This window comes from Jaculus jaculus, chromosome 21, assembly GCF_020740685.1.
Source record: "Jaculus jaculus isolate mJacJac1 chromosome 21, mJacJac1.mat.Y.cur, whole genome shotgun sequence".
NCBI classification, from domain to species: Eukaryota; Metazoa; Chordata; class Mammalia; order Rodentia; family Dipodidae; genus Jaculus; species Jaculus jaculus.
Window position 1 is genome coordinate 3,519,739 of NC_059122.1, and position 144,179 is coordinate 3,663,917.

General features: G+C 46.6%; 1 pseudogene; it reads left to right on the plus strand.

Annotated features, from left to right (window-relative positions):
- The first annotated feature begins 8,428 nt into the window (after window positions 1–8,428).
- On the plus strand, window positions 8,429–113,899 carry LOC123456381 (annotated as a pseudogene).
- The last annotated feature ends 30,280 nt before the right edge of the window (window positions 113,900–144,179 follow it).

Consider the following 144,179-nt stretch of genomic DNA (forward strand, 5'->3'; position numbering starts at 1 on the left):
TTTCACCAGCCCAAGATTTTTTTTTTTTTTTTCAATGTTCTAAACTTTGTTAACATGGGAGACTCAACAGGACGCAGAAAAGGGAAAGAAGTAACCACCCCTTCCTCTGGCGAAATGAAAGCCAGCCCCGGAAACTGAGAAGCTGAATCCAGCTTATTTTTCCACGTGGAGCTGAGGTGACAAGTCACAGGGAACAAAGCTGGGAAGACCAGTCAGTGAAGATGCAGGGGAAATGGGCCAAGGGCATGAGTTAACGCAAGCATATATGCCAGCCCGTTTTGTCCCATCTTCAAAGGCCATGTCACAACCCTCACGATAAATCCCATGCTCTCGGCAGTGAGGAGCTGGCTTTGCTGAGTCTTACAGAAAACGACCAGGCTGCTCCCGAGACAGAGATGTCACCAACCCCAGTCCAGAGCCCCGACCGCTCTGAGAAATCCACGCGTGCGCAAGATTAGGTTCAGGCTCACTCCTTAACTAGCTCTGGCTCACGTGACAAAAATATCATGGGCTGGAGAGATGGCTTAGCAGTTTAGGGGCTTGCCTGCAAAGCCTAAGGACCCAGGTTCGATTCTCCAGGGCCCACGTAAGCCGGATGCACAAGGTGGCACATGCGTCTGGAATTCGTTTGCAGTGGGTGGAGGCCCTGACCTGCCCATTCTCTCCCTTCTTCTCTCTCTCTCTCTCCCTGTCTCTTTCTCTCTCTTAAATAAATAAATAAGAATAAAAAAAACTTTAAAATTTAAAAATCAGGGGTATGAAAATGATATCTATTCTCTTTGAGTGAGATCTATTAGACCCCCTTTACAGAAATATTTTTTCTAGATATCCACATAGTTGAACATGTAAATTGTGATAGTTTGAACGGATGGTCCCCAGTATATTCAGGATTTTATTAAAGCTTGTAATTTAGATCGGCAGCCACCTGGCTGGAGGAGGTGTGCCTGGGTGGATCTTAGGATCCAGCCCAAAGGTGTGGGGGTGGATTTGGAATTCCAGTCTAAAGATATACAAGCTGCCTGATCTTTGGAGTTCTTGAAGCATGCTGTGTGGTGTGGCTTTGGGCTTTTGGTGGTGGCGTTTTTTCCCCCTCTCTCTGCTTGGACCTATGAAAGCGGACCAGCTTCTTCTGCCATTATGGAACTTCCCCTGGATCTGCAAGCTTCAATAAATATCCCTTCCTCCATCACTGGGCCTGCTTTGGAAGTTCAATCTCAGTGACCCGAGGCTATCTCCCACATAAAGACATAGTAAAAAGACAACCCAAGGCTCCAAGTAGACAATAAACTTAAAGACACAATTTCTTTGACTTTGTGGGTTTCAGGTTCCAAGAAGGGTCTGGAACTTAATGGGCCCCCATGTCTGTTGAGAGAGCGAACAAACGAGTGATGAATAATTTTTTTTCAATATGGAAAGGTTAATATTATGAACTGAAATCAAAGCGAGAAATGCCCATGAGGATTGCTGCTCGCTTCTGGCCGACGTGAACCTAAACTGATTTCTTTTTGAAAGCCGGAGCTTCAAAATACAAATCTATCGTGTTTCAAACACAGACAATTACATCTCTTATCAGAGGCCTGGGCTCCTGTTTAATAATTCAGTCTAATGCAGGTGGAATTTAATTAAAATTTAGAAGTGGTTGTGGACCAAACCAAGTGTATCTTAATTAAATCAGAACACGGCTCACAGATGTTAAGGCCGACCCCGATATTAATAAGAGAGATGCAAATAGAATCATTAGAGACTCAGCTGAGGACTTTTGGTTAGGGGGAAAAGAATGGGGGGCCAGGAAGATCGCTTCTTAGGGCTAGAAAGTAAAATGGCCCACAGAATAGGACTTATACCAAGGTAGGGTGACCTGCCCAGCAAGCAACTGGAATGGAACTAGGAACCTCATGTGTGAAGGTCCAAGTCACTCATCAAGTGGCAAACCTATGCCAGGACAGGAAGCCAGCTTTCATGTCTTGGGAGGTCTTGATGTGTTTGGGTAAGAGTCCTAGCAAATCTAGTGCTAAAGACTAGAGAGTCTTGACAAAAAAATAATAATAATAATAATAATGCGGGCTGGAGAGATGGCGTAGCGGTTAAGCGCTTGCCTGTGAAGCCTAAGGACCCCGGTTCGAGGCTCGGTTCCCCAGGTCCCACGTTAGCCAGATGCACAAGGGGGCGCACGCGTCTGGAGTTCGTTTGCAGAGGCTGGAAGCCCTGGCGCGCCCATTCTCTCTCTCTCCCTCTATCTGTCTTTCTCTCTGTGTCTGTCGCTCTCAAATAAATAAATAAAATTTAAAAAAAAATGCCAGATGAAACACAGGCTGCCTACTGAGATTAGGATTTGAGAAAAGCAAAGTAAAGGTTTGTTTCTGAGGCTGGAGAGATGGCTTAGCGGTGCAGGCACTCGCCTGTGAAGCCTTAGGACCCAGGTTCGATTCCTCAGAACGCACGTAAGCCAGATGCACAAGGTGGTGCACGTGTCTGGAGTTCATTTGCTGGTGCACCCATTCTCTCTCTGTCTATCTGCCTCTCTCTGCCTCAAATAAACAGATAAAAATAGAATATTTTAATAAAAAAATATCTGTGGGGCAACCCAAAAGGCAAGATAGTGCTGAGAAGAAGGGACGGAGGAGTGTCCAGCACTGAAACATCTCACACCCTCCAAGGCTCAGGGTCCATTGCGGAAGAGGCGGTGGAAAGAATGTAAGAGCCAAAGGAAGGGGACCACTCCTTACATACAAATGTCCAGACAGAAATTGGCCTCAATATCCAAGACTTCACAGTGCCTAGCAATACCCACACAAGACCCTCAAAATAGGAGAAAAAGATGATGACATCAAATTAAAAGAGAGACCAATGGAGAGAGGGGGAGGGGATATGACGGAGAGCGGAGTTATGAAGGGGCAAGTGGGGGAGGGAAATATCATGGTTTATTGTATGTAAGTATAGAAATTGTCAATGAAAGTGTATATATATCTTTAAAATATGTCTGTTTCTAAGTATATTCCATGCAATAGGCATCCTGTATATATTTTTTTTCTACGTCGGCACCTCTGCTTGAGTTCAAACACAGACTCACCCAGGAGCACCCTAAGGTTCTGGCATGAGCCTTGTGTGTTGCAGACTCATCATGGAGGGCTGGCAGAGATTACCCATGGTAAAGGCTCCCTTGAATGGCACTGCAGGCTGGTGGGCAGCCCTGGGGGTCAGGGGAAGCAGGCTGTGCCTCCGTCCCAACACATTGTTTCCCCCCCCCCCTACCGTGGCCGCTCTGTCAGCACTGAGCACTTCAAGGAATGTCATGTTAGTCAGAAAAATAAAATCATGAACCTTGCAGGAAAATGGGTGCACCCGGAATGAATCACATGTGAGTGAAGTGACTCAAAACTAGGAAAGACCCAAACCACATGTTCTCTCTGATACGCAGGTCTTAGCTTTACAATCTCTATAAGTAAAGTTGTTTTTTTTTTTTTTTTTTTTTGGTTTTTCGAGGTAGGGTCTCACTCTAGCCCAGGCTGACCTGAAATTCACTATGGAGTTTCAGGGTGGCCTTGAACTCACGGCGATCCTCCTACCTCTGCCTCCCGAGTGCTAGGATTAAAGGCATGCGCCACCACGCCCGGCTATAAGTAAAGTTTATACATAGAAGGAAAATGTGAACAAACCCTGTAACCAAAAGCTACCATAATGAATCAAAAGGGGTAAGATCCTGGGGATGTAGCTGGAAGAGGATTGGGGTGCAGAGAGAGGGGTGTTGGGGATAGAAGGGACAGTGGGAATCAACAGAAACAAATTGTATTTGAAAGTGTCAGAATGAATGACAGCTAAATCTTTGTAGGTCAATGAAAAAGATAAACAGGGCTGGAGAGACGGCTTAGCCGTTAAGGCGCTTGCCTGTGAAGCCTGAGGACCCATGTTCGACTCCCCAGATCCCACATAAGCCAGACGCACAAGGTGATGCATGTGCAAGGTGGCACAAGCATCTGGAGTTCGGTTACAGTGCCTGGAGGCCCTGGCACACCAATTCTCGCTCTGCCTCTCTCGTTAAATAAAAGGCCAGTCTATTGAACTTGCCTCAAAAAATAAAATAATAAACACAAAACTTAGCAGCTAGTACAGAGTTTTCATGCACTTTCCGTCACTGCCTCAGCCTCCCCAACTATTAACACTAAAAACATGGGGTGCTTTTGTTACAATCAGTCGACCAATACCCACACACTAATATTATACAAAGGTTACAGCTTACATAAAGGCTTTTTTTTTTTTTTTTTTTTTTTTTTTTGGTTTTTCGAGGTAGAGTCTCAATTTAGCTCAGACTGCCCTGGAATTCACTATGGAGTCTCAGGCTGGCCTCGAACTCACAGTGATCCTCCTACCTCTGCCTCCCCAGTGCTGGGATTAAAGGCGTGCGCCACCAAACCTGGCTAAGGCTCATTTTTTTATATTGTATAAGCTATGGATGCACATGAAGGCACAATATGGGTTAAGTTTTGTGGGCCTAAAAACCATCCATGATAGCCACTATATTTTTGTTTGTTTGTTTGTTTGTTTTGTTTTTCAAGGTAGAGTCTCACTCTGTCCCAGGCTGACCTGGAATTCACTATGTCGTCTCAGGGTGGCCTTGAACTCACGGCGATCCTCCTACCTCTGCCTCCCCAGTGCTGGGATTAAAGGCGTGCGCCACCACATTGGGCTCAAAAATACTTTTTTTAAAAAGAAAGCCCGGTTGGAAGATCCTGAGGGTAGAGATGTTCCCAGAGACTCCACAGGGGATGTTCAGACGCTGCCAAGTGCCCGGTGCTATTCAAATTACCTCTAACTTACCTCAAAGAAGGCTCGGCTAACCCTGAACCCCTTAACCTGGCAACAAGCATTGTTCACCAACCTGCCCGGGCAAGAACGCAGACGGGCTTGCTTGTCTGGTTCTGATTCGGTTTATGGTCTTGGCTCGCCAAGAGAATTAGTAAAGGGAGCTAAGAGCAAAGATTCTTGCAGTGACCGAGCAAAAATCTACAGAAAAAAAGAATGGGAAGAAGGTAAGATACATGTGGACAGAGAGATGCTATGCCAAGTAGAAATTGGTGAGTCGTGGGGTAACAGAGACAAGCGCAGAGCATCCACAAGCCCTGCGTCGCATTTCAACACCCCACAGGCCAGCCTCCCAATGCTGCAGCTCTGGACACCCGTCAGCCATCGGAGGGTCCAGCCAAGCGGGCTTCCTGTGCCCAGGGGAGGGACATCTCCAGCAGCGGCTGTAACTGTTTGGAAGGGTCCCATCACACACAGAGGTGGAGGGATGTCACAGAAGTGGCGTGAGGGTTGGCACCATGCATTGAGTGCCCTTCTGACAACAGAGGCAAGTGCCGTGTCTCTCTGGGATTCACCTTTTGTTTGGAGACTGGGAGAGGGTCTCAGAAAACATCCTAGATGATTTTTTTAAAATTTTTTGTTTTATGTTTATTTATTTATTTGAAAGTAACAGACAGAGAAAGAGGCAGAGAGAGAGAGTGAGAGAGAGAGAATGGGCACGCCGGGGCCTCCAGCCGCTGCAAACGAACCCCAGATGTGTGCGCCCCCTTGTGCATCTGGTTTACAGGGGTCCTGGGGAATCGAACCTGGGTCATTTGGCTTTGCAGGCAAGTGCCTTAACCACTAAGCCATCCCTCCAGCCCTAAAGTATTTGATTTTTATTTATTTATTTGACACAGAAAGAGAGAGAGAATGGGCACACCAGGGCCTCCAGCCACTGCAAACGAACTCCAGACGCGTGCGCCCCCTTGTGCATCTGGCTAACGTGGGTCCTGGGGAATCGAGTCTCGAACCGGGGTCCTTAGGCTTCACAGGCAAGCGCTTAACAGCTAAGCCATCTCTCCAGCCCATCCTAGATGATTTTAAGGAAAAAAAAGCAAGGCTGAGCACATTGTATGATTCAGACAGCAGGAGCGGACCCTGTGACACAATGGTGTGACCTCAAAGGATGCTCCCATATACAAGAAACACAGCTCTGGATGCTGCCCACAGTGAGGTCGGCAGGGGGACCTGCCTGAGCTGCCTTGCTCTGTGTGGCTGTCTCTCAGTACTCTTGAAAGACTTCAATAGGCCGGGCTGAGGCTCATCCTGTCCCCCAAGGAGCCTCCAAAAAGAATTGACACCTCAAGTTTAGCTTAGTGAGACGGTTTGGGTTTCTGTGATCCCCGGAGTAAATATGTTTTATTGGAAACCACTGTTTGGTAATTTACTGCAGCTGCCAGAGAGAGAGAGAGAGTCCTCCTTCTACGCCTCTCTTGAAATGCAATAATGGCTGAGTCTCCAAGTAAGCTCAGGCCAGTTACAGCCCAATGGCCACATTGACCCCTGGATAAGGTCCTGGTCATTGACGCCACACAGTCAGCACAGGTCTGAACAAAGACTACCAAGCCCCGTGTATCTTTGATGCCACTTGCTCCCGAGGTAGACATTTCAACGCTGAAAACCCTCGCCTCATTAGAAGGGAGTCCAGTGTGTTCTGCTGGCAAGACTTAGCAATCATTGCCTAGTACCCTCTTGGCCGGAAGCAGCGAGCCAAAACTCAAAGGCCAGCAGCTCAAAGAGTAGTTTTATGAGGTTGGGGACATCCGTCCTGACTGTCCTAATGACCCACTCTGTTCCGTGCAGGCGTCTTTAAGTGGTCTGCTCGTCTGGAAGAGCAGGATTCATTATGCTTCCTCTCCGGGGGTGCTGCAAAATGAGCAAAAGCAAGTCTGCCTTGACTTCCACAGTTTGTAACCAGCTGGTGGCTAGAAAGCACCGCTCCTTAGAAGGTTCAGACATCTTGGAGCCAGGTAAGAAAGCAAAAATATTTTATTTATTTGAAAGAGAGAGGTAGGATAGAGAGAGAGAGAGGTGGATAGAAAGAGAGAGAATGGGCGTGCCAGGGCCTCCAGCCTCTGAAAACAAACTCCAGATGCATGTGCCACCTTGTGCATCTGGCTCACGTGGGTCCTGGGGAATCGAACTGAGGTCCTTCGGCTTTGCAGGCAAAAGCCTTAGCTGCTAAGCTATCTCTCCAGCCCCATTTTACATTTATTTTTATTTTGAGAGAGAGAGAGAGAGAGAGCATGGGTGCACAAGGAACTTCAGCCTGCTGCAAACTGCCCCCAGGTGAGTGCGCCCCCTTGTGTGCACGTGCGGCATTGCACACTTGTGTCACCATGCATCCAGCCACCTGGGACCTAGAGATATGATCATGAGTTCTTAGGCTTTGCAGCCAAGCGGCCTAACCACTGAGCAATCCTCTCCAGCCCCTATTTTACATTTCTTGAAAAGTGCAGAAAAAGGGCTGGAGAGATGGCTTAGCGGTTAAACGCTTGCCTGTGAAGCCTGAGGACCCTGGTTCGAGGCTCAATCCTCCAGGACCCACGTTAGCCAGATGCACAAGGGGGCGCACACGTCTGGAGTTTGTTTGCAGTGGCTGGAGGCCCTGACGCGCCCATTCTCTCTCTCTATCAGCCTCTTTCTCTCTCTTTCTCTGTTGCTCTCAAATAAGTAAAAATAAACAAGAAAAAAAATTTTAAAAAAGGAAAGTGCAAAAAAAGCAACAAAGCTGAAAATACAAAAGTAAAACTGATAAGAAAGCAAAACTGTTCTAGAGAAGGAAGAACCTTAGCTAGGTTCGCCATGTAACGTGCCACCTCAGAACACGGTGCTTCAATGCTTCTAAAACTCAGCTCATGCCGGGCGTGGTGGCGCACGCCTTTAATCCCAGCACTTGGGAGGCAGAGGTAGGAGGATTGCCGTGAGTTCAAGGCCACCCTGAGACTCCATAGTGAATTCCAGGTCAGCCTGAGCTAGAGTGAGACCCTACCTTGGGGTAGGGCGGTGGGGGGGGGGACTCAGCTCAATGACATTTTCTTCAAAATGAAATATAAATGGATCCAAACTGAAACAGTAATAAAAATGACGTCATTCTTATCGACATGGAAAACAGATCTCAGCCCCCTGGTCAGGCTTCCTGCTGCTGTCCCAAGTGACCCTCGGGAAAGCCTACGTACAACCTTAGGGAGCCCCGATGGAAATTCAGGCCTCTATGCATCCTTGGAGCCATTAAGAGTCCACTGGTGCTTCGCTATAGAACAGTTTTTTTTTTAATTATTTATTTATTTATTTGAGAGTGACAGACACAGAGAGAAAGACAGATAGAGGGAGAGAGAGAGAGAATGGGCGCGCCAGGGCTTCCAGCCTCTGCAAACGAACTCCAGATGCGTGCGCCCCCTTGTGCATCTGGCTAACGTGGGACCTGGGGAACCGAGCCTCGAACTGGGGTTGCTAGGCTTCACAGGCAAGCGCTTAACCGCTAAGCCATCTCTCCAGCCCTATAGAACAGTTTTAATGAAAACTGGGACCTTTCATATAAAAAAAAAAAAAAACAAGGGCCCAAAATTATTGGCTCATTGGGCAAATGTCAGAGAAGTACCGAAGTGTGAGTTACGGAGCAGAAGGCAACGGTGAGGACCCTATAAATCGGCCCCCTCGGTTCGCATCACTAAACTCTAGATTCCCAGGCCTGTGGCATTTGTGCTAAATCACACAGCCTCTCGGCCTTCTCATACAGATTCACGCCTGCCTTTCTCGCACCCCTGATCTGACCCTTTAGAGCTCAGCTGCCCCCCCAACCCCGCCTCCTGCTGGATCTTCTTCTCTTCATACGGTTACATACAGTGAACTAACTCTGCTGTTCCTAGGGAAGCACCTGTCGGTAGTGCATAATTACAGGATAAATAGAAAATTAATGCTGGGGCCTGGAGACGTGGCTTAGTGGCTAAGGCGCTTGCCTGCAAAGCGGAAGGACCCAGGTTCAACTCCCCAGGACCCACGTGAGCCAGCTGCACAAGGGGGCGCGTGCGTCTGGAGTTCTTCTGCAGGAGTTCTTTTGGAGGCCCCCGGCATGCCCATTTTCTCCCTCTCTCTCCCTGCCTATTTCTGTATGTCTCGCTCTCTCGAGTAAATAAATTAAAACAAAATATTTTTATAAAAGAAAGAAAACTAATGCTGGTATTTCCAAAAAGAAATCCCTAACAAGGAGCTAGAAATGGGTTTAAAAAAAAAAAAAAAAAAAAAAGGAGTCCCCGGGTTGGAGAGGTGGCTTAGTGATCAAGGCGCTTGCCTGGGAAGCCTAAAGACCCGTGTTCAACTCTCCAAACCCCACGGTAAGCCAGACACGCAAGGGGACGCAAGCATCCAAGGTCATACATGCAAACTACAGCTCTAGAATTCCGCGCGTGGAGCTTGTTCACAGTGGCTGGAGGCCCTGATGTTCCAATTCACTTTCTCTATTGCTTTCTCTTGCTCTCTCTGATTTAAAAATATATATATATTTTAAGAGGCCTGGGGAAGATGGCTTAGTGGTTAAGGCATTTGCCTGCAAAGCCAAAGGACCCAGGTTCGGTTCCCCAGGACCCACGTCAGCCAGATGCACAAGGGGGCGCACGCGTCTGGAGTTCGTTTGCAGGGGCTGGAGGCCCTCATGTGCCCATTCTCTCTCTCTCTCTCTCTCTCTCCCTCTTTCTCTCAAATAAATAAATACATAAATTTTTTAAAGGAGCTGGGCGTGGGGGCACACGCCTTTTACCCCAGCACTCGGGAGGCAGAGGTGGGAGGATTGCTGTGAGTTTGAGGCCACCCTGAGACTCCATAGTTAATCCCAGGTCAGCCTGGACCAGAAAGAGACCCTACCTCGAAAGAGAGAGAGAGAGAGAGAGAGAGAGAGACTTATAGAATGTCACAACTTTATAGAACATCTGCATCGCACCATGAGCTTCCCCTGAAGTGCACATGTTTGGGAATGCGATCAGAATGTCTTTGGTGGTGTGTCATGACATCCAGCCACAAGTCTTGCCGCTGGCTACTGAGTCCCCCAACCTTATTCAGCACCACCGTTCAGTTTGGTCATATGATACAGCTCCTGCCTTGTGGGGACTCAGAAAGGGATATTGGAGGAGAACGCCCTCCAATGGACAATGTTTCCCAGATAAGATCAGAAGGCTGAAAAGGCATTCTGGAAATGGAGATGAGAATAAGTTAGCCTTCGTGTTTTGTTTAGTTTTTTAATTTTTTTTTTGGTTTATTTTTATTTATTTGAGAGCGACAGAGAAAGAGGCAGAGAGAGAGAGAATTTGCCAGGGCCTCCAGCCTCTGCAAACGAACTCCAGACGCGTGTGCCCCCTTGTGCATCTGGCTAACGTGGGACCTGGGGAACCGAGCCTCGAACCGGGGTCCTTAGGCTTCACAGGCAAGCGCTTAACCGCTAAGCCATCTCTCCAGCCCTTATCTCATTTTTTTTTAAATCTGTTTTACTTTTAATTCTCCTTCCAGCATTTATCTAATTTTGTTTATGAATTTTCCGCTTATCAGGAAATCTTTGAACTCTTTCTTTCTTCTTTAGTTTTCCTAACCTCTTCCTGGTTTTCCTCTCACCGATAACTTTCTCCCCCACTGCTTCTCTTCTCTTGCCCTTCATTTATTTAGCCTTTCTTCACGTCGATTTTTCTGCTCTCTGCTCCCTTCCTTTGCCTCGCACATTGACTATTTCCACTGTTACCCAGAATATTTGTCACCTCTACGTTTTGTGGTTTGGTGTTGCTGCACTTCTCTCTCAGGGGTGCTGGGGATTAAGCTCTCAAGAGGACACTGCCTCAGATGAAGCCAGAAAACAGGGCTGGAGGGATGGTTTAACAGTTAAGGCATTTGCCTGCAAAGCCAAAGGACCCACGTTCGATTCCTCAGAACCCATATTAGCCAGATGCACAAGGGGTGCATGCATCTGGAGTTTGTTTGCAGTGGCTGGAGGCCCTGGCGTGCTCATTCTCTCCCTGCCTCTTTCTCTCTCTCTGTCAAATAAATAAGTAAAAATAAAATTAAAAAAAAAAAAACAGTGGGGTGGGGAAATGGCTTAGCAGTTATGGCAATTGCCTGCGAAGCCTAAGGACCTGGTTTTGATTCCCCAGGACCCACGTTAGCCAGATGCACAATGGACACATGCATCTGGAGTTTGTTTGCAGTGACTGGAGGCCCTGACCTACCCATTCTCTCTCTGCCTCTTTCTCTGTGTGTGTGTCAAATAAATAAGTAAAAATAAGGATTTAAAAAAAAACCAGGGGGCTGGGAAAGTGGCTTAGGGGTTATGGCACTTGCTATGAAGCCTAAGGATCTAGATTCAAGTCCCTAGAACCCATGTTAGCCAGATGCACAAGGGGTGCATGCGTCTGGAGTTTGTTTGCAGTGGCTCTGGCATGCCCATTCCCTCTCTCTCTCTCTGTCTCTCTCCCTCTTTCTCTGTCAAATAAACAAATAAATAAAAATATTTATGGGGCTGGAGAAATTGCTTAGCACTTAAGATGCTTGCCTACAAAGCCAAAAGACCCAGGTTCGATTCCCGAGGACCCATGTAAGCCTGATGCACAAGGTGGCCCATGTATCATTTGCAGTGGCTGGAGGCCCTGGCATGCTCATTCTCTCCCTGCCTCTTTCTCTTTCTCTCCCTCTGTCAAATAAATAAGTAAAAATAAAGATTAAAAAAAAAAAAACCATGGGGCTGGGGAAATTGCTTAGTGGTTATGGCATTTGCCTGCAAAGCCTAAGGATCTGGGTTCGATCCCCCAGGACCCACGTCAGCCAGATGCACAAGAGGGAACATGTGTCTGGAGTTTGTATCCGGTGGCTAGAGGCCCTGGCCTGCCCATTCTCTCTTTCTCTCTATCTGTCTCTTTCCCTCACATAAATAAATAAATAAACTATTTTAAAAAATAGAAAACAGCAGGAGAGAGAACATGAAAAGCAAGGGAATGTGACAGCTGTTCAACTACTAAAACACAAAGACACAGCAGTCAGAAAAATGCTGGATGAATATAGCAAATGTTGCCAGTAAAAAGGATCCGCGAACCCAAAAAAGCAAATACACAAATGAAATAAATGAAGACATCAATCCAGGATCAAGAGAACCATCAAGATAGAAGAAAGTTTAAAAAAAAAAAGAGGGGGGTGAGAAAATCAGCAATACAGATGGAAAGAATCAACAAAACTGAAGAAGGAGCCGGGCGTGGTGGTGCACACCTTTAGTCCCGGGAAGCAGAGGTACGAGGATCACCATGAGTTCAAGGCCACCCTGAGACTCCAGAGTGAATTCCAGGTCAGCCTGGGCTCGAGCGAGAACCTACCTCAGGGGTTTAAAAAAAGATAAAGAAAATCAAAGAGAAGACATAGCAATTATAAATATACACACGCCAAATACTGGTGTTCCCGGTTCCATATCAAACACTGATGATCATAAAACATCAGATACACCCCGATACAAAGAATAGTGGGGGACTTCAATAGCTTGCTCTCATCTTTAACTAGGCCATCAGAAAATAGAAACGAACAAAGAAACTTCAGAGCTAAACTACGCTACAGAGCCAATGAACCTAACATATCTACAGATAATCCACCCAAAAAAGCTAACTACCAATTTTTCTCAACAGCCCATTGAATCTTCTCTAAAATAGGCCGTGTTCTAGGTTACAGAGAAAATTTTAGGGAATACAGAAAGAATTCAAATAATTCCTTGTATGTTTTCAGATCATAGTAAGAATAGAAGTAGAAAACGGCAGCAAGAGACACTACACTCTTTTTTAAAAAAATTTTTTTTTAATTTTATTTATTTATTTATTTGACAGAGAAAGAGGGAGAGAGAGAAAGAGAAAGAAAGAGAGAGATTGTGTGCGCCAGGGTCTCCAGCCACTGCAAATGAACTCCAGATGCGTGCGCCCCCTTGTACATCTGGCTAACGTGGGTCCTGGGGAATCGAACCTGGGTCCTTTGGCTTTGCAGGCAAACGCCTTAACGACTAAGCCATCCCTCCAGCCCTAAAAAAATTTTTATTAATCATGGACATACTTGGTATGGATATGTCACATGTTAGTACTATCATTTCCCTCATCTCTGCCCCTTTTCCAAAGGGGACCCTCCTCAGTGGGGTTGCAGGGATTCCCCATGGGGGTGTGGCTTATGCGTTATGGGAGCAGCAGTCAGTTATTTTTGGGGGGAAGGAATGCCCCTGGGCATGATGTCTCAACCTGTGGCTCTCAGAATCTTTCTGCCCCCTCTTCTGCAAAATTCCCTGAGCCGTGGGGGTGGGGAGGTGAGTTTTCAGTCTCCTTCAGTGATGGGCTCTTAGGAGCCTCTGGATCTCTGCTTTGGTGGGTGTTGAGTGTCCTCAGGGTCTGTCTCCTTCCCCCTGGCTTTGATTGTCAGGTTCACCATGGAAACAATCTCTTGCTCATCTCCCCGGTTCCTCTGTGGTTTCAGCTGTGGCTGGGCTGAAGTGAGAAGGGTAGTTTTATCTCCTCCAGGCTCGCTACCTTCTGAAAAAGAAAACCAGGTTATCCAATGGAGAGTGAAGTCAGCACAGGTTAAATGATATGTGCTATTAATTTAGAGAGAATTTGATGGATGTAGTCCCTCTTTTAAGCCAAGATTAGTGAGAGCTTGACACAGGAGAGCGGAATCTTTGTCTCCATAGGCTTCTGACCTGCATCCCGGTTCCAGATGAGGGATCCTTGACACGGAGCGGGTCTCTTAGCCGATCAGGAAGGTATTGGTTACCCGCCAAGGCTGGGTGCCACTTATTGCACTGGTGTGTCTGGTGTGGACCTCTTTTTGGGGTGTGGAGCTTAGACCACACTTTGCTCAGACAATTGCTGGCCACTTTTCCCCCAGTAGCTCATGTAGCGCTTTCCAGCACTAGACGGGCTGACTGTCTGGGGTCTGGCTCTGTTCCACAGTCGAGACACTACACTCTTGAATGCCCAGTGTATCGCTGGAAAAAATCCAGGGGGCTATGTTGAAACTCCTAGAAATAAATGAAAATTAGGACACAGCTTACCAAAACCTTCTGGGTACACCTAAGGTGGTTCTAAGAGGAATGTTTATAGAGGGATTTCAAATAAAGAGCCTAAAACTCAGAGATTTCAAATAAGCAACATAATGATGAAATCAGAGATCTCAGAAAACAACACCCCAAAATCAGCGGGCAGCAAAAATAATAAAATTCAAAGCAGAAATTAATAAAATGGAGGCTAAATATGTAGACTCTTAGAAAAGGGGCAAAGATGCAGGAAAGGATGGAACCAACATCTGCTGTTTACATACACAATGTACATAACCCATAAAGTTGTTTTTTTTTTTAATAGGGCTGGTAAAATGGCTTAGCAGTTAAGGTGTTTGCCTGTGAAGCCTAAGGACCCCGGTTCAATTCCCCAGGACCCATTAAGCCAGATGCACAAGGAGAGGCACACATCTGGAGTTCGTTTGCAGTGGCTGGAGGCCCTGGTGCACCCATTCTCTCTCTCTCTATCTGCCTCTTTCGCTCTCTCTCAAATAAACAAATAAATAAAATATTGCAAAAATATTTTTAAAAATTTGAAAATAATAAAAGGTTCTTTGAAAAGAACAAGGTTGGAAGACCGTAGTCAAACTAATCGAGAGAAAGACAACACAAATAATAGAATTAGAGATGAAAATGGGAGAGTACAATACATTCCAATGAAATTGCTAGTAGATAATTTGAAAATGTATGTCCTACAACACTGGAAAACCAGCCGGACGTGGTGGCGCACACCTTTAATCCCAGCACTCGGGAGGCAGAGGTAGGAGGATCGCCGTGAGTTCGAGGCCACCCTGAGACTCCATAGTGAATTTCAAGTCAGCCTGGGCTAGAGTGAGACCCTACCTCAAAACAAACAAACCAACAAAAAAGAAAAGACAAAATACCTAAGAATAAACTTAACCAAGGAGGTGAGAAAACGCTGTCGAAAGAAATTGGAAAGGACGGCAGAAGACAAGAAGACCCCCTACGCTTATGCATAATATTGTAGAAATGACTACGTTACTGAAAGCAATGCACAAATGCAATGTAACCACCACCGAAGTTTTGACATTCTTTACAGAACTGAAAAAAGAGTCCTAAAATATATATGAAAGCTCAAAGACAGCCAAGGCAATTCTGAGAGAAATGAATGGCAGAGACATCGCAAAATTTAATTTCAAATTACACTACAGTACAATAGCCACAAAATCAACACAGGAACAGACATGTAGACCAGAGGAAAAAACGACTCAGAATAAACCCATAAGCGCTAAAACCTCATAATCTTTGATAAAAATGTCAGAAACATTATACCTTCTTTTTTAAAAACTTATTTAGTTAGTTATGTAAGAGAGAGACAGAGAAAGAGGCATATAGAGAGAGAGAAAGAGAATGGGTGTGCCAGGGCCTCTGGCCACTACAAACGAATTCCAGATGCATGTGCCACCTCGTACATCTGGCTTACATGGGTCTCCAGGAATCGAACCTGGGTCCTTTGGCTTCGCAGGCAAGCGCCTTAATCTAAGCCATCTCTCCAGACCCCATTATAGCTTCTTAACAAACGGCTCCAGGTCAACCGCTGCATCCACCTGTAGAAGAGTGAAGCTAAGCCAAGTCTGGTGCTGCAGGCCTGCTTCCCCGGCTGCTCAGAGGGTGAGCACAAGTTCTAGATACGCCTAAGCTCCACAGTAACCCGGGGGCAGCCGGAGCAGCTAGTGAGACCCTGGGTCACACTAGCAAAAGTACGAAGGAGCCTGAGTGGGAAGTCAGTGGCGGAGCGCGTACCTGCCATGCGGAAGGCCTGGCTTCAATTGCCAGCAACACACACACTCACATGCACACTCACACACACATGCACAAACACACACACACACGCACAAGCACACACATGCACACTCACACACACACACTCTCACATGCACACACCCATACACACACATGCACGCACACATTCACACACACATACGCACACCCACATTCACACACGTACACATACACACATACACACACATGCACATACACACACTCATTTTCACAGATACACACACACATACATACACACACATTCACACACACATACACACACCCACATTCACACACATGCACATACACACACTCATTTTCACAGATACACACACATACATACACACACATTCACACGCACATACACACTCATTTTCACAGATACACACACATACATACACACACATTCACACACACATACACACACCCACATTCACACACATGCACATACACACACTCATTTTCACAGATACACAAAACATACATACACACACACATACATACACATACACACATACATACACACACATGCACAAACAAATATACACACACACCTACACACATACACACAATACACATACCCATTTTCACACACATACACACGCCCACATTCACACACATGCACATACACACACACATACACATACACACTCACGCAGAATGAAACTGGATCAACATTAATCACCATGCACTAAAATCAACTCAGAATGGAGCAAAGAATGTAATGTGAGACCCAAAAGTGCTAGAGGAAAAGAAGAAAAAAACAAAACACTTCAAGATACGGGCAGGACAGTTCTGAGAAGGTCTCAAATGAACAGGAAATCGTTGCCAGAATGGATGAGTGGGATCACATGAAATTAAAGAGCTTACACAGTAGAGTTAAGAGGTGGCCTACAAAATGGGAGAGGGGAAAATCTACAATCTGACAGGAAATACCTAGAATCTCCTAAAAATTTCACAAGTTGAATGCCAAAACAAAAATTCATCTAATCAATTAATGGATTAGTGAATTGAAAAGATAGTTCTCCAAGGAGGAGATACAAATAACCAACAATATCCAAAATGGTGTGGAACACCATTAACCACCTGGGAGATGCACAAGAAAGTGCCTGTAAGATGCCATCTAGGGCTGGAGAGATGGGTTAGCGGTTAAGCGCTTGCCTGTGAAGCCTAAGGACCCCGGTTCGAGGCTCGGTTCCCCAGGACCCACGTTAGCCAGATGCACAAGGGGACGCACGCGTCTGGAGTTCGTTTGCAGTGGCTGGAAGCTTTGGAGCGCCCATTCTGTCTCTCTCTCTCTCTCTTTCTCTCTTTTTCTCTCTCTATATATATCTTCCTCTCTCTCTCTCTGTCACTCTCAAATAAATAAATAAAAATGAACAAAAAATTTTTTAAAAAGATGCCATATAATCAAGAAAACCATGGACCACAAATCCTGGTAAGTACTTGGGGAAGGAGGAATTCTAACACACTTCTAGTGGGATGTGAACTGACGTAGCCACTATGGAAATCAGTACGAAAATCCTTTCCAGTGGTTTAAAAAAAATAAAAACTACCATATGATCCATCTGTACCTCTCCAAGCCAAACACCCAGAGGAATGAAATAAATACACCCCAGAGATTCTTGCACACCCTGCTTATTGCTGCACTGTTCACAATGGCTAAGTTGTGGAACTAAACTCGGTGCCCATCAGCAGATGAAGAGATGAACCACAGAAAATGTAGTACAGAGCTGGATAGGTGGCTTTGCGGTTAAGGTACTAGCCTGCAAAGCCAAAGGACCCATGTTCAAGTCACCAGATCCCACATCAGCCAGCCGCACAAAGGCAAGGAAAGTGCAAGGCTGCACATGCCCACTGGGGGGGAGGTGCAAACGTCTGGAGTTCGAGTTCAGCAGCCAAGGCCCTGACATGCCAATTCTCTCTGTCTCTCTCTCTCTCTCTCTCTGTCTCTCTCTAAAAAAATAAAATTAGGGAGCTGGAGAAATGGCTTAATGGTTAAGCACTTGCCTGTGAAGTCTAAGGACCCTGGTTCGAGGCTCGATTCCCCAGGACCCACGTTAGCCAGATGCACAAGGGGGTGCCCGTGTCTGGAGTTTGTTTTCAGTGGCTGGAGGCCCTGGCGCGCCCATTCTCTCTCTCTATCTGCCTCTTTCTCTCTCTGTCTGTCGGTCTCAAATAAATAAATAAAAATAACAAAAAAAATTAAAAACAAAAGTATATATGCTGTGGTGACAGAATAGTTGGAGCAAGTATTAACCAAACATGCTTCTTATCTCCCATTACCCTCTTGTGTTGATCACGAGAGCCCATAGAATCAACCTACATGCCCATAGAGAGATGAACGCATAAGAACAATGTGGTGCACATTCATAACTAAATGTCATATTCAGCCTAAAAGAGAATCAAATCCTAAGCCGGGCGTGGTGGCGCACGCCTTTAATCCCAGCACTCGGGAGGCAGAGGTAGGAGGATCTTGGTGAGTTCAAGACACCCTGAGACTACAAAGTGAATTCCAGGTCAGCCTGGGCCAGAGTGAGACCCTACCTCAAAAGAAAAGAGAGAGAGAGAGAGAGCATCAAATCCTGTTATTTGACGGAATATGGTGGCACTGAGGTTTATTATGTTATTGCCTTAAGTGAAATAAATCAGGTTCAGACATACAGGTACCACATGTTCCTTGCTCCTTGCTCCCGTGTAAAAGCCTGTTGATCTCAGAAGCAGAGAGCATGGCGTGGTACTTTGCAGAGGTTGGGAAGAAATGGGGAGGAGGATTGGTCGAGAAGTGTGAAAATACACTTAGATGAGAGGACTACATCCTAATGTTTTATGGCAAAATAATGTGGCATTAATTTTAAAATGTGTTATATTGAAAAGTCACCAGCGAGAGTAGTTTGGATCCTCCCAACGGAAACCATAAATGTTTGAGATGATTTACGCGTCACTGGTATAATCTTTAGACGATTCATTCATGCATTAGAATATGCTGTATTTCATGAATGCATGTACTTTTCAGATTTCATTTTTCAACATTTTATTTATTTATTTGAGAGAGAATGGACATGCCAGGGTCTCCGGCCACTGCAAAGGAATTCCAGACACATGGGCCACCTTGTGCGTCTGGCTTATGCTGGTCCTGGGGAATCGAACCGAGTTCCTTTGGCTTTGCAGGCAAATGCCTTAATCACTAAGCCATCTCTCCAGGCCAGATTTCAGTTGTGTTTTTGTTTTTTTTTTTTAATATAGAAATTCGTGCCTGGGAAGCAACAGTGGACACAGGAGTTAAGTCTGGGAGGTAGGTTGGGCGAAGTTGACCAGGCATTGGAAATGTGCACGTAAGCTCTGTTTGTGGGACCAAATAAGAGCAGCAAGTGCTAAAGAGAGAGAGAGAGAGAGAGAGACGGGGGCAGAAGGGGGGAATAAAGCTGCTGGACTAACCGGAGGCCAGTGACAGGGGTCCTGTCGTAGGTGACAGTAAAGACAAGATTTTCCCTGAAGCATGATATGGAACCACGTAGGGACTCAGCAGGCGGGGATTGTGGAGGGAAATAGGATGTAATTCATGTTTCAGACACGTGACTCCACTGCTGCACCAAGAACCTACCCAAAGCGGCCAAAAAAAAAAAAAAAATTTTTTTTTGGAGTGACAAGTTAGATCGCTGTGTCTGTCCATATAAGATGTCACTGTGGAGGCTGGAGAGATGGCTTAGCAGTTAAGGCGTTTGCCTGCAAACGCCAAAGGATCCCGGTTCGATTCCCCAGGACCCACGTAAGCCAGATGCACAAGGGGGCACGGGCGTCTGGAGTTCATTTACAGTGGCTGGAGGCCCTGGCACGCCCATTCTCTCTGTCTCTCTCCACCCTCCTCTTCCTCTGTCAAATAAATAAATAAAAATAAAATATCTTTAAAAAAAGAAACATGGATTTAAAAGTTTCACTAGTAAGTCTTAATTTCAATATTCTATTCTCAGAAATCTCACAACAAATCCACTGTTTTGATTATCAAGCCGTATTTCTACAGTTTTTTTCATTTCAAAAGTACCTCTGGGAGCCAGGTGTGGTGGCACACGCCTTTAATCCCAGTACTCAGGAGGCAGAGGTAGGAGGATCATCATGAGTTCGAGGCCACCCTGAGACTCCATAGTGAATTCCAGGTCAGCCTGGGCTAGAGTGAGACCCTACCTCAAAAAACAAACAAACAAAACAAAGTATTTCTGGGAGCCAGTACTTGGGAGGCAGAGGAAGGAAGATCGCCATGAGTTCAAGGCCACCCTGAGACTACATAGTGAATCTAGGTCAGCCTGAACGAGAGTGAAAAATCTACCTTGAAAAAAAAAAGTTTCTCTGCAGGATGAGGATATGGCTCAGTATGTAAAAGGCTTATCTTGCAAGCATGTGGATCTGAATTCAGATTCCCCCACAAAACTTCCAATGTGTGGCCTGCATGTGTTTGCCCAAGGACCCACGTGAGCCAGATGCACAAGGGGGCGCGCGCGTCTGGAGTTCGTTTGCAGTGGCTGGAGGCCCTGGTGCGCCTATTCTCTCTCTCTCTATCTGCCTCTTTTTCTCTCTGTCTGTCGCTCTCAATTAAATAATAAATAAATAAATAAAGACCAAAATAAAAAAAAGATAAGGTGGGAAGTGGAAGACATGTGACATCAACCTCTGACCTTAACTTGCATGTACACACACACACACACACACACACACACACACACACACACGCATCCACATGTCCACACATTTACATATGCAAAAAGTGGCTCTGCTGGTGGTGGATCATGCCTATAATCCCATTAATTGTGAGGCTGGGGGATGATCACCGTGATTCAAGGGCAGCCTGGGCTACAGGATAATTTCCAGGCTAGCCTAGGAAATCATTGACCTTGCCTCAAAAATAAATAAGTAAATAAATAAATAAATCTCCAAGATTTTATTTAGTGAGGTCAAGAGCCTTTGGTTTTCAAAAGTAAGAAGGCTGGGCTGAAGAAATGGCTTAGTGGTTAAGGTGCTTGCCTGTGAAGCCTAAGGACACAGATTCCACTCGCCAGCTCCCCTCTAAGCTAGATGCACAAGGTAGCGAGGCTGTTTACAGTGCCTAGAGGCCCTGTAACACCCATTGTCTCTGTCTCTTCCTCTCTCTCTCTCTCTCTCTCTCTCTCTCTCTCTCTCTCCCTCTCTCTCCCTTCCTCCCTGTCTTATCTCAAATAAAAAAAATAAAATATTTAAAAACAAATAAGGCTGCCAACTCTATAAGAGGACCCCGTAATTTTTTTTAAGTGATATGAGTTGACCGCTTTCTCTAAAGCTTCTATCCATGCAAGTTTTTTTTTTAATTATTTATTTATTTATTTGAGAGCGACAGACACAGAGAGAAAGACAGATAGAGGGAGAGAGAGAGTGAATGGGCGCGCCAGGGCTTCCAGCCTCTGCAAACGAGCTCCAGACGCGTGCGCCCCCTTGTGCATCTGGCTAACGTGGGACCTGGGGAACCGAGCCTCGAACCGGGGTCCTTAGGCTTCACAGGCAAGCACTTAACCGCTAAGCCATCTCTCCAGCCCTCCATGCAGGTTTTAACGCAGAATTATAATCATGAAGACACATAAGCAAGAAGCCATTTTGGAAACCTTGCCCTGGAAACTGAAGTCCATCCTGGCAAAAAAAAACTACCTCGGCCAGACATGAGCTTGGCCGTTACCAGCCTGCTGCATTTTCTGAATTCAACCTTGATTAAATAATGGGGCACACTCCGATATAATCAGACCCCTACCTGCCTCCACGGCCCAGTTCCCTCCTACACAGAGATTAGCTCAGGAGAGTGGATCATCTACGCCCGCGTTCCAACAGAAACATTTTTTTTAAATATTTGTTCATTTTTTATTTATTTATTTGAGAGCGACAGACACAGAGAGAAAGACAGATAGAGGGAGAGAGAGAGAATGGGCGCGCCAGGGCTTCCAGCCTCTGCAAACGAACTCCAGATGCGTGTGCCCTCTTGTGCATCTGGCTAACATGGGTCCTGGGGAATTGAGCCTCGAACCAGGGTCCTTAAGCTTCACAGGCAAGCGCTTAACCGCTAAGCCATCTCTCCAGCCCCCAACAGAAACATTTGAATCCTGCTCTGTCTGCTACAGTGACTGCAGATAATTCCCCCATGCCATCCCACCCACCAAGCAGTTTTCCATAATGGTCACGGTAGCAGACAGATTCAGGTTCGCTGAGATGAACTTCCAGATCAGGCACAGTTATGGAGGAAGGGATTTATTGAAGCTTACCGATCCAGGGGAAGTTCCATAATGGCAGAAGAAGCTGGCCTGCCTTCATAGGCCCAAGGAGAGAGAGAGAGAGAGAGAGAGAGAGAGAGAGAGAGAGAGAGAGAGAGAGAGAGAGAGAGAGGCACAAGCCTAAAGGTCAAAAGCCACAGCACACTTCAGGAACTCCAGCTAGGCACACTTTGCATATCTTTAGATTGAAATCAGAAACCCACCGCCACACCTTAAGATCGCCCAGTGACACTGCCTCCAGCAGGTGGCTACAGATGCAAACTACAAACAAATAAACAACTGAATATATTGGGGGCCATCTATTCTAATCAAACCACCACAGTCACCCTTGCCCAGCAAAGGTCTGCCCTGTGCCAGGGGGCAAGATTACACTACCAACATACTTAGAGCAAGACGTCCCTATGCGGTAGCCGGGCGTGGTGGCGCACGCCTTTAATCCCAGCACTCGGGAGGCAGAGGCAGGAGGATCGCCGTGAGTTCGAGGCCACCCTGAGACTCCATAGTGAATTCCAGGTCAGCCTGGGCTAGAGTGAGACCCTACCTCAAATTAAAAAAAAAAATAGTCCCTATGCTTCTGGGGACATCTTAGTGTGATGGTTAATTCTATGTGTCATCATACAGTGCTTATATAAAGTAATCAAACAGGGAAAGGTGTTTACTGGGTGAGACGCGTGTTTATTTAACTTAGCAGACTTCAAATAAAACAGATTATCCTCCACTATGAGCACTGGCCTCATCCCACCAGATTAAAGTCCTGAGTAGAAGGCTGACCTCACAACCAAGCAGGAGGGAGTCCTCACAGCAGACAGCCTCCAACTTGAACTGTGACTTTCACTCTCTCCCAGGGCGTCAGCTGGTGGTCCCCTCACATACACACATGAACTGCCACTTTCCATGATAATATCAGCCACTTTCTGAAAAGAAATCTCATTAGCTACGCATTTGTATCGCTTAATAATAGCCATGCGTTCTTAGAAGTGTGTCCATAGGTGATGTCATCATTTGCAAAAATCACTCTCTTTTAAAATGTATTTATTTGATAGAGAGATAGATAGAAAGAAGCAGAGAGAGGGAGAGAGAAAAAAATGGCATGCCAGGGCCTCCAGCCACTGCAAACAAATGCCAGATGTATGCGCCACCTTGTGCATCTGGCTAATGTGGGTCCTGGGGAATTGAACCTGGGTCTTTTGGCTTTGCAGGCCAGCGCCTTAACCGCTAAGCCATCTCTCCAGCCCTCAGATATCATTCTTAAACAAACTTAGACAAATGCAATGTCACTAGGTGATAGAATTTTGTAAGACTACCACACACACGCAGGTTTTTGTTGACCAAAATGTCAAAAATATATGATGCATGACGTGTGTGTGTGTGTGTGTGTGTGTGTGTGTGTGTGTGTGTGTCTATCTTATTGGTTCTATTTCTCTGGATAACCCTAATACAAAAATTATAAAGTTTCTCCAAACATGAAAAGTGGGCTAGAGGGATGGCATAGTGGTTAAGACATTTGCCTACAAAGCCAAAGGACCCAAGTTCGATTCCCCAGGACCCACGTTAGCCAGGTGCACAAGGGGGCACATGCATCTGGAGTTCGTTTGCAGCGGCTGGAGGTCCTGGAGCGCCCAGTCTCTCTCTATCTCCCTCTCCCTCTTTCTCTGTCAAACAAATAAGTAAATAATTTAAAAGGAGGAAAGCATTTTAAAAAATGTGAAAAGTGCAAAGTGTTTTCTAATAATTTTCCCATTACCCGCAACTCTTCCAGTTTTTCACTGAGGATACCACAATAGCCTGTGTATTCTCCTGAAGTGGTTAATGTCCACAGTTTTTTAGACTTCGCCTTTTAGAATGTACCCGCCTTATTATTTGTCCTTGAGATCTTGAGTAAATGAAACTGAAATTGAAATATTTTCACCTCTACATTTCTTTCTTTCCACAAAGATACATCATCTGAATCACAGGTCAAAGGTACAACCACTCTCCTATGTGGAACACCAACAACTCCAGACTTACTGAACAAAAACATTTTTCTGAGCCTATGGGGCCCGGAAGGCAAATGGGAGAGTGATGCCTCATAGAGAGAGAGAGGGACCAAACTTTTGCAGAGGGGCAGGCCTTCTGCTCAAAGCACCTGTGTGGGAAGAGAAACTGTGTGCCTCGCTAGCTGCAGGCACACCTCGTGACTGCTTCTCTGCTGGGGCTGCAACAAGGAGTTTCTGGTTTTACTTTTTACACCGATTTCTTAGGAGCAGTTCTTGCAGTCAGGTCCACATTGCTGGTAGAAATCAACCAACCAAGAGCAGCTTGTGGGAAAAAGAGGCTTATTTGGGCTTACAGGCTCGAGGGGAAGCTCCACGATGGCAGGGGAAAACGATGGCATGAGCAGAGGGTGGACATCACCCCCTGGCCAACATCAGGTGGACAATAGCAAAAGGAGAGTGTGCCAAACACTGGCAAGGGGACACTGGCTATAACACCCATAAGCCTGCCCCTAACACTACACCGCCTCCAGGGGGCGCTAATTCCCAAATCTCCATCAGCTGGGAACCTAGCATTCAGAACACCTGAGTTTACGGGGGGACACCTGAGTCAAACCATCACAATGGTCCTGATCTAATAAGGTGCCACTATAAAGTAACAAAACCACAAAATTCCGCAGAGAAACAGAATGGTAGATGACGCTGTGTTACACTGCCAAGTTAGCCTCCCATTTCAATGACTCAAAAATAAAAATAAAATAAATAAAAACAAAACAAGCTTTCAGAGAGTGGCTCAAGGACGCAAGCTCCATTCATCCTGAGGGACAGATGGAATGAGGAATCCCGTATCTTAAATCCATAACAGGGCTGGAGAGATGGCTTAGTGGTTAAGCGCTTGCCTGTGAATCCTGAGGACCCCGGTTCGAGGCTCGGTTGCCCAGGACCCATGTTAGCCAGATGCACAAGGGGGCGCACACGTCTGGGGTTCGTTCGCAGTAGCTGGAGGCCCTGGCGTGCCCATTAGCTCTCTGTCTGTCTCTCTTCTCCGTCTCTCTCTCTCTCTCTCTGTGTGTGTGCTTGCAAATAAATAAAATAAATTGTTAAAAAATAAATTTTAAATCCATAACAGATGAATTCTTTACTCCCCTCCATGGTATGAACACTTCAAACAGTGGTGCTGTAGAGAAATACAGTTTGAGAAGCACTCAGTAAGGACATGACAGGCTGGTAGAATAGCTGGTAAATGGTGACATGACATCAAGTCCTGAGGATTAAGGACAGACTTTGCAAAGAGACCAAGCCTGTGTCTCCTCCTTGGGGCAAGCAGCCTCCCCGGTGGGCTAGGGACAGCCGCAAACATACCAATGCGGCTGTTGTTCCCCGAGAAGGATTCACAGACACCACTCAAAGATTCTAATAGTTTCTAAAGTTTCCAGATACCTACATCCACATATTATTCCACAAGATGGGCGTTATGAGGCCAACTGTACCCCAAATTCAAATTCGTACATTGAGGTTCTAACTCCCTGTGTGACATTATGTGGCAATATTTGGAAAAGGGCTCTTTTTAAAAAATTTTTTTGTGTTCATTTTTATTTATTTATTTGAGAGTGACAGAGAGAGAAAGAGGCAGAGAGAGAGAGAGCCACTGCAAACAAACTCCAGACGCGTGCGTCCTCTTGTGCATCTGGATAACGTGGGTCCTGGGAAACCGAGCCTTGAACAGGGTCCTTAGGCTTCACAGGCAAGTGCTTAACCGCTAAGCCATCTCTCCAGCCCAAACATAACTACTTTTAACTACATTAAAACCTAACTACGTTTAACTATGTTAAAACATAATGACATTAAAAGTCTCTGTTTAGTGAGATCCTCACCCCGTATGGCTGGAGGTTCCCTGCTGTCGAAAGGAGTTTGCAGACCGAGAGCCAGACACACAGGGGGAATATGACGTGAAGATATGAGGAGACAACATCGATCGACAAGGCAAAACAACGCTGGTCTAGATCTCGTCCTCAGAGCCTCAGACAAAACCAGCCCTGAGGACACCTTGGCCTCAGCTTCCAGCCTTCAGATCAGAAGCAAATAAATTCCCGCTGCTTCTGCACACAATCCACAGCACGGTCCCAGCAAGCTACTGCAGAACATATGTGGGGAAAGTCTCTCTCTCTCTCTCTCTCTCTCTCTCTCTCTCTCTCTCTCTCCCTATCTCAGTCTCTTTCTTGCAAGTTTTCACAGCTTCAAGGTTTGTCATCACCAACAGCAAATGAGAAAAGCCACGACTAACACCCCAGCTCATAAACAATGGATGCTTATTGCCCAAGACTGAAGGAGAAAACTTAAAGAAAAATAACAAAAGCGGGAACTGGTATAGGTTCACAGATCATATAATTAGCTCAAAGCTGATAAGTGGAGGGCTGGAGAGATGGCTTAGCAGTTAAGGTGAGAAGCCCAAGGGACCCACGTTCAACTCTCCAGATCCCACGTAAGCCAGGCGCACAAGGTGACGCAAACGTACGAGACCACACATGACCACAAGATGGCTGGAGGCCCTGGCGCACTAATTCTCTCTCTCTCTCTCTCTCTCTCTCTCTCTCTCTCTCTCTCTCTTGTTCTGGCTCTTGCTCTCTTTCTCTCCTTCATAAAAAGCAAATGAAAAATAAAAATGAAAAAAGACAGCCAGGCGTGGTGGTGCATGCCTTCAATCCCAGCACTCGGGAGGCAGAGGTAGGAGGATCTCTGTGAGTTCGAGGCCTCCCTGAGACTCCAGAGTCAATTACAGGTCACCCTGGACCAGCGAGACACTCCCTCGAAAAACCAAAATAAATAAATAAATAACATGAAAAAAGATTCATGCGTGTAGACAGGGTAATTCATGCATGAATATTCATTTATATCACTGAATATTCATGACACAACTGCTCCATGTGGACCCTCCGCGGCCCCCTGACCCTTGATTTTCAACTGCCTGCAGTTTTTTCCACCTTCAAAGTTATTTCCACAACCAGAAAACTTCCGTGGTTCTTTAACTGCTAAGACCAGCCCATAATTTTCACTATTTTACCAGAGTTCTACGTTTGATTGCTTCCTCCTGACCAAGGAGCAGAATGAATAGAATGGAGGGGCATTATAAGAGAGGGGTTATTAGGTTAGCATGCAGGATGAGAGCTGTGCAGTCCAGCCATAGCTGGAGAGACTGAAAACCCAGTAATCTGCCCTTGAAGCTGGGTGCCTTGCAGCCGGGAGGATTCCCGGAGAGCTAGCTGCTAGACTTGGGAGGCTGATGGGACTGGGTTCCAAAGTCACCAGCAACAGCGTGGAGGCAAGGGGCACTGGCAGCCAGGTGTAAGGCCTTGCTGTCTCCCTGAGCAATCACCACCTACTCCGGAAGGATAGCAGCACCCAAACCTACAAGAATCCTGCCCTTGAGCCGGGCGTGGTGGCGCACGCCTTTAATCCCAGCACTCGGGAGGCAGAGGTAGGAGGATCGCCGTGAGCTCAAGGCCACCCTGAGACTCCATAGTGAATTCCAGGTCAGCCTGGGCTAGAGTGAGACCCTACCTCAAAAAAACTAAAAAAAAAAAAAAAAATCCTGCCCTTATCCTATCATGCTGCACATGGTCTAGAAACTTCCAGGTCTCCAATAAGGAAATGCTGCATTAATTCCACCCATATCCCAAGAGACAGAATCCTTCCTGCAATGTCTCCTCAACACCTCCACACTCTGGAAGAGAAGGCGCACACTGTGTTGGCCCCTGTGCCATGCTTGCTGAGAGTTTGCATGCCCTCAGTGTGGCATGCAAGACCTTCCCGAGCTTGCCCTGTCTCTCTGCCCAACCTAAATTGCTATGTCCCCCGATCCAGTCAGTGCAGACCACCTCTTCCTTCTCATGTCATTTGCAAACCTCATAGTCTCCGTTTTTGGGAACTCTTTTCCCTACAAATCCACCTTCAGAAGAGCTGCTCATCTTCCTGAGATTAAAATCTGAAACTTTGTACTGGAGAGCTGGCTTTGCCGTTAAGGCGCTTGCCTGCGAAGCCAAAGGACCCAGATTCGATTCCCCAGGACCCACGTAAGCCAGATGATGCACAAGGGGGTGCATGCACCTGGAGTTCCTGTGCAGTGGCTGGAGGCCCTAGAACACCAATTCTTTCCCTTTCTATCTGCCTCTTTCTCTCTCTGTCTATCTCTCTCAAATAAATAAATTTAAAAATGTATGAATGGCAGATTTTCTTCTTTAAAAAAATCTGAATTCTAGCCAGGCAGGATTACACTGCATCCAGGTTTATACTGTAGCAGACAAACGTCACTATCATTGTGTTTGTACTGTGTCACAGTCCTTTGCAAATTGATTTCCCATCGTCCCTCGAGCCCCTGCAAAAGTCATCTCTGTTCACTCATCTCTGAAGTCTATTGATCCTGCCCCATTATCATGAAGGAATTATGCTGAGAAGGGAGCATGCAAAAACCACACAAGAGGGCTGGAGAGATGGCTTAGTGGTTAAGCGCTTGCCTGTGAAGCCTGAGGACCCCGGTTCAAGGCTCGATTCCCCAGGACCCACGTTAGCCAGATGCACAAGGGGGTGCACGCATCTGGAGTTCGTTTGCAGTGGCTGGAAGCCCTGGCATACCCATTCTATCTCTCTCCTCCTCCTCCTCTCTGTCTGTCAGTCTCAAATAAATAAAAATAAACAAACAAACAAAAAAAAACCCACACAAGAGCAGGAGAGTGAAATGCCTGTGCTAAGAAACACAAAATATCATTCACACATACCAATAGCATACCACATACATGATTTTTTCAGTTATTTTTTTGAATATGAAAATCAGTAGGGGACTGGAGAGATAGCTCAGCAGTTAAGGTGCTTGCCTGTAAAGCCTTGGGTAAAAAGACCCCCTTCCTTCCTTCTTTCCACTTGGCTGCCGGAGCTGCTCGCTGCCTTCCAGCGTGGATTGAAGACCAGCGTGGACCGAAGACCCGCATGGATCGAAACCCAGCGGCCCCTCGGGAAGCCTCCAGGCCTTCAGCGCCCAATCAGGACTGCTGAGACATCGGGCCACAGGGACTGAGCAGCTACCGGGCTCCTTGATTCTCGGGCCTGCAACTGCCATTGGAGGACTACCTTAAGCTAATTGGATAAATTCCCTCTTTAATATAATTCACTCTAGGGCTGGAGAGATGGCTTAGCAGTTAAGGCACATGCCTATGAAGCCTAAGGAGCCAGGTTCGATTCTCCAGGTCCCATGTGAACAGATGCACATGGTGGCTCATGCATCTGGAGTTCGTTTGCACTGGCTAGAGGCCCTGATGGGCCCATTCTCACTCTCCCTTTCTCTCTTTCCCTCTCTCTGTCATAAATAAATAAATAAATAAATAAATAAATAAATAAATAAATAAATAAATAAATAAATAAAATATTATATTATATATATATATGTATGTATATAATTCATGCCAGGTGTGGTGGCACACTCCTTTAATCCCAGCTCTTGGGAGACAGAGGTAGGAGGATCACCATGAGTTCAAGACCAGCTGAGACTACAGAGTGAATTCCAGGTCAACCTGGTTTATGTATATGTATATGTTCACTCATCTCTGAAGTCTATTGATCTATTGATTGGTATGTATATGTATATGTATATGTATATGTATATGTATATGTATATGTATATGTATATGTATATGTATATGTATATGTGTGTGGGTGTGTGTGTGTGTGTATTTCATTCCAGTAGTTCTGCTCCTCTAGAAAATCCTGACTAACACCACCACCAACATTGGTGTGAGCACCCTCTAGTGTGAGCACACTCTATAACTTGTACAGTGTGAGCACCCTCTATGACTTTTGTACAGTGTTGACGTTACCTAATAATGCATATCTTTGCAAATTTCCCCACCATTAATTAACACGTGACATGTTTGAGTCCAAAGTGTGTCTATTTTGGTTTCTTTTAATTTTAATTTTTATTTATTTATTAGGGAGTGAGAGAGAGAATGGGCGCGCCAGGGCCTCCAGCCACTGCAAACGAACTCCAGACGCGTGCGCCCCCTTGTGCATCTGGCTCACATGGGATCTGGAGAACCGAACCTGGGTCCTTAGGCTTCGCAGAAGATCGCCATAAGTGCTAAGCCATCTCTCCAGCCCTTTGTTGAGTTTTTATTGAACATGAATGAGAGGAAGAGAGAGGATAAATGGCCTTTTGGTTCCGTGTGGGTTTCAGTAGGAGTGTTAGCTCCTGTGGATATCTGTCAGTGGCTCACAGATGCTCAGTAAATCCCTTGCTCCCCCAACATGGGAACTTTAGGAGAGACATGATGATGGGGAAACTAGATCTTTCTCCAACGATAACACTGAACCACGTTATTACGTGCCCACTGGCATCCTCTTGTGTGGCCAATGTCTCAGAGCGTGGAGAATACCCCTGATTTCGAACCGTTCTTTCGTGGCCTGATTGTCCTTGAAGCCTCTGGGCTGAGGCAGACACAGGAACACAGAAGGCAGACCCCGGATGTTGAACTGTTAGACACAGGAGTCTTGTCCTGTGGCTCTTTGACCTTGTTGGACTTTGTACGCCTTGCGTTTAATGGTTGAAAGGAGCCACCATGCTCTGAGACTCACATCTCATAACGGCACGAACTGCCCTCCGCATTGTGTTCCCATTTCATCCCCCACAGCGTTCCCCAGAACCTTTCCAGGCCTCGAGCCTGATTCCAGTGTGCTACGGACTCTCATTGAAAGGGCCTGTTCTCCTTGTGGATGGAGAAACAAAGGTGGGTAGATAATGCCACCCCCAAGTGGTCAGAATGGTGATCTTTTGGCTTTTGCCAAGACCAAGGGGATTATGCCTACCCAAGAGTGTATTAGGCAGGGGTCTCTAGAGGAACAGAACCAGTAGAATGAAGTGGATTAAAAGGGAATTTATTGGATTAGTTTACAACACTCCAACAATAGCAGTCTGCAGACCCAAGAGTCAAGGAACCTGGTAACTGCTCAGTCCACCAGGCTGGATGCCTCAGCAGTCCCAATCCGGCACTGAAGGCCTGGAGGTGTCCTGGAGAGACGCTGCTCTTCAGTCCACACTAGTCTTCAGTACACACTGCTCTTCAGTCCACACTGGTCTCCAGTCCATGCTGGGCTCCATGCTGGTTTCCAATCCACACTGTTCTTCAGTCCACGCTGGTCTCCAGTCCATGCTGGTCTTCAGTCCACGCTGGTCACCAGTCCACACTGGAAAGCAGCAGCAGCACCTGAAGCCAGGTGGGGGGAGGGGATACTTTCCCTCCCAGAGCTTCCTTAGATAAAGCCCCCCCCTCCTTTATCACCCTGGGGGAAGGAGTCCTCCTTTAGTTAATCCTTCTTGGCAGTACCCACAGAAACCCACATATGAGGAGTGTCTGTGGATTCCTAAATAGATCAAGCTGACACAAAACTTAACCATCACACAAGAGGAACCATAGGACCATGATGAGAAAATGGACCCAAGTGCCCAGAAATTCTCAAAATACCCAAGGGTCCATTTGCAGAGCCAAATATCCACAAGGGAAAGTTGGTAGTGATGTTGTCTTAAGAATTAAAGAAATGTAGCCGGGCGTGGTGGCGCATGCCTTTAATCCCAGCACTCGGGAGGCAGAGGCAGGAGGATCACCGTGAGTTTGAGACCACCCTGAGACTACATAGTGAATTCTAGGTTACCCTGGGCTAGAGTGAGACCCTACCTGAAAAAAAAAAAAAAAACAAGAAAAGAATTAAAGTAATGTGATTTCAATTTGTACCTTGGAGTTGATAAAGGCTGGGGATCTCAACCCTCAATTTGAAGCAATTTTTTATTTGTGGAGGTGCATATTGATCATAGTCTTCCATGCAAAGTAAGTACAAGTGCAGAGAATATAGCCATCATTACACAGCTCCAAGTTCTCTGGTTGTGAAATATTCAACTGTACTCTCTGAGGGAGAATCAGAGAGGGTGGCACGTGATGGGCTCATAACAGAGACCACACCTTTTAGGTTGGCTTTTTACTACCGTTGCTCATTTATGAATTTAACATGAGGTCTGTGTGCATTCATATGCACCAGTGTATACAAACTTCTTAGTGAACGTAATGTAAGTTAGAATCTGCTGTGTTAGTGAACTATATAACCTTTTGGCAGTTATGCACATGAACAATGAAAAGTTCCTTCTTGAAAATGTTTAAAGCCTGAAATTTAGTTGACAAAAAAAAAATTAGTAAAATTGGAGGAGCGGCAGTAAACACTTGAAATGGTTCCTAAGAATCTGCTGTACTTCTCAATTTATACAGAAAGGCCAGCTCCCTCAAAACAACTCATTAAAGTTGAGAACTGAACTTTCAGCCATCATTATTTCTGGAAGACCAATCCTAGAAGTCACTGACTAATTGGGCTAATTGGGAGAGAAAAATGTGTACAGAAATGTTTCCTCAACATATACATCAATTTGCTTTCTTTTTCAGGCAGGGCTATTTTTTAGAAGCTAATTGCATTGATTTGTAGTTCTAAATAAATAATAATAATAAAATCCTAAGAGGAAAGGCATTTATAAAGGGCAATTCTAAAAGAAAATAAAAATAAAGAAATCAACAAGGCCGTAAAAGCTAAAATATTATTCTTTTGACAGCCTATTTTTTTTATGATGCAGGAATCGCTTAAAACTCACTCGAAATGCCATCTTGTCACTTAAAAGTCACTAGAAGGACCATCTTGCACACTCTGAGGAACCAAGAACTGCATGTCCCAAATAATTGTCAACATGACATAGGGCTTTTGCTATACTGTGAGGCAGTCGCCCAGCTGACAAATGGTCTGGGCTCAGAAATGTCTTTGGAAGTTAATTGCTTAGAGCTTGAGCCAGCTCACTGGGGAAAATTAACCCTGAAGGCTCCCATATATGTGAACAGTCCAAGGCTGCCCTAAACAACACCCTTCCCTCCTCCTGCTCCAGCCACGAGAACCTTAAACCACAGAGATGCGCTGTTCTGGTGCTGAAGGTAGACGTCCAGGATCCAAGTGTCCACAGTGTGAGCTCCTCTCTCAGATATCTCTGGAGGTTGCCTGACCATCTCGGGCATTTGAGCTGTGTCTTCAACGCCTGGTGGTCTCGAGTGTTTGTCTGACTGGGGTTTCAATGTCCCTTTGTATAAGCACATCCGTCATGCTAGTTTAGGAGATGATCTCGCTCCAGTGTGACCTAATATTAACCTTAATTTGCAATGGGCCTAGTCTCCAAGAAGCAAAGCACCAACTGCAATACCCGGGGGGGGGGGGGGGGAATGATTTCAACATATGGATTTTTGAGGAGACAAAACAAAAAAAATCAAACACAAGAGGCTGGAGAGATGGCTTAGCCGCTAAGTGCTCGCCTGTGAAGCCTAAGGACCCTGGTTTGAGGCTCGATTCCCCAGGACCCACGTAAGCCAGATGCACAAGGGGGCGCACGCCATCTGGAGTTCGTTTGCAGTGGCTGGAGGCCCATTCTCTCCCTCTTTTATCTGCCTCTTTCTCTCTCTGTCTGTCTGTCGCTCTCAAACAATTAGATAAAACTAAAAGCTATTTTTAAAAAAAGTCAAACATAAACACTCCTCACCTTTTGGCACACCCAATCTTCAACAGCCTGACAGAGGATCACTTCTCAGAGAAGGAGGCAGGGCTCAACCCTATGCATGAACAAACTGTGAACCCTTCACAAGCTTGGGGAATTACCATCATCACCTTGGTGATGGAGTGAACATCCGGGGTTCGGGCCATAACTGTGAGTTTCTGACTTGTGTGTACTCTAGGGCTTGGGGTTTGCGTTTCTTAACAAGATCCCAAGCAAAGGCCGGAGAGATGGCTGAGTGGTTAAGGTGCTTGCCCGTGAAGCCTAAGGACCCATGTTCCACTCTCCAGATCCCACATCAGCCAGACGCACAAAGGTGAGGCAAGCGCAAGGTCGCACATGCCCACTAGGTAGCGCAAGCGTCTGGAGTTTGTGGCAGGGGCTGGAGGCCCTGGTGTGCCAATTCTCTCTCTCTGTTTCTCTTTTGCTCTCTCTAAAAAAAAAATAAATAAATAAACAAAAAAGATCCCAGGCAAGGCTGATGCCACATTTTTGACAGCCACTACTCTAAAGGATAATGACAGGGGACGCTTTGCCTCCAACTCAAGGAAAACGCCTACAAAAGAGAAAATGTGGGGCTGGAGAGATGGCTTAGTGGTTAAGGTGCTTGCTTGCATAAGCCAGATAAGCCACATAAGCCAGATGCACAAGGGGCACATGAATCTAGAGTTGGTTTGCAGTGGCTGGAAGCCCTGGCACGCCCATTCAGTCTCTCTCTCTCTGTCTCTCTCTCTCTCTCTCTCTCTCTCTCTCTCTCTCTCTCCCTGCCTATTTCTGTATGTCTCTCTCTGTCAAATAAATAAACAAAAATAAGTTTTGTTTTGTTTTTTAAAAAAGAGAAAATGTATCTTTACATGATGGACTGAATAGTGTTTCTCCAAAAGGCAAACTACCATTATTTGGGAAAAGAGGGGATTGCATCAGGCTAAGGAACTAAGGATAGAACCATCCTGTATTAATGGAATGACACATGTCCTTATAAAAGACAGGACGGGAGAATTCTTAGGTGCAAAGGCTAAGTCAGGTGACCACAGCTGCGTGGGCTGTAATGATCGGGTGTTGGATCAGCAAATACTGACAGTCACCAAAGCTTGAACAGGAAACGAGGACCCTGTCCCAGGGTCCCCACCTGGGAGAGATTCAGTTTTCATTGTTTGAGACCACCCAGCTTGCAGGAATTTGTTACAAAAGCTCTAAGAAACAACTGCAGGCGTGCTCCTTGACTGACGATTATGTAAGTATAAACTCATCCCAAGGCAACGTTCTTCTCCTAATTTTTTCCCCAGAGATGGATCAATCACAAATAAATGCCAATCTGCCTTTTATTCCCCCCCCACACCCCCAATCAAGGCTGGAGAGATGGCATAGCAGTTAAGATGCTTGCCTATGACGCCTAAGGACTCATGTTCAAACCTCCAGGTCCCACGTAAGCCAGATGCACAGTGACACAAGTGCTCAATGTCACAGACATGCACAAGGGGTTCACGTGTCTGGAGTTTGTGTGCAGAGGCTGAAGGCCCTGGTGCACCCATTTTCTCTCTCTCTCTCTCCCTCTCTATCTCTCTCATAAATAAAAAATATGGTTTTAAAAAGAATGCATACTGAGCCGGGCATGGTGGCACACACCTTTAATCCCAGCACTCGGGAGGCAGAGGTAGGAGGGATCATCATGAGTTCGAGGCCACCCTGAGACGACATAGTTAATTCCAGGTCAGCCTGGACCAGAGTGAGACCCTACCTCAAAAAAAACAAAAGAAAAAAAATAAAAACTTCAAATGGAATATTATGCCATGTAGAAAACTTGTGAATCTTTTGTTAAAAAGAGAGTATATAAAGTATGCTTCACAGAAAAGTAATTGTACATATTGAAGAAACTACATAATGAAAATTGTATTGGCGAGAAAGACACGGAGACACTGAGCAAGCCAAGGCAAGAGCCACTGCAGAACCGACTGCTTGCCATCACACATGATGCCTGATATGTGCCCAGGTGTTTCCGTGGGGAGCCAGGGGTGTGAGGGTGCTGACAAGCCGTGTGGATTACAGCCCACTCCTGAGCATGACCACAGAGAGCAAGAGAGCGCTGTAGCCATTGCAGTCCACAGGGGCTTCGGAGCCCTCGACTCCTGACCAGGAGGGATGTGTCTGGTCCCAGCGTTTGCTCTCAGCACTGGGTAGAGCCAGGGACCCCAGACAAGAGAAGAAACCAAGGAACAAGATTCTGATCTTTAATCACCTCCATCACACCTGCCAAGGGACCAGGACACATGACAGAGGTCGTGGTGGATTAAATGTGAGTACTGCTCTCCCTGCTAAGCTTGAAGGAGATGGAGGTAGACACTGAGGAGACTCAAAACTCACTGAAAGAGAAAATAAGGGCTGGAGGGATGGCTTAGCGGTTAAGGCGTTTGCCTGCAAAGCCAAAGGACCCAGGTTCGAATCCCCAGGACCCACGTTAGCCAGATGCACGAGGGGGCGCATGTGTCTGGAGTTCGTTTGCATTGGCTGGAGGCCCTGGCATGCCCATTCTCTCTCCCTCTCTCTCTCTCTCTCTCTCTCTCTCTCTGCCTCTTTCTCTCTCTCTAATAAATAAATATAAATAAAGTTAAAAGAAAAAGAAAATAAGAGGTGCAGACTCATAGCACACCCTCCAAGGCTCAGAGAACGCTGTGGAAGAGAGAACTGAAAGAATGGAAAAGCCAAGGGGTGGGGGAGGTGTACTTGGAGGTGCTGTCCTCCCAACAGGAATTGACTGATACAACCACGAGACCACAGTGACTGGACAGGGCCATCAGGCAGATGGGTATGGGAAGGAGGGACATTAAGAGGACAGCCTGATGGAAATACGGCCATTTTGCAATACATTCTTATACTAAAGTTCCAAATAATTTAAGGTAAGATCCTAATCTTGAACCAGAACTACACTGGCCATTAATTAGGGCCATCCCGAGGCAATCCATGATCAAAGCCTTTTTAGGACTGCTTCCTCTCTTAAAGGTCAGGGATAGGGCTGGAGGGATGGCTTAGCGGTTCTGGCATTTGCCTGCAAAACCAAAGGACCCAGGTTTGATTCCCCAGAACCCACGTAAGCCAGATGCACAAGGGGGCATCTGGAGTTCGTTTGCAGTGGCTGGAGGTCCTGGCGCACCCATTCTCTCTCTCTTTCTCTCTCTCATTAAAAAAAAAAAAAAAAATGCCAGTCTGTTGGGCTTGCCTCAAAAAAAAAAAGGAAGGACAGGAGTTCTGCCCATAGGGAGTGCAACACAGATAAGCGGCAGCAAAACCTGAGGAAAGAGCGATGCAGACTGGCCATGGAGGAACTTTCCAGTTCCACAAGGCCAGCGGTCCGTCCACTACCTGGCCTGAAGAGGGAGGAGGAAGGGCTGTAATGACGCAGCCTATTACCTCATCTGTGTATTTCACTAAGTGATGTGTGTTCAGTCACATAGATCATATGTCATGTGGCCCACGTGCCATAGATCTGAGACTATATCATGAGTAACATATATGAGTGCAACATATATAATATATATTACATGTGAAGCAAACATGAATATATTGTATGTCACATATCATGGTATCTCACACATTTATTATTTATATGTTTATATCTGGAGATCATTCCAGAGCGCTGATCGTGTTGTCTACCATGTATCCCTTTGCGTACCTTCCTAAATGACAGAAGTCGCCATCCAACCATCGCAGAATGAGGGTGGCTGCAGCCACAAGTGAGGCTGGTTTCAGCCTGAGGGGGACAGGTGTCTTCTGTGCCCAGAAACAGGGACAAGATTCACAGCACTTCTCAGAGGGTCCCCATCCCCACCCCATTGTTGTCCAAAGCAGTCAGCTGGCCCATTCTGAAATTCATGAGTTCCTTTCTCCAACCCTTCGTTACAATCATCTTTTCTCTCTCTTTTGCTCCATTTCAGCCACGCCCCAGGAGTCTCCCGCTTCCCTGATAGGACCCTTTCCCTCCAGGCATCGTGGGACGGACACACAGGACAGAGCAATGTTGGGCTTTGAAAGAGAATCAAAGCAAATAATCTAGAACCTGCTCCCCCCCACCCACCCTCCACCCGCCATCCCACCTAAGGGAGCATCCAATATCCTTCCGCCAGCACCAGCTGATCCCCAAATACTCTAAACCCCACATCAGATAGCCAGCAGATCAGAGACCACTGCCCCAGCACAGACTGGGTCTAGGTGAAGATTCTTTGGTAAGAGCTAATTTTCCCCTCAAGCTTCACAAGTGAGCTCTACTTATTTCTCTTGTGCATAATTTCTTCGGGTAATTAAATCTGATGGCGTGGTTTACAGCCTCCAGCCTGAGTGGTGGGGAGGGGGCCAGGCGCCTCTTGTTTCACCAATGCTATCGGGTTTTCCGGGCGCTGAAGAAACCCAATGGACTCAAACCAGCAGAGGCTGCCTGTGTGATAAACCTGCTGAAACATTTTCCGTCGGAAACATTTGTAATCTACCGCATCAGGGATGGAGAGTTCCTATTAAAAATATATCAACACCCTCATAAACACCATTTCCTCGGCCCAATTTATCCCGGGGAGAGAACATCCGAGCTGCAGATTGGTTGACAATCAATTTTGCTTCTCCGTGTGATACATTGAGAGAGGATCTGTTCCTTAACAAACGGAAAGGTTCAAGCACAGCATACAGGCGGGGGGGGGGGGGGGGGGATGGGAGCTCTAGGACCTCCAGCCACTGCAAATGAACTCCAGATGCATGCCCCACCTTGTGCATCTGGCTTACGTGGGTCCTGGGGAATCGAACCTGGATCCTTAGGCTTCGCAGGCAAATGCCTTAACCACTAAGCCATCTCTCCAGTCCCTATGGGAAAATGTTCTTCTTCTCCTCCTCCTCCTTCTTTTTCTTCTTCTTTTTTTTTTTTTTTGGTTTTCAAGGTAGGGTCTCACTCTAGTTCAGGCTGACCTGGAATTCACTATGTAGTCTCAGGGTGGCCTCGAACTCACTGCGATCCTCCTACCTCTGCCTCCCGAGTGCTGGGATTAAAGGCGTGCACCATCACACCTGGCTCTATTCTTTTTATTTTATTTAAGAGAGAGAGGGAGACAGAAAGAGGCAGAGAGAGAGAGAATGGGTACACCAGGGCCTTCAGCCACTGCAAACGAAATCCAGACACATACGCCGCCTTGTGCATTCTGGGTAATCAAACCTGGATCCTTTGGCTTCGTAGGAAAACACCTTAGCTGCTAAGCCATCCCTCCAGCCCCGGGGAAGATATTCTTTATGAATGGCTCTGCCAAGCAGAGGATGGGGGACAGAAACATGCCAGAACATGAGCACTGGGATTAAGGGCGTGCACCACCACTCCCGGCTTGTTTTGATTTCTTTAAAGTTACTGAAGAGGCTTTCATTTTCTGGCATGTTTCTGTTCTCAGGGTGGCCTTGAAGTCATGGCAATCCTCCTACTTCTGCCTCTCTCTCTCTGCCTCTTTCTGTCTTCCTCTCTCTCTTAAATGAAATAAAAAGAATAGAGCCAGGTGTGATGGTGCACGCCTTTAATCCCAGCACTCGGGAGGCAGAGGTAGGAGGATCGCAGTGAGTTCGAGGCCACCCTGAGACTCCATAGTGAATTCCAGGACAGCCTGAGCTAGAGTGAGACCCTACCTTGAAAACCAAAAAGAAGAAAAAGAAGGAGGAGGAGGGGGAGGAGGAGAAGAAGATTTTCCCATAGGGACTGGAGAGATGGCTTAGCGGTTAAGGCATTTGCCTGCGAAGCCTAAGGATCCAGGTTCGATTCCCCAGGACCCACGTAAGCCAGCTGCGCAAGGTGGGGCACGCATCTGGAGTTCATTTGCAGTGGCTGGAGGCCCTAGAGCTCCCATCACCCCCTCGCCTCTTTCTCCCTATCTGTCTCTCTCTCTCTCTCTCTCTCTCTCTCTCTCTCTCTCTCCCTCTCTCTCCCAAATAAATACATTAAATTAAATATTTTTAAATAATATCTTCCCATAGATGTGTCTGAGGCTCAGCTCTTCCTCGTATTAGAAGAAGGAATGTAACTCAAGTTTGACCAATTGGAGAAAATCCCGCCCATGGCCACAGTGATTACCTCAGGGTCAGACATCCATTGAGGCAGGAACCTCTTTCTGCCCTGAGGGACTTTGCTCAAATCACTGGAAGGAAGATGGATTTGCCAACCCACACGGAAGCTCATGGGCAGGAAGTTTGTGAGCCTGGCTAGGCTGGTGCCATCTTTGGCCCAAGCCGCGGAGCCTGCCCGAGGAAAAGTGTGACCCAAGCAACGCAGAAGGACTTGCATTCCAGAATGTTCCCCTTGGGCCACTGCCATGCTGGGAGGCATCATAGAGAGTCACATTCTGACACAGGTCCTTCCTAAATTGTCATCTTCAGATGGGCGGATGTAAACGTACTTCTCGAGAACTGGGTCTGCCAAAGCCGGGCACTAAATTTTAGGTGAGGTAATTATTAAGAATATGGACGTATGGGGCTGGAGAGCTGGCTTAGCGGTTAAAGCGTTTGCCTGCAAAGCCAAAGGATCCCAGTTCGACTCTCCAGGACCCACGTTAGCCAGATGCACAAGGGGGCGCACGCGTCTGGAGTTCGTTTGCAGTGGCTGGAGGCCCTGGCGCACCCATTCTCTCTCCCGCCCTCTCTCTCTCTCTACCTCTTTCTCACTCTCCTACAAATAAATAAATATATATTTTTTAAAGAAGAATATGGATGTAGAGCAGGCTTGTTTTCTTTGGGGGGGGTATGATTCGGACTTGTTCCCCAGCTCCAGCTATGGGTTCTGTTCCCCGAGCAGCCCAGTTAGCCAAATCAAGAGCACGTGGTTTCCCACCATGGCTGTGCGCCGCTGTTGCACTTTTGTGAGCGTCATGTCAGGTTGTTTGCTGCTGAGTAGCTTAGAACCCACTCTCCATTATCAAGCTCCCACCAATCGTGGGCTACAAGAGGGCCTACACCTATTAAATTCTCTCTAAAATAATAAGGGTTATCCCATTTATCTGGTGCTGACTTCACTCTCCATTGGAGAGAATCTGCTTCTCTTTTCCAGAAGGACGCAGATCCTGTGGAGAGATTCAGTCCATCACACCTCACCAGGGCCCCAACAGAAACCATAGAGTAACTGGGGAAATAAGCAAGAGTGCTGTTTTCTCAGTGAACCTGGTACCAGCACAAGGGTGAAGGAGATCAACACAGAGAACACTCAACCCCTACCAAACCAGAAATCCAGAGACACAGAGGCTCCCAAGACCTCACCACTGAAGCAGACGTAAAATGAACCCAACGTGGCTCAGAGAAATTCACAGAAGAAGGGGCGGAAAGATCGTTAAACCCACAAGTTGGAACATTATGCACAGAGACATTGCCTCTTCCCCATCATTGATGGCTAACCCCACAATTCACAACACACATTCCCCATTGAGAAGGGTCCGTGCAGAGCGGGGAGGACGGGACGGAGGCTAACAATGGTACCCACATAGCTGTATACACACTGTGTACATAACTAACAATAATAATAATAATTTTTAAACAATTAAAAATAAAGAAGAATGTAGATGTAGCAGCTGGGAGGATGGCTCAGTGGTTAAAGGCACTTGCTCCACAAGTCGGCCAAATGCAGTCTGGGTTCCCAGGCATCAGTGGCACATGTGCCTGTCATCTCAGAAGCAGTGGGAGGCAGAGCCGGGAGAATTTTGAAGATCATGAAGCCTGCTAACCCGGCCTTCTCAACAGCCAACCCAGAAGAGGTCCTGTCTCAAATCAGGGAGAAGGGGCTTGGAGAGATGGCTCAGCAGTTAAGTGCTTGCCTGTGAAGCCTAAGGACCCTGGTTCGAGGCTCGATTCCCCAGGACCCACATTAGCCAGGTGCACAAGGGGGTGCACGTGTCTGGAGTTCATCTGCAGTGGCTGGCAGCCCTGGTGTGCCCATTCTCTCTCTCTCTCTCTCTCTCTCTCTCTCTCTCTTTGCCTCTTTCTCTGTCTGTCGCTCTCAAATAAATAAAAATAAACCAAAAAAATTTTTTAAAAATCAGGGAGAAGGAAAGGGCTCACGCCCGGAGGTTTTTCTCTGTCCATTCATGTGCTCCCACACATATATACATACATCATCATGTATGTACATACATTGTTAAAATATTTATTAATTTGAGAGAGAGAGAATGGGCACGCCAGGGCCTCCAGCCACTGCAAATGAATTCCAGACGCATGTGCCCCCTTGTGCATATGGCTAACGTGGGTCCTGGGGAATCGAACCTGCATCCTTTGGCTTGGCTGGCAAATGCCTTAACCACTAAGCCATCCCTCCAGTCCCATAATGTTTTTTTTTAATATTTTGCTTTATTTATTTATTTGACAGAGAAAGAGAGAGAGAGAGAATGGGCGCACCAGGGCCTCCAGCCACTGCAAACGAACTCCAGACGCGTGCGCCCCCTTGTGCATCTGGCTAACGTGGGTCCTGGGGAATCGAACCTGGGTCCTTTGGCTTTGCTGCCAAACACCTTAACTGCTAAGCCATCCCTCCAGCACCCTCCCCGCCCCCCAGAACATGTTTTTAAAGGGTGGAATTTTACGACGGGACTGCACAGGGCAGAATCTCCACCTGCCTTTTTGTATCAGCCGACAGTAAACACACACTCCACTTTAACTTCTGCTCCCTCTCTCCTGCCCCTCCCTCCACACCACCCATAAGACAATGCAACCGTGAGCCCGAGAGCTTTTGACAATTAAACAACCAGACATCTGGACCTGACCCTTCTCCCTTGTACGTTAGCAACTGCTCTCTTCTCTGAGGTTTCTTTTATCTGCCTCAAATCAAATAATCTCTCAGCATTCCGGGTGGCCCCAGGTTGCATGGTTTGGACACACCGTCCCTTTATCTTTGCCTTGTGTTTGGAGAGGTGGTATGTGGTGAGAGCTCACCAGTGCAGTTCCATCTGCGAGCCAGCGAGCTCCAGGGAAAACCAGGCTCGGCCTCCCCAGCGCCATTACTTGTCAGGGTCCATCACCATGACCAGCGTTTGCTTAGGTTCTGGTCATATGAGCCCTGGCTCCCGCATTGCCCTTCCAAATGGCAATATTTACACAAGGCCTGGTAACACAGGCCTGGAAACCCAGTTGCTCTGGAGGCTGAAATATAAGAATCACAAGTTCAGGGCCTGCCTAGACTACAGAGTAAGTTCAAAGCCAGCAATGGGTAACACAGGAAGATCACGTCTTTAAAAAAAAAAAAATTAAAAGTGGGCTGGAGAGATGGCCTAGCCATTAAGGCGCTTGCCAGCAAAGCCAAAGGACCCAGGTTCGATTCCCCAGGACCCACATAAGCCAGATGCACAAGGTGGCACATGCGTCTGGAGTTTGTTTGCAGTGGCTAGAGGCTCGGGTGCACCCATTCTGTTTCTTTTCTTTTTTTAGTTTTTAAATTTTATTTATTTATTTGCAAGGAGAGAGAGAGAATGGGCACACCCGAGCCTCCAGCCACTCTAAGTGAACTCCAGATGCGTGCGCCACCTTGTGCATCTGGCTTACGTGGGTCCTGGGGGAATCAAACCTGGGTTCTTTGGCTTCACAGGCAAAGGCCTTAACCACTAAGCCATTTCTCCAGCCCCCATTCTCTTTCTCTATGCACCTCTTTCTCTTTCTCCATCTCCCTCTCTTAAATAAATAAATTAATTAAATATTTTTTTTAAAAATTAAAAGTTTAAGGGGGGGCTGGAGAGATGGCTTAGTGGTTATGCCTGTGAAGCCTAAGAACCCTGGTTTGAGGCTCAATTCCCCAGGACCCACATTAGCCAGGTACAGATACATAAGGGGGCACACCTGTCTTGAGTTCGTTTGCAGTGGCTGGAGGTCCTGACGTGCCCTTATTCTCTCTCTCTCTCTTTTTCTGTCAAATAAATAAGCAAACAAAAATAAAGCATTAATAAAAAATAAAAGGTGTGCACCACCATGCCCAGCTTAAACAAAATAAATAATTAAATATATATATACATATATATATATGTATATATGTATATATATATATATATATATATATATATATATATATATATATATATATATAAAACAAGGAGAGTTTCCAAGATGGCCACGTGGGGAAGGAGGCTTCTGGGTCCCAGGCAGTGGCGGTGACGGCTCCCGAGAGAGGGAACCAACAGTATTTGTAGCGAAGAACGGATCAGACTGTGAGCTGTGACCTGAATGCTTGTCCAAAATCGAGCAGACTGGCAGCAAGCAGAGCAAACAGATTGTCCTGCCCGTGTCCTTGAGACACACTCACCACCACCCCCCCCCAGGAAAAACAGCACCTGTACCTGTGTGTTCTGCCACCTGCGTGCCAGCCTGGACCAGCCCTCAGACGGCCCGCCCTGCCCATCCTCACTGGTGCCACGCTCAGTGCCCCTGAGCTCTCCGGGATCGTTGGAATGGTGGAGCCTGTCGGCCACAGACTGCAATGTCCTGCACGAGAGGGAAAATGCCCAGGACTGGTCCGATACCAGGACACTGCGATGGAGCCCACCTGCCTGGGAGAGGAGACAGAGGCCAGATTACCGTGGGCAAGTGCTTGCACAAGATGGTTGTGCTGGCTGCTGCCCTCGCCCCCAGCTGGCACTGCCCCTGGGTGACTCCCACGACATCTCCCTTGCCTGCTGGGGCACCACTGAGCCTGGCCTGCTGCACCCTCTACCGAATCTCCTGGCAGTTCGGCCCTTGCTACAAGTGCCAGGGGGAATATTTCGCCTATAAGTCATGCCCCTGCCTCTGCGCATGCTCATCTCTTACACGCCGGCGGGGCTGGTCCAGAATGGAGTAGGTGCACAGAAAGAGACTGCACACCACCGTAGCACTGGCTGCCCTGGCATGCTGTGTAGAGGTTTATGAACCGGGCGTGGTGGCACATACCTTTGATCCCAGCACTCAGGGAGCAGAGGCAGGAGGATTGCCAGGAGTTCGAGGCCACCCTGAGAATACATAGTGAATTCCAGGTCAGCCTGGGCTCAAGTGAGACCCCACCTCAAAAAAAAAAAAAAAAAACAAGCCGGTGTAGTGGCACACACCTTTGATCCCAACACTCAGGTAGCAGAGGCAGGAGGATCGCCATGAGTTCAAGGCCACCCTGAGACTCCATAGTGAATTCCAGGTCAGCCTGGGCTAGAGTGAGACCCTACCTCTAGCAACACTTTGGGCTTGCTCTGTGAGACAGCGGTGCCTGGGAAGGTGTCTGGTTTAATGCGTGTTTTTGTTCTTTTTTAAATAGCCCCATGGGAGGTTGGAGAGATGGATTCGCAGTTAAGGCGCTTGCCTGAGCAGCCTAAGGACCCAGGTTCGATTCCCCAATACCCACGTAAGCCAGTTGTACAAAGTGATGCGTGCGTCTGGAGTTCGTTTGCAGAGGCTGGAGGACCTGGCGTGCCCATTCTCTCTTTGCTCTGTGTGCCTCTCTCTCTGAAATAAATGACTAAATAAATAAAATAATTTAAAAACATTTTTTGTTCATTTTTTTTAATTTATTTATTTGAGAGCTACAGACATAAACAGAAAGACAGATAGAGGGAGAGAGAGAGAATGGGTGTGCCAGGGCTTCCAGCCACTGCAAACGAACTCCAGACGCGTGCGCCCCCTTGTGCATCTGGCTAACGTGGGACCTGGGGAACCGAGCCTCGAACCGGGGTCCTTAGGCTTCACAGGCAAGTGCTTAACCGCTAAGCCATCTCTCCAGCCCTTAAAAACATTTTTTAAAAACATCCTGGGTGTACCAAGGGTGTTCTTCAGCTCATCACACTAAGATGTCTCTTTCCATAACCCAGGAGTGGGTCTGAGGCTACAGACGTCTTACTGGGCAGTGGGCTATGGATAGAAACCACCCCTATTTACCGAGGGGTAGTGAGCATGCTTGTGGGGAGGGGGTGGACCTTAAGTATATTGTTTAAATATACCATTCAGAGCCAACCAGAAGCCATTGACCATTAAAATTATGAGAATTTCAAAAAAATAATAATAATAGCAACATTATTCCTGAATCTCCTGGGACTCATAGATAGCAACTAAAGCGCCTAATGAAAAGGTTGGCTTTCTCCGGGCATTAGAGAGAAGGAATTAATGAACGGCAGTCGACCACATGTCTGACCCCTCAGCATAGGTAAAGAGAAGGACTAAAAGCCAGAACTCACACCCAGCATCCCCAGGAAAAAAAAAAAAAAAAAAAACCAGAAAGTTCAGACAGCGTGCACTGGAAACCATGATGTCTTAATCAATATTGATTTTGGCAGATGAATAAATGATCAACTAGTGCATTTTATCCACTTCAATTCAGTTTTGAACTCTTGTACGATGTCATAGGAGAGGAAACCGGGTGGCAGGGGAGCAATCTTAAATTTAAAAAATCAACATTTTTAAATATATTGTATTTATTTATTTATTTGAGAGAAAGAGGCAGACAGAGAGAGAGAGAGAATGGGCGCTCCAAGGGCCTCCAGCTGCTGCAAACAAACTCCAGATGCATGCGCCACTTTGTGCATCTGGATTACGTGGGTCCTGGATCGTCAAACCGGGATCCTTTGGCTTTGCAGGCAAATGCCTTAACCACTAAGCCATCTCCCCAGCCCTCAAAAATCACCATTTTTACTGCACATATGCTGCAATAATTTCTGGAATAATAAAGTTGCGCAGCAGTAATTCAAGCTAGGTTCTAGTCTATCGGTTTAACTGCAGCATATCTAAAATTCAGAAGTTTTTTTTTTTTATAGAGTTCAATTGCATATAATAATGGTTAAAAACCTTGGAGAAAATTCAATTATAGCTGAAGGGAGTTTGATTTGTTTTTCCCTTATTATTTCATTATTCTTATTCTTTAAAATGGGCTTTCCTTAGGAGACCTGCTAGATAAATAGCCACTTCTAGATTTCTGATCCAGTGCCCATGAAACCGGAACAGATTACTAATCCCAAAATGCTCAGGAGACATGTACAATAGTAAATATAGCACATAGGGAGATTAAAAAAAAAATGACTCCTCTATGAGAGTAATTCTTGCTCAATAAAATACACCTCAGTCCTGATACATGTTTAAAATGTCACATGGTGAGATAATTATATTAAATTCTGTTAGTACATGAGTATCAGAAAGAAGACAAAAGGAGCCATGAGTGATAAAGTTTAGAGGTTTCACCTTAACTTCATGTTAAAGAAATGACAGAGGAAGGCTGGCGAGATGGCTTAGATGTTAAGGCGTTTGCCTACAAAGCCAAAGGACCCAGGTTCGATTCCCCAGGACCCAACGTTTAGCCAGATGCACAAGGGGGCGCACGCATCTGGAGTTCATTTGCAGTGGCTGGAGGCCCTGGCGCCCCCATTTTCTCTCTCTCTCCATCTCTCTCCCTCTCTCTATCTCTAGTAAATAAATAAATAAATTAGTAAAAATTTTAAAATGTTTTTAAACAAAACTAAAATGAATAAATAATGTTTTTTAATAAAGAAAATCTTTATATGTAGTTTTCCTGTGAGAAGCAAGTTCAAGTGAGCCACAGTCATTGTTGCCTGTCCCGGATCCCCTACCTACAGTGGCCCGTCAGTTTCCACACAGGGGCCTGTCAATATCCCACGCATGATCCATCGCACCTCGTTTGCAAGTGGGGTGCGGAGAAGAACGGAGGGCTGATGCCACCCAGCACAATGTTAGCACCTGTCACTCCCTGAGGGTCCGCAGCAAATCTCTGCGGTTTGACTGCGGTCTTGTCTTCTCCGCAGAGAGACGGCACAAAGCGGGTGATTTTAAAGTGAAATGTGAAAAGAATGAACACTGGACACAAAGTGTATTTGTTGAGTCAATTAGCAAAACCAACTTTCCTTCTTGGAGTTAGGGTTAAAACAGGAAAAAAAAAAAACAAAAACAAAATGCGTGGCGATGCAAATGATCATCGCACCAAGGGCCTTGATTTGTTTCAGAGCCATGAAGGTTCCGCTGCTTTTGGCAAATTATAGAAACTCCTCTCTTCGAGAAAATCGTTTGGTGGCTGCCCTACTGCGTGGTGTTCTGTCCTGTGTGGGTGCGATCTGGTGCGGTCTCAACAGCTCCCCATCAGATTCACACTTTTCCTGTGCTAAGGAGTTTTGCCATGTAAATTAGACGCACTCTTTATCTTTAAATGAGTGAGTTGATTTTCTTCTCAGAAATAATGGATCTTAGATCAATTTTAAAAACTAATGTCTAAGTCGATATTGTGTGGATTTAGAGGTGATAATAATTAGAACAGAGCAGAATGCTATTGGATAGGTCAATAGGGAAGGGCCACCTGGGGTCCAGTGAGATGGCCATTGGCTTTTATGTAATCCCTGAAGAGTGGTGTTCGGGGCTGGAGGGATGGCTTAGCGGTTAAGACACTTGCCTTCAAAGCCAAAGGACCCAGATTCGATTCTCCAGGACCCACGTTAGCCAGATGCACAAGGTGGCGTGTGTGTCTGGAGTTTGTCTGCAGTGGCTGGAGGCCCTGGTACACCCATTCTCTCTCTCTCTCTCTCTCTCTCTTTTCCTCCCTCCCTCCCTCCCTCTTTGTTAAATAAATAAATATAAAATATTTAGGAGTTTATATTTAATGCATTTATTAAACATTTAATAAGTTACACATCCTTACTAAAACCTTACCATTCCCGGAAGGCCAACCTAAAATGGCTAAGATGGGCTGGAGAGATGGCTTAGCAGTTAAGCACTTGCCTGTGAAGCCTAAGGACCCCAGTTCGAGGCTCGATTTCCCAGGACCCACCTAAGCCAGATTCACAAGGTGGTGCATGCATCTGGGGTTTGGTTGCAGTGGCTAGAAGCCCTGGCGTGCCCATTCTCTCGCTACCTACCTGCCTTTTTCTCTCTGTCTGTCGCATTCAAATAAATAAATAAACAAAAATAAATAAAATGGTTAAGGTCAGCACACCCATTCATTCTCTCTCCCTCTCTCTCTTTCTCTCTTCCTCTGTCAAATAATAAATAAATAAATAATATTTAAAACCTTTCTTTTAAAATGAGTCACAGAGTACCCCGAATCTTTTTCTGTCTTTCTGCTGGCTTTTGAGGGACAACATGGAGGCTTATGAAAGCAAGTTGGGATGACTTGATCCAAATGCAAAGCCATGTCAGAAACTCTAGCAAGCCTCACAGTATGGGAAGTGAGCCAGCGCCTCCCCGGAAAACATCCCCAACGTATCCCTGAGCTTCTTTGTGGGCTGCGGAGGGACATGCAGAGACCTGGCCTACTCGGGCGCTTCCCCAGGTCACTTCTCAAGGGGCAGCTGGATGGAGAGAAGGAAAAACTACTCTGGCATGTAATGCAAGGAAGGGGACAATGGCTCTCCTTTTGTCCTTCTCTACGAACATCACTACAGTCTGAAGGAGAAACCTTCCTCAAGAAGTCTATAAGCTGGTCCTAGAAACCTAGTTTTGATTTTTGTGGGATTTTTTTTTGGGGGGGGGAGCTCCAAGGTAGGGTCTCACTCTGGCCCAGGCTGACCTGGAATTCACTATGGAGTCTCAGGGTGGCCTCGAACTCACGGCGATCCTCCTACCCTCTGCCTCCCGAGTGCTGGGATCGAAGGCGTGCGCCACCTCGCCCGGCTTCAACACCAAGTATCTGCAGGTACTGTAAGAATACAGCATCGAGAAGCTGGGCTGTGGCCTTGAAGAGCCCGCATCCCAACACGGAAGGACCCACGTGCTTAGATCAGTAGAGCTGGAGGGTGACATGAATGGGAGCTTCTGTCCCCACTCTCCTGCACGTAGCTGTTCCAGCCTTCCAGATTGTTCTCTGCAAGAGGCATTCGTTGCTGGCTGTTTTTTCAAGAATGAACTCACCTTTGGGAATCTCAATCTCCTTTGTGCTTTCCAAACTCTTAACCTCTGAGGCATTGTCATCAAATGGTATAATGTCAAGCTGTTAACGAAATGAAGGTCTGTCCTCTTGTTCCATTCCTGCCACACACACAAAAAAAAATAAAATAAAATAAATCCACTAATTATAATCAAAGAAACAATTACCTTTGTTGAGCAAGATCTGCTTTTAATTAACCTGGCCCTATGTCTGCTCCTTGCTGAAAATCGCCCCATGAAGAGAGTACATCAAATGACTCCTTGTGCTCCGGTGCCTTGAAGAATGCACAGTTGGTAAGTAAAATGACCTAAAAGGCCCCATAATTGCTACCTTCTCACCACTCGGTACCCTGAGAAGATCAAGGCTGCCTAAGAGGTAAGAGGGTCTGAAGACGCTGGCCTGGAAGTGAAGGAAAACACCTCAGCAGGGAGTCCCCCACGCTCTGCCCAGATATGACGACACCCCAAATTACTCATGAGAAGCGGTCTTGATGTAAACTGTAAGAGGATTTTATTCCAAGCGCGCTGGGGCCCACAGTCGTATACCCTAAAATGGCATTACCCAAGCTCCCACCCACAGTGGTAGCCAAGACCCATCACATAACGACTGCTAGAACCCCTCTGACTAGCCCACTCTCAGAAGCCCCACATGGGACAGGACAGAGGCTCTTTAACCTAATCCAAGGGGCCTTCCTTGCCATAAATGCCACCAACCCCAACATTGCCTCTGCTTGCTGGCTTTGTTTATCCTCAGGACCACCCTACTATGAGGGGATGGCAACTATGGGAGAGTTTAATATGACTAAAGAACATAATAGCCGGTGTTCATGGGGGACCAAAAACAAGTTGACTCTCCCCGAGGTCTCAGAAAGGGGGGCATGCATAGGAAAGGCCCCCCCGTCCCACCAACATCTTTGTAATGTTACTCTGACCTATAGTCAGCCTTCAGACAACCAATATCTAGTGCCAGGATATAACAGGTGGGCCTTTCAGAAGGTGAGAGAAAAAGAGTGGCTGGTCTGAAAGGTGAAATGAGGTTCTGTGAAAAGGGCGAAGGCTCTTTTCTGGCTGGTTATTGAACCCTCATGCCCATGTCATAAGGTGGCAGCGTTATTTTGTAAGAGAGAGAGAGAGAATGGGCACACCAGGGCCTTCAGTTGCTGAAAACAAACTTCCAGACACGTGCAATCACATGGGCACATTGCATGTTTGCATCACCTGTGTGAGCGGCTTATGTGGGTGGGATCTGGAGATTTGAACGTGAGTTTTTTAGCTTCACAGGCAAGCACCTTAACTGCTAAGCCATCTCTCCATCCCTACTTCTTTTTCTTTTTTTTTTTTTTTTTTGGTGTTTCGAGGTAGGGTCTCACGCTAGCCCAGGCTGACCTGGAATTCACTATGTAGTCTCAGGGTGGCCTTGAACTCATGGCGATCCTCCTACCTCTGCTTCCCAAGTGCTGGGATTAAAGACGTGTGCCACCACGCCAGGCTTTCTTTTTTTTTTTTTTTAACTTTATTTTTATTTACTTATTTGAGAGAATGGGCGCGCCAGGGCCTCCAGCGACTGCAAACGAACTCCAGATGCATGCGCCCCCTTGTGCATCTGGCTTACGTGGGCCCATGGAATTGAGGTCCTTGGCTTTGCAGGCAAACACCTTAACTGCTAAGCCATCTCCCCAGCGCCCCCCCCCCATTTCTTTTTCAATATTTTATTTATTTATTTGAGAGAAAGAGGCAGATAGAATGAGCATGCCAGGGGCTACAGCGACTGCAAATGTAACTGTAGATGCATGCACCACTTTGTGCATCTGGCTTATGTGAGTACTGGGGAATCAAACCTGGGTCCTTAGCCTTCACAGGCAAGCACCCTTAACCACGAAGCCATCTCTCCAGCCCAACAGCAACCAAATTTTAAAATGGACAGAAAATGTGCCAAGGCGTATGCATAGACGTTTCTCCAAAGACAATATATAAATGGTCAATGAGTGTGTGGGAAAAAAAAAAGAAGCTCAGCCATTCTGACAATTTGCCAAATCAAATTTGCAAATCAAAACCATGAGATATCACCTCGCAGCCCATTAGCGTAGCTACAGTCAAAACGCAGGAAATTTTTTTAAAAAAGTGCCGGAAAGAAGGTGCGGGAGCCGGAACCCTTGTGCCCTGATACCTGAGAGGCAAAACGCTGGAGACGCGATAGGGAAAGTCGGGTTGCTCCTCAAAGGGTTGAAGACAGAATTGCGCATGAACAGCAGTCACGTCTCTGGAAATCTACACAGAGCAGCTGGAAGCAGGGTTGCAAGGAGGTGAGGACGTAACTGTGCTCGTGACATTATTGTCCCAAGGAGGTGAATATGTAACTGTTCCCCATGGCGTTATTGTCACAAGGAGGTGAGGACGTAACTCTGCCCGTGGCGTTACCCTCCCAGGGAGGTGAGGGCGTAACTGTGCCCGTGGCATTATGGTCACAAGGAGGTGAGTATGTAACTGTACCCGTGACATTATTGTCACAATAGCCAAAAGACAAAGCAACCCCGAATTTCAACTAACGAATGAACAGATAACCGAAATATTCATACAGTGGAGTATGATTCAGCCTTGAAAAGGAAGGGGGGGCTAGAGCGATGGCCCAGCGGTTAAGTTGCTTGCCTGAGAAGCCTGAGGACTCATGTTCAATTCTCCAGGCCCCACATAAGCCAGACGCACAAGGTGACGCAAGCGCACAAGTTCTCACGGGCGCACAGGGTGGCACAAGCATCTGGAGTTCGACTGCGCCGGCTGGAGGCTCTGTTGCTTCAATTCTCTCCTTCTCTCTTTCTCTCTCTCTCTCTCTCTCTCTCTCTCTCACACACACACACACACACACACACACACACACACACAAAAGGCCAGTCTGTTGGACTTGCCTCAAAAAGAAAGGAAGGGAATTCTGACCTAGGCTCATGAATGAGCCTATGAGACATTATACTGAGATAAGCTATTTCAAAAAGATACAGGAGGTGCTGGAAAGATTGCTTAGTGGTTAAAGTGCTTGTCTGCAAACCCAAAGGACCCAGGTTTGATTCTCCATGACCCATATAAGCCAGATGCACAAGGTGGAGCATGTGGCTGGAGTTTATTTGCAGCAGCTGAAGGCCCTGGCACGTCTATCTCTATCTAACTGCCTTGCCTCTCTCTCTCTCAAATAAATAAAATTTTTAATAAATGATATAGTAGAATTGGACTTAAATGAAGTACCTTAAAAGAGTCAAATCTATAGGGCTGGAGAGATGGCTTAGCGGTTAAGCGCTTGCCTGTGACGTCTAAGGACCCCAGTTTGAGGCTCGATTCCCCAGGACCCACGGTAGCCAGATGCACAAGGGGGTGCACGCGTCTGGAGTTTGTTTGCAGTGGCTGGAGGCCCTGGCGCACCCATTCTCTCCCTCTCTCTCTCTCTCTCTCTCTCTCTCTCTCTCTCTGCCTCTTTCTCTCTCTGACACTCTCAAATGAATAAATAAAAATAATTTTTTTTTAATTTTTATTTATTTATTTGAGAGCGACAGACACAGAGAGAAAGACAGATAGAGGGAGAGAGAGAGGATGGGCGCGCCAGGGCTTCCAGCCTCTGCAAACGAACTCCAGACGCGTGCGCCCCCTTGTGCATCTGGCTACCGTGGGACCTGGGGAACCGAGCCTCGGACCGGGGTCCTTAGGCTTCACAGGCAAGCGCTTAACCGCTAAGCCATCTCTCCAGCCCAAAAATAATTTTTTTTTAAAAAAAGATTCTTGTGTGTTGATGTTTACGGTAGTTGTAATCCACAAGAGCCAAGACGCAAAGCAAGCCCAGATGCCTATCAACAGAGCAACGGAGAAAGAAAATGGAGTAGATACAGCTGGGAAGAAGAATGAAATTCTGCCATTGGCGTGAAAACTGGAGTGAACTGAAGATCATCATGCTAAAGAAATAATCCAGGCTTAGAAAGATAAAGATTGCCCTTTTTTTATTTTCTTATTTTTTTTGCTTTTTTGGTCTCATATGTAGCTCAAGCCTATCATCTGAGCACGCAGGCGGCTGAGGCAAGAGGATCATTGCGAAGTCAAGGCCACAAAGCATTCCAGGTCAGCCTGAGTGGCAGTGAGACGTTCCCTGAAAGCAAAACTAACTAAACAAACAAAACACCCTCACAAAGAAACAAGAAAGAACCTGTAGTGTGTGGGAAGTAGAATAATATAGGAAAAAGAGGACTCTAAAGGAAGGAGAGGGAAACCTAATATACAAAGAAAGAAAAATACAGTGTTTTCCCTTGAATGTGGAATCAAGGTTTTGTTTTTTTGTTTGTTTTAGTATTTTTATTTATTTATTTGAGAGAGAGAGAATGGGCACATCAGGGCCTCCAGCCACTGCAAACGAACTCCAGACGCGTGCGCCTCCTTGTGCATCTGGCTAATGTGGGTCCTGGGGAATCGAGCCTCGAACCGGGGTCCTTAGGCTTCACAGGCAAGCGCTTAACCGCTAAGCCATCGTTCCAGCCTGGAATCAAGTTTTAAAAGCTCGCATACATATATGACACGTGAGTGCAAAGCGGACTTGTGGTTTGAATGCAGAATGTCCACCATAGCCTCGTGTGTTTCTCAGTCAACTAATTAATTTATTTATTAGAGCAAGAAAGAGTGAACAGGCATACCAGGGCTTCTTGGTTGACTGCTGAGCCATCTCCCCAGCCCTGCCTCATAGGTTTTAAATGCTTGCTCCCCAGCTGATGGCAATTTGGGCGGTGGAGCCTGCTGGAGGTGGTGATGGTGGTGGGGGGGGTGGGCTTTGGGGTGTTAAGAGTGCAGTTTCCCCCTCCCTTGCCAGAAAATATGTTGCCCAAGGCCGGGCATGGTGGCGCACGCCTTTAATCCCAGCACTCGGGAGGCAGAGGTGGGAGGATCACCAAGAGTTCAAGGCCACCCTGAGACTCCATAGTGAATTCCAGGTCTGCCTGGGCCGGTCTAAAGCAAGACCCTACCTCGAAAAACCAAAAAAGAAGAAGGTAACTACAATAGGATTATATATACGGGAAGAAGGAGCCCAGTGAGAGGGAAAGAGTATGAACGCAGAGGAATATGTGCAAACTACGTGTCTTACCTGTATAAAAAGTCATAGTGAAACGTATCATTTCATGTGCTTATATGCATGTTGTAACAGATAATTCAGCTTGAAATGTACAGATTAAAAATGGACATTCTCGGGCTGGAGAGATGGCTTAGCGGTTAAGCGCTTGCCTGTGAAGCCTAAGGACCCTGGTTCAAGGCTCGACTCCCCAGGTCCCACGTTAGCCAGATGCACAAGGGGGCGCACGCGTCTGGAGTTCGTTTGCAGAGACTGGAAGCCCTGGCGTGCCCATTCTCTCTCTCTCCCTCTATCTGTCTTTCTCTCTGTGTCTGTCGCTCTCAAATAAATAAAAATTTAAAAAATTTTTAAAAAAATGGACATTCTCACTCTGTCTGACTCTCTTCTATCTCTCTCTCTGCTTGCAAATAAATAAATAAAATTTAAAAGTGGGGGGTTGGGCTGGAGAAATGGCTCAGAGGTTAAGGCGTTTGCCTGCGAAGCCAAAGGACCCAGGTTCGGTTCAATTCCTCAGGACCCACGTAAGCCAGACGCACAAGAGACACATGCATCTTGAGTGCGTTTGCAGTGGCTGGAGGCCCCTTCTCTCTGTCTGTCTATCTTCTATCTTGCTTTCTCTCTGCTTGCAAATGAATAAATAATTTTTTTAAAAAAAAAGTGGAAAGCATTACTTGTTACTATTCTGAGTTCTAGGTTGCAACTCCCAGATCAACTGCTAGGTTTCAGGACTTGGAGTCAATAGGGTTGCTCCCCTGCCTCAAAGACCCCTCTAGCCATTGCGCCCTGCCTCCTGGTCATGTGATGCTTTTCCCCTCTGCAGTCATAACCAAATCACTTCCATAGCAGTAAAGACAAGCATTAAAACACTTTTAAATTTAAACTGGAGAGGTATTTAAAATAGCTCTTAGCAAAGTTTCAGAAATCATCAAACCTGTACGTTTCACTGGTCCAAAGAAGAAAAATTATATGATAATACATTATATATAGTATATATACATATATTCAAAAATATATGAACTACCTCATAAAAACCTGTCCCTGGTTGACTATGACTGTTTCATCCCAAGAAATTTCCCTATCACCCTGCATTTTCCAAAGATGAGTAAAGTCGCCATTAAATTTCTTCTCTTATTTTATTTAATCTGAGCTCAAATTTAAAGGCAGCAGATCTCAAAGTCACTGCAGCCCAGAGTTTTACAGCCACTCGCCACCTACAAACTCCAGCTTATCTATAAACATAAATCACTAAAGATTCCAGTGCTTTCGTATCAAGAACTTATTAGTAAAGAAATAAAAAAAAAAGAGAGGAAAATAAAGCTGTGATATGAAGCTGAGAATACCATGTCATAAAAGCCATACTTCAGAAATACGTTATGTCAGTAACTGAAGAGGCTTGTGTTTCTTGAAATTGGCTGAGGATAAACTTGAAATTTCAATAGAAGTAACGGCATCACCTCTAGAGCAATGGCTCCTAACATTTTCAAGGACCCTTTTTGAATGGCAAGAAGTTAAGAATTCTCAACAATATATTGCTGGGCGTGGTGGCGCACGCCTTTAATACCAGCACTCGGGAGGCAGAGGTAGGAGGATTGCCATGAGTTCAAGGCCACCCTGAGACTACAGAGTGAATTCCAGGTCAGCCTGGGCAAGAGCGAGACCCTACCTTGAGCAGCCGCACACACACAAAAAAAAGAATATATCGGGCTGGAAGGATGGCTTAGCAGTTAAGGTATTTTCCTGCAAGGCCAAAGGACCCAGGTTTGATTCCCCAGGACCCACGTTAGCCAGATGCACAAGGGGGTGCACACATCTGGTGATCGTTTGCAGTGGCTGGAGGCCCTGGTGTGCCCATTCTCTCTCTCTCTCTCTCCCTCTCTCCGTTTCTCTCTTTCCCCCCTCTCCCTGTCTAATAAATAAATAAAAATAAAATATTTTTTAAAAGAATAAATACCTGGGCTGGAGAGATGGCTTAGCGGTTAAGCGCTTGCCTGTGAAGCCTAAGGACCCCGGTTCGAGGCTCGGTTCCCCAGGTCCCATGTTAGCCAGATGCACAAAGTGGGTCACACGTCTGGAGTTCGTTTGCAGAGGCTGGAAGCCCTGGCACGCCCATTCTCTCTCTCTCCCTCTACCTGTCTTTCTCTCTGTGTCTGTCGCTCTCAAATAAATAAATAAAAATTTAAAAAAGGGCTGGAGAGATGGGTTAGCGGTTAAGCGCTTGCCTGTGAAGCCTAAGGACCCCGGTTCGAGGCTCGGTTCCCCAGGTCCCACGTTAGCCAGATGCACAAGGGGGCGCACGCATCTGGAGTTCGTTTGCAGAGGCTGGAAGCCCTGGCGCGCCCATTCTCTCTCTCTCCCTCTATCTGTCTTTCTCTCTGTGTCTGTCGCTCTCAAATAAATAAATAAATAATTTTTTAAAAATATTTTTTAAAAAATTTAAAAAAAGGGCTGGAGAGATGGCTTAGCGGTTAAGCGCTTGCCTGTGAAGACTAAGGACCCCGGTTCAAGGCTCGATTCTCCAGGACCCACATTAGCCAGATGCACAAGGGGGCGCACGCGTCTGGAGTTCGTTTGCAGTGGCTGGAAGCCCTGGCATGCCCATTCTCTCTATATATATATCTGCCTCTTTCTCTCTCTGTCTGTCGCTCTCAAATAAATAAATAAATAAATAAAATTTAAAAAAAAAAGAATAAATATCTGCATAACTGAGGAATATGCAGAGGAAGACTCATAGGTCTTTGTGTGTATCTACAGCTCTTCAGGAGTGTGGGTCCCATCAGCCAATCTCTGCTGAACCTAGGCTGCAATATCTATGAAATTATTCCAGGCATGACTGCCCCACACCAACATTCCCAAAACATACTGCCGCTCCCGTTGAAACCTGAGAGATCGCTGCGTCCACACCATATCTGCCTGTCTTGGAAAACAAGGGCACTCCTTTTTGCCTGTTCGCTTGAATACGTGATCTCCTATGGATGGATGCTTTATACCCTATAAATACACCTTTCTAGTAACTCTCTAATTAAATCTGAAAACCGTTCACCTTCTCCAGCATCAGGTTGAATTGTGAGAACCTGTAGAATTCATTCAGGACCTTTCTATATGCAAATAACAGCCGTGGTAACTTATCACCCCCACCACGGGCCATGAGGAGCCACATAAATCTTCAGCGTGCCATTGAAAGCCCCATTAAATCATCTCGCCGGCCCATGGTATTGTGGATGATAAGCCAGCAAGTATTTCCACATACCTAACCATCTGGGGGGAAAAAAAATCCAGACCAAAACTGAGCAATGGCTGTCATCATATACATCTCATGGGCATGACATCACCATGCCAGACTGTTTTACAATCCCTTACTTCACAAAAGACACCTCTACCAGGGGCATTTTCCGCGCGCGCGCACACACACACACACACACACACACACACACACACTCACCCGTCTTAAGAGGAATATTCTAACTGTCACTTTCTAGGAAACCTTCCCACAGACAGATAAGGGCCACTGTGGGCTCTGGTTTGGTCATTTTCCACTGCCTGTTTCTACCATGCATAGCGACCTAGCTCACAGCATAGACCATAGATGGTACGTGAGTGGCTTGCGTTTGTGCCATCCACAAACTGAGAAGGGGGAAAATTACCTCCATTTTTTTACTGACCTTCAGTGAACCTTATCACTTCCTTCAAGTATGAAGATGGGCAAAAACTCGCAGAAGTATCACAGACATTATCACCAAGAAAAATGCATACATTATTTTCAAACCACACTTCAGTTTGTTTACTCTTGTTAAATTTATTGATTGATTGATTTCAGAGAGAGAGAGAGAGAGAGCACGCCAGGGCCTCCAGCCACTGCAAACGAACTCCAGACGCATGTGCCACCTTGTGCATCTGGCCTACGTGGGTCCTGGGGAATCGAACCTGGTATCCTTTGGCTTTGCGGACAGGCACCTTATCCGCTAAGCCATCCCTCCATCCCCAGTCACTATGTCAAGATTCAGAGAGCTGTTAGTGCCACTTGGAGAGACTGAAGCCTAATAGAGAAACAAAGAAGCAAATGCATAACGAAGTTGCCATTTAAGTTATATTCAGTAATAATAATTTCGGATTTTCTTAGTAACCTTATATATATTTCATTTTATGTATTTAAAAACATTATTTGTAAAAAGAGGTCACTGGGTATATCAGGTGACTAAAAGAGCCAGGGCCAAGAAGATCAAGAATTCCTGTCTGTATTGCTGCTCAATTTATAATAGCTGGGAAATGGAACCAGCCTAGATGTCCCTCAACAGATGAGTGGATAATGAAGATGTGGCACATTTAGACAATGGAGTTCTACTCAGCGGTAAAGAAAAATGAAGTTACGAAATTTGCAGAAAAATGGATGGACCTGGAAAGGATTATACTAAGTGAGGTAACCCAGGCCCAGAAAGCCAAGCGCCACATGTTCTCTCTCATATGTGGATCCTAGCTACAGATGATTGGGCTTCTGCGTGAGAAGGAAAATACTTAGTAGCAGAGGCCAGTAAGGTAAAAAGGAGACATAAAGGGAAGAGAAAGGAAGGGAGGAGGGTACTTAATAGGTTGGTATTGTATATATGTAAGTACAATGATTGAGATGGGGAGGTAATATGATGGAGAATGGAATTTCAAAGGAGAAAGTGGGGGGGGAGGGAATTAACATGGGATTTTTTTTATAATCATGGAAAATGCTAATAAAAATTTTTTTAAAAAAAGAATTCCCATCTGTATGAATTCCACTTGAGGGCTGGAGAGATGGCTTAGCAGTTAAGGCGCTTAACTATGAAGCCAAGGGACCCAGGTTCAACTCTCCAGGACCCAAGTAAGCCAGATTCACAAGGTGGAGCTTGCATCTGGAGTTCATTTGCAGTGGCTGGAGGTCCTGATATGCCCAATTCTCTCTCTATCTGCCTCTTTCTCTCTCCCTCTCTCTCTCTCTCTCAAATAAATTAAATAAAAATAAAATATTTTTAGAAATTCTACTTGACTTGACTATAGCCATCTTGAGTGGTCCTGGAGGAACCTGGTCAGTTCCCCTTCCCCACAATTTCTCAGTATAATACAAATAGATAAACCATTACAGGATCTCGGGCACCCGGAACGTGGCATTCACATAAGATTAACTAGGTACATTCTTGCTCAGATGAAGGTACAATGGTGCTGACCCATATGTATGACCCAATCCTGAGCAAAACCTCAGGGATCCACCTGCTCTTACCACCTCCTAGGGTCACACTGCTGTCGCTGAGTTCCCAATAAACTTCACTCTGCAATTCAGGTCCCACCTGAGCTGGCATAGTCTCCTGGTAAGGGGGGGGGGGTCTGTTCCCATTCATTGGGTCTTGACTGTTCTGACTAATGAAGCAGCTCACCTGCCTTCTCCCTCGACGTGCAGGTTAACAGAAGACTGTGGTTATTACCTTCTCGCCATTGGACAAGATACCCAAGCAGAAGGAGGTTATGGAAGGAAAACAGTTCCTGTAATCAAGGATTACCTGGGTTTTTTTGTTTTTTTTTTCTGCTTGCAAGTTTTTTTCATTGACAGCTTCCAGATTTACAAACAATAAGCCATGATAATTCCCTCCCCTCTTCCATTTTCCCCTTCTCAAATCCACTCTCCATCATATCCCCTCCCCATCTCAATCAGTCTCTCTTTTATTTTGATGTCATGATCTTTTCCTCCTATTATGAGGGTCTTGTGTAGGTAGTGTCAGGCGCTGTGAGGTCATGGATATCCAGGCCATTTTGTGTCTGGAGGGAGCACGTTGTAAGGAGTCCTACCCTTCCTTTGGCTCTTACATTCTTTCTGCCACCTCTCCTACAGTGAACCCCAAGCCTTGGAGGGTGTGGTAAAGATGTTTCAGGGCTGAGCACTCCTCTGTCACTTCTTTTCAGCACCACGGGACCCTAATAGATGGTAAGACCCTATTGCTGAAGACTCTACATGCCTGGGCCTTAAGGTCACTGAGCAATCAAGCTCAGGCTGAGCTGAAAACCTTCTCCCTGTAGACCAGCTGACAGAAAGCTGGAAAAAGCCACATGCAGGCAGCCCAATGGGAGACAGAAGTCATCGGCAGTGAAAACAGTGGACACTGGAAGCCTCAAGTTTGGCCGACCAGGCCAAGAGACAGAACAGGTGCAATAGTGGCACGTCTGTTATGGGGGAAACCAACTGCTCTCTAATTGGACTGGAGGCCCACTCCATGGGAAGGGAACAAATGCCTGGTACTGAAAACCTAATCAAAAGCCTCTGGTGGGGGAGGTCATGAGCCTTAGGAGACTAACAACTGCTCCTGTCTGCTTACCTTTTCATGGGGAAGTTTCATCTTGCCGCACAAAGACAGCCAGGCAGACATCACCTCTTCACGGCAGCAGGAAGTGGTGTGTGTATTGGGCTCACCCCAAAGCCCTCCCCCAGAGACACACCCCCTCCAGCAAAGCTCCCCCTCCCAAGGACGCACCCCACAACTCTCCAAACTGAGACCAGCTGGGGACCAAGTATTCAAAACCTATGCGCCCGCATGGGACATTTTACTGGACTGCCACAAAGTCCGTGGAGCAAATAGCCCACCTTAAAAATCTCACGGATGGGGCTGGAGAGATGGCTTAGCGGTTAAGCACTTGCCTGTGAAGCCTAAGGACCCCAGTTCGAGGCTCAGTTCCCCAGGTCCCCAGATGCACAAGGGGGTGCACGCGTCTGGAGTTCGTTTGCAGAGGCTGGAAGCCCTGGCGCATCCATTCTCCCTCTCTCCCTCTATCTGTCTTTCTCTCTGTGTCTGTCACTCTCAAATAAATAAATAAATAAAATCTCACGGATGATCCATATCTGGCCCTGACTCTCTGGAAAGTTCTTTCTGTACATTTTGCACCGCTCATGTGCCAGGCACTTCTTTGTTTTTACTTTTTGTTTTTTAAGTTTTGCAAGTGCGAATTCCTTTAATTATCAGAATAAATCTCTAGGTAAATTCCACAGTTGTCAGCATCTTAAATATGAGAAGATAAACACAGGGAACGGTTACAGAGTCTACTATGTCACTGCAGTAAGTGACTGAGCCGGGATTCAAACCAGGCAGTGAGGCTCCACCCTCAGCCTTTTACTGGTCAGCTGATTAGCTGAGAGAGCTCAGTGCCAACCTGGGCAAGGGTGCCCTCCCAGTGTTTCTTTGCCCTGTAGAAGTCAGTTTTCTCAGCAATATGGATAAAAGATCTACCTTACTGGGTTGCCTCAAAAATTCAATAGAAAGGTACGTCAAGGGCTAAACATATCTGATGTTTAAGTTCCCTAAAATGGCACTGATTAAACGTTTTTGCTGTACTTTATCAAGGTATACACAAAAGATAATAAACAAAAATTAGGTGGATGGAGCCGGGCATGGTGGCGCACGCCCTTAATCTCAGCACTCGGGAGACAGAGGTAGGATGATCGCCGAGAGTTCAAGGCCACCCTGAGATGACATAGTGAATTCCAGGTCAGCCTGAGCTACAGTGAGACCCTACCTCAAAAAACCAAAAACTAAAATAAAATAAAAAAAAAATAAGGGTTGGAGAGATGGTTTAGCAGTTAAGAGCTTACCTGTGAAGCCTAAGGACCCCGGTTCGAGGCTCTATTCCAAGTTAAACAATACCTGAACATCCAAACCACAGGGGCCTCCCGGACATTCCAAGCCTAGCGGGTATAAAACATCTACTTTTATGTATTGCCTTCTCTTTTCCCCCAGATTTGTTCATATTTCCCTTTCTAGGAAAAAATAATAATAAATGCTATATTGGCCTTCTTTCCATCCCACATACAAAACCTGTCCAACAGCGCCAGAAATATCTTGTGCGGTTCAAAATATGATTCAAGTCCTGAATTGAATGCCCTCACAAAATTAGCACCAGATGGACTGGGCTCTGGAACCAGGAATGAGGGCCAGAACTCCTGGAGGAGGGGGGAACTGAGCACGGCAAAGGGTCTTTGAAGAGGTGGTACTCAATGCCACTCATCTTCCAAAAACATCTGGCGCGATACTGGAAATCTGCAAAGGCTGAAAGATGCCTTTCAACCAGAATCCAAGAATTTCTCTTCATAAAATGCAAGCTCAGACGGATGACAACCACCCGCTACTTGTGCCCTACACCTTTGAAATGAAAGGGCAAGCTCACATGGGAGCAAGTTGGAACACGTGGGAGGGATCCTGGCTAAGGATCACCACCAGCCCCGTCTGGCTAAGAGAGCTTGATGCCTACCTGTCCACGCTGCCTGCCTCACATCACCCTTCTGGAAGAATTCCGCCTCCCCTCCTGGGGCTAGCAATCCTGGGGTCTGCCGCGTTCAAACCACAGAGCTGGGTATATTGCTAAGCTAGGCCAGTCTGACTTTCCCTACCTAGGAATTTAACCTTGGTGGAGGCACACAGAGGAGAAAGTGAAGATCTGACTCATACTGAAAACCACACCCCAGGAAAAAGACCCAGAACTTGCTTCAGGATCCCCAGAACTGCATCATGTCCTGCCTCCACCCCGCTGCATTATGGTTTGGATATGAAATTGCATGTGTGTGTATGTGTGTGTGTGTCTGTCTGTCTGTCTGTGTATGTAAAGTGTATGTGTCTGTGTATGTATGTATGTGTGTGTATGACTGTGTCTATATGTGTATGTGTCTCTGTGTGTCTATCTGTGTGTGTCTGTGTGTCTATGTGTGTATATGTGTGTGTTGAAGTTTGAATCCCCAGTTCCATGCTAAGAGTGAGGTTTTGGGGAGGTAACTGGATCATGAAGGTTCTTATGGCTTAATCGCATTGGCCTCAATATGAGACTATGGAAACTGGAAGGTGATACCTGAATGAAGGAAGTGGGTCACTTTGGACGTGGTTTTGAAGGGCACATCTGGTCCCCAGTCTCCTTCCTTCTCCCATTGCCCCTGGCTGGTCCTGAGGTAAACAGCTCCCCTCCAGCACAAATCCAAAAGCACGTAGGGCAGCCAACCATGGGCCGACCCCTCTTACACCGTGATCCAAAGTAAACCCTTCCAACTTGTAGCCATAATAGCTGATTTTATCTGATATGTTCTCATAGCAATGTGCAAATTTGTGGTGGTTGCTTGAATATATCAGACAATGTGGTTGAGAAGTCTTTAGAACTGGTTTATGGTGGGGGGAATATGGGAATGTCTGGAGAATCAGCCTGATGCTGGGGCAGTGAGAGGGGAGCTTGTAAAGTTTAATGTATGATCCCAGCAGGATCTCAAAAGACCAGAATTAGGGCTGGAGAGATGGCTTAGCGGTTAAGCACTTGCTTGTGAAGCCTAAGGACCCCGGTTCAAGGCTCGGTTCCCCAGGTCCCACGTTAGCCAGATGCACAGGGGGGCGCACACGTCTGGAGTTCATTTGCAGGGGCTGGAAGCCCTGGTGTGCCCATTCTCTCTCTCTCCCTCTATCTGTCTTTCTCTCTGTGTCTGTCGCTCTCAAATAAATAAATTAATTAAAAAAAAAAGACCAGAATTAGCCGAGCGTGGTGGCGCACGCCTTTAATCCCAGCACTCGGAAGGCAGAGGTAGGAGGATCGCTGTGAGTTCGAGGCCACCCTGAGACTCCATAGTGAATTCCAGGTCAGCCTGGGCTAGAGTGAGACCCTCAAAAAACCAAAAAAAAAAAAAAAGACCAGAATACTGATAGACGTGTGGGCAGTAAGGATTGTGTACAGAGTGATATTTCAGTGGGAATGAGGACCGACATAGGGAACTGTGCTCTGAGACTTGGCTATATTTAAAAGCGACAGGCTAGTCTGTCTGGCAGAAGAGCTCTCAAGGAAACCCACCTTTCAGACTGTGACTTATGTCCCGCTAGGTGCTGAAGGCCACATTCACCATGAGGAAAATGGGCAAAAAAAATTAAGAAAAAAAAAAAAAGGCTTGAAAGCTTTGCAGTTTGGCCAGAAAAGAAGTGCCTGCCAAGTTGGGGCTAATCAAGGTGTGGTTGCTTTAAAAAAAAAAAAAAATTCTGCACCACTACAAAGAAATCAAGTACCTAGCACCAGGAAACTAGGAAAAGATGCCTTTGGGAGTTCTGTTAAGAATCAGCGAGAGGGCTGGAGAGATGGCTCAGCGGTTAAGCGCTTGCCTGTGAAGCCTAAGGACCCCGGTTCGAGGCTCGGTTCCCCAGGTCCCACGTTAGCCAGATGCACAAGGGGGCGCACGCGTCTGGAGCTCGTTTGCAGAGGCTGGAAGCCCTGGCGCGCCCATTCTCTCTCTCTCCCTCTATCTGTCTTTCTCTCTGTGTCTGTCGCTCTCAAATAAATTAAAAAAAAAAAAAAGAATCAGCGAGAGTAGCCCCCACCCCGCCACCTCCCCTGCTCAGGATGTATAAGTGCAAAGTATTTTGAAAGACTTTACTGTGAGAGAAGAGCCCCGGACGCTCATTGCACACACAGCCGCCTAGGGAATTGTTTCTCTATCTCCAGCCATTCTGGCATTCAGAGGCCATTACAGCCAGAATCCCAGAGGACCCAATCCCTGCTCCCTCACCCCCACCCCCAACAACAGCCCTTGGCATTGTGTGATGCCCGTTTTGCAGGCACGAGGCTTTCCTCACAGGGATCCTCCTACCTCTACTTCCTGAGTGCTGGGACTAAAGGCACGAGCCACCATGCCTGGCTTCCACCAGCCTCTAAAGAAAGGGCCTGGAGAGATGGCTTAGCGGTTAAGCACTTGCCTGTGAAGCCTAAGGACCCCGGTTCGAGGCTTGATTCCCCAGGACCCACGTGAGCCAGATGCACAAGGGGGCGCAGGTGTCTGGAGTTTGTTTGCAGTGGCTGAAGATCCTGGAGCACCCATTCTCTCCCTCCCTCCCCCCCCCCCAGTCTGTCGCTCTCAAACAAATAAATAAAAAGTAAACAAAAGAAAGGAAGGAAGGAAGGAAGGAAGGAAGGAAGGAAGGAAGGAAGGAAGGAAGGAAGGAAGGAAGGAAGGAAGGAAGGAAGGAAGGCGGGTTTTGAAGGTCAGGCGAAGTGAAGCAAGTTGGAGGTAGTCCCCTAGAGAGATGGTAGAAATTTCAGGAGGTTAGAGATGCAGGAAGGTGGAACATCTGCCAAAGAACACTCCAGAAAGCCCGGCCAAGGGAGAGGCCCTATGGGCAGCAACAGGAAGAATTCCAGGGCCGGAGCTGACCGAGCCTTTGCAGTTCATAGCCCCCCACTGCCACATGCCCCCAATGCCAAGCACGGAGTCATCGGACTTGATGTGGGTCTCTGTGTTTTAGTCCTGACTGGTTCTGATCTTTCCTTTCTGAACCGCCTTTCATCCTCTTGTAAATGGAAATGCTTATTTTGGGGTCACTGTATTTTGGAAATAGATAACTTGTTTTGGATTGTTGGAATTTTTTTTTTTTAATACTTTATTTTTAGCCGGGCGTGGTGGCGCGTGCCTTTCATCCCAGCACTCGGGAGGCAGAGGTAGGAGGATCGCCGTGAGTTCGAGGCCGCCCTGAGAATACAGAGTGAATTCCAGGTTAGCCTGGGCTACAGTGAAACCCTACCTCAAAAAAATATTTATTTTTATTTATTTATTTGAGAGCAAAGAGGCAGAGAGAGAGAGAGAATGGGCGCACCAGGGCCTCCAGCCACTGCAAATGAACTCCAGATGTGTGCGCCCCCTTGTGCACCTGGCTTGTGTAGGTCCTGGGGAATCGAACCTGGGTCCTTTGGCTATGAAGGCAAGTGCCTTAACCACGAAACATCTCTCCAGCCCATATTACTTGATTGTTTTTACTTCCCAGGGCACCCGAGCTGGATTTTGCCTTGCGTCTCCGAAGAGATTTGAAGTTGGATTTTGAAGTATGCTGGGACTGCTCCAACTTTTGGGATACTTGGCGATGGATTCAGTGTGATTTTTGTTTAGAAGATGCACGTGAGTCTTTCAGGCCTGAGACAGGATGTTATGGTTTGTATATAAAATGTTCCCAAAAATAAACTCTTGTGTTGAATATCGTTCCCAACTGCCAATGTTCAGAGGTGGAACTTTCGAGAGATGATTGGGTCACAAGGCCTTCGACTTAATCTGCGGGTTCACCCACTGACAGTCATAACTTGATGGTGTTGTTGGGAGGTGATGAAAAACAGGAGGGAGACCCCGGTTAGAGGAAGAAGATCATGGAATTGTAATTGATATTAAATACAGAAACCCTGCACTGAGGTGATGACTCAGAAGATACATCACCTGCTGTGTGAGGACCGGAGTTCAGATCCCCAGAACCCATACGAAGTTGGATGCGGTACCGCGCATCTGTAACCCCAGCAATGCCACCGTGAGATGGAAGGCAGAGACGGGAGAATATCTGGAAACTCACAGGCCAGCCAGCTCGCTGTGTGCAGTTATGAACACCAAGAGGGACTACGCCTCAGAAAAATAAGGTGGAGAGTCATTAGAGAAGACATCTAATGTTAATCTCTAGCCTCAGGCCGGAGCGATGGCCTAGCGATTAAGGCGTTTGCCTGCAAAGCCGAAGAACCCAGGTTCGATTCCCCAGGACCCACGTTAGCCAGATGCACAAGGGGGTGCACACGTCTGGAGCTCGTTTGCAGTGGCTCTCTCTCTTCTCTCTTCCTCTTTCCTCTGCCAAATAAATAAAAATCTCTAGCCTCTATGCACACACACACACACAAATGAGATAGAAAGGGGAGAAGCATACAGAAACACACACACACATACTCACAGAGATAGGGAGAGAAAGAGAGAGGGAGAAAAGTAACATCTTCCTACATGCCTGAAATAGCAAAAGTACTTTTTCAATAACTCTCTCTCTCTTTTTTTAAATTTGGTTTTTAGAGACAGGGTCTCACTCTATCTAGCCTCAGCTGACCTGTAATTCACTAGGTAGTCTCAGGGTGGCCTCAAGCTCATGGTGATCCTCCTACCTCTGCCTCCTGAGTGCTGGAATTAAAGGTGTGTGCCTCCACACCCTGTTCAACAAGTTATCTTTTAGTTCTCTGAAGATGGGCAGGTCTGTATCATTGACCTTAAAGGATTGCATCATACTCAACGCAATGCCATCATGTTAGTTTAAGTCGCACCTAAGGTTCAGCCAGCATCCTGGTGGAGATGAGCCAGCTGGAAATCTGCATGACGCAAACAAGGACAATAACTTCAGACTCCAACACTCCATCAACACGAAGGCTATTGTAACCCATCTACTAGGGTCAGATAAAGGTTTCTATAAAGGGAGGTTGGATAGCAGATATCCAAATGTCATTAAGGGGGCTGGAGACGGGCGTGGTGGAGCACACCTTTAACCCCAGCACTCGGGAGGCAGAGGTAGGACGATCACCATGAATTCAAGGCCACCCTGAGACACCATAGTGAATTCCAGGTCAGCCTGAACTAGAGAGAGACCCTACCTCGAAAAACCAAAAAAGATAAATAAAAAAGAAAGATAGAAATAAAAAGAAAAAACATAACTAAAACAACCTGATGTGATGCTGACCCAAGGGCAACAGTGGCACACAGCCATGGTGGGTAACCAACTACTCTGGGATTGGCTCACAGATCTGCTCAGTGGGAAAGAAACCATGTCTGGAACCGGGAAACAAGTCAGAACCATATCCAAATAACGGGTTTGCTCTCCAATATCAAGCTCCCACCAATCTTGGGCCACGAGAGGGCCTACACCTATTAAATTCCCTCTAAAATAATAATGGTTATCCCATTTATACGGTGCTGACTCCACTCTCTGTTGGAGAATCTGCTTCTCTTTTTCAGGTGGATGCAGAACCGGAGGAGAGAATCAGCCCATCGCACCTCATCAGGGCCCCAGCTGAAACCAAGAGTAATTGGGGAAATGAGCAAGAGCGCTGCTTTCTTGGTGAACCTGGTTCCAGCACAAGGGTGAAGGAGATCGACACAGAGGACACTCACCTCCCACCAAATCAGATTTCCAGAGACACAGAGGCTCCCAAGACCTCATCACTGAAGCTGACCTAAAATGAACCCAACATGGCTCAGGGATATTCGCAGAAGAGGGGGCAGAAAGATTGTTAGGGCCACAAGTTGGGACATCATGCACAGAGACATTGCCTCTCCCCAGTAACTGATGCCTATCCCACAATGCACGACCCACAAGCCCCTTGGGGATAATCCACATCCCCAAAGAGGAGGGGGGACAGGGATGAGGGTAAGGATGGTACCAACATGTGTTGTTTACACACTGAGTATGTCCATAACTAATACAAAAAAAAAAAAAACAAGAGGATGCTGGAGAGATGGCTTAGGGGTTAAGGCACTTGCCTGCAAAGCCAAAGGACCCAGGTTCAATTCCCCAGGATCCACGTTAGCCAGATGCACAAGGGGGCTCCCGCATCTGGAGTTCATTTGCAGTGGTTGGAGGCCCTGATGCACCCATTCATTCTCTCTCTCTCTCTCTCTTCCTGTCTGTCAAATAAATAAATAAATAAAAATAAAATATTTGGGGCTGGAGAGATGGTTTAGCGGTTAAGGCGTTTGCCTGGAAAGCCAAAGGATCCCGGTTTGATTCTCCAGGACCCACATAACCCAGATGCACAAAGGGGCGCATGGGTCTGGAGTTCCTTTACAGTGGCTGAAGTCCCTAGCATGCCCATTCCCTCCCTCTCTCTTTCTCTCTCTCTGTCTGCCTCTTTCTCTGTATCAAATAAATAAGTAAGTAAAATTTTATTTTTAAAAATAAATAAAATATTTTTTAAAATCCAATGGAACACGATAAATGCATGCAATTTTTATTTACCTATTTTACATAATAAATTTTAAAAAAAACAGAGCACAGGAAGTTCACCAGCTCACACACTGGGTAATATATGCTTGTTATAAAGTGTAGAGATGGAGGGTACAGCTTGGTCTTCATTCTGCTTTCCCTACAACCGGGGCAAACCACCATGATCATCCACTGGAAAATAAAAAATAAAAAAATCTGAGTTTCCAATAATCACACCAAGCAGTTCATGAAGGAAGAAGGAATGTCAATGCTTGCATGTTACACTAGAGATGAGCCCATGCATGTTGGGATTTAACGTGATGACCTATCAAAACCAACAGATTAGCTTTGTGCTCCCATTAATACACACAGTTTATTTTGGACTTGAGGTTTTAAGCTATAAGAGGTTTAGGAAACTTTGGCTAGACTTATAAACAGCCTTGAGAGGCTTAGGAGAACTTGAGATTTACTACATTCATAATTTTAATTTATCGCATTAACTACAGAGAAGAAATCAAATATATTATACTTATAAGTGCAGTAAAAAAAAAAAAATGCTTAAAGTAATTTAATTAACCAAGTTGTAACCGTGGCTGATTATTTAAGGTAGGTTTGCCAGCTCAACCTGAACACTAAAAAAAGCACCCTTAAACTGAATGGTTGATATTCACTGGATTTATAAAAAAGGACAACAAGATTTATAAGTGAGACCTAGATACTTTAAAGTAAAAGTGAACTTTTTAATGCTTTATTTGAAGAAATTGAACGTTAGTTTAAAGCCCCAAAGTAACCATGTCATCTATTTGGGGGAGAAAGTCCTTTTAAAGATGACAAGGCAGGCTGGAGGAATGGCTTAGTGGTTAAGGCGTTTGCCTGCAAAGCCAGAGGACCCAGGTTCGATTCCCCAGGGCCCACTTTAGCCAGATGCACAAGGGGCCGCATGCGTGTGGAGTTGGTTTGCAGTGGCTGTAGGCCCCGGCGTTCCCATTCTCTCTCTTTCTCTCTCTCTCCTTCTCTCTCTCTCTCTGTCCCTCTCTTTGACTCTAATAAATATATTAAAAAATAAAATAAAGATGACAAAGTATTCATATCAGCGGATCAGAATAATGCATCATTATTAATATGTTGGCAATATTGTCCCACCAGAAGCCTGTTTATGTCTTTACAGGCAAGACAGTCCTTGGTGGTCAGTCCCTCGGGGACACCTCGGCCACAGATGAATGCTGAAAGCACACCCATCCCTAGGACATGACGTATCCACGCAGGAGTTCGATGGCCTAGTCACTGAAGTTCAGCTCTGGACAACTTGAAGGACCATTATAGCTCCTGAGCTCAGTGTGGGGTTGGACCAAGCTATTTGCCCCTACATCACAGCTTTTTCTCTCTTCTCTTTTTATTTTGTCCTTCTTCCTTCACCTCCTCTTACTCCTTCACCCTCTCTCTCTCTCTCTCTCTCTCTCTCTCTCTCTCTCTCTCTCTCCCTTTCCTTCTCAGCCTTTCTCTGCCCCATCTCAATTCCTTCTAATATAAGCATCCCATCTGCTCAGTTCCTTCTCAAAATCTGCTTTCCGGGACACTCCACTTGTATACACAAATCTCTTTGTTTGTTAGACGTTAGCGATGCTTGTACCTTTATAATTTCAACATCTTCAGCCTTAGGAACAAAAGTAAGGAATGGATAATTGAGTGATAGACCTCATCTTGATCCATTTCAACTGCTATAAGAAAAGCTCACAGGAGACGGGCGTGGCGGCTCACACCTTTAATCCCGGCACTCAGGAGACAGAGGGAGGATCGCCATGAGTTCGAGGCCACCCTGAGAATGTATAGCGAATTCCAGGTCAGCCTGGGCTAGAGTGAGACCCTGCCACTAAAAGCCAAAAAAAGGAAAGAAAGAAAAGATGTTGGGCTGGAGAGATTGCTTAGTGGTTAAGGCGTTTGCCTCAAAAGCCAAAGGACCCTGGTTCAAATTCCCAGGACCCACATAAGCCAGATGCATGCATCTGGAGTTCGTTTGCAATGGCTAAAAGCCCTGGCACACCCATTCTCTCCCTCCCTCCCTCTCTCTCTCTGTCATCAAAATAAATAATAATGATAAACCTCTAAAAACTTAAAAAAGAAGAATTTATAACTTTTTATTCAGAGCGCGTGAACAGGACTGGAGGGATGGCTTAGTTGTTAAGGCATTTGCCTGCAAAGCCAAAGGACACAGGTTTGATTCCCCTGGACTCACGTTAGCCAGATGCACAAGGGAGAACATGTGTCTGGAGTTCATTTGGAGTGGCTGGAGGCCCTGGGGTGCCCATTTTCTCTCTCTCTCTCTCTCTCCCTCCCTCTGTCTCTATCAAATAAATAAATAAATAAAACTAAAATAGTTTTAAAAGAACATATGAACATACTGCGATCTGATTGTATTCCCCTCCCCCTCTCCAATCCCTGTTCTGCCTGAGACCCTGTCTTTTGCTGTCTTGTTCTTTGCCCTTCTCCATTTCCCATTTGCTCAGCTCTGCCTTGGCTCTTGGCCACTCAACTACCCTCACGTTAGCATCCTCACACGAGGCCGTATCAAAACTACCCGTGCCCGGTCCTGCAGACTGGGCCTTTGCTTCCAAGATTATGGTGTGGCCCCATTTTATCCCCGATCGATGATTCCTTCCAGCAAAGACAGCCTGACAACCCAAACATGGCGAAAGAAACATAAGGAGACTCTAAAAAGTGGCAAGATTAAGGCAGACAACCTGGGCAAATCTCCAGAGAATTATGCTAAGTAGAAAAAAGAAAAAAAATAAATAAAAACCACCCCACACTCATTACATAATGCATTAGGCAGGGCTCTCTAGAGAAACAGAGCTCACAGTATGAGCATGTATTATAAACAGGCTCTAATAGGCTGGTTTACACAAGCCAGGCTGGACAGTCCAACAATGGCTTTCTGGAGGCCAGTGGCCATTCAGTCCTCCAGGCTAGTGACCTCAAGCAGTGTCAATGTGACACAGAAGACTTGGAGAGTCCCTGGAGAGAGCCACTGGTCTCCAGTCCACTTTGGAAGGCAAAAGAAGCTCACTTCCAGCGTCCGCAGGGGATGGCAGCAATGGGGTAGATGTGCTCCCCGGCACGTAGTTGTGGGGGGAACATCCAAGCAAAGAGGGGTGCTCTTTCCTCGAATCCCTTTTACATATCAGCCTCCGCTGGAAGAGCTGTCCACTCTGGGGCATCTTTCCTAGAAATGCCGTCACTGCTAGCCACCTTGATATAGGATCATACCCTACCGTGTCACCTCTCCCAGGGTTATGATACAAAGGTATAGATAGGGACAGAGGTCACCTCTCAACCCAGCAGTACATGGGGCTACGTTATGAACTGTGTGCCCGCGGCCCCCCCCCCGAACCCCCAAACATGTAAGTTGAAACCCTCTCTCGCACGGTAACTGTGTTTGTTGGGAAAGTGTTTGAGTTTTGCTTTCTATTGCTATAAACAAAGTACCTGATACCGGATGCCTTATAGAGACGAGAGATTTATTTTTGCTGCCTTGTCCTGGGGAGTTTGAAACGTTTGCCTCACTGGGGTGAAAGCCCTTTGGTGACACCTGAACATGGTGGATATGCGCAGCAAGAGTTCGTTCAGGCTGAAGAGCTCGCATTGTGGACAGGCCAGGGAGCCAGGGAGTTTTTGATACAGGGGTCCTTCATAAACTGCCTTCATCCCTTCTGAGGGTGAGGTTCCCCAGCGACCTAACTGCTTTGCCCAAGCTTTCATTTCTTTATTTTATTTTTCTTTATTGGTAACTTCCATAATTATAGACAATCAACCATGGTAATTCCCTCCTTCCCCCCCATTTTCCCCTTTGAAACTCCACTCTCCATCATATTCCCTCCCCCTCTCCATCAGTCTCTTTTATTTTGATGTCATCATCTTTTCCTCCTATTACGAGGGTCTTGTGCAGGTAGTGTCAGGAAATGTGAGGTCATGGATATCCAGGCCATTTTGTGTCTGGAGGAGCACGTTGTGAGGAGTCCTGCCCTTCCTTTGGCTCTTACATTCTTTCCGCCACCTCTTCCGCAATGCACCCTGAGCCATGGAAGGTGTGATAGAGATGTTTCAGTGCTGAGCACTCCTCTGTCACTTCTTCCCAGCACCATGGCGCCTTCTGAGTCGTCCCAAGGTCACTGCCCTCTGAAAAGAGAAGGTTCTCTACCAAAAGTGAGAGTAGCATTACTATATGGGTATGAGCATTAAGAGAAGTGCTTACTGGGCAGTTTGGTGAGCATAGTATATACATTTAGCCAGACAGCAGCAGACGTTACACCCCTAGGGCTCATGACTACCCCTGTTGTAGCTTTTCAGTATCAGGAATGTATTCCCTCCCATGGAGTGGGCCTCCAATCCAATTAGAGGGCAGTTGGTTTCCCCCATAACAGACGTGCCATTATTACACCAGATTGGTTGTTTTGGGCTGGCTGGCCAAATATAAGGCTTGCAGTGTCCGCTGTTCTTTATCTCCACTGGTGATTTCTCTCTCTCCCATTGAACTGCATACAGAATCACTTTTCCAGCTTTCTTTCTGCTGGTCTACACAGAAGAAGTTTTGTTAATTTCTGTTTGTTTGGTTGGTTGGTTGGTTGGTTGGTTGGCTGGTTTTTCAAGGTAGGGTCTCACTCTAGCCCAGGCTGATCTGGAATTCACTATGGAGTCTCAGGGTGGCCTCGAACTCACGGCGATCCTCCCTCCTCTGCCTCCCGAGTGCTGGGATTAAAGGTGTGTGCCACCAAGCCTGGCTCCACAGAAGAGGTTTTCAGCTCAGCTCCAGCAGGGTTTCTCAGTGACCTTACAGCCCAAGTATGTGGAGTTTTCATCAACAGGATCTTACCATCCATTCCTGGTGGGAAACCAAGCGCCTCGGCAATGGCCCGTAATGTTTTGGGGAGTATCAGGGAAACACCCTGACCAGGTATCCCATCCCTGGCATTTGAAAATTTTCTACTAACCATCTATGGCTTCTGGCCGTGCCAATGTCCCAAAACAAGTAGGTTTCCATATGACTTATTAATACCCTGCCCCAGTCTTCATGTCTTAAGCATATCCCACCAACACCTCCCGTGGCTACTGCATGTGAACTCAGGCTTCTCACAGGTGAACCTTCGGGGAAAGTGCCCAAAGCCTATCTAAAGCAGGGTGTGAGGTAGTTGTGGGCTTGTGACATCACAGGGTGAGATTCTAGTTCGACGGAACTGGTGACTACAGAGAGGAAGAGATGCCCAGGTGCACACACAGAGGAGAAGGCTTTGGGAGGAAGCAGAGATGAGGAGGAGGCCATGGAAAGCCAAAGAGATAAGAACCCATCCCTGCCTGCACCTTGACTTCCAACTTCAGGCTTCTGGAACCAAGAAAAAACGTCTGAAGCTTGAGGTACCAAATGGGTACTTTGTTTAATTTTTTTTATGAGCAAGAGAGAGGGAGAGAGAATTGATTGATGCACCAGGGCCTCCGGCCACTGTCATCAAACTCCAGACGCATGCGCCACCTTGTGGGCACGTGCGACCTTGCGTGTGCATCACCTTGTGTGTGTCTGGCTTATGTGGGATCTGGGGAGTTCCACGTGAGTCCTTAGGCTCCACAGGCAAGCGCCTTCACCCCTAAGCCATCTCTCAGGCCCTTTTTCCACTCTTTGTTCGTATGTCCACACCTGGGTCTTGAACCGCTAAGGCTGCATCCTTCCCACACTGGAAGCTAAGCTAAGCTAAGGTCATGTGTTTATGACCTCTCAGTTTCTTTGAAAGTGCATGCCTTTTTAGGAAAAAAAAAAAAAAAAAACACCTTTTCCCAGTTTTGTTTCCAACACCCATGTTTGTTCTCCCACATGGGCTCACAGGACCACCTGGGTGTATCCAGTTTCCCTTCCTCAGTTCTTTGTTCCTGAATAAAATAATAAAATGTGATGTTTTGTAAATTACCCTCCTCATTCTGATTCTTTGGTTAAAAACAGATATGAGGTAGTTGATCAACCTGGACCAGAGTGAGACCCTACCTCAAAAAAAAAAAAAAAAAAAAACAGATATGAGGGCTGGAGAGATGGCTTAGCAGTTAAGGCGTTTGTCTACAAGGCCGAAGAATCCCAGTTCGATTCCCCAGGACCCACGTTAGCCAGATGCACAAGGGAGCACACGCATTTGGAGTTCATTTGCAGTGGCTGGAGGCCCTGGCACACCCATTCTCTCTCTCTCTCTTTCTCTCTCTCTCCTTCTGTCTCTCACTTGCTCTCTCAAAATGGATAAATAAAAACAAAATTAAAAAAACACAGAGATGAGTGCTTGCCTTTCATCCAAGCACTCTGAAAGTAGAAGTAAGAATATCACCTTGAGTTCAATGATAGCCTGAGACTATACACTGAATTCCAGGTTCAGTGTTGGCTAGAGAAAGACCCCACCTGGGGAAAAAAAAAAAATATGGAATCAAGATTTGGAGTTCAAGGACTATTCCTGAGCCCCAAAACTCCATTGCACAGGGGCTGGGGATCCGGCTGAGTGTGGTAAGAGGGTTCGCCATGCAATCCTAAGGATGGGAACTCGACCCATAGCTTCCCCCCCCATAAAAGCTGAGCGAGGCCACAGAGAAGCTGCACGGGCCTTCCTCAGTATGCAGATGGACTTCTAGACGTCACCATCACCCTGACCTCCAGCAAGTTCTAACCACAAAGAGAACAGCCCCGGTCACGAACCCTCACAGTCAGGACGACGTCTCTCTCTGGCACAACTGTATGAATAAAATGCTGGCAACCGTGTAGCTTCTTTTTTGAAAATCCATTTAATTCCATCCCAGGGAATTAGTTTATCTGTCCTCTGAAAGTGACCCACAACGTATCCATTTGGAGTCTCTGTTACTAACAGACATAATGGTTGCCAGGCAACGTCATGCATCGTGATTTCTTCATCTAATTTTAAAAAATTCTCAATTCACTGTAAAGGTCTTCGGAGAGAAGTCATTGTTCGTGCTGGGCCAAGTGCCATTTTTCACCGTGGCCCATTCAATTGAGAAAAGAAATGACGGCGTACTGCTTAATCAACATAAAATGATCTGTACAGAGCATGTAACATCTTCCTGAAGTGCGGCTTCTTTTACTCATCAGATTGGCTTAATTTATTTTTAAACTTTCCCAAGGAGATTTGTTTTCTCCTCCAATCCTTTCCCCTTTCTCCGCTCCCCATAACATTCAAGACAATTTATAGACACTCATTTGTATGGGAACTGGGAGGGCCAGAAAGGATTACTTGGAAATACAAGATATAGTCTTATTATCCTATAATTAGGGTAGTGGGGTCCTCATTCCAATGAATCACTTACCAGGATCCCTTCTTTACAAAGAAGATTCACTCAGCATCAAAGCTTCCCGTACAAATGCCTCAAAAATCAAACACTTGTTTGTTCTAATAACAATCTGGATTCACTTAAAAGTGTCTTGGGAAGGCACTGATGAGGCATGCTCCCAGAGAAGAGATATCATGTATTTTTTATGCGCTCAATCATATTCCTTGACATTAAGATTAATTTATTGGCAAAACTTACTGGAAAAAAAAGTACATTTTCATAAAACAGGCAAAGGCATTTCGACAGGGTGACCCCCCTCAATGTGTATTGAAACATCAAGTGTATCAAAATAGACTATAATAAACTTTTCATTCGTCATGCTTATCTGGAATCTGGGACAAACTACAATTTAAAAAAAAAATCACAAGTTTAGGCTGATGGAGGAAAAGGACTATAAATGTGAAATACTTTAAGGGAAATGTAATTTGGTTACCATAACAATATGGAGAAAATCTGATTTTCTTAGCAGTGAAGTCTCTCCTAGGACAAAATTGATTTTTGTTGGCTTAAACCCTTATCAAGCATCGTGTGTGTGTGTGTGTGTGTGTGTGTGTGTGTGTGTGTGTGTGTGATGTAACACTCCCCAGTGAAGAGGCTTAAACTACAATAGAGGACCAATAAGCTTCTGGGATGGGATCAGTTTGGTTTGGGTTTGTGTAATTTCTTTTCGGTATAGAGGCTGTGATTTTAGCAGTCAGAGGGAAGGAGCAGCCAGTCCCAGGCACAAAGGAAATGTGAACAAGAGTTTGGTCAACAGAGTGGTTTGCTATATACATGTTCTCTTCCCTAAGGCCACAGCCAGGCACACTGCAGAAACAACCAAATCATCTGGATTCAAAGCAAAGCTGTGTTGTTTTAACTTGGAGATGGTGGACTGCCAACACAGATCCTTCCACACCTCAGCATCCTATTTTTTTTAATATATATATTTTTTTTATTGACAACTTCTATACTTACATGCAACAAACCATATTATTTCCCTCCCCTTTCCCGCTTTCCCCTTCTTAACTCCGCTCTCCGTCATATCCCCTCCCTCTGTCCATTATTAGTCTCTCGTTTAATTTGATGGCATCATCTTTTTTTTTATTATGAGGGTCTTCTTGTGGGTATTGCTGGGCACTGCAAGGTCCTGGATATCGAGGCCAAATTCTGTCCGGACAGTTGCATGTAAGGAGCAGTACCCTTCCTTTGGCTCTTACATTCTTCCCGCCACCTCTTCCGCAATGGACCCTGAGCCTTGCAGGGCGTGAGATGTTTCAGTGCTGGACACTCCTCTGTCCTTCTTCTCAGCACTAGCAGCATTCCATTTCCAAAGCAAGTTTAAAAAAAAATAAATAAAAATGTTGTCATGAAGATTAAGGCCACCAGGGCCACCTCCTGGGTCATAACCTCGGAAGTCTCTTACTTGTCATTATTTCCAAATTCTCAATCGTTTTTGAGAATGCCATTTTGATCCCATTAGCAGAGGGAAGGAACAAAGGGCTGATACAAGAGCTGGCCTGGATCCCGAGGTTCTAACTCTGAAAAATCCCATGCATCGGCAGAGAAGTTTTTTTTTTTTTTTTTTTTTTTTTTTTATTTGAGAGCGACAGACACAGAGAGAAAGACAGATAGAGGGAGAGAGAGAGAATGGGCGCGCCAGGGCTTCCAGCCTCTGCAAACGAACTCCAGACGCGTGCGCCCCCTTGTGCATCTGGCTAACGTGGGACCTGGGGAACCGAGCCTCGAACCGGGGTCCTTAGACTTCACAGGCAAGCACTTAACCGCTAAGCCATCTCTCCACCCAGGCAGAGAAGTCTTTAAGAATCAAACTCAGTGAGCAGCTGCTAACGTGTGACGGGAACACCAGTTACTTACACACTAACAGGTGCTTTGAAAGTGTAAGAGATTTTTCTTTGAAGATACTTTATCCTTTCAAGTATTTTAAATATATTTTATTTATTTATTTATTTGAGAGAGGGAGAGAGAGAATGGGCATGCCAGGGCCTCCAGCCATTGCAAATGAACTCCAGACTCATGCGCCCCTCCCCGCCCCCCCCCGTGTATCTGGCTTATGTGGGTCCTGGGGAGTCAAACCGTGATCCTTGGGCTTTACAGGCAAACGCCTTAACTGCTAAGCCATCTCTCCCTCTCCAGCCCATTTTTCAAGTATTTTATTTTTGTTTATTTTTATTTATTTATTGGAAAGTGACAGACAGAGAGAAAGAGGCAGATAGATAGAGAGAACGGGTGTATCAGGGCCTCCAGCCACTGCAAACAAACTCCAGACGCGTGCGCCCCCTTGTGCATCTGGCTAACGTGGGTCCTGGGGAATCGAGCCTCGAACCGGGGTCCTCAGGCTTCACAGGCAAGCGCTTAACCGCTAAGCCATCTCTCCAGCCCCTTAGGTACTTTAAATATCAAGCCCACTCTTGTCTTCTCAGGGTAAGAAAGACACACGAACCCATGTGGCTTCATGTCTAATGTGATCTAAGTACTCGTCAAGCTAACAAACTTTAAGTAAATCATTTATTCAACTGTGTTGCCAAATACAAGCTGGAGTCATATGGAAGGAGGTCAAGTGCAAGTCTGAACAATGCTTTAATTTCTAAACGTTGCCCTGTGTGCATGCGTCCCGTGGCCAACTTCCTCCGCATTGAAGAGTGTGAACAACTCTTGCCAGCTTTACCAAAAGTAGCCAGGTCAGCTCACCAGAGAAGGTATGGGAAGGATCCTCAGACCCCCCCCCCCAAGAATTAGGCACCACACTGTGTCAGCTGTACACAGTAACACACAAGCTCTAATGACCTAGGGGCGGGGATGGAGAAAGGAAAATATCCAGGAACAATGAACTCCATTGAAAATGGTGTCTCTGGAATCCTCAAGCTCTGTAAGTAACCCTTCACCCCAAGACTGAGGGGAGGAGCATCCATGGGAGAAACCCTGATACACTGAGCCCCTCTGAAGGGCTGCTCTGGGGGTGGTGGGGTCTCACACTCCTGGACAGGGACAAGGGCCATCTAGAAGTGTCTACAGGGAAGCTGTCATTCTGGGTGGAAGGAGACTTCTCCGTGGTGTGGCTGCTCTGGGGTCGCCTCGCTCTGTAAGTGAACCTTCATCCCAAGGCTGAGGGAGGAGCATCCAGAGAGCAGTCCTGACACAGGAATGTTCATCAGAGTGGCTGGTTTGGGGGCCTCATGTTCTTATATACTCTGTAAGTGACACCCCCCTCCCAATAAATTTATCAGTTCACCAAACTAGTATTGGTATGATCATACTTTGGCTGCCATCTGAGCCCTATTTGGCGTGAAGACTTGTCTGCGTCTCCCCAAGGGAAAAGTTTCCTGTGACGGTATGTCTTGGGACACCCCTGCCCTCATTTGCAAGCTCTGATTACTTCTTATTTCTCTTCTGTAAAGCATCAAACATCATGGGGCTGGAGAGATGGCTTAGCTGTTAAGGCACTTGCCTGCAAAGCCTAAGGGCGCAGGTTCGATTCCCCAGTGCCCATGTAAGCCAGATGCACAAGGTGAAACATGCGTCTGGAGTTCCTTTGCAGTGGCTGGAGGCCCTGGTGCACCCACTGTCTCTCTCTCTCTCTCTCTCCCCCCCCCTTTCCTCTCTCTCTCCCTCCATCTCTCTCAAATAAATAAATAATAAATACATAAAAATTTTTAAGAGTCAAGGTGGCTTAATGGTTAAGGCACTGGTCTGCAAATCCAAAGGACCCAGGTTGGACTCCCCAGGACCCACTTAAGGCAGATGCACAAGGGGGCGCACGCATCTGGCGTTCATTTGCAGTGGCTGAAGGTCCTGATGTGCCCATTCTCTCCCTCTCTCTCTCTCTCCCTACTTCTGTATCTCCCTCTCAAATTAATAAATAAAAATAAAGTAAAAGAGAGTCAAGCATCAGCTACCTCTTGAGTGTGGGAATAGGGCACCACAGAGATGGCACCCTCCAGAGGATGCCCTGAAGAAGATCCCTACCCTGACTTTGGAAGTACATTAAGGTTCTTTGGACAGGAAATTCCAGGGTCTCCAACACCAAGAATGATATCCAGAAAGTGAGATAGAGACACAAGGTTGCCAAGCCTGTTAGGACCACAGACTGCTCACCTTGTAAGACGGGGTAGGGCTGAATGAAAGTACAGGTGAGCCTTGAAATTTGTTTTTAATTTTTTTTGTTTTATGTTTATTTATTTATTTGAATGAGACAGAGAGAGTGAGAGAATGGGCACGCCAGGGCCTCCAGCTACTGCAAACGAACTCCAGACACGTGCATCCCCTTGTGCATCTGGCTAACGTGGGTCCTGGAGAACCGAGCCTCGAACTGGAGTCCTTAGGCTTCCCAGGCAAGCGCTTAACCGCTAAGCCATCTCTCCAGCCCCCAGCCTTGGAATCTTAATGACTCATTGTGTGTTCCCTCAAGTGTCCACTTAGGTAAAATGAGCTCTGTCTGAATACAACTACAAATTCCAAATTGTTATGGCTTTGCGTACAGAGACACCCAAATTTTCTAGAACCAAACTTATAACTTCAATTGCGTCCCCTCTTCCTTTTGCAAAGTACTCCAGTTCTTTCCATCACACTCACCCAGAAATCTCTAATTCTGCCTGACACACACACACACGCACGCACGCACACACACACACATGCACACACACATTTGCCAGCCCCTCTCCTTCCCTCAATTCTCCACTGAATATTTCAGGGAATGCGTGTTCTCACTCCCCAGTAATGAAAGCAGAGCAGCTTGTCCAGAAACACATGGGTTAATTTACAATGTTTTGCTATGTCCAAGACAAATATATATATATTAGAGTTGAATCTATGATAAATAGGAAGGTCACCACAAAAGACAGAGTTGTCATCTTGGTAAATGGAACCTGTGTAAGTCTGCTAAATATAGCTTTAGTCAGGACTGGTACCAAGGGTCTAGGGACCTTTTAGAAATTCATTTTTCTTAGGCTGCCCTTTGAATCTGACAAATATTGATTTGAATTGTGTTTTGAATAAACAATGAAAACAATGCCTCATGCAGGAATTGAGTTTCCATTACACAGTGCCAGAGAAAGTTGACAGAACCCTGCACCTCCTGTCCTGGGTTTGGTAGCAACCATGAGAGGCTGAGCGTCTTGCTCCACCTCTCTCTCCTACACTGTGAAGGACCCTGGACGTTGGGACGGGGGAAGAAACCTCTGAGACAATCAAGTTGAGCGCTTCATTTTCACACTTGAGAAAACTGAGACTCAAGGCTAACACATAACATACCCAAAGTCACATAGATCATTGAGGAAAGGTTTGGGCGTGTTCACCTGTGGAGCCCTTCTGGGTCTATAAGTCACTGCTTGTTAAGACTTCAGAAAATCCGATTTTTCAATCAGAGCAACCAGTTCTCGCTAAAATTCTGTCGAAAAGGCTGGGGAGATGGCTTAGCGGTTAAACACTTGCCTTTGAAGCCTAAGGACCCCGGTTCAAGGCTTGATTCCCCAGGACCCACGTTAGCCACATGCACAAGGGGGCGCACGCGTCTGGAGTTCGTTTGCAGTGGCTGGAGGCCCTGACATGCCCATTCTCTCTCTCTCTCTCTCTCTCTCTCTCTCTCTCTCTCTCTCTCTCTCTCTGCCTCTCTCCCTCCCTCCCTTTCTCTGTCTGTTGCTCTCAAATAAATAAATAAAAATAAAGAGAAAACCAACAAGCTACAGCTGAGAACTGAGGGTGGCCAGGGAAGGAGCCTAGAGAATTGGGTTCTAGGCCTTGCTCCATACCATTGCGTAGTGTGCCTTGGACAGGAATGGCCAACTGACCACCAAGACTTGGTAACTTATGATGGTCAACATTCTCAAGTGCCAGCCGTGACAAAAGTCCTTGAGAGGCTGAGGTGAAGACAGGAAAAAAAAAAATCCTCCCTTGACAGTAATCCTATTTTTTTCCCTTTACTTTTCTTTTCTTTTTTTTTTTTTTTTTTTTTTTTTTTTTTTTTTTTTTTTGGTTTTTCGAGGTAAGGTCTTGCTCTAGCCCAGGCTGACCTGGAATTCACTATGGAGTCTCAGGGTGGCCTTGAACTCATGGCGATCCTCCTACCTCTGCCTCCCGAGTGCTGGGATTAAAGGCGTGCGCCACCACGCTCAGCTTAATCCTAGTATTTTTTTTATTTTTAATAGATATGTAATGAGATTAAAAAATATGTGTGTATATGTTTATATAAAAGGTACATGGTACATGGATATTTTGGGAAGCCAATTTTTTTTTTATTTGAGAGAGAGAGAGAAAGAGGCAGAGAGAGGGAGAATGGGCGTGCCAGGGCCTTCAGTCACTGCAAACGAACTCCAGACGCGAGCATCTGGATTATGTGGGTCCTGTGGAACAGAACCAAGGTCCTTTGGCTTTGCAGGCAAACACCTAATCCGCTAAGCCATCTCTCCAGCCCCCAAAGTTAGTTTGTTTGGTTTTTTTTCCTTGTAGCTTTTTGAAATATATCATGCATAGCTGTCATCTCTAGTCGCTTGTCTATGCAAAAGCAAGCGAGAACTTCTTACTCACACCTAACTGTGACTTAGTCCCTGTGGGCCAGCCTGTTCCATCAGTCCTTGTGGCTTGTACCTTCTGGTTGCTGGGACAAACATCCAACTGGAAGCAGATCACCAGATCTCTCCAGGCTTTGAATCCACGGGGCGTCCCATCGTGTGGAAGAGGCCATCTCACTCTAAGCACGCCAGCCACAGTGGACAGAGGGGAAAAAAATCCAACCCCACCGGGCACCAAATGCCCGAGCTCAAAGTGCCTCTGAACACCGCTGCCCATCTGAGGGCTGGGCTGCAAGATCGGTCCCCCGGAAACTTAAGAAGGAAGTTTAATCTTTTGTTTGTTTGTTTGTCTTTTGTTTTTTCAAGGTAGGGGTCTCACTCTAGCCCAGGCTGACCTGGGATTCAGTACGGAGTCTCAGGGTGGCCTCGAACTCACGGCGGTCCTCCTACCTCTGCCTCCCGAGTGCTGGGATTAAAGGCGTGAGCCTCCACACCACCTGGCAGAAGCTTAGTTTTAATAAAAAATAATAATAACGCCTCGGTCTATGAGGGCATACAACCGCATTCAAACCACTAGACTCCTTCACCCCAGCTTCCTCAGCCTGTGATAATCTTACTCCACTCTTAATTCCTAGCGTTTTTACATAAGGAGCTAGATAGAATTAAGGGGGGGAACATATAAAATGTAAAGAAAGCTGATTAATCCCACACTGAAAACCATAAGCGTGTCACACTATCTCATGATTCCAGCGCACGCAGACCGCAGAAGGAGGCCCACAGTTGGGAGACTAACATTTCAACATGGGAGAGAAACTCCAATTCACGTTCTCCACTAAGTCTCTCCAAGACAGCCTTTCCAAAAGAAATTTTCAGGGCTGGAGAGATGGCTTAGCGGTTAAGCGCTAGCCTGTGAAGCCTAGCGACCCCGGTTCAAGGCTCGATTCCCCAGGACCCACGTCAGCCAGATGCCCAAGGGGGCGCACGTGTCTGGAGTTTGTTTGCAGTGGCTGGAGGCCCTGGTGTGCCCATTCTCTCTCTCTCTCTCTCCCTCTTTCTCTCTCTGTCTGTTGCTCTCAAATAAATAAATAAATAATAAACAACAACAAAAAAAGAAAATTTCAGTGACTTAGTGCTAACGGGCTTTTGAGATTTTTGTGTTTTTTGAATATTTTATTTTTATTTATATATTTATTTGACAGAGAGAGAGAGAGAGAGGAGAGTGCCAGGGCCTCTAGCCTCTACAAATGAACTACGGACACATGCGCCCCCTTGTGCATCTGCCTTACATGGGTCCTAGGGAGTCGAACCTGGGTCCTTTGGCTCTGCAGACAAACGCCTTAACCGCGAAGCCATCCCTCCAGTCCAGTTTATAAGTTTTTAATTAGAATAGCCGTCAGGCGCTTACCTGGAGACCCTACTTAGTTAAGAATGGTTAGTAATGTTAAGTCCACGCCTGCGCCGGCCACAACACCAAACATCAGGGCTAAAACAAAAGCCCTTGTCATGTTATCGTGAGCCATAGGTCACAGGGCCAGAAATACCATCCATTAGCAGCGTTGACCAGATTCCCCTAGCTTTTTTGTTTGTTTGTTTTGTTTTTTTTCTCAAGTATTATACTCGTGCCTGAGGCCTATCTCCTTCCCATCCATTCCCCTTGGCCCCTGGGAACCCTCTGAATCTTCCAAGATGCCCTGTGCCATTGACTCCTTTCCACACTGGGCCTACTGTGTGGCTGGAGGCCCTGGTGCGCCCATTCCCTCTCTCTCTCTCTCTCTCTCTCTCTCTCTCTCTCTCTCTCACTCTTCCTCTATGTCAAATAAATAAATAAATAAAATATATATATATATACATGTGTGTGCGTGTACATATATATATATATATATATGTCTGCCAGCACAGAACATGAAAGAGAGCGAGAGACCATGGGCATGGGTATATGCCAGGGCATAGTGCCACTGCAAACTTCGCGTGCCCACTTTGTGCATCCAGCTTTACATGGGTACTAAGGAAGCGAACCCAGGTTGTGAGGCTTTACAAGCAAGTGCCTTAACTGCTGAGCCATCTCCCCAGCCTGGAAAGGGTTTATTTTTAGGCTTACGTTGGCTCACTTCCATAGATCCATAGCACAGAGACACATCATGGTACAAAAATGTTCTGATCTCTGCCTCTTTCTGTAGTAGTCTCTGGTAGACCTAGGTAGCCATCACCAATAGCTCATGAAACCTCTCTCTCCCTCTCTCTCTCTCTCTCTCTCTCTCTCTCTCTGTGTGTGTGTGTGTGTGTGTGTGTGTGTCTCATCCTTGGAAGACTACATACTCCAACATCTTATGAGAGAGCTAGGAGTGAACCTGGTCCCTGGCCAACGGGTTGAGAGGTAGAAAAGAGCTCTGTTCTTTACCCCTGCTGTGGACACTTAAAAGTCCATGCGCACAGGGTGGTGTAGTCAAGGCGACGGAAGCCAGGCAGGGTGACGTGCACATGTATTCCACCTACTCAGGATGAGGGGGGAGATGATGACTTCTGTCCAAGAGTTCAGTACAAGGCTGAGCAATATAGTGATACTGAGATGCCATCTTTAAGGAGGAAAAAAGAAAAGATGGTAGCTTATCTATCATACTAGTTCACAGATAAAGTTTGGGTATAGCCATCCATCTGTCTTCCTACCCTGACATGGAAGGAGGTTATTAATTTTTTTTAAATAGTAATGTCTGGCCTATCCCAATTAAAACATCCAGTATTCTCAATTAAATTCCAGCTTAATTAAACTCATATCTGGAACCAAAACGTGACTTTGATATTCAAAGCCACCTTTCAAAATTAACAGGATTACTGGTTCTTCCGGAATTGGGCAAAAGATGATGGCAGCATAATTCTCAGGCAGTTTTGTTGTATAAAAGTGTTTGTGTCGGGCTGGAGAGATGGCTTAGCGGTTAAACGCTTGCCTGTGAAGCCTAAGGACCCCGGTTCAAGGCTTGGTTCCCCAGGTCCCACGTTAGCCAGATGCACAAGGGGGCGCACGCGTCTGGAGTTCGTTTGCAGAGGCTGGAAGCCCTGGCGCGCCCATTCTCTCTCTCTCCCTCTCTCTGTCTTTCTCTCTGTCTGTCGCTCTCAAATAAATAAATAAAAATTTTATTTTAAAAAAAAAGTGTTTGTGTCTCTGCCAGTGACTTCGGGACTGGAGGACCCAGCCATGACTAATCAACCCAGAGCACGCCAGACCACCACCTTGAATTCTCATAAGAAATGTTATTCCGTAGCAGATCAGTGGGCCGTGCAGACCGGTAATTCCTTCCAGACACCACCACCAAATTACCGTCCCCACTTTCCTGCCTTAAACTGCATGGCGTCCTAACCTTATTTACTGCAATTTTATTCCTAGTCACTCAAACGACCTTATAATTGTGATAATTAGAGCGGGTAGAAGTTTATAAAAGGGAAATTGGATCCATTTGGGCATTGCCCAACCAATTAGAATAATTATCTTGAAATTCGAATACCACGACCAGAATGCAAGGCCTCATATGGATGGCCAAGTAATTCCTCATTGTGTCCACTGTGTTGTCCATTATTAATAGTTGTCATTGAAAATCTGAGTGTGGGGCTGGAGAGATGGCTTAGCGGTTAAGCGCTTGCCTGTGAAGCCTGAGGACCCCGGTTCGAGGCTCGCTTCCCCAGAGCCCACATTAGCCAGATGCCCAAGGGGCTGCACGAGTCTGGAGTTTGTTTGCAGTGGCTGGAGGCCCTGGTGCGTGCATTCTCTTGCTCTCTCTCTCTGCCTCTTTCTCTTTCTCTGTCACACTCAAATAAATAAAACAATGAAAAAAAGAAAAAAGAAAATCTGAGTATGCCATTAGCCAAAGAAGGGGAAATAACTGGGCTTTTATTTTTCTGTCACCCCATGCAAACACAGTTTCTGAGATGACCTGGAAGTCTCCCTTCTTTACTTGACTCCTGAACTCACGCTACCTGACGCCTCACTCTCAGCCTCTTTTTTTTCCCACCTTCAAAGCCAGCAGTTACTGGTGGGTTCGATTCTCCCCACAGGGCATCGCTCTGATTTCCCCTCCACCCTCCTCCTCCACCACGGAAACATAGGTGCCAACTGTGTGAATGCCCTTGGGGTAACACTGAGCCCTTCTGACTCACGTCTCCATCTGATGACCCATCTGCGACCTGAGCTCCCCTTTCTCACGGGTCCTGCTACAGACATGGACGTCGGTGTGTGTGAACCATGTTGTTGTATCTCTGCATTGGGCAACATCTGGGGGTCTGGAGGAGAGACCAGTAAGGATTAGGGAGGAAGAGCAGCTAGAAGTAGGACTTCCCCCACACACACACAAGTCCCAGGGAGTGGCCTAGGACCCTAGAATGGCCTTCCAAGGGTGAAGCAGGGTGTCAAGAGCCAGGGCGACTTTGAGTTAATGGGTTCATGATCATAGCAAAAACGGGGACCATAGTGACTTCCAGGTCAGCGTGGAGCAGAGTAAGATCCTACAATGGAATATGAGGACCACGCAGGATGCGTCCTGAGCCAAATGAGATGCACCGTCCCTGGGGGTTCACGAGGGGGCGGCCAGACGACGCCTGCTCAGCTATCACCCTCCATGGTGCTGGGCGAGCCCACAGGCCATCAGCCAAAACCGATCCGGAAGACAGAAGAGAATGTTCGAGGCTGTGTTGGGAGTGGAGGGCAAAGAAGGATGTTGACAGGCCTTGCAAAGAGAATTTTCTTCCAGTTCTGCCGTGCGGTCAGCCGGGGGACCGTCTTCACCTCTTCAGAAAGCTTGAAGCCACATAGCCCTTGCCTTAGCGCATGATCTGATCAGACAGGCTGGGGGGACACTTGGGGAACACCAAGATGGGCTTCCAAGTGATATAAGGGAGAATACGGTCGCCCTTCATGCTCCTGGGTCATGAAGGAACACAACCATGAGAAATAAGCCGGAGTCCTCCTTTGCAGAAGTTAAGTAAGCACGGGGCACAGGAAAGAGCCTCCCTGCCCATTTTATTCTCCCTTTGGGCGTAGATTCTATTTATTTGCTCAGAGGCCTTAGGACATTGCTGCAAGATGCCGAAAAGCCGAGGAGTCCCCAGTTATAATTAGTTTTAACCATCAGCAGAAAACACCTTTTTGTCTTAGTTCTCAGAAGTCAGAGCCAATCGATGACGCCCTCCGCATTATTCCTCCACCTGGTCAATCAGAAGGTCAAACTGGCACAAAACTCTCCACCCTGGGGATGGCAGGGAGGAAATCCTTCAGACCAGGGAAACAGCAAAGCCCGTGTGCTGCCTTCTTTGCCCAAGAAGTTATCAAAGCGAATCGAAAGGGCACCGGCCACGCATGCCACTGATGTCCCACGTTGACCTCAGAAAGAGGATCCAGACGAAAAGCAAACACACATTTCTAAGTCAGCACCTTTTCATAACCCCGAGTCCCCCTATTTAAAATGAATATAGTTAAGTGGCTCACAGCCAGCCCTTTGAACCCAAAGTTCCCGAATTACAGTTTAATAGACTCCCGCCACCGTGGCTAGTTAATGACATCTAGAGTGCCGAGACCCTGATTAAGCCCCCCACATACTCTCCCCAGACCCCTGCTGTCTGGCAGCTCTGTATAGGCTATAGATCGTTTCCAATTTCAGACGTGGAAAGTTGCATTTCTGAAAGCCTCCAAGATCGCACATGATTTGCTGGGCAAGCGTTATAGGTGCAGTCCTGATGGGGTGCAAAATGGAATGCTATTTTTACACTCCTGCTTGCCAGGCCAAAAAAAAAAAAAAATCATAAGCCTGGGTAGTTCCTCTCAAACAAAATAGTGGCCAACAGTAAGTTAAAAAGGAGACATAAAGGGAAGAGAAAGGAAGGGAGGAGGATACTTAATAGGTTGATATTGTATATATGTAATTACAATGATTGTGATGGGGAGGTAATATGATGGAGAATGGAATTTCAAAGGGGAAAGTGTGGGTGCGGGGAGGGAGGGAATTACCATGGGATATTTTTTTATAATCATGGAAAATGTTAATAAAAATTTAAAGTGGCTCACGCATCTGGAGTTCGTATGGAGTAGCTAGAGGCCCTGGTGCACCCATTCTCTCTTTCTCTGTTCTCTCTATCCGCTTGCAAATAAATAAATAAATAAATAAATAAATAAATAAATAAATAAATAAATAAAAATTAAAAAAAAATAGTGGCCAAGTGCAGGGTGATGATTTGAAGGCAGAGAGAGCTGAGGGGATTGGACAAGGAACACGTGGAGAAACCTCCGTCTGCCATGGATCCGATCTAAGGTAGGTTCTAGTCTCACCGTGAGGTTAAAGGAGAGCACCTGCTGCCCCACAGATCTTCCGAAGCAAGTCTCGCCACTCGGGACTGGTGGATGTCTCTGCGGAACCATTGGCCCGCAGGACCTGGGTGGCATTGCCTTCATCTCTGCCCTCCACAGTAAATACAGGGCTGGAGAGACGGGCCAGATGTGCCTCCCTGAAGTGTGTGCACGGCACCCAGGCTGATCTCAGCCAGATTCAGCCCCAGGGGAATCTGAGCTAATACTTTTCAGGCGACTGGCTGAGGGAGGGCTGACAGAAATTAATAGTGCCCGTGAATCACTGCTTTCCCCATTGTCGGAGACTCCTCCGTGTGATATTCAAGGATTTTTGGCGTGGGCTAGGCCTACTCAAGATGATGCTGTTTCTGATAAGCACAGATCCTGCAAACACCCCCGCATGAGTCTCCTCCTTCCTGCTGCCCCCTTTTCCCGGGGGGCTCTTGGGATCCACAATGCAATGGAAGTCCAGACTCACAGACCTCCTTGGACCACCTGGACTGAGGCTTATGGGATTCACATCTCACGTGTGGTTCAGGGATCCAAATGCAAACTTCTTCCTAGTGCCCTCCTCCCACACAGTCTGTGACCCAGTTAAGAGTTTGCAATTAAGAGGCCTGAAAGGGCTGGAGAGGTGGCTTAGCAGTTAAGCGCTTGCCTGTGAAGCCTAAGGACCCCGGTTCGAGGCTCGGTTCCCCAGGACCCATGTTAGCCAGATGCACAAGGGGGCGCACATGTCTGGAGTTCGTTTGCAGTGGCTGGAGGCCCCAGCATGCCCATTCTCCCTCTCTCTCTCTCTCTCTATTTGCCTCTTTCTCTCTCTGTCTGTTGCTCTCAAATAAATAAATAAAAATAAACAAAAGAAATTTTTTTAAAAGGAGGTCTGAGAGTGAGATGGGCATTGCTAATGGACTTGAAAAGAAGTATAAGATATTAGTGTGAGGGCTGGAGAGATGGCTTAGTGGTTAGGGCGTTTGCCTGCAAAGCCAAAGGATCCCGGTTCAATTCCCCAGGACCCACATAAATCAGATGCACGAGGGGACACACACATCTGGAGTTAGTTTGCAGTGGTTGGAGGCCCTGGCATGTCCATTCTCCCTCCCTCTCACTCTCTCTCTCTCTCTCTCTCTCCCTGTCCCTCTTTCTCACAAATAAATAAATGGATTAAATATATATACATATTTTTTTAAAAAGATAATGGTGTGAGGCCCTTCGTAAACACCACCCACTTCTTTAAGGTTTTTTCCCAGTTGATCCACATCCACCCTCCTGTTGTTACAGGGTCACAGTGTGAGATGGAGTCTTTAGGGCAGGTTATTTTCACATACAAAAGTTGGGAGAAAAAAACAATGGGGGACCTGGGAGATGGCTCAGGGGTTAGGAGCACGAGGCAATGCAAGCGTGAGGGTCGGGGTCTAAGCCCTAGCACCCCATAATGACAATCCTGTGGGGAGTGGAGACCAGAAAATTGCTGGGGCTCACTGACCGCAAAGACAGCAAAAGCAACAGCCCTGGGCTGAGTGACTGTCTCAAGAAAGCAGTCAGCCGAGCAAAGGACAAAGGACACCGAACATCGTCCTCTGGCCTCCACCCATATGCATACAAGACGCATGGGTCTGCATACACACACACACACACACACACACACACACACCTAAAAATAAAACATATTTAAAAATGGAAAGACAGTTATCAAACCCCAGCTGGTTTTTTTTTTAATTTTTGTATTTATTTTATTTATTTATTTGAGAGCTACAGACAGAGAAAGACAGATAGAGGGAGAGAGAGAGAGAGAATGGGCGTGCCAGGGCTTCCAGCCACTGCAAACGAACTCCAGACGCGTGTGCCCCCTTGTGCATCTGGCTAATGTGGGCTCTGGGAAAGCGAGCCTCGAACTGGGGTCCTTAGGCTTCACAGGCAAGCGCTTAACCGCTAAGCCATCTCTCAGCCCACCTCAGCTGTTTTTATTTGACATTTCATGCTTTACATGCAAGTTTCTGAAAATGACTCTCAACTATGTACATATTCAGAAGCCTATCACTTATATAGTCATACATCCTAGTTATATAGAATACCACACTACATGCACTGGGCCTGATAAATACACCCAGAAAGATAAATTAATAGCTACGTGGTAATATAAATGAAAATGTAAACCTCAAATATTTCCTATGTGCTTTCATTCCAAGAACTCCTGGGCATGTCACACCTGTCCCCTGAAGATGTTGTTGCCCAGTTCTCACCACCCCTCACTTCTCTTAATTCCTCTTGTATCCCACCATCCAGATGCCAAGGGTTAGAAAAGATGCCTCCTGCCTACGCACCCTTCCAGATCTGGGCAGAAAGTGATACACGGGTGCATCCGTGTGGCACCAGAAAGACCAGAGAGGAAGAGACTTGAGCTGGGTGTTGAAGGCTGGGTGCGAGTGTACCAGGCTGCAGAGTGTGTGTGTGTGGGCGGGGGGGTGGTTCCTATCCTTCAACATCACCTAACTTGATTAAAATACCCTTGGTGGGGGGAGGCCATCCAGATGGCTCAGCAGTGACAGGCGCTTGCTTGCAAAGCCTGACACCCTGGGTTTGATTCCCCAGTACTCACAAAAAGCCAGATGCATGAAGTGGCACGTGTGTCTGGAGTTCGCTTGCAGTGGCAGGAGACTCTGGTGTGCCCATTCTCTCCCTCTCTCCCTCTCCCTCTCCCTCTCCCTCTCCCTCTCCCTCTCCCTCTCCCTCTCCCTCTCCCTCTCCCTCTCTATCTCTATCTCTCTCTATCTCTCTGTGTGTATGTGTTGTCCTCTCTAGATCTCAAATAAATAAAAATATCTTTATAAAATAAAGCCACTTACTTAAACTTTTTTAAAGAAAGTAATTCTGAGACATAAATGGCCAAAATGTATTTCTTCTATATAACGTGCCATGTGCTCTAAAGTGATTACAATGTGTTCCTCTGGCCCTAGTTAAATGACTCTAGAATTTTCTAAGATTTCTTTCCAAATCCCACAGGTGAAGTTCACATTAACAGGCCATTTGACTGGTTCTCTATTCAGCTAGACATTCAGCACTAAGACATTTGAGATACTGTGTGTGTGTGTGTGTGTGTGTGTTAGTTCCTTACTTAGGTACAAAATGTCATGTGTTCTAGAAACTATGATGAAACCAACTCAATAGCAGGAAATGAATGCATTATATCAAATTGTTCCAGGTGTCTTATAGAAGGAAATTCTGTCCTGTCTGCAACATTAGTCTTAAGTCAACCTTCTAACTTAAATTCTGATGACTAGAACTTCTTTTTCTATTTTTGTTGTGTGACTTTCATGAAACTGAGGGGAAAAAAATATAACTAGAAAGATTAAAAAGTAGTATCTCGGGCTGGAGAGACAGCTTAATGGTTAAGCACTTGCCTGTAAAGCCTGAGGACCCCGGTTCGAGGCTCGATTCCCCAGGACCCACATTAGCCGGATGCACAAGGGGGCACACGCGTCTGGAGTTCATTTGCAGTGGCTGGATGCCCTGGCGCGCCCATTCTCTCTTTCTCTCTCTGCCTCTTTCTCTCTCTGTCTGTCACTCTCAAGTAAATAAATAAAAATAAACAATTTTTTTTTAATTTTTTTTTTTATTTGAGAGTGACAGACACAGAGAGAAAGACAGATAGAGGGAAAGAGAGAGAGAATGGGCGCACCAGGGCTTCCAGCCTCTGCAAACGAACTCCAGATGCATGCGCCCCCTTGTGCATCTGGCTAACGTGGGACCTGGGGAACCGAGCCTCGAACCGGGGTCCTTAGGCTTCACAGGCAAACGCTTAACCGCTAAGCCATCTCTCCAGCCCAACAATTTTTTTTTTAAGTAGTATCTCCCGGCCTTGTGCAGGGGCAAATATGTTGTGTTAGTGTTCTTTGATTGCAACAGGCAGAAACTTGAGTGGAACGACATGCTGAAAAGAGAGGTCTGCTGGCTTTTGGGATGCACATTATCCTTGCCAAAGGTGAGGCGAAGTGGAACAAGGAGCCTAATTGTTTTGAGGACTATCTTGTTTCCATGACCCCAGACTAGCTGAGCCCTAAGGCTGAAAGCAATGCTTCTAGCTGCTTTCAATTTACATCTGCAGTTTAAAAGAGCGGTTAAGCACTCCTCTTAATGTTCCTACCCACATATGAATGCTACTCTCACTTTTGGTAGAGAACCTTCTCTTTTCAGAAGGCAGTGACCTTGGGATGACTCAGAAGGCATCATGCTGCTGGGAAGAAGTGACAGAGGAGTGCTCAGCACTATAATATCTCTATCACAACTTTCAAGGCTCAGGGTCCATTGAGGAAGAGGTGGCGGAAAGAATGTAAGAGCCAAAGGAAGGGTAGGACTCCTTACAACGTGCTCCTCCAGACACAAAATGGCCTGGGTATCCATGACCTCACAGTGCTTGACACTACCTACAGAGAGAAAGGACCCAGGCTTGATTCCCCAGGACCCATGTTAGCCAGATGCACAAGGGGGCGCACGCGTCTGGAGTTCATCTGCAGTGGCTGGAGGCCCTGGTGCGCCCATTCTCTCTCTCTCTCCCTCTTTCTCTGTCAAATAAATAAATAATATATATATTTTAAATCCTGAACATATTGGGGGCCGTGCACTTAAAGTACCACAGGATATCTCATGGTAGGATAAGGAGGAGCATTGCCACCAAGAAGGGACATGTTAGGGCTGGAAGGTGCTATACAAGGCGCTGGGGAGAAAAGTCACCAACCGTCTTAGTCTGTGGTGAACCCCGAAAGTCCCCAGCCAACAACCCAGGCAAGATGTGCCCAGTGGCGTGAGAGGGGTGTGGCTGCTATGGGGGATAAGCAGCTGCAGTCTAGCTGGATTTGAGGTCTGCTCCACAGGACAGAATTCATACCTAATTCTGAAAACCTAGGCAAAAGCCTATGGCTGGGGATTTCATAGGCTCCAGGCAGGAAGCTACCATGGCTGTTAGGCTAAATGGGGATGTTGTACCCATCAAATTGCCACCTAAATATTTATGCTTGGGCTGGGGAGATGGCTTAGCGGTTAAGCGCTTGCCTGTGAAGCCTGAGGGCCCCGGTTCGAGGCTCGATTGCCCAGGACCCACGTTAGCCAAATGCACAAGGGGGCGCACGTGCCTGGAGTTTGTTTGCAGAGGCTGGAGGCCCTGGTGTGCCCATTCTCTCTATCTGCCTCTTTCTCTCTCTGTCACTCTCAAATAAGTAAATTAAATAAATAAACAAAAAAATTAAATATTTATGCTTATGCCCATAAACCTAAGTTTTAGATTACTGTTTCTCCTTTGGCTAGATCCCTTTTTGCAGCGAGTGGTGACTACTAGAGAGAATCAGAACTTGTCAAAGTATGGAAAATATGTGGCTTTGGAGTACTCGGTGCCAAATGAGACATATAGTTCATCCCTCCAAGGCTCAGAGAACACCTGTGGAGGAGGAGATGGGAGGAAGTACAAGCCAGCAAATGGATGAGAGTCATTGTGACCTGCTCCATTGCCAGCCAGGGCCGGTTCCCCCCCACACCCGCTTAGGCAACCTGGCGGTTCCCCACTCCTGGAAAGTCACCATGTTAATGCGGACACCCTATCAGCATAGCGCACCGCGGCCCAGAACTCCTGGGCTCAAGCGATCCTCCGGCCTCAGCCTCCTGAGTAGCTGGGATTCCAGGAGTGCCGTCTTCTGGACATGACATGCTCATTGCATGTATGACATCATAGTGACCGTCATTATCTACGTAAGAGCTGCGTAACGTTGAGCCCAACAGCATTCAGTTACGGATGATGCAAAAGGGCAAAAAAGGGGGTGGGGCTTCAAAGTAGAAGTGGGGTGCATTCGGTGGGAGTGGGCATGGGACTTCAGAAGGAAATAGGATAGGGGTCTGATCAAAATGCATCATATATATATATGTATGTATGTATGTATACACATACATATATATATGTATAAGATTGTTAATAAAAATGTTTGTAAGGGGCTGGAGAGATGGCTTAGCGGTTAAGCGCTTGCCTGTGAAGCCTAAGGACCCCGGTTCGAGGCTCGGTTCCCCAGGACCCACGTTAGCCAGATGCACAAGGGGGCGCACGCGTCTGGAGTTCGTTTGCAGTGGCTGGAGGCCCTGGCGCGCCCATTCTCTCTCTCTCCCTCTGTCTTTCTCTGTGTCTGTCGCTCTCAAATAAATAAATAAATAATTTTTAAAAAAATGTTTGTAAGAAAATAAGAAAGGCTGGGCGTGGTGGCACACGCCTTTAATCCCAGCACTCGGGAGGCAGAGGTAGGAGGATTGCCATGAGTTCAAGACCACCCTGAGATGACAGAGTTAATTCCAGGTAAGCCTGGACCAGAGTGAGACTCTACCTTGAAAAACCAAAAAAAGAAAAAAACAAAAAAAAAAAAAATAAGAAAGGATAGTTATAGCCAGGCATGGTGGCGCACGTCTTTAATCCCAGCACTCAGGAGGCAGAGGTAGGAGGATCGCCATGAGTTCGAGGCCACCCTGAGACTCCATAGTGAATTCCAGGTCAGCATGGGCTAGAGTGAGACCCTACCTCAAAATAAAAAAAAACCAGGCCGGGCGTGGTGGCGCACACCTTTAATCCCAGCACTTGGGAGGCAGAGGTAAGGAGGATCGCTGTGAGTTCGAGGCCACCCTGAGACTCCATAGTGAATTCCAGGTCAGCATGGGCTAGAGCGAGACCCTGCCTCAAAAAAAATTCAAAAAATCAAAAAAAAAAAACCAAAGGACAGTTAGACAAGATCACTAAAATACAACTATTAAATCATGCACTACCCTTGCTTGTTTCTGTCATGCATACCTAAATGATATGATACGTAATTCCTGAAATGTTCCAATGAAATCATTTTAATTCTCGAATGGAATTTTAATTATTTAAGCTCAATATAATGGTCCCTATTCTTACTTCAGAGGCCGAGAAAGGCTACTCTCGTGAGCTGAAATAGTTAATACACAGCTTAACCACTCTTCCATATCTATGAACTCTGAATCAGTTCTCAGAAACTATCCACTAAGTGCCCCATTCATCATGTACAATGCCTTCAAAATGACTACACTCTGTCGAAACATACCCTCCAGTGTGGTGTTAAGACAGACTGAAGCCCTTGTAACACAGTCATGTATGCATGCTGTCAAATTGCACACTTCACCTGGCAGCAATTTTCTTTTCTAGAGAACTTAGATTCTCCTCAATGAGCTGTGGAATTGCTTTAATTCTTTAGCTCATTCTTTCAGGAAATAGAATTAATATTTAAAGGCAGTAACAGTGTAATTTCGAGAACATCATAGCAATAGCCGGAGTTCCCATATCATAAATTAAACCTTTTAGTCATCTTATATCCTTTCCTAACATCACATCCAGACAAGATGGGAAAAGTGGTTTGAATTCTATTAAATCTCCCAGAGAGACTTGGGTTTGTTGAACCCATATGAAAAGTCAACAATGCAAGGACACAGGGACATACGTAGCTCAGCTACCCTCAGCTGCCCCTGCTGCTCAGAGTGAAGAGCCAGGGCTGGAGAGATGGCCTAACAGCTAGGGTGCTTGCCTGCAAAGCAGAAAGGATCCAGGTTTGATTTCCCCAGGACCCACCCATGTAAAGCCAGATGCACAGAGGAGTTTGTTTGAAGTGACTAGAAACCCTGGTGGGCACATACTCTCCTCTCTCTCTCTCTCTCCATACACACACACACACACACACACACACACACACACATATATGTATATATAAGCAAGAAAGGCATATATACACATACATATATATACATGTATATACATATATACAGGTATATATATATATATATATATGCCTTTCTCGCTTTCAAATAAAATAAATATTTTTTAAAAAGAATGTAGATCCCACTCTGTGTCCATGAAATAGCATGAAATCTCGCAATTACCCACAAGCCCCTGCCCCCGTTGCACAGCATTTGAAGTTTACAGATGGAAGACCTGGGCACCCACTGATGGTCTCCAGGGCCATGGTCACCTCCCCGGCATGAAAAAGCAATCTTGTTTCTTAACAATAGGTTCAAGCTTTCTATTTGTCCAAGGGATTGAATAGAAAAATAAAGGTGCCACAGTAGAAAGAAAGAAAGAAAGAAAGAAAGAAAGAAAGAAAGAAAGAAAGAAAGAAAGAAAGAAAGAAAGAATGAATTACAAAAGGCTGGGCTGGTAGAATGCCAAGGTCCATTTTCTGTTGCGATAATGAATACCCGAGGCTAGGCATGGACACTGGGCCCATCAACCCCCATCGTGTGTGATGGAGGAAGGAAACAGCACCCCCATCCCCACCTGAACGGCAGTTACCGGCAGTTAATGGTGGCCTGGGAAACAGGAGATACGTTCTGCATGATGGGGCGGCTGGGTGTGGTGAAAGCGTCACCTCTCCATACTTACGCAGGGGGCCTGATTCAAACCCGGTGGGTCAGACAAACGTTTTGAAAAGGATAGGTCGCATGTAATTTCTGAGGCTAAGAGTCCAAGATCAGATGGTCCCAACTATCAGGTGGTGAGGATCACCTGGAAGAGAACATGCTGTGAGACAGGAAGCAAGAGAGATGCAACCTGTGGCTCTTACAATCTTTCCGCCCCCTCTTCCACAAAGTTCCCTGAGCCGTGATGGGTGGGTTTTAAGTCTGCTTCAGTGATGGGCTCTTGGGAGCCTCTGGATCTCTGCTTTGGTAGGTGTTGGGTGTCCTCAGGGTCTGTCTCCTTCACCCTGACGCGGATTATCAAGTTCACCATGGAAGCAGCGCTCTTGCTGTTTTCCCCAGTTCCTCTGTGGATTCAGCTGTGGCCTGGCTGAAGTGCGAGGAAGAGTTTATCTCCTGGGGTCTCGCTGCCTTCTGAAAAAGAAGAACAGATCCTCCACCCGACAATGACGTCAGCACAGATGAAATTGGCTAAGCATGACTACACGGGAGAGAATTTGATGGATGCAACCCATCTTTTAGCCAAAGACTAGTTGGAGCTTGACATTGGAGAGCATAATCCTTGCCCCCATAGGATTCAGACCCGGTTCCCAGTTCCAGATGTGGGTTCCTTGCCGCTTAGCAGATCTCTGAGCCAAACAGAAAGCCACTGGTTACCCACCAAGGCTGTGTGCCACTGCCGCACCTCTTGCCAGGCCAATGGCTTCTGGGTAGCTCTGACAGACCCCTGCTTGCTCAGATCGTTGTTGGTCACTTTCCCCCAGTAGCTCATGTAGAACTTTCCAGCACGAGACAGGCTAACTGTCTCAGGATCTGCCCTGCTCGGGATTCCAGCCAGGTCTCTCCGTGTTCCACGTTGGCTGCCTACAGTGACTTCAGCAATAGGGTCTTACTTACCTTTTGCCTCAGGTGGGTAATCAAACGTTTTGACAGTCAGGCTTTTTCTTCAAAATTTATTTATTTGAGAGCGACAGACACAGAGAGAAAGACAGATAGAGGGAGAGAAAGAGAATGGGTGCGCCAGGGCCTCCAGCCACTGCAAACGAACTCCAGACGCGTGCACCCCCTTGTGCATCTGGCTAACGTGGGACCTGGGGAACCGAGCCTCGAACCAGGGTCCTTAGGCTTCACAGGCAAGCGCTTAACCGCTAAGCCATCTCTCCAGCCCAGGCTTTTTCTTTGATAAGAACTCACTCCTGCAGGGAACTAACCAGTGTTAGTTAATCTCTTCTAAGTGGTCTGATTTCTACCCACCTCTTGGACATTCGATCACCTTTCTATTGCTTTGCTAGGGACCAAGTCTCCACCGATGAACCCTTGAGAAAAGAAGGAATGCATGACATAACGCAGAGCAAAGCTACTTCGTTTTGAGTTCACTGGGACAAATCAGAACTTACTTCATGGCTAAAGTAGGAACACTCTCAGTCTTAGAAGGAACCCCACATTTTTCAGGGGCTCTCTCCTCCATCACTAGCCTCTCTGTAGAAATTGCACAGGTTGAAGCCGGGCATGGTGGCACATGCCTTCAACCCCAGCACTCAAGAGGCAGAGGTGGGAGGATCGCCATGAGTTCGAGGCCACCCTGAGACTCTATAGTGAATTCCAGGTCAGCCTGAGCTAGAGTTTGACCCTACCTCAAAAAAATAAAAAACATTTTTATGGGCCTGGAGAGATGGCTTAGTGGTTAGGGCATTTGCCTGCAAAGCCTAAGGACCCAGGTTCAAGTCCCCAGAACCCACATAAGCCAGATGCACAAGGTGGTGCATGCATCTGGAGTTTGTCTGCAGGGGCCGGAGGCCCTGGTGCACCCATTCTCTGCTTGTGTGTATCTTCCTCTTTCTCTCTCTCTCATAAATAAATCAATTAAAATATTTTTAAGGGCTGCAGAAATGGCCTCGCAGTCAAGCACTTGCCCATGAACCCGAAGGGCCCCGGTTCGAGGCTCGATTCCCCAGGACCCACGTTAGCCAGATGCACAAGGTGGTGCATGCATCTGGAGTTCATTTGCAGTCACTGGTGAACCCATTCTCCCTCTCTCTCTCTCTCTCTCTCTCTCTCTCTCTCTCTCTCTCTGTCTCTCTCTCCGTCTCTCTCTGTGCCTCTTTCTCTGTCTGTCCTGTCGCTCTCAAATAAATAAATAAAAATAAATGAAAAAATTTAAAAAATTTTTTAAATATTTTTATTTATTTATGAGCAAAGAGAGAGAGAGCCACCAGGGCCTCTTGCCGCTGCAAACTCCAGATGCATGCACCATGTTGTGCATCTGGCTTTATGTGGGTACTAGGGAATTGAACCCTGGACATCAGGGTTTTGCAAGCAAGCAGCTTTAACTGATAAGCAGTCTTCCCAGACCCTTTTTAAAACGTTTAAATGAGAGCCTCCACACATATAGACAATATACCATGATCATAATGCCCTCCCACACTCTTCCTTTTCCCACTCCAATATTCCCCCCTCCACTGGAGCCCTCTTCTTTCCAACTAGTCTCTTCTATTTTGTTTTTTCTGTTTTGTTTTAATTTTTTTGTTTATTTTTATTTATTTATTTGAGAGCGACAGACAGAGAGAAAGAGGCAGAGAGAGAATGAGCATGCCAGGGCCTCCAGCCACTGCAAACGAACTCCAGATGCGTGCACCCCCTTGTGCATCTGGCTAACGTGGGTCCTGGGGAATCGAGCCTCGAACCGGGGTCCTTAGGCTTCACAGGCAAGCGCTTAACCGCTAAGCCATCTCTCCAGCCCCAGTCTCTTCTATTTTGATGTCACCATGTTCCCGCTCCTACTATGCAGTTCTCGCAAAGGCGGCCTCGGCAACTACGAGGTCATGAACACGACAGCCACTTTACATCTGAAAGACAGTTTTACGAAGCACTCTGTGGTGGTTTGATTCAGGTGTCCCTCATAAACTCAGGTGTTCTGAATGCTAGCTTCCCAGCTGATGGAGATTTGGGAATTAGCGCCCCCTGGAGGCAGGGTGTAGTGTTGGGGGCGGGCTTATGGGTGTTATAGCCAGTGTCCCCTTGCCAGTGTTTGGCACACTCTCCTGTTGCTATTGTCCACCTGATGTTGGCCAGGAAGTGATGTCCACCCTCTGCTCATGCCATTGTTTTCCCCTGCCATCGTGGAACTTCCCCCTGGAGCCTGTAAGCCAAAATAAACCTTTTTTTCCCCCTCCCACCAGCTGCTCTTGGTTGGGTGATTTCTACCAGCAATGAGATCCTGACTGCAACACGGCTCTTTTGGTTCATTTTTTTGGGGGGGGGTTCATTTTTTAATTTATTTATTTGAGAGTGATAGAGAGAGAGAGAGGCAGATAGAGAGAGAGAGAATGGGCGCACCAGGGCTTCCAGCCTCTGCAAACGAACTCCAGACGCGTGCGCCCCCTTGTGCATCTGGCTAACGTGGGACCTGGGGAACCGAGCCTCGAACCGGGGTCCTTAGGCTTCACAGGCAAGCGCTTAACCGCTAAGCCATCTCTCCAGCCCCTTCTCCCGACTCTTTGCACTCCTTCTGCCTCCTCTTCTGCAGCAGCCTCAGAGCCTCGAGGAGGTGCTGGACATGTGTCCTTCTGCACCAACCACTTGGCTGTCCCTTCTTCTCAGCACTCTGGGTGGAGTTGGGTCTCCCCAGGGAGGGGTCACCACCTTCGGGAAAGAGAGGTTTCTGTAAACCAGATTGAGGGTGACCACTCACCGTGGCACCACACATTGTGCCAGCCTGGCCCCTGGCATTGCATAGCAGGCTTGCCTCCTACCCTGTGTGCCACGGAACCATGTCCTAAGAAGGCTTGCGTGCATTCTGGAGGCTTCTGGGAATTGGAACAGTATTACCAGAAAGCGCTTCTGCTGCCTCCTGCCTTCCTCCTCTGCCACCTTTTGCTCTTCACACGAAGCTGCAGCGAATGGAGAATGTCAGGATACCAGGCATCCAGCACCCCGTGAGAGATGTCTTTATGCGATGAGATTCTTCACCCATATAGCCACCTCTTCCCATAGGGCACCAACATGAAGTATAAGCCATTCAACAGACTGGAACATAATGGGCGGGGATAGACTCTTAAATGTAAATAGAAATGAAATTACTCATCAAAAAAAAAAAAAAAGGAGCGTACTCTCACTTTGGGTAGAGAATCTTCTCTTTTCAGATGGCAGTGACCTTGGGATGACTCAGAAGGTATCATGGTGCTGGAAAGAAGTGACTGGAGTACTGAGTAACATCTCGATCACACCTTCCAAGGCCCAGAGTCTAATGTGGAAGAGGTGGTGGAAAGAATGTAAGAGCCAAAGGAAGTGCTTACAACGTGCTCCTCCAGACACAAAATGGTCTGGATATCCATGACCTCACAGTGCCTGACACTACCTACACAAGACCCTCATAAGAGGAGGAAAAGATCATGACATCAAAATAAAAGAGAGACTGATTGAGAGGGGGAGGGGATATGATGGAGAGTGGAATTTCAAAGGGGAAAGTGGGGGAGGGGAGGGATGGCATTACCATGGGATATTTTTTATAATCATGGAAAATGTTAATAAAAATTGAGCGTAACATTAATAGGTGAGCATAAACATGAATTTAGAGGGCGGTTTGGTGGGAACTATCTGCATTTAGTCTGACAACAGTAATAGATGCCCCCCGCACACACATGTGGGTCTTATGACCGCCCAAGCCACAGGCTTGGGTTACATGTTCAGGACCAGGCATGAGTCCCTTCCCATGAAGCAGGTCTGAAATCCAATCAGAGAACAGTTGGCTTCCCCAATAACAAACAAGCCACCATCCCACTCGTTGGCACACTTGGCCTGGCTGGCCCAGCTGTAAAGCTTGCTTGGATCCACTGCTGGTTAAATGCAGCGGTGATTTTTCTCCACCAACAAGCTACCTAGCTCCTTCCAGCATCCTGACAGCTAGTGCCCTTGGAGTTTGGAGACAAGTGTCCACTATGTAGCCCAGGATGGCCTCCAAGTTGCAATCCCCCTGCCTCTGCTTCTCAAGTGCTGGCACGACAGGGCGTGTGCCACCATGCCTGGCCATGCTCGTGATTTTGATAACTTACAGTAACATTCGTTTAAACCTATTCACTTCATGTGCTTGAGTCATAAGAAACCATGGCAACAGGGACAAGTTAAATAATCCCCACCATGAACTAACCACCATTCAGTTCCTAGAACTGTGAATGATATCGTAGGTGGAAAAACAATTACAGAGGTGATGAAGGATATTTGGACGGTGACAATAACGTGTTCTCTCCAGGTGTGCTCTGAGCGAAGTCACATGTACCCTTATAAGAGCAGGAAGAAATGTGGTACACACAAGCAGGCAATGACCAAGGGGCAGACATTGGGGTGCAGCCGCCATGATCCACAGAAGCCTGCCAGCCCCAGAAGCTGGGGTGGGCAAGGCTTGACGCTCCCTCCAAAACTCCAGAGAGCCTCGCGGCTCACTGACCCCAGCTCCCGTCCCAGTGGCGCTAAGTCAGACCACCAAGGCGCGCTAACTCTTAGCGGCTGTCACAAGAAACTCATATACTCTCAAGGTACAAGGACGCTATGTGATGACAGAAATGGATGAAATAGGGCTGGAGAGATGGCTTAGAGGTTAAGCGTTTGCCTGTGAAGCCTAAGGACCCTGGTTCGAGGCTCAGTTCCCCAGGACCCACGTTAGCCAGATGCACAAGGGGGCGCACGCGTCTGGAGTTCGTTTGCAGTGGCTGGAGGCCCTTGCGCGCCCATTCTCTCCCTTTCTCTCTCTCTCTCTGCCTCTTTCTCTCTCTGTCTGCCACTCTCAAATAAATAAAGAAAAGTAACAAAACAAATTTTAAAAAATGAATGAAATAAAGTGAACACACTATTACTAAATTAAGAAAATATTCATGGAAGCCCATGAGTTGTTTTTTTAAATATATTTTATTTATTTACTTATTTTATATATATATATATATATATATATATATAGAGAGAGAGAGAGAGAGAGAGAGAGAAAGAGAGAGAGAGAGAGAGAGAATGGGCACGCCAGGGCCTTCAGCCACTGTAAAGTAAGTCCAGACACATGCACCCCCTTGTGCATCTGTGGGTCCTGGAGAATCGAACCAGGATCCTTTAGCTCTGCAGGCAAGCACCTTAACTGCTAAGCCATCTCTCCAGCCCCCATGAGTTGTTGTTGTTGTTTTTTAAATAAAATACTGTGCTTGATCATCCTTTGGTTGTATTAAGACCTCTGACATCATGGTTTCTCTGATAATAAAGGACAATTCATATGCAAAAGCAGTCGCGTGACTGTTTTATTTATTTATTTGCAAGGACAGAGAGGAGGAGAATGGATGCACCAGGGTCTTTAACCTCTGCAAAACAGACAAACTCCAGATGCACGTGCCACTCTCTGCATCCCGCTTCACGTGGGTACTGGGGAATGGAACCTAAGTCGTTAGGCTTTCCACACAAGTATCTTAACCATTGAGCAATCTCTCTGACCCATGACTTTTTTTTATTTTTTATTGACAACTTCCATAATTATAGACAATAAACCATGGTAATTCCCTCCACTTCCCCACTCTCCCCTTCACAACTCCACCCTCCATCATATCCCCTCCCCCCTCTCAATCAGTCTCTCTTTTATTTTGATGTCATCATCTTTTCCTCCTCTTATGATGGTCTTGTGTAGGTAGTGTCAGGCACTGTGAGGTCACGGATATCCAGTCCATTTTGTGTCTGGAGGAGCACGTTGTAAGGAGTCCTACCCTTCCTTTGGCTCTTACATTCTTTCCGCCACATCTTCCGCAATGCACCCTGAGCCTTGGAGGGTGTGACAGAGATGTCTCCATGCTGGGCTCTCCTCCAGAAGCCATTGTAAGTCTTTCATACTTGGTCTTTCTAAGTTCAGCCTTATGAGGGCGGCACAACCTTCCCGAACCACACCACAAAGTATCGATTAAGTGATAATGCACAAGTTTAATGGGGAGCATTTTTTTAAATTTATTTTTATTTATTTATTTGAGAGCAACAGACAGAAAGAGAAAGAGGCAGACAGAGAGAAAATGGGCGCACCAGGACCTCCAGTCACTGCAAGCGAACTCCAGACGCATGAGCCCCCTTGTGTATCTGGCTTACATGGGTCCTGGGGAATCGAGCCTCGAACCGGGGTCCTTAGGCCTCACAGGCAAGAGCTTAACCGCTAAGCCATCTCTCTAGCCAAGGGGGAGCATATTACATTCAAAGCGTCACAGTGATCCACTGCAAAATCACAATACCCCGCTGGAAACACTTTGCTCCACTGGGATATGACGTAACACTGGCGTTAAGTGACATCTTCACTCCCCATTGTGACATCACAATATTCACTTCAAAATCATTCTGCTACAGCATCAAACATCTCACAGTGCCACACACTGTCCATAACGCTACCTACAGCAACACCAAAATGGCCCCATGTGAGATCACAAAACCACACTGGCCCGTCACAGTATCCACGGCGGCATTACAGTGGCCCTGTGATATCACAGTGATACACAGGGGCATCACAATAACCCAGTATAAAATGACAGTTTTCCACTGTGACATAAGAAATCATAACGTCACATGGCAATGCTACAAGGTGACATAAAAGTGCCCAATTGAGACATCACAATTTACCGCTGTGGATTGCGTGGGAACGAAGCGGTAGCCAGGCTGATGCTAAATTCCCTCACTATTTCAGTTTCCTTGTATGGCTCCTGAGCAGCAGCCTTGCAAAGAAATAAGAAAAGAGGGGAGCCAGGCGTGGTGGCGCACGCCTTTAACCCCAGCACTCGGGAGGCAGAGGTAGGAGGATCACCGTGAGTTCGAGGCCACCCTGAGACTACACAGTGAATTCCAGGTCAGCCTGAGATAGAGCGATACCCTACCTCAAAAAACCAAAAGAAAATAAAGAAGGGCTGGAGAGATGGCTTAGCGGTTAAGCGCTTGCCTGTGAAGCCTAAGGACCTCAGTTCAAGGCTCACGATTCCCCAGGACCCACGATAGCCAGATGCACAAGGGGGTGCACGCATCTGGAGTTCATTTGCAGTGGCTGGAAGCCCTGGCACACCCATTCTCTCTGTCTGTTGCTCTCAAATAAATAAATAAAAATTAAAAATAAATTTAAAAAAAAAGAAAAGAGGGAGCTGGAGAGATGGCTTAGCGATTAAGGCATATGCATGCAAAACCCAAGGACCAAGGTTCACTTTTCCAGGTCCCACGTAAGCTAGATACACAAGAGGGCACATGCATCTAGAGTTCGTTTGCAGTGGCTGGAGGCCCTGGTGTACCCATTTTCTCTCTCTCTCTCTCTCTCTCTCTCTCTCTTTTCTCTGTCTCTCTCTTTCTCTCAATCTCTCTGTCTCAAATAAATAGATAAAACAGATAAATAAAATGTCTTTTAAAAGTTATAGAAAAAAAGAAATAAGAAAAGATATCTTGGGCTGGAGAGATGGCTTAGCAGTTAAGCGCATGCCTGTGAAGCCTAAGTACCCCGGTTCGAGGCTCAGTTCCCCAGGTCCCACGTTAGCCAGATGCACAAGGGGGCGCGCGCGTCTGGAGTTCGTTTGCACAGGCTGGAAGCCCTGGCGCGCCCATTCTCTCTCTCTCCCTCTATCTGTCTTTCTCTCTGTGTCTGTCGCTCTCAAATAAATAAAGTTTAAAAAAAAAAGAAAAGAAAAGATATCTTGAGTATATTTGGATAACAGCAGACAAGAATGACAAGCCCATTGAAATGCCATCAGAAGATGGTGGGACAGGGCTTCTATCCACTGTAATCCCAGTTTCCAGGGCCATGAGAGCTACGCTCCAGGAATCCAGCGTCTCAGTGCATGAGAGATGGCTGTGTGGTAGAAGGAATTCTGCACAGCCCTGACTCTGGCTGGAGAAGCCTGGTATCCTTTGCCGACTATCCCAAAGATATTAGAAGGAAGAACGGGTGAGACAAGTGCTCCGTCAGCAGCAAAAGGGAAAAGAACTCAAACCAGAACTCTGCCTCCCGAGTGCTGGGATTAAAGGCATGCGCCACCACACCCGGCTTATCTGTTTTATCTATTTATTTGAGACAGAGAGAGATTGAGAAAAGGAGAGAGACAGAGAATGAGAGAGAGAAAGAGAGAGAGAAAACGTCTGACTTAATAACACTGGCTGTCCAGTGGAGAACAGCTGGACAGAATCTCCAGTACCTTTGGAGAAGTTCTTGGGGTCCTCGTCAAGAGAGATATTAAACCGGGTCATCCAAAAGGGGGACAGCATACAATACCCAGGTGAAATCAATGTCACAGCGGCGCGTGACAGATGGGTGATGGTGTGACTGTAAACTTCCTCATTCTAACCAAAGCCCACACAGGCCTTTGAGGGGCAGAAAGGTGTTTGTTGGTGTTGCAGTCCGGTTCCCATTGCTGTTAGAAATCACCCAACCAAGAGCAGCTTCTGGGAAAAAGAGATTTATTTTGGCTTACAGGCTCGAGGGGAAGCTTCATGATGGCAGGGGAAAACGATGGCATGAGCAGAGGGTGGACATCACTCCCTGGCCAACATAAGATGGACCACAGCAACAGGAGGGTGTGCCAAACACTGGCAAGGGGAAACTGGCTATAAAGCCCATAAGCCCACCCACAACAATACACTCCCTCCAGGAGGCATTAATTCCCAAATATCCATCAGCTGGGAACCTAGCATTCAGAACACCTAAGTTTATGGAGGACACCTGAATCAAACCACCACATTCCGCCCCTGGCCCCCATAAACTGATATCCATACATGATGTAAAATATAATGCATTAAGTCTGACTTTAAAAGTCCCTATAGTTTTTATCAATTCCAATGATGTTTATACATCCCCATAGTTCAAGATCTTTTAACTGAGCCGTAATACCAAAAAATAACCTCAAAAAACCCATAATAGCACAGAATAAATATTCACACTGCAATAGATGGCATTGGGCATAGCAAAGAAACATTTAACCAATACAAGATTTAAAACAACCAGGGCAAACATCAAACTCTGTAGCTTCAAGTCCAGCAACTCAAACCAGTGACAAATCTCCAAGTCCGAGAATTCTAACCAGCAACAAGTCTCTGGCATCCCAATTCCGCCCCTCCAGCTAGGCTACTCACAGTCCTGGGAAACTTCATCGGGGCCGGCAGCTCCTCAGCAGCCATCTCATGGTCCGGCATCTCCACTGGGTCTCCGCTGCAAGCCACAGTTCATCCTCATGGCCCCATGGGGTCTCTATGCAGGCAACCAGCAAACCTGCTTCACACTGCCCACGGCCATTTCCAAAACATAAGACCATGTTGCATACTCAATGACCCTCTTTCCAGCATTTCTTATACTCCACAATACCAGGTAGGTGCCAATTTGTTAATCCAGGGGGGAATAAAGCAGACTTTGAAGAACAGGACCCTCCTTGAGCACTCAGGCCCTTTCAAAAGAGTCTACGTTCTTCTTGTTGCCCCAGCGCAGGTCAGCTAGCCCAGTCTCAAAGGTTATAATCTCTCAGTTGCAGCTGAACGGGCAACAGTTCACCCAAAGATTTTTCTTTCTGTGCCATATCCCTCTGCACACACCAGTTCATTTCTACGCAAAGCAACCCTGCACAACTTCTCAGGACATGGGCACAAGAGCAAGCTTCTCACACAGACTGCTAGTCCAGTCCAGGCAAAGCTCTTTCTCACCCTCATAAACCAAACCTCACAGTCCATAGTTCTTACTGCATTCAGGTCTTGCAGCTCTGACCGGAATAGTCCATCAAGCTGTACTTACAGCACTGCAAGGCATCTCTTAGGCCAAGGTTTCAACTCCTTCCACATTCCTCTTGAAAATCAGCTCCAAAAGGCCAAAGCCACAGTCAGGTGTCCAGCAGCAACCTCACTCCTCGGTACCACTTTACTGTTGCAGTCCGGTTCGCATTGCTGGTAGAAATCACCCAACCAAGAGCAGCTTCTGGGAAAAAGAGATTTATTTTGGCTTAACAGACTCAAGGGGAAGCTCCACGATGGCAAGGGAAAACGATGGCATGAGCAGAGGGTGGACATCACTCCCTGGCCAACATAAGGTGGACCACAGCAACAGGAGGGTGTGCCAAAGACTGGCATGGGGAAACTGGCTATAAACCCTTAAGCCGGCCCCCAACAATACACTCCCTCCAGAGGCATTAATTCCCAAATCTCCATCAGCTGGGAACCTAGCATTCAGAACACCTGAGTTTATGGGGGACACCTGAATCAAACCACCACAGTTGGATATTGTACAGACGACATGACAGCCGGTGAGCTGAGGCATCTCTTTGGTCAGTATGGCAAGGTGGTAGATGTCGTCATTCTGCCTTTGTCTCATCAAGTGTCTTTATTCATTTTTTTATAATTTGTTTGTTTATTTTTATTTATTTATTTGAGAGCGACAGACACAGAGAGGAAGACAGATAGAGGGAGAGAGAGAGAATGGGCGCGCCAGGGCTTCCAGCCTCTGCAAACGAACTCCAGACGCATGCGCCCCCTTGTGCATCTGGCTCACGTGGGTCCTGGGGAATCGAGTCTTGAACCGGGGTCCTTAGGCTTCACAGGCAAGCGCTTAACCACTAAGCCATCTCTCCAGCCCAAGTGTCTTTATCCTTACATTTGCTTAAGGGGCTGGGATGTAGTGTCCCAGTGTGTGCCTTGTGCAATGCACAGAGCCCTGCATCTGGGCCCTAGCCGCACAAAGCCATGTAAAGAATCAGTCGTTCCAGCTGCCCCATCCTTGTTTACTCGGGATAAAGCCTACGGACCCAGATTCTGTTGGGTGATCTTCATATATTTTTCAGTATGTGGCCTTTGGGAGGTATTACATAGCGTTTATAAACAAAAATATTGGGCTGGAGAGATGGCTGAGCAGTTAAGGCATTTCTCTGCAAAGCCTAAGGACCCATGTTCAACTCTCCAGATCCCACATAAGCCAGGCGCACAAGGTGGAGCATGCATCTGGAGTTTGATTACAGTGGCTGAGGCCCTGGTGCACCAATTCTGTCTCTTTTTCATTAAAAAAAAGAAGGCCATGGCTGGAGGGATGGCTTAGTGGCTAAGGGGTTTGTCTGCAAAGTCAAAGGACACAAGTTCGATTCCCCAGTACTCACGTAAGCCAGATGCACAAGGGGCACATGTGTCTGGAGTTTGCTTGCAGTGGCTGGAGGCCCTGGAGCACCCATTCTCTTTCTCTATCTCCCTCTTTCTCTGTCAAATAAATAAATTAAAAAAAAAAAACATTTAAAAAGGCCAATCTTTTGGGCTTGCCTCAAAAAAATTAAAATAAAATGGTGAGAATTCAAAATTTTCTGAACTCACATACTGCAAAATACATGTGTACTAAGAATTTTCTAAATTGGCTTGTTCAGTGTGGAGTATATTTGGCATTTTTCTTTAAAAGAAAGAGGAAAAGTTAACTCAACTTTATGTTTTATTTCACAGAGGGCTGAAATACTGAAAAGTGAGCTGCTGCTTATCTGGTTGGAAAAGCAGCACACTACAATTGATGCTCAAAAGGTGTCTTCTGCAATATTCCATCCTTGGACTGACTTGTGAAGTGAATTCTTTGCATGTTCAAACTGAAAACTATTGGTGAGAATTGGAAATACGTTTTTTGCCCCTTATTTTAATTTGAGTCCCCTCATATGGCATTTTCCATTAGGAAAAAATCTCCTTTTGGGAAAATGTGATATCATAGTGTTTGGTTGTTTTGTTTTTGGTTTTGGTTTGTTTGTTTCTGCGCTTGCTTGCTTTTTAAATATTTTATTTATTTATTTGGCGGAGAAAGAGGGATACGGGGAAAGAGAGAGAGAATGGGCGCTCCAGGGCCTCCAGCCACTGCAAACGAACTCCAGACGCGGGCGCGCCCTTGTGCATCTGGCTAACGTGGGACCTGGGGAACCGAGCCTCGAACCGGGGTCCTTAGGCTTCACAGGCAAGCGCTTAACCGCTAAGCCATCTCTCCAGTCCTTGGTTTTGTTTTATAACACTTCTCTCCCCTCATATAACAAAAATACAATAAGAAGCCTGCGTTTAATGCGTGCAATTCATCTGATTGCGCATGTTTATGGAAGAAGCTTTCGTTGAAAGCAGTGCTGTAAATATCCTGCCATGAGAACACTTCTGTCTACGTGCTCTCTCATCCAAGAATTCATCATCCCGGGCTGCATCTTTGATGGTCCCATCTTTTTAAGCATGAATGCCATTGTTTCTATTTTATTCATTTAGTTGAAATAGCAAGAAAGAGACACAGAGAGAGAGAGAGAGAGAGAGAATGGGCACGCCAGGGCCTCCAGCCACTGCAAACGAAATCCAGACGCGTGCGCCCCCTTGTGCATCTGGCTAACGTGGGACCTGGAGAACCGAGCCTCGAACCGGGGTCCTTAGGCTTCACAGGCAAGCGCTTAACCGCTAAGCCATCTCTCCAGCCCTGTCTGAACTTTTGAAACCTTGAGTGGGACCGACAGTGGTGCAGAGGCATTGAAAGGCTAGCGTGAGCAAAGAAAAAGAGAGAGAGGGTATGCAGAGGCTTGGTGGTGCAAAATGGATATATAGATATAGATATAGATATAGATATGGATATGGATATGGATATGGATATGGATATGGATATGGATATGGATATGGATTTGGATATGGATATGGATATAGATATAGATATAGATATAGATATAGATATAGATATAGATATAGATATAGATATATTTTAAATTTGGCAAGACGTGTCACTCAATCCTGTGGCTTTGGGGAGAGAGTGTGTAGAGAGCAATAATAAGAAGTAATGTATGAATGGGGCTTTTTTGCATTCAAAGGACACCCACATCTGTTGGAAGACTTTTGAGCTCTGCTCTTCGATAACCCACGTTAGCTGACTGCGTTCAGTGAGATGGTATTTGTACTTCCCGCCCCCTCTGTCAAGTGCTGTGGAGGCCGCGTGGCAAGCGCTCCCCTCTGGGACTGATCTGGAAGTGTGGGGACATGCGCTGAAGCTGAGGGGTTCACGGTGGGTGTGCTCTGGATGAGAACTTGGGAGCAGAGTTCACTGGTGAGTTCAGGTGTCTCCAAGAAGGGTGGAAGGCACTGGAGAGACGGCTTAGTGGTTAAGGCAATTGCCCGCAAAGCCAAGGGACCCTGGTTCGATTCCCCAGGACCCACATTAGCCAGATGCACAAGGGGGTGCATGCATCTAGAGTTCGTCTGCAGTGGCTGGAGGTCCTGGCGTGCCCATTCTCTCTTTCTCTCTCTCTCTCTCTCTCTCTCTCTCTCTCTCTCTCTCTCTCTGCCTCTCTCTCTAATAAATAAATAAAATTTTAAAAAAGAAGGGTGGAGCCAGGCGTGGTGGTGCACGCCTTTAATCCCAGCACTTGGGAGGCAGAGGTAGGAGGATCGCCGTGAGTTCGAGGCCACCCTGAGACACCATAGTGAATTCCAGTCAGCCTGGGCTAGAGTGAGACCCTACCCCGAAAAACCAAAAATAAAAATAAAAATAAAAAAGAAGGGTGGAAGTTCTCATGGCTGATAGCTACCCCTAAGAATGCTGCTCACTGTGATTCTGTGTCTTGAGCCTGCATGCTTTTTATTTTATTTTTATTTCTAATGTTTGAGGCTAGCCCAACAAACTGGCCCTTTTATGAGAAGGAGTGAGAGCAAGAGAAACTGAGAGAAAGAATTAGCATGTCAGGGCCTCCAGCCGCTGTAATCAAATGCCAGGTGCACGCGCCCCCTAGTGGGCAAGGGCAACCTTGCGTGCTTGCGTCTCCTCGTATGCCTGGCTTACATGGGATCTGGAGAGTCGAACATGGGTCCTCAGGCTTTGCAGGCAAGTGCTTTAACTGCTGAGCCATCTCTCCAGCCCTCAGATGCTTTTTTTTTTTTTTTTTTTGGTTTTTCGAGGTAGGGTCTCACTCTAGCCCAGGCTGACCTGGAATTCACTATGGAGTCTCAGGGTGGCCTTGAACTCACAGCGATCCTCCTACCTCTGCCTCCCAAGTGCTGGGATGAAAGGCGTGCGCCACCACGCCCGGCTCAGATGCTTTTTAATAACAGTTGCCAATGTTGAAAAATCTTGAGTAAAACTGATTTAAATTTAATTTAAAAAAAAATTACCACTGTGACATCTCACAATTCTAAACTATTAATATCAAAAGGCTGAGCTTGAGGGAGAAATCTCCCACGCCTGGGGATTCTATCTAGCTAAGAAACTTACAAGCTGTCTAGTCGGCTTGGAGACTGAGAAAGGGCAAGAATGGCTCGGGATGGGCTGCGTCCGGAGGGTCCCCACTCTGGGAGTTAGGCCAGAAAGTGTGGCCGGGGGAAGCTCGGTCTCAATGGGTTGTTTCTAAATGCTAACTTCTAAATGTTAATTTTCAGGTCCAGCTTGCCTCTTCTTTCAATGCTTATTCCTTCAATAGAATTATAAGTTTAGCCGGGCATGGTGGCGCACGCCTTTAATCCCAGCACTCGGGAGGCAGAGGTAGGAGGATCACCATGAGTTCGAGGCCACCCTGAGACTACATAGTGCATTCCAGGTCACCCTGGGCTAGAGGGAGACCCTGCCTCGAGAAACCAAAATAAAATTAAAAAAAAAAAAAAGAATTATAAGTTACTACTGAACTTTCAACAATCCATCAATCAGTTTAGCACCCTTTCAAGTATACATAAGAACAGCCCCAAAATACTTAACCCCATCCACAAATTCACCCCTCAGTTCAGTTTCCCACTTTCAGGGGCTCCCATCCTTGTTAACGGGTGCCTTCTTGCTTGTCTGAGGCGTCTGCCCGTACTGTGTCTCTGAATCCTGTTTCATGAAGCCTATTATACACTCCTCTACTGGCCTCATGGGTGTCTGGTGGCCCAGACCAATAGGGCTGGATAGTTATTCACTCTGCTACAGCTCCCCAGGAGACCAGAAAGCCACTGGGCCTCTCCCGTTTCACACTGAGACCACCCAATGCCACAGGGCCCGGCTGTGACTCACAGTGTCCCACGAAGTGATATTATCAAGTGCCCAGCTGCCACATCACGATCTGAAAAGGTGATGCCGCACGACCCACCCTTGTGACATCGCAGTGTGCCCACGCTGACATCTCAATGTCCCACTGTGACACCCCAACGCCCCACTCTGCCCTGATGGCGCAGGGCTGTGATGCATATTGCCTGGCGGTCTCATCGAAACCCCCAAACTGCGACACTGCGACGCCATACTGTCACCCCAGAGTGCCTGCCACCTTGTAACAACAGAACGCCCCACTGAAACATCACGATACCACACCGTGACACCGTGATGCCCAACGGTGACGTCCGGACACCACTTGGTGACCTCGCTGTGGTCAGGTACTGGATGGAAGGCAAGCACTGCGGTATCAGAATTGGGCCTGGTGATGTCACGTCAGGGTATTGTGATGTCACCGTGGGACACTGTCATCACCAACATTGTGATGATACCGTGGGACATTGAGGTGCCACGTAGGTACATAGTTCAGCAGCAAGGAGAATATTATATCACAGCAAGGAGCTGTGATGACCAAATCGGGTATTTTGAGCCGGGCGTGGTGGCGCACGCCTTTCATCCCAGCACTCGGGAGGCAGAGGTAGGAGGATTGCTGTCAGTTCGAGGCCACCCTGAGACTCCATAGTGAATTCCAAGTCAGCCTGGGCTAGAGTGAAACCCTACCTCGAACAACACCCCCCCTCAAAAAAAAAATATATATATATATGGTATTTTGGGTGACATAGTAAGGAATAATTGTGATCTTACAGGGTGTCTTTGTGATGCCACTATGAGGCATTTTGACGTCAGAAGTAGGATATCATGCTGTCACTGTGGGGAATTCTGATAACATTACTTTAATGTTGTGATGTTACGTTCGCAATATGTGACGACCTGTGGGAATGGGGATGTCACAATGGTGCCTTGTGATGTAACGTTGTATTTGGGTATCACAATGGGCATTTGGATGTGGGTTGGGAATTGTTTTGTCACAGTGGGGTTGTATTTTATTTGTTTATATATTTTTATTTTTAATTATGTTTTTGACAGAGAGAAAGAGGAAGAGAGAGAATGTGTGTACCAGGACCTCCAGCCTATGCAAAGGAACTCCAGACACGTGCGCCCTCTTGTGCATCTGACTAACGTGGGTCCTGGGGAATCGAACCTGGGTCCTTTAGCTTTGCAGGCAAATGCCTTAACCGCTAAGCCATCCCTCCAGCCCCCTCCTCCACAGTGAGGTTTTATGATGGCACAGTGGAGCATGTGTCATCAGCATGTAGAACTCTTCCTTGTGAAGCCGCATTGGATCTTGTTATATCTCACTGGGACATTGTGATATCACAGTGCGGCAATATGCCATCGTCGTTGGATACTGTGATGTCCTAACAGAAGATGACAATGTTAAAATGGGGCCTTGTGATGTTGAAGTGATTCGTTATGATTCCGCCTGGGATATTGTGAGGTTATGCAATGGGGTATTGTGAAGTTAAGTGGGGGATTTGGTGTGGCAGTTGGCCATTGTGAGGCTACTATGGGTAACTGTGATGAAACAGTTATACAAAGATGCATAAATAGGGCTGGAGAGATGGCTTAGCAGTTAAGCGCTTGCCTGTGAAGCCTAAGGACCCCGGTTCGAGGCTCGGTTCCCCAGGTCCCACGTTAGCCAGATGCACAAGGGGGCGCACGCGTCTGGAGTTCGTTTGCAGAGGCTGGAAGCCCTGGCGCGCCCATTCTCTCTCTCTCCCTCTATCTGTCTTTCTCTCTGTGTCTGTCGCTCTCAAATAAATAAATTAAAAAAAAAATTAAAAAAAAAAAAAGATGCATAAATATAAACAAGTGTAGGATGATGATGTCACATCGGTGCGTGGCGCAGTACCCGCAAAGTACTCTGATGACGCTGGAGGAATTATAACATCTCAGGGGGGAATCGTCCTGTCATAGCTGTGACTGAGGTCACCATGCACGTTGTAATACACAGCGGGTAATTGTGATATCAAAGTGAGGCACTGTGTTGGCATAATTGTGTTTTGTAGTGCCACAGAGGGGAATGTGACGTCACAGTTGGAATTTGTGACGATATGATTCTGTATTTTTATGCCCCAAGGAGAACTCTGGTGTCAGAGTGGGGCACTTTGAAGTCCCCATTTTGTATTTGATGTCATTGCGGCGTCACGGTATTGTATGGTGATGTCACAGTGGAACATTGTGCGGTCACAGTTTGGACAATGTTTCGTCGGTGTTGAATTGTGATGTGAAAAGAGGGTGATAACTGTGAACGTCCCGCTGGAGTATTTTGAATTCACAGTTGGGCGTTGTGATGTCACAGTTAGGCATTGTGTGGCTATGTTGCGGCATTTTGATGTTACACAAGGCCGTTTTCATACTGCAGTGAGCTATATACCGCAGCAAAAGCTTGTTGTTGTGATACAATGGGCATTATGACCGCACGGTGAAGAGTTATGGTTTATTCTTGGATATTGTAATGTCATACTTGGCGCCGTGAGGAATAGTGATGTCAGCGTTCATGGTAATATCACAGAGGGTAACTTAATGTCAAATCAGGTATCTATTGATTCTATTGTTATGTCACAGCGGGGGATTTTTTTTTTTAATTTTATTTGTATATATTTGAGAGAGACAGACAGAGAGAGAGAAAGAGGCAGAGAGAGAGAGAGAATGGGCGCACCAGGGCCTCCAGCCACTGCAAACGAACTCCAGACGCGTGCGCCCCCTTGTGCATCTGGCTAACGTGGGTCCTGGGGAATCAAGCCTCGAACTGGGGTCCTTAGGCTTTGCAGGCAAACGCTTAACCGCTAAGCCGTCTCTCCAGGTCCACAGTGGGGAATTTTGATGTCACAGTAGGGTATTGTTGTAGTTACCATCACGTTATTGGCACAAAGCAACTAGGTGATCCTAAATGAGAACCACATGTAAGATAAAATAAACATGGGAAGGTGATGGTGATAACCTTTTGAGCACCTTAACTATTCGGCAGAGGTAGTGTGATGTCATTGTGAATCCAGAGGCCTGCACAGGCGCGTATCCTGTGGTACACGATGGGGCTACAGTGTTCGAAGTGATCTTCCGGTAAGGACAAGGTGTTCTTATCTTGGTTTCTTATTTTCACTGTCTTTATTCCATACCTGCACTTGCAATAATGAAAATTATATATTAAGCAGAAAACAAGATCCATTTACAACATCTATCTTGGTCAAAAAATAAAACAAAAAAAAAAAAAAAGCTCAATACCCTGGCCAGTACTCTCACAGAAACAACTAAAAAAAAAAAAAAAACTAGGGCTGGAGAGATGGCTTAGCAGTTAAGCGCTTGCCTATGAAGCCTAAGGACCCCGGTTCGAGGCTCAGTTCCCCAGGTCCCACGTTAGCCAGATGCACAAGGGGGCGCACGCATCTGGAGTTCGTTTGCAGAGGCTGGAAGCCCTGGCACGCCCATTCTTTCTCTCTCCCTCTATCTGTCTTTCTCTTTGTGTCTGTCGCTCTCAAATAAATAAATAAACTAGAAAAAGACATAAAATATCTGTCAAATACATCAATGAAAGGCAAAACAGTAATGACTTCTCCTAAACAAAGAAGAAGTGGAAGAGGAAACTAGAGAATTAACTTGAGAAGCTTACATGTTCAATTGTCAAGGATAGACACAAAAAGAATTGAACACTGTATGACTTCTAAACTAGTTATGAGGAAAGTGGGTGAAACGAGAACAGAAAGAATTAAAAATAACAAAGGTGGGCTGGAGAGATGGCTTAGCGGTTAAGCGCTTGCCTGTGAAGCCTAAGGACCCCAGTTCGAGGCTCAATTCCCCAGGACCCATGTTAGCCAGATGCACAAGGGAGCGCACAAATCTGGAGTTCGTTTGCAGTGGCTGGAGGCCCTGGTGCGCCCAATTTCTCTCTCTATCTGCCTCTTTCTCTCTCTCTGTCACTCTCAAATAAATAAACAAAATTCTTTAAAAAACATAACAAAGGCAAAAGTATATGGCAGCTATTAACTCAAATGGAGTATAATAAATGAAACTGAAGCAAAGGGTCCAATTTTAAAACAAAGGTGGCCAAACTGAATTAAAACATGGAGCTGCATTAACTTAGAAAAGCAAGTATCAAATAAAAACAAGGCAGAAAGAGTCAAAAGAAAAGGATGAGGAGAAAGGTCAAGAAAATAATAACCAGAAGAAAACTGGGATGCCTCTATTGGGAATTTTATGTTTGTTTGTTTCATTTTCAAGGTAGGGTCTCACTCTGGCCCAGGCTGACCTGGAATTCACTATGGAGTCTCAGGGTGGCCTCGAACTCTCGGTGATCCTCCTACCTCTGCCTTCCAAGTACTGGGATTAAAGGTGTGTGCCACCATGTCCTGCTCTCTTGGGAATTTTATAGACCAGATTATAGATAATAGATTAGTGAGGAGGGATAGACAGATGATAGATAGATAGATAGATAGATAGATAGATAGATAGATAGATAGATAGAATGTAGATAGATAGATGATAGACAGATGGCAGAAGATGCTGGTTCACTTCCATAATCGTAGCAGAGAGATGTCACCAAACAGCCAGAAACGCACAACCACCACAGCTCAAAGCACTCCCGATACACCTCAGGGCTGCACTCAAGATCTACCCCCAAACACACCTTAGGGCTGGCCTCTAAGATCTGCTCCCAGTGACATACCTCTTCCCCCAGTAGGTCTCTGTCCACTGGAGACTCGATATTTAAGCCTGCCGGGCGTGGTAGCACACGCCTTTCATCCCAGCACTCGGGAGGCAGAGGTAGGAGGATCGCCGTGAGTTTGAGGCCACCCTGAGACTCCATAGTGAATTCCAGGTCAGCCTGAGCTAGAGTGAGAGCCTACCTCGAAAAACCAAAAAAAAAAAAAAAAAAATCAATATTTAAGCCTGGGTCTATGGGGCCATACATTTAAACCACCAGAGGGGTAATCAACTGCTCTCTGATTAGAGATGAGTCTCCACTCAATGGGAGGGAAGTCAGGCCTGGTACTGAGAACCAAGTCTATGACTTAGGGAAGATTATAGACCTTAGAAGGAAGCTCCCACTGTTATTTGGCTAAAAGAAGAGATTGTGTCCATCAAAGTTAAAAAAAAAAAAAAAAGTTCTCTAATTACCTGTATTTATCCTCTTTGATCAATGCTGCTCTCACTCTTGATTACAGAACCTGCTTTCTCAGATGGTACCAAATGACAGGAAGACCCATCAGAATGACAAGGACAACGTAGCACAAGACGAGTCACCTTGATCGTATTTGTCAGGGCCTAGGAAACATCACAGAAGAAGTGGCTGATGAAATACGAGTGCTGCTCTCACCGTTGGCCTGACAACCTCCTCCAGGGAGACGGCGGTAAACACCGAGGAGACTCGAAACTCATCAAAGCCAAAAGCCAGGGCGTGCAGAGAGCTCAACACTAAAGGAGACTTATAACACACCCATTGAGGTTCAGCAAACAGTGCGGAAGACAGGGGTGGAAAGATTGTAAGAGCCACAGAGTGGGAAGGGGAACTCTGAGGCACTGGAATAAGGGCAGGGGAGAAGGGAGGTAAGAGTGTAACCTGATGGGAAAATGACCTACTTGCAATGTGTTTATATACTGAAGTTTTAGAGGCATGGAAAGTGACTCAGCAGTTAAGGTGATTGTCTGCAGAGCCTAACCACCTGGGTTCAATTCCCCAGTACCCATGTAAAGTCAGATGCACAAAATGGTACATGTTCTAGAGTTCGTTTGCAGTGGCTTAAGGGCTAGGGCTACCATTCCCCCTCACCTTGAAAATAAAAATACTTAAAAAAAAAAAAAAAAAAAAGAACAGGGCTAGAGAGATGGCTTAGTGGTTAAGGCCCTTGCCTGCAAAACCAAAGGACCCAGGTTCAATTCCTCAGGACCCACGTAAGCCAGATGCCAGGTGGTGCATGTGTCTGGAGTTCATTTGTAGTGGCTGAGGCCCTGGCACACCCATTCTCTTTTGATCTACCTTTTTCTCTCTCCCTCTTATCTTATGCTCTCTTAATTAATAAGAGAATGAGGCACCCATTTTCTCGTCCTCCAGAAACTCCTGGCCCACGCAGAGGAATGGCCAGACCATCTGTGAGCTTTCCTCGTGAGACTGTGGTCGGGTTATTAAACGAAACTAATGACAAGGATTTTCCTATTGTTCATTTGAGAGCAGCAACAAGTTGATTCGTTTTAACATATCAACAAGAGTCAATGAAATGGTTTAAGGGGAGATATCGGCTCTAACAAATTTGCTCATTGTCAGTTTTCATTCTTCATAGTTGTATATATTCCTATGAATTTTGACCTAGTTACAATCATACTATTAAAAAAGAAAGCTCAGAGCCGGGCGTGGTGGCGCACCCCATTAATCCCAGCACTCGGGAGGCAGAGTTAGAAGGATCGCCATGAATTTGAAGCCACCCTACATAGTCAATTCCAGGTCAGCCTGAGCTACAATGAGACCCTACCTTGGAAAACCAAAAAATAAAAAAAGAAAAAGAAGGAGGAGGAGGAGAAGGAGAAGGAGAAAGCAAGCTCGGGGCTGGAGGAATGGCTTAGCAGTTAAGGAGTTTGCCTGCAAAGCCAAAGGACCTCGGTTCGGTTCCCCAGGACCCACGTTAGCCAGCTGCACAAGGAGGCACATGCGTCTGGGGTTCATTTGCAGTGGCTGGAGGTCCTGGCGTGCCCATTCTCTCTACCTCTCTCTCTCTCTCTCTCTCTCTCTCTTTCCCTCTCTCAAATAAATCAATAAAAATAAAATATTTTAAAAAGGAATGTGTACATCTCCACATCCATGGCATCCTCTTCAGACCCCAGGAAACGGCCTTTCACTGACCCGGTGATGCCAATGCAGACCCAGGGACGGGAGGGTAGGATGCTTGAGAAGAACATATCAGAACCTGGCAAGAGAAGAGAAATGGGGCTGGAAATGGCTTAGCGGTTAAGCGCTTGCCTGTGAAGCCTAAGGACCCCGGTTCAAGGCTCGATTCCCCAGGACCCACGTTAGCCAGATGCACAAGGGGGCGCACGCATCTGGAGTTTGTTTGCAGAGGCTGGAAGCCCTGGCGCGCCCATTCTCTCTCCCTCCCTCTATCTGTCTTTCTCTCTGTGTCTGTCACTCTCAAATAAATAAATTAAAAATTAAAAAAAAAATTTAAAAAATAAATAAATAAATAAATAAAATAAAATAAAAAAGAGAAGAGAAATGGGCCTGGACCGTCAGTTTGCTAGGAGGCTAGGAAAGTGTGGTTTTGAACAGGAAATATGGGAGAGTGGCATAAGATGGTTGGGAGAAGGAAAGGGAAAGTAGGAATGACTCGGGAGACCTCCTGTAACAAGGAAAGAGGATAACAGAGTCACAGACCAGACTCTACCTACCAAATGATAGGCCTAAATAGTGTGATGTTCACAGAGATGCACATGGGTTCATATGGCATGCTTAGAACTCCATGTGGTGGGGTGGGGAAGAGCTGTTGCAATATTGTTATAACTTGTGAGAGCAAGCGTGGTTTCTTAATCATCTGTGTTACTATTTCATTGTATTGAAGAAGAGAAAACAAACCACATTAACAGGCAATTCCAAAAAGGAAACAGTAAAAAGCCAATAAACATACCAAAAGTGCATCAACAAAACACACATTACAACAATAACAGAGCAATTTCCCCATGCATTGGGTAGGATTACTTAAATGATAATATCCAGTGGATTTCAGAGCATTCACACAAGTGCAAAATTGGCGTTTCTGAAGGAAAAGTCAGCAGTATACGTCAGGGGGCTTTTAAAATATATAGTCTATTAGTCAATGACAGTGATTAATATGTATTCCAATTTGCACGTTGCAAGATAATCATGCCTGGTAAGTGCCCAAATTTGGATTGGAGCCCAGGTACATCAACTCCAAAGATCAAGGACCCACCAAAATTTGCAGGATGAGTCTCAGTCAGGCAAATGGGATGTCGAACACTCTCACTGTAACTAGTAAGAGCCACGTTTTAGCCCGAGGAACACCTAATTCCGAACCAAACAAGACAGCCCACTAAGCATTAAGAAACCTACATTACCAATTCATATTGCAATGATGGGCTTAGCAAGGTTATCGTAACAAGAAAGTTCTTACCATTCACATGAATAAATTCATGTACACCTCTCAATAGATTTAAGATGCCCGTGCTAGAACTCGGATAAAAAGAACTTTCACTTGAGATGCAAAGCTCCAATTACCTCGTAGACTCAAGCTTAAGCCACTTAGCATTATTGTGAAAGTCTTTGTCATAAAAGCAAAGACATGATAAGCAGGATTTCACAAGGTATCGGCCCCTTCTCCAGTCAGCCGGTTGCCATGAGATTTTTTTCTTTTTTACAAGGTCAGTTGTTAACAAGGGCGAAGAGAACTCGGATGCAAGCTGTTCTCACTGAATGAACACATTTCGGGGCTGTAGAGATGGCTTAGTGGTTAAGGCGCTTGCCTGCAAAACCTTAAGGATCCCGGTTTGATTCCCCAGGACCCACGTAAGCCAGATGCACAAGGGGGCGCATTGCAACTGGAGTTGGTTTACAATGATTGGAGGCCCTGGCGTGCCCATTCTCTCTCTCTCTCTCCTTCTGTGTCTCTGATAAATAAACAAAAATAAAATACTTTTTTAAAAATTTGGCCAGGCGTGGTGGCACAGTCCTTTAGTCCCAACACTCGGGAGGCAGAGGTAGGAGGATCACCAAGAGTTTGAGGCCACCCTGAGAATAGTGAAATCCAGGTCAGCCTGGGCTAGAATGAGACCCTACCTCAGAAAAAAAAATAATAATTAACACATTTCAAAGGCTAGAGCCTGGCAGGTGGCAATGCTAATCAAGTGAAGGATAGCCTTTGATTCTGTTCAAAATAGGATATGCCACAAGTGACCCCAAGTCCTTCCCTCACCCCTTCTCAAGCCATTAGCTGAACATCATATTTCATATTGCTGTCAGCGCAGGCGCCACCAAACACACAGTTCAAATAACAGAAAGAACACGGGTGACCAAGGCAGCTTATTAACTCTGCCTGGGAACCTCTGGGCTCACCTAGGGCTGGGTCCAAGGTATTCTTTCAATTTGCCAAAAGTAATGAGGAGCTAGCCCTCAGCCAATTACCCCGAACACCTCACCGGAGGAGGACGAGCGGAGAAGATTCAAAGTCAGTTGTGCGTGACAATTGCCAGGGGAGGCTTAGGCCACGGGAAATTTCAGAAAGTGTGATTTAAGTAGGATGTCATCCTCAGGAAAAAAAAAAAAAAAAAAAAAAAAAAACCCTAGGTGCCGAAATCCCATTGCATCACGTCCATCATGGATGAATCAGATCTGTTTATACCTGACCGACCATAGCTTAAAGGCATGGGCTGCAGAACCAACCAGGTGTGTGTGAATTGGACCACCTCCACAAATACGTGGTCAGGGCAAAACACAGCAAGCACGAACCAATGTACTAGACTCTTCTATATAAAGAGGACGTGGTCCTTAACAACACAAGCCAAATGTCCCTTTGAAAATTGCCCCGCTGTTGCAATCTAGTGCAAAAACCCTTCCTGGTATATTTTCTTTGCCTAGCAGACCAGAGACAGTATCGCAGGGGTACACCTTTCACTTCCGCTGCTGGCACCCCACTTAGGTCAAGCCCAGGTCATTTTGTGCTGGGCAATAGTGGATCATAACTATCGTCTCAGCATTCGGGGGCACAGAGAAAGAGAGAGAGACTGAGGCAGGAGGATTGCCCAGGGTTCAAGGTCAGCCTGGGCTAAAGTGGGTGTGGCAGTTTGATTCAGGTGTCCCCCATAAATTTAGGTGTTCTGAACGCTAGGTCCCCAGCTGATGGCAATTTGGGAATTAATGCCTCATGGAGGCCGTGTAGTGTTGGGGGCAGGCGTATGGGTGTAACAACCAGCTTCCTCTTGCCAGTGCTTGGCACACTCTCTGTCTGCTATTGTCCACCTGATGTTGGCCAGGGGGTGATGTCCACCCTCTGCTCATGCCATTGTTTTCCCTGCCATCATGGAGCTTGCCCTAGAGTCTGTAAGCCAAAATAAACCCTTTCCTCCCACAAGCTGCTCTTGGTCGGGTGTTTATTGCCAGCAATGCAAACCTGACTACAACAGTGAGATACCATATGTTAAAAAGAAAAAGAAAAGAAAGGGAATGGGAGGGGAGGGGAGGGGAGAGAAGAAGAGGGAGAGGAGAGAACAAGAGAGGGAGCAGAGCCATACCCAAGGCATCACAGCTTTGTTCCAGATCTGAAATGCATCTTTCTTTGTTCTCTCTCTTCCGGAACATATGGTCTCCAGGAGTGTGTGGTTGCCTACCCTTCTCAACTGCAGCTTCTAGCAAAAGACTCTGGGCCTGTGTTTTTAAAATATTTTATTTTTATTTATTTATTTGACAGAGAGAAAGAGAGAGAGACAGAAGGAATGGGGGCGCCAGGGCCTCAGCCTCTGCAAACACACTCCAGATGCATGCGCCCCCTTGTGCATCTGGCTAACGTGGGTCCTGGGGAATTGAACCTGCACGTACATTGATACAATTCATAGGACCAGTTATGAACACCTGGCCCAAGGACCACTGGCAAGTACCCAAGATAGGATCACAGTGTTGGGGACATGTGTAACTCAGGAAAGGACAGTCAGATGCTGCTGGGAGCTGGAAACGCATGGCTAGAGATAATAACACCTTCTGTGTTCAGAATCCAGGCCACATTAGCTACTTCCTGCTGACACAAAACACCTATCAAAAAGCAACTTAGGGAGGAAAGGGTTTTTTTTTTAATTTTATTCTTTATTGGCAACTTCCACAATTATAGACAATAAACCATGGTAATTCCCTCCTTCCCCCCATTTTCCCCTTTGAACCTCCACTCTCCATCACATCCCCTCCCCATCTCAATCAGTCTCTTTTATTTTGATGTCATGATCTTTTCCTCCTCTTATGATGGTCTTGTGTAGGTAGTGTCAGGCACTATGAGGTCATGGATATCCAAGCCATTTTGTGTCTGGGGGGAGCACGTTGTAAGGAGTCCTACCCTTCCTTTGGCTCTTACATTCTTTCTGCCACCTATTCCGTAATGGACCCTAAGCCTGGGAAGGTGTGATAGAGATATTTCAGGGCTGAGCACTCCTCTGTCACTTCTTCCCAGCACCATGATGCCTTCTGAGTCATCCCAAGGTCACTGCCATCTGAAAAGAGAAGATTCTCTAACCCAAAAGTGAGAGTAGCATTAATATAAGGGTATGAACATTAAGAGAAGTGCTTACTGGGCAGTTTGGTGAGCATAATACATGCATTTAGCCAGACAGCAGTAGACATTATAACTCTAGGGCTCATGACTACCCCTGTTTTAAGTTTTCAGTATCAGGGATGTATTCCCTCCCATGGAGCGGGCCTCCAGGCCAATTTGAGAGCAATTGGTTTCCCCCATAACAGACATGCCACTATTGCACCCGTTGGCTCATTTGGCCTGGCTGGCCAAATATAAGGCTTGCAGTGTCCACTGCTGTTTATCTTCACTGGTGATTTCTCTTTCTCCCATTGAACTGCATGCAGAATGGATTCTTCCAGCTTTCTGTCAGCTGGTCTACATGGAGGAGGTTTTCAGCTCAGCCCCAGCAGGATTTCTCAGTGGCCTTGCATCTAAGTATGTGGAGTCTTCAGCAATAGGAAAGGGTTGACTTTGACTCACAGTTTGAGGGTCCATCACGGCAACAGGAGCACGAGGCAGCTGGTCACATGACATTCGCAGTCAGGAAGCAGAGAACGACGTGAAGCTGGCTTTCTTCTTCCTTCCTATCCTGTTCAGTCCAGGACCCCCGCCCATGGATGGTGCCACCCGCATTCAGAGCGTGCCTTCCCTTCTTAGCTAAGCATTTCTAGAAACACCCTCCCAGTCACACCCAGCAGTAGATCCCCCTACATGGTTCCAAATCTGGTCAAGCTGACAATGAGGATGTGGTGACTGACTGACAAGGCTTCCTGGGCCTGTGGCAAACACAGGAGATACTGATGTGAGACCTCAAAAGTTGCAGAAGCGCTCCTCCTCCAGACACAAAATGACCTGGATTTCCATGACCTCACAGTGCCTGACTCTACCTACACAAGACCATCATAAGAGGAGGAGAAGTCCATGACATCAAAATAAAAGAGAGACTGACTGAGAGGGGGAGGGGGTATGATGGAGAGTGGAGTTTCAAAGGGGAAAGTGGGGGGTGGAGGGAGGGAATTACCATGGGATATTGTTTACAATCATGGAAGTTGTTAATTATAAAAAATAAATAAAAATAAAAGTTTTAAAAAGTTGCAGAAGTCAGGTGTGGTGGCGCACGCCTTTAATCCCAGCACTAGGGAGGCAGAAGTAGCAGGATCGCCATGAGTTCGAGGCCACCCTGGGACTCCATAGTGAACTCCAGGTCAGCCTTGGCTAGAGTGAGACCCTGCCTCAAAAAAAAAAAAAAAAAAAGTTGCAAAAGACCAAAAAAAGCAAGACAATGTGGGAATATGTGTGGAGATGGCCGTTTCTAAGCCCCTGTGTCTACGCCTACTATAAGAAAACCCTCCTTCAAACCAAAGAGCCTGTAGAAGGCATTCATTAAATAGCATTTAAGGGCTGGAGAGATTGCTTAGTGGTTAAGCGCTTGCCTGTGAAGCCTAAGGACCCCGGTTCGAGGCTCGGTTCCCCAGGTCCCACGTTAGCCAGATGCACAAGGGGGCGCACGCGTCTGGAGTTCGTTTGCAGAGGCTGGAAGCCCTGGCACGCCCATTCTCTGTCTCTCTCCCTCCATCTGTCTTTCTCTCTATGTCTGTCGCTCTCAAATAAATAAAAAAATGAACAAAAAAAAAAGTCAGCTTTCTATCCTCTCCCCCTCTCTCTGCTCCTTTATCTCTCACAAATAAATAAATAAAAATATTTTTAAAAATTTTAAAAAAGAAAATAAAAAATAAAATAAATAGCATTTAAATGAATACCGTAACTAAAGCAGTATTAACAATCATTTATTTTTGAATTATCATTGCCAAGACATTTTTATAATAGTAACTTAAGTGAAATGCCCAGGAGGAAAAAATATATTTAGATAGATAGATAGATAGATAGATACATACATACATACATACATATACATATATGGCTTTTATGGTCACTATGACTAAACTACCCATGAGAAAACCTAAAGGAAGGAATTATTTATTTTGTCTCATCACTTAAAGATGTTCAGTCCATGGTTACACTCACCCCTCGTGCTTAGCAGGACATCATAATGGTGGGACTACGTGCAAGAGGCAATTCTTGGGCTGGAGAGATGCCTCAGGACCTAAGAGCACTCCCTGCTCAAGTATGAAGGGCTGAGGGGGCCCGAAACCCCCCAGATTAGAATCTTCAGATGCCAGGTGACAGCATGTGCCTATAGCCGCCATCCCGCAAAGTGGAGCAGAGGCCGGGGAATCGCCTGGGCTCACAAAAAGCGTCAAGCTGCGGTATCAAAATGAGGCTCTGGGGCTGCAAAGATTGCTTAGTGGTTAGGGTGCTTGCCTGCAAAGCTTAAGGACCAGAGTTTGATTTCCCAGTGCTCGCATAAAGCAGAGGACAAGGTGGTCCATGCATCTGCAGTTCATTTACAGTTCATTATACAGGGCTGGAGGCCCGGGTATGCCCATTGTCTGTCTCCTTTCTCTCTCTCTCTCTCTCTCGATCTCTCTCTCTCTCTCTCTTTCTCCTTGTTGCAAATAAATAGATATTTGTTTTTAAAAAGAGAGAGAGAGAGGGACTCGAGAGATGGCTTAGCGTTTAAGGCATTTGCCTGCAAGCCAAAGGATCCAGGTTCGATTCCCCAGGACCCACATAAGCCAAAGCACAAGGGGGCGCATGCATCTGCAGTTCATTTGCAATGGCTGGAGGCCCTGGCAATCCCATTCTCTCTCTCCCTCTCCCTATCTCTGTCTCTTTCTCTCTCTCAAACAAATAAATGAAATGTATTTTAAAAAATTATCCAGGTTTGGTGGTGCACGCCTTTAATCCCAGCACTCAGGAGGCAGAGGTAGGAGGATCTCTGTGAGTTCGAGGCCACCCTGAGACTCCATCGTGAATTCCAGGTCAGCCTGGGCTAGAGTGAGAACCTACCTCAAAAAAATGCAAAAAGAGAGAGAGAGAGACTGGCTCAAAATAAGAATGGGCTGCATGCATGGGGGCTGGAGAGATGGCTTAGCAGTTAAGAGCTTGCCTGTGACGCCTAAGGACCCTGGTTCGAGGCTCGATTCCCCAGGACCCATGTTAGCCAGATGCACAAGGGGACGCACGCGTCTGGAGTTCGTTTGCAGTGGCTGGAGGCCCTAGCGTGCCCAGTTCTGTCTCTCTCTCCCTCTTTCTCTCTGTTGCTCTCAAATAAATAAACAAAAACAAAATTTTTAAAGAATGGGCTGCATAGTGGTTCACACCTAAAATCCCAGCACTCTGGACCCTGAGGTAGGAGGGGCACCATGTGCTCGAGGCTAGCCTGGACTACAGAGCGAGTTTCAGGTCATCTGGAATCAGACCCTGTCTCCCAAAAATAAAAATAAATGGGCAGAAGAGCAATGGCACAGAATGCCCGACGTTTGTCAGCTCTTCACGCTGCCATGCGCCAGAAACACAGCCAGGGGAAGAGCCCAGCACACTTCTAGTCAGAATTCTGCTCAGATCTAGTTCTGCTGAGAGAAGTCACTTTGCACAACACGCCTTACCTCTGTCTGCAATGATTACCTGAGAAGGAGAAAGGAGACTCTCAATTTTAGTGACATGTTAGCCAACGAGCTAATCCTCTTGACAGACACAGAAAAGGATTCATCACCGGAAGCTGCAGGAAGTCCTTGGATAAAAATACAAGCCATCGGGCTGGAGAGATGGCTTAGTGGTTAAGGGCGCTTGCCTGCAAAGCCTAAGGACCCAGGTTCTACTCTCCAGATCCCACGTAAGCCAGGGGCACAAAGGCGAGGCAGGCACAAGGTAGCATGTGCCCACTAGGTGGCGCAAGCATCTGGAGTTCGATTCAGTGGCTGAGGCCCTGACATGCCAATTCTCTCTCTCTCTCTCTCTCTCTCTCTCTCTCTGTCTCTCTCTCCCTCTCCCTCCCTCTCTCTCCGTCAAAAATAAAAGGGGGGCGCTGGAGAGATGGCTTAGCAGTTAAGGCATATGCCTGCAAAGCCAAAGGATCCCAGTTCGATTCCCCAGGACCTACATAAGTCAGATGCACCAGGTGGTGCATGTGTCTGGAGTTCGTTTGCAGTGGCTGGAGGCCCTGGTGTGCCCATTCTCTCTCTGTCTATCTGTCTCTTTCTCAAATACATAAAATATATTTTTTTTAAAGTAGAAAAATAACAACCTAAAAATAAAAAAAAGAAATGGACTTGGGAGGCAGAGGTAGGAGGATTGCTGTGAGTTTGAGGCCACATTGAGAGTACATAGTGAATTCCAGGTCAGCCTGAGCTAGAGTGAGACCCTACCTGGAAAAAAACAAGAAAAAGAAATGGTCTCATAGGCTGGAGAGGTGGCTTAGCGGTTAAGCGCTTGCCTGTGAAGCCTAAGGATCCCAGTTCGAGGCTCGATTCCCCAGGACCCATGTTAGCCAGATGCACCAGAGGGCACATGTGTCTGGAGTTCGTTTGCAGTGGCTGGAGGCCCTGGCACGCCCATTCTCTCCCTCTCTCTCTCTCTCTCTCTCTCTCCATCTGCCTCTTTCTCTCTCTGTCACTCTCAAATAAATAAATAAAAATGAACAAAAAGTTAAAAAAAAAAAACCAGAAAAAGAAATGGTCCTTGAGCCTACAGGAGAAGATGCTGATTCATCCTTTTGTCTCTCCTAACGACCAGGACACAGTGTGCCTATGCGCTACCTGCCCACCGACCCTCGGTAGCTGTCTCAGCTATCATCCCTAAGTACTTGAATTCAAGCAGACCTTGTTCTCATCTGTTTCTCGTTCATTTTAGAGGGAGGGTCTCACTCTACCCCAGGCTGATCTGGAACTCTCTCTACAGACACGTGTGCCACTGCGTGTCTGCCCTTACATGGGGGCTGGGCAGCCTGAACTCTGCCCTCGGGCTTAGAGTGCAAGCACTTTCAACCATGAAGCCATCATCCCAGGCCACAGTTGCTACCCTTAATCTCTTACTATTTTTAAATTGAACTTGGGCTGGAGAGATGGCTTAGTGGTTAAGCCACTTCCTGTGAAGCCCAAGGACCCAGGTTCGACTCCCTAGGGCCCACGTAAGCCAGAGGCACAAGGTGGCGCATGCATCCGGAGGTCGTTTGCAGCGGTTGGAGGCCCTGGTGCGCGCGTTCTCACTCTGGGTCTCTCTATGTGTCCCTTTACCTCTCTCGCAAATACATAAATAAGTAAATTTTATATTAAGCCCTATCATAGGTATTATGTATGACATTACATGTAGGAGTTAGTTCTCTTTGGGAATTCAGGCTTTCATTGGGCATCTTGGAGCATCTCTATAATAGAGGGAGGGAACAACTTCACTGCAATTCAAGATAGTGGCTCTCAGAGTATAGGAAGCATGTCAGTAGCATCAGATTTACTAAACCGGAGGGCATTTGGAGAAGCTTCCAGAAGCTTCTGTTTCCTACTGAAGAATGAGAACCACCCCATTATGGAAATCCTGGAGGCAAAACCTGATGGTGAATAACAGCTAGAAGTTATTACCCAAGAGTACTGAGCTCAAAAGGACCGGAGGGCTGGAGAGATGGTTTCGCACGTAAGGCGCTTGCCTGTGAAGCCTAAGAACTCATATTCAAATCTCCAGGTCCCACGTAAGCCAGACGCACAGTGATGCACGCACCCGAGGGTTCACGTGCGCTCAAGGGGGCGCACGTGTCTGGAGTTTGAGTGCAGTGGCTGGATGCCCTGGCACGCCAGGTTAGTCTCTCTTGCACAAGCGTGCTCTCTTACATTAAAAAAAAAAAAAATTGGCCAGTCTACTCAGCTTGTCTAAAAGAAGAAAAAGGACTGGAACCAAGTCTGGCTCTGACTTAAAAAAAAAAAGAAAAGAAAAGAAAAAAGAAAAAGAAAAAGAAAAGAAAAGAATTTCACAAGCAAGAAAAAGAGGGGTCAGCAAGCCATGAAACAAGCCAGCCATCTTGGGATGCTCAGGCCAACAAACCATGATCACATTGCTCTTCCAACCCGTGACAATGACCACAGCACCTCCCCAGTTTCTGAGCAGGCTGTGATCCGAGACATACTGATACCCAAGTGAAAAGCTGAAATAAAAAGTTTTCTTTCCGTTCTAAGACAAAGGTAAAAATAAAATATGTAGCCGGGCGTGGTGGCGCACGCCTTTAATCCCAGCACTCGGGAGGCAGAGGTAGGAGGATTGCCATGAGTTCAAGGCCACCCTGAGATGACAGAGTTAATTCCAGGTCAGCCTGGACCAGAGTGAGACCCTACCTCAAAAAAAACAAAAACAAAAAAAATAATAATAATAAATAAAATAAAATATGTGAGAGCATTACTCTTCCTCCTGTGAAATATTCATTTCTCCCTGTTCTCCCCACAGTCCGCTTGTCTCTCTGGGTAGAGGTATTTTCGTGAAGGGATGAGGGAAAGAGAGATGGATTTCACCTGATTCAGGAAAACAAGTGACATGAAAAGAAGAAAAAAAAAAAACTTGTAAGATAAATGAATCTAGAAGTTACTGTTTGCACTGCATTTGTGTGATGGATTCTTCTCATTTTTGAAAGAATTTATAAGAGTTCCTTAAAGATGGCTTTCCCCCAAGGTGTTTCGTATCTGATTTGATTTATTTCGAATATCACCCGCTGCCTCCTGTTGCCTTCAAGCCTGATCTCCTGGGAATGACTATAGTTCAGTCCTGCTTCCCCTCTTCCCCTGGGTCACACAGAGCCATTCGTCCGTCATAATCTCCCTCCCTCCCTCCCTCCCTCTCTCTCTTCCCCCCCCCCCCTCACACACACACACACACACACACACACACACACACACACACACATTTTTCTTCAGATTCATTGGGATATAACTGATCAAACATATGCACATCAAGGAATGATGTTTTGTTACATATACACATTGTTAAAGAATCACCACAATCAGGGCTGGAGAAGATGGCTTTGCGCTTAACGAACTTGCCTGCAAAGCCAAAGGACCCATGTTCGACTCCCCAGGACCCATGTAAGCCAGATACACAAGGAGGCACATGCATCTGGAGTTGGTTTGCAGTGGCTAGAGGCCCTGGCATGCTCACTCTCTCTCTCTCTCTCTCTCTCTCTCTCTCATAAATAAACAAATAAAATATTTAAAAAAGAATCACCACAACTAAGCTATCTAACATATCCACCACCCCAGAGATTTAAGGTCTTAGAAAATATGTGCACAGTAATTCTAACTGCAGTCACTTTTGGAATCTTACATCTCCACAACTTATTCAGCTTGTAGAACTGACACTTGGTGCCATTTGACCAACATCTCCCCATCCATCCCGTCCCCACGAAGCACACTCTCTGCCTCTAGGAATTTGAATATTTTCTTTTTACTTGTTTAAGAGAGAGAGGGGCAGATATATATAGGGAGAGAATGGGCATGCCAGGGCCTCCGGCCACTGCAAATGAACTCCAGACACATGCGCCCCCTTGTGCATCTGGCTAACGTGGGTCCTGGGGAATTGAACCTGGGTCTTTAGGCTTCGCAGGCAAGCACCTTAACCGCTAAGCCATCCTTCCAGCCCAAGTTTGACTATTTTAGATGCCACATAAGGTGAGGTCACACAGTATTTATCTTCCTGCGTCTGACTTAGTTCGCCCAGCCTAATGTTGTCCGGGCTCATCCACAAGGTCACAGATGAGATTTACTTCTTTTTAAGGCTGAGTGTCATTCCCTCGGGCATATATATGCCACATTTTCTTGATTCAGTCATCAGTCGCTAGACATTCTAGGGTGTTTCCGTATCTTGATGTCCCTCTGTCTTGCCCCCTTTCTCTCCCGTTTCCATGGATACCTGGCCCTCCCTTGACATCCAAGCGGCATCTTCCCATCCTCTGGGCTCTGCTCGGTACACTGAAACTGACTCTACTCAGCCCTTTGCAGAGCGTCCCATATGTTTCCAGGGTGAGCCCTAAACTCACATACTCTATCCCATGACTGATCATCTGAATCTGTGTGTCCCCTGCACCAGCCACTCCCTCAGAGAAGTCATTCCCATCTGCTCTCCCACAGCAGCAGTAACGGTGAAGTCGAGAATTCTTGGCCAAAACAGATCCGTCGCTGAGAGAGTGTGGAAAGCTGCTCCTCCCAGCCTCAGCCTTCAGGTGGAAGGGTCATTCTTGTCCTCTGGACACGACGCAGAGCGATCCAGCTACCAGATAATCCAGCCGGGTGTGTGACCTGCATAGACTCAGAAAGTGAAAAAAAAAAAATCCAATTTTTGTCACTCAGCTGTCTCTACTGAACTGTGTGAGCCCAGGGTCTTGGTTCCCCCTCCGTGGCCAGAGCTTGGGTCAAAGGATCTCTACAGTCCATTCATAATGGGAATTCTTGTGAGGATCAGCTAAGAGGCTTAACTGACCAGGGCAGCGGATGTATAATCTGAAGAGTCTGGTTAATCCTTGCCCTGTTCTGGGAAGATAGTCCTCTGATCCTTATATTTTCTAGTACAAATGGCAGGAGGCATCTCTGTCTTATTTATAGCTCTAAATAAATTGGTATGAGCATCAACCCAAACATATTTATTTTATTTCCCAAGAAACATACCCCCCCCCCAGAAAATGTCAAGGAAATGAACTTTGAAAAATGCATGCCTGAATGCAGCATAAAATATTGCAGGGACGGCTGGGCCTGGTTTCCATTTTCTTTGAGATTATTCTACAGCCTTCTATTAAAAAGTCAAGGCAGTGCTTTGAGAGCTGGAAAATGGCCACGAGTTAAGAAAATCCCCCATGCCTCCTTGACTTGGCTTTTACGTTCAGCATTTTGCCTTGAATGGCCAGCCTCAAGTAACTTAGATACTCAAATTTGGATAAATGGCACTTTGCAGAGTAAATCTACCGTGAAACATTAAGGGCTGAGCCATCCTCCAAGGGGCTCGACAACTGCATCTGGCACTTCTCGGGAAGGGTCTCGTAGCCTAGCTTCCAGAGACTTCTTCTCATACCTTCACCTTGTCCAAATTGTCCACAGTTGAAGCAAAACCTCTTGCCGTGGCCCCGGTACCAAACTAGAAATCATGTTGGGCCAGGGACCTGGGCTGCAGAACAGATCATTATTAAAATTGTACCTCAGGGCTGGAGAAATAGCCTAATGGTAAAGGCATTTGTCTGCGAAGCCTAAGGACCCCAGTTCAATTCCTCAGGACCCACGTAAGCGTCGCATGAGTCTGGAGTTCGTTTGCAGTGGCTGGAAGCCCTGGCATGCCCATTCTCTCTTTTGCCTCTTCCCCCTGCCCCCATCTCTTTCTCTCAAATAAATAAATAAAATAAAGGCATGAGCCACCACTCCTGCCTTTAAAAAAAAAAAAAAAAACCAACTGTACATCAGCCAGGCTTGTTGACACACACCTTTAATCCCAACACCCAGGAGGCAGAGATAGAAGGATGGTCATGAGTTTGAGGCCACCCTCAGATGACATAGTGAATTCCAGGTCAGCCTGGATTAGAATGAGACTCTACCTCAAAAACCCAAAAATGTAAAATAAAAATAAAATTGTGGGGCTGGAGAGATGGCTTAGTGGTTGAGGCACTTGCCTGCAAAGCCAAAGGACCCAGGTTTGACTCTCCAGGACCCACGTAAGCCAGATTCACAAGGGGGCACATGCGTCTGGAGTTCGTTTGCAGTGGCTGGAGGCTCTGGCGTGCCCATTCTCTCTCTCTCTCTCTACACACACACACACACACACACACACACACACACACACGTATATGTAGAGAGAGAGAGAGAGCAAATAAATAAATAAATGGTAGTTGGATCGCTCTGAGTCATGTCCAGAGGCCAAGAATGACCCTTCCACTTGAAGGCTGAGGCCAGGAGAAGCAAATAAATAAATAAAAATTTTTAAAAATAAAATTGTACCTCGAAGCCAGTTAATTGAGTTAACCGGAGAGCAGATACCCAGACAGATATATCTACAGACCCTGTGAAGCAAGTTCTATCTCAGCTCCATGCCAACGTAAGAAAGGAGAGCGCTGGATTGCTTAAGCAGGGAAGAGCAGGGGAAGGGAAAGAAGGGGAGGGGAGGAGAGGGGAGAGGGAAGGGAAGGGAAGGGAAGGGAAGGGAAGGGAAGGGAAGGGAAGGGAAGGGAAGGGAAGGGAAGGGAAGGGAAGGGAAGGGAAGGGAAGGGAAGGGAAGGGAAGGGAAGGGAAGGGAAGGGAAGGGAAGGGAAGGGAAGGGAAGGGAAGGGAAGGGAAGGGAAGGGAAGGGAAGGGAAGGGAAGGGAAGGGAAGGGAAGGGAAGGGTAGACTAGAATAAAGATAGATTTGTGGGGCTGAAGAGCTGGCTTAGCGGTTAAGCGCTTGCCTGTGAAGCCTAAGGACCCCGGTTCAAGGCTCGGTTCCCCAGGTCCCACGTTAGCCAGATGCACAAGGGGGCGCACGGAGTTCGTTTGCAGTGGCTGGAAGCCCTGGCGCGCCCATTCTCTCTCTCTCCCTCTATCTGTCTTTCTCTCTGTGTCTGTCACTCTCAAATAAATAAATAAATAATGAACAAAAAATATTATAAATAAATAAATAAATAAATAAATAAAAAGATAGATTTGTGGTACTGGGGTTTGAACCTAGAGACTCGTGTATGCTGGCCAGTGCCCTAACAAAGCTGCAAAACCCCATCTTTCCTTTCAATTTCTTTATTTTGAAACAAGAGTCTCAACTAAGTTGCCCAGGAGGGCCTTGAACTCGCTCTGCAGCCCAGACTGGCCTGCAATCCTTCTGTCTCAGCCTGCTGAAATTGAATATCTAGGATAACAGACTGGAGATGTGTGTGTGTGTGTAGGTGTGTGTGTTTTGATAGACTAGGGTATGGGTGTTAACCCTAACCTTTCAAACCTACCCGTATCACTTTTCTAAAAATATTCTTTATTTATTTATTTATTTATTTGAGAGAAAGAGGCAGAGAGAAGGAAAATGGGTGCACCAGGGCCTCCAGCCACTGCAGATGAGCTCAAGACGCGTGCACCCCCTTGTGCATCTGGCTTAACTGGGCCCTGGGGGATCGAACCGAGGTCCTTTGGCTTTGGCAGGCAAACGCCTTAACCGCTAAGCCATCTCTCCAGCCCCCTGCCTGCATCACTTTTGATGCCAAAGAAAGCCTTGATCCTCAGCGTGAGACCATTTATCTCTACAGGTCACTTTGTGAGAAAGGTGAGCTGAGCTGGTTGATAGAAGTCTTTTCCTCGATATCACCTTGGAAGATTTTCTAAGCCTAAAGACACCCATTGTAAAAAAAAAAAAAAAAAATTAAAATTAAAAAATAGGCATCTCCTAAAAAGCAAAGCACCTGCTGATTTTTCTTAGCCTAGAAAATTATTAGTTCACAAGGTGAATCTCCCGTGAATAAACTGGAACACGAATGGGGAAATAAATCATTTGACTGTTGACATTTTTTCTCTGTGACAGTCATCTTGTTGCAAAAGGCCATTATTTTTTGTGCTAATGGAAGTGTCTTGCTAGGTAAGACTTATACGTTATCTAAAATGTTTAGAAAGCTCCGTCTTTTCGGAGCATTTTTCTCTCTTTAGCTAATAATTTTCTGCAGGCAGCCTGCAAGCTAGGCTGTGGGGCGCCATGCCTGCCTTTTAAAAGTACGGCTTTGAAAGCACTTGAGGTCACCTTTAAAATGACCTAGGCGTGATCTTGGCCTCTGCTTCCTCTGCTTGCCAAATGTGCCACCATCATCCAGGGACGGGCCAGTCCTTGACAACGGCGTGCCCCGTGTCTGCTTCCCCAGACTAGGTGACCAATGAGTTTTTATCTGGAAAGGATGCCAGTCAGAGCAATGGTCGGCTCTGATCGCAGCCGGAACAGCGGGTCAGCCCGCAGCCAGGCGCCACGGCTGCTGTGAACCGCTCCGGTGATGTGGCCGAAGCACCCACTAGTGTGGCGTTCTCTGCTCTCCTTGACCCGCCAGCCTGGCGCTACCTACAGTGCTCGTTTGAAGTCCACCGGGGACCTCCATGCGCTCACACACAAGGAAGGAGGGTGGAGGGAAGGGCGGAGGGAGGGAGGGAGGGAGGAAGGAAGGAAGGAAGGAAGGAAGGAAGGAAGGAAGGAAGGAAGGAAGGAAGGAAGGAGAGAAGGAGGCTGGGAAGGAGGAGGGAAGGAAGGAAAGAAGGAGGGAAAGAAGGAAGGAAGGAGGGAAGGAAGGAAGAAAGAAAGGAAGGAAGGAAGGAAGGAAGGAAAGAAAGAAGAAGGAAGGAAGGAGAGAAGGCTGGGAAGGAGGAGGGAAGGAAGGAAAGAAGGAGGGAAAGAAGGAAGGAAGGAGGGAAGGAAGGAAGGAAGGAAGGAAGGAAGGAAGGAAGGAAAGAAGAAGGAAGGAAGGAGAGAAGGCTGGGAAGGAGGAGGGAAGGAAGGAAAGAAGGAGGGAAGGAAGGAAGGAAAGAAAGAAAGAAGAAGGAAGGAAGGAAGGAAGGAAGGAGAAAAGGAGGCTGGGAAGGAGGAGGGAAGGAAGGAAAGAAAGAAAGAAGAAGGAAGGAAAGAAAGAAAGAAGAAGGAAGGAAGGAAGGAAGGAAGGAAGGAAGGAAGGAAGGAAGGAAGGAAGGAAGGAAGGAAGGAAGGAGAAAAGGAGGCTGGGAAGGAGGAGGGAAGGAAGGAAAGAAAGAAGGAAGGAAGGAAGGAAGGAAGGAAGGAAGAAGGAGGGAAGGAAGGAAGGAAGGAAGGAAGGAAGGAAGGAAGGAAGGAAGGAAGGAAGGAAGGAAGGAAGGAAGGCTTCATGTGGTGGTTTGATTCAGGTGTCCCCATCAACTCAGGTGTTCTGAATGCTAGGTTCCCAGCTGATGGAGATTTGGGAATTAACGCCTCCTGGAGGAAGTGTGTTGTTGGGGGCGGGCTTATGGGTGTTATAGCCAGTGTCCCCTTGCTAGTGTTTGGCACACTCTCCTGTTGCTATTGTCCACCTGATGTTGGCCAGGGGGTGATGTCCACCCTCTGCTCATGCCGTAGTTTTTCCCTGCCATCGTGGAGCTTCCCCTCGAGCCTATAAGCCAAAAGAAACCCTTCCCTCCCACAAGCTGCTCTTGGTCGGGGGTTTTCTGCCAGCAATGCGGACCTGACGGCTCCGGTCATGGTGGGTCCTTCTCTGCAAGCCCCCACCCCCAGCCTGCGCATAAATGTCCTTCTTCTCTCCTGACCTGAGAGTCTCGTGAAGCGTCTGGCTGCCGAATGATGAAGGAAGATGAGACCCTGCGTGTCCAGAGAGGGTGCTCTGTCTAGTGGAGCCCAGACCCAGTAACCCCAAAATACCTGCTTTCCCAGGGGAACAGTGACTACCTTCCTTGAAGCTTCATTCTGGCTTCACAAGTGTCCCAACTGAATGGCTCTCGGTTCTCAATGCTCCATCTGCTCCTGTCACCTGCACCCTGTGACCCAAAGTCCTCCTGGGCCTGTCCCAGCCCATGGGCCTTGAGGGCCGACAGGCCCAGCTCCATCGGCTCCAGGGCCGTGGACTTGGTGCAGGATGAGCTTTGATCCCGCCTCTTCAACGCTCTAAAAGTTAAGAGGTCTGAGGTATTCCCGCTGCCTATTGGATGAAATAAACTCTTTTATGTGTGTAAGGGGGGGTGTATTCCTGTGTGTACAGGTGCATATGCACACGTGTGTGCATGGCTGTGGAGGCCAGAGGACAACCTCGGGTGCCAACATAGAAATGTCACTAACCAGGGCTGGAGAGATGGCTTAGCGGTTAAGGCATTTGCCTGTGAAGCCTGAGGACCCGGGTTCAATTCCCTAAGACCACGTAAGCCAGACGCACAAGGTGGTGCGTGCATCTGGAGTTGGTTTGTGGGGGGCTAGGGGCCCTGGCGTGTCCATTCTCTCCCTCCCTCTCTCTCTCTCTCTCTCCCTCTCTCTCGCTCTCTGTCATTCTCAAATAAATAAGTAAAAAAAATAAGTAATTAATTAATTTTTTAAAAGCTGGCAACAAATAAGTAAATAAATACGTAAGAATCTAAACGAAACCTGCAATGAAATGTTACAAAAGGGAAGTATGTGGTTTTTGGCAAAAGGATGATTTCCTTGTCCTGAGAAGTTAGCAAATAAGGGTATTCTATGGACAACTTCATGTAATAGAAAGGTCCAGATTAGGGCTGGAGAGATGGCTTAGCAGTTAAGCACTCGCCTGTGAAGCCTAAGGACCCCGGTTCGAGGCTCGGTTCCCCAGGTCCCACGTTAGCCAGATGCACAGGGGTCGCACGCGTCTGGAGTTCGTTTGCAGAGGCTGGAAGCCCTGGCATGCCCATTCTCTCTCTCTCCCTCTATCTGTCTTTCTCTCTGTGTCTGTCACTCTCAAATAAATAAATAAATAAATAAAATTTAAAAAAAAAAAAAGAAAGGTCCAGATTAGCAGGCTTCAGAGAAAACAAGTGACGTTCAGAGATGAAAGGACAGAAGGGTGAAAAGATCTCAAGATGGACCAAGCAAGGACAAGCTTAGCAAAAAGAGAAAACCCCAGCGGAAAAGAGACCCGGCCTGGGCTTTGCCATTCCCTCTCATAGCGAGGCTCCAGACCCTGGAGGCGGAATCCACCCAGGCGAAATGCCACGTCGTAGGTGTCCTGCTCTTCCCGACTCTCTCGAGTGGACGCAGAAAATGACCACACGGGCAAACTTGGGTCCTCCATGGAACCAAAAAATGGAAAATCCATATGGGCTGGAGAGATGGCTTAGCAGTTAAGTGCTTGCCTGTGAAGCCTAAGGACCCTGGTTCGAGGCTCGGTTCCCCAGGACCCACGTTAGCCAGATGCACAAGGGGGCGCACATGTCTGGAGTTCGTTTGCAGTGGCTGGAAGCCCTGGTGCATCCATTCTCTCTCTCTGCCTCTTTCTCTCTCTGTCTGTCGCTCTCAAATAAATAAAAATGAATAAAAGATGTTTAAAAACAAAAAAGGCAACCACATCAGTCAAGGTTCGCCTGCACGGGAAGCAGAAACCACGTCAGCTGTATTTTCAGCAGCATGAAAGACTTTTTATCTAGGGGAAGCCAAGTTCTTTTAAAATTATCCCCAAAGGTTGTAAGAGTAAACTGAAGTTTATGAAAGAACTCAGAAAGCCAGAAGCCACCTCTGGCCCCTGTACCCGCCTCCAGAGGAGCCGTCACCCCTCCCACAGTTGGGAAGGCCAGAGATGGGGCTGGAGAGATGGCTTAGCGGTTAAGGCACATGCCTGCAAAGCCTAAGGATGTAGGGTTTGATCCTCTGAGTCCCAAGTAAGCCAGATGCACAAGGTGGCGCATGCTTCTGGAGTTTCTTTGCAGTGGCTAGAAGCCCTGGTGCATCCATTCTCTCTCTCTCTATCTCTTCAAAATAATAATAATAATAATAATAATAATTTTTTTAAAGGGCTGGAGAGATGGCTTAGCGGTTAAGGTGTTTGCCTGCAAAGCCAAAGGACCTCCGTTCAATTCCCCAGGACCCACGTAAACCAGATGGACAAGGTTAAGCACGTGTCTGGAGTTCATTTGCAGTGGCTGGAGGCCCTGGTGCACCTATTCTCTCTTTCTCTCTCTCTATCGCTCTTTCTCTCTCTCTCTCTCTCTCTCCCTCCCTCCCTCCTTCTCTCTCTCTGTCTCTAATAAGTAGATAAAAGTAAATCTTTAAAAAAAGAAAAAGAAAACTCCTTACAACGTGCTCCTCCAGACACAAAATGGCCTGGATATCCATGACCTCACAGTGCCTGACACTACCTACACAAGACCCTCATAAGAGGAGGAAAAGATCATGACATCAAAATAAAAGAGAGACTGATTGAGAGGGGGAGGGGATATGATGGAGAGTGGAGTTTCAAAGGGGAAAGTGGGGGGAGGGAGGGCATTACCATGGGATATTGTTTACGATCATGGAAGCTGTTAATAAAATAAACTAATTAAAAAATAAAAAAGAAAGCCGGGCGTGGTGGCGCACGCCTTTAATCCCAGCACTCGGGAGGCAGAGGCAGGAGGATCGCCATGAGTTCGAGGCCACCCTGAGACTCCATAGTGAATTCCAGGTCAGCCTGGGCTAGCGTGAGACCCTACCTCGAAAAACAAAACAAAAAATAAATAAATAAAAAGGAAAGGCCAGAAATGGAAGTCCAGCCCTGGTACAATTTGCCACAGTGAAATGCCACAGTCCTCCACCCTCAAAGGAGCCGCGCCAGAATATGAAGGTGTCCACACTGTCCTGCAGCAGGTCACTGTCACCTGTGTGGCCAAGGGCAGCGGAATGGGGGAGGCTCTCTGTCACCGTGCAGTCTCAATGTGCGGCCTCTGAAAGCTGGAACCCAGCACCCCCCCCCAACAGCCCAAGCTGAACAGGGGGCTCGGGGTGTGCACTTAGCCTTCTAGACACTTCAGGACAAAAGGTGCAGCCTCAGAAGGGGCTGGAGTACCCTGTGGGTGCGGGTCCACTACATGCACAAGGCTGGCGTGGATGGTGCAGTGAAATCTTCTACGGAGCCCCAAAGATGATGACCGCGTTACCTAACGCAGCAAGCCACAGCTGGACTAGAAAACTGAATGCCGCAGGTTCAGGTTTTTTATCAAATATTTATCTATGTGTAGGAAAAAAATTGCCCTGGAGTCAAGCTTTTTTTTAGATTTGTATATACCATGATAGTTTAAGTGTCACACACACAACCTGTGAACTTTTTAAATTGTTTTGCATCATGGGGCTGGGGAGATGGCTCAGTTAGTGAAATTCCTGGTCCTCAGGCATGAGGACATGAGTTCAATCCCTAGAGTCTATATTTAAAATAAAAACTGAGGCTAGAGAAATGGCTTAGCGGTTAAGGTGTTTGCCTGCAAAGCTAGAGGACCAAGGTTCGATTCCCCAGCACCCACGTAAGCCATGAAGGGGTGCATGTGTCTGGAGTTCGTTTACAGTGGCTGGAGGCCCTGGTGTGCCCATTCTCTCTCTCTCTCTTTCTCTCTCCCTCTCTCAAGTAAATAAATAAAAGTATTTTTCAAAAATAAATAATAATCCAGGCATGGCAATGCATGCTTTGAATCCCATCACTAGGGAAGCAGAGACAGGCAGATCACTGGATCGTGATAGCTAGCCAGGCTGACCTCATTTAGGTAAGTTCCAGGCTAGTGAGATATATCCTTTTATATCGGAACAGAAAACTTGCCTGATGCCTGGACAACTGCACCTGAGGCTGTCCGCCTCAACCTCACAATCTGGCACATACAACATGCACGCACCCACACGCATGTACCTAAACACACGTGAACACACACACGCACGTAAAGAAAGAACACAGATAAGGAACATCACCAGATGATCACCAAGGACTCTGGCCAATGGGACAACCCTTCACTGTCATGCAACAGAGCGGCACACAAGGCCAGGAACCAGCACTGATGTCACTGCCCAGTTTAAAAAAAAAAAACACTTTCCCCCCTCCCTGACACCCCTCACCCCCACCCCCACCCCTCCCCAGTCTCAAGTGCCTCAAGAGAATTTCCTAGAGCTCACAGACAACTTAGCTATTCTTTCAGCCTGGTCCATCCCCCATGGGGTTGGCGTTCACATTTAAGTTACAATTTCCAAAAAAAAAAAAAAAAAAAAAAGCCAGATGTGGTGGCGCACGCCTTTAATCCCAGCACTCTGGAGGCGGAGGTAGAAGGACCGCAGCGAGTTCGAGGCCACCCTGAGACTCCCTAATGAATTCCAGGTCAGCCTGGGCTAGAGTGAAACTGTACCTCAAAAACAAACAAACAAATTCTAATAGATAGATAGATGATAGATAGATACTCAGAGTGTTTGTACCAAAGATTCGTCCCAAATCCCCCAACATGCTCCTCCTCTGCCGTGAAGCTCCTCAGGGGCTTTGAAGGAGTGGGAAAAGCACTTGACTTGACGAAGCCCTTGAACTTGAACCAGCCATGTCTCCATCTGAGACGGCGAGAGGCAGAGAGGCAGGCAGGCTTCGTCATGAGTGGCACATGGCTCATCATAACGCATCACCAAAGATTTCTCCTCCAGCCACACACGCTGTCACTCATGAAGGGACAAAGAACGTCAGCAGTCCAAGCCTTTAAGCTTGTTTTCAAAAGAAAGAAAACAGATAAAATGCCCAGTGGGCATTGATGTTTAAAAAACAAAAAAGACTGACTAGATTGAAAGTTAAGAGTCTAGGGCAGCCCACTTTGCCGAAAGCCTCCCTTGTTTTCCCCTCTTCTGAGAAGTTTAGGTGAGCGTGCGAATCCGTAAAAGCCATTTCTGTCTCTCCTCTCTCAGCTTCCAATAACACCACCCACAGCACCAAATAGAAGGGGGAGCTGTAGTCCCTTTCTGAAGTAACTTCATGCAAAATAAAGTGAGCCCCAATGTATCTGATTAACAAGGGCATTTCATGCAACAAGATATAACCGGATTTTTGACAGTTGGGGCTTTTTTAAAAAAAAAAATTGGGGCTGGAGAGATGGCTTAGCGGTTAAGCGCTTGCCTGTGAAGCCTAAGGACCCCGGTTCGAGGCTCCATTCCCCAGGACCCACGTTAGCCAGATGCAAAAGGGGGCGCACGCATCTAAAAAATGTCTTGGGTGGGGAGGGGGCTGGAGGGATGGCTTAGCGGTTAAGGCACTTGTTTGCAAAGCCTAAGGACCCATGCTCAACCCTCTCCGGACCCTACGTGAGCCAGAAGTACATGCATATGGCCAGTAGGTGGCGCAAGCATCTGCCATTCGATTGCAGTGGCTGAAGACCTGGCATACCAATTGTCTTTCCCTCTGTCTCTCTCTCTCTTGCTCTCTCGCTCTCTCTTTAAAAAAAAAAAATCAACAGTACAGGGCTAGAGAGATAACTCAGTGGTTAAGGCGCTTGCCTGCAAAGGCTAAGGACCCATGTTCGACTCTCCAGATCCCACACAAGCCAGACGCACAAAGGTGAGGCAAATGCAAGGTCGCACATGCCCACTAGGTGGCGCAAGCATCTGGAGTTCTAGTGCAGTGGCTGGAGGCCCTGGCGCTCCAATTCTCTCTCTCTCTCTCTCTACTTCTCTCTCACTCTCACTTTCTCTAAAAATAAAAATAGCCAGGCATGGTGGCGCACGCCTTTAATCCCAGCACTCGGGAGGCAGAAGTAGGAGGATCGCCATGAGTTCGAGGCCACCCTGAGAGTACAGAGTGAATTCCAGGTCAGCCCGAGCTAGAGT